Genomic DNA, 144,179 nt, shown 5'->3' with positions numbered 1-144,179 from the left:
CTCCCCACCTCTAAAAACAAAAACAAAAAAAATGATCCCTGGTGCCTAGAGGTTTCTGCCCCCGGGAAGGGGGGCAGAAAAGGCCTTTAAAAAAAAAAATGCCCCGTCCCTCATGCCAATTTCCTAAAAAAAAAAAATCCCTGGTGTCTAGTGGGTTTTAGCAGCCGGATTGCTTGCTATCCGGCTGCTAAAACGCTCAGAGACTTCAAAGGGAAGGAAATTCCTTTCCTTCCCTTTGAAGCCTCTCCGGCTCTACCACGTGATCGGAAGAGAAATGTTTTGCATTTCTCTTCTGATCGCGCTGGATGGGAGGAGGCCTCTGTGATAGTCCGCTGACGTCACGGGGGTGGGGGGGGGCCGGGGGTGTAAGGGGAAGGGCTTCCCCTTCCATCCCTGCCTTTGGGGGGTGGGGAGGGAACCCCACAGAGGGAGCGCTAGCGCTCCCTCTGGGCTCTGTGCCCAGGACGTAATGGTTACGTCCTGGGCACAGGAGCACTGTGCCTTAGGACGTAACCATTACGTCCTGGGCACAGAAGGGATTAAAACAACACAACCCTTCAAAATCACTGCAGCCATGGTTGTGCTTGAGCCGTAAATACTAGCTGCATGATTCTGCAAAGCAGCTTTTCTAGTTCCCTGTACATCTAATACCAGCTCAGCCAAAGCAGCTGATGTATAATTAACCCCTTTAATGCGGGCGTCGCCCACTGGCCGACGCCCGCACTACCTCCCTGGTGCGGGTCACGACCAGTGGCCAACACCAGAGAGGGGTTTTGAAAATCCTGCACCCGAGGATTTTCCTTTTTTTTTTTTATCCCTGGGAGATACTGAAGAGCTTCCGTGTCTCCCCCCCGCCCGCTCCTTTGTGACGTCAGCGGGCCGACGTCACTGTGTTTTCGCCGCTTCCTGCTCCGATGGGGAAAACGGCCCCAAACGGCCTTCGCCACGTTCGGGAAGGCCTCGTATGAAAGGGGACGCCACTAGACACCAGGGATTTCACTTGGAACCCCGGCCATATTTTTTCCATTTCAGTTTTGGAGCCCCCTGGGGGGGCGCGATCGCGCCACCCCCAGGGGCTAATTTTGAAAAAAATAAATATGAAATTGACAGGGGGTCGCCCATAGGCAGGGCGACCCCCTGTGGGGGCAATTTTCTTTTTAGTAGTTGTAGGGTTTCCCTGGGGGGAATTTTGGCCCCAAGGAAAACCTACAACTACCAAAAAAATCTCTCTCTATATATATATATTTAGATATCCATGTAGATAGATATGCCTATCTACATGGATATATATATATCACTTTTGTCAGTGCATGTGTGGTTTCCCTGGGGGCTGCAATCGGCCCCCAGGAAAACCAGACCCACATATAAAAGTGATATATATATATGGAAAATGTCACTTACCCAGTGTACATCTGTTCGTGGCATGAGTCGCTGCAGATTCACATGCTGTGCACAGTCCGCCGTCTGGTGTTGGGCTCGGAGTGTTACAAGTTGTTTTTCTTTGAAGAAGTCTTTTCGAGTCACGAGACCGAGGGACTCCTCCCCTTTCGGTTCCATTGCGCATGGGCGTCGACTCCATCTTAGATTGTTTTCCCCGCAGAGGGTGAGGTAGGAGTTGTGTATGTTAGTCATAGTGCCCATGCAATGGAATGAATACGTATGTACATAATAAAGGTTAAAGTAATATATTTACAAATGTACAATTGTTCAAGATCTACTTCTAAACGGCTACAGGCTCCCGGGGAGGCGGGTGGGCGCATGTGAATCTGCAGCGACTCATGCCACGAACAGATGTACACTGGGTAAGTGACATTTTCCGTTTGATGGCATGTGTAGCTGCAGATACACATGCTGTGCATAGACTAGTAAGCAGTTATCTCCCCAAAAGCGGTGGTTCAGCCTGTAGGAGTTGAAGTAGTTTGAAATAATGTTCTTAGTACAGCCTGACCTACTGTGGCTTGTTGTGCAGTTAACACATCTACACAGTAGTGCTTGGTAAATGTATGAGGCGTAGACCATGTTGCTGCCTTACATATTTTGTTCATTGGAATATTTCCTAGAAAGGCCATGGTAGCCCCTTTCTTTCTGGTTGAGTGTGCCTTTGGTGTAATAGGCAGCTCTCTCTTTGCTTGAAGATAGCAGGTTTGAATACACTTAACTATCCACCTGGCAATGCCTTGTTTTGAAATTGGATTTCCTGTATGAGGTTTTTGAAAGGCAATAAATAGTTGTTTTGTTTTTCTAATTAGTTTTGTTCTGTCAATGTAGTACATTAGTGCTCTCTTGATGTCTAATGTATGTAGTGCTCTTTCAGCTACAGAATCTGGTTGTGGGAAGAACACTGGTAATTCTACCGTTTGATTTAAGTGGAACAGTGAGACAACTTTTGGTAAAAATCTAGGATTTGTTCTTAGAACCACTTTATTTTTATGTATCTGAATAAATGGTTCTTGTATGGTAAATGCCTGAATCTCGCTCACTCTTCTTAGAGATGTGATGGCAATCAAAAATGCAACTTTCCACATTAAGTATTGCATTTCACAAGAATGCATGGGCTCGAAAGGTGGACCCATGAGTCTTGTTAAGACAATGTTGAGGTTCCATGAAGGAACAGGTGGTGTTCTTGGTGGTATGATCCTTTTTAAGCCTTCCATAAACGCTTTAATGACTGGTATTTTAAATAGTGAAGTTGAATGAGTAATTTGCAGGTAAGCTGATATTGCTGTGAGATGTATCTTTATGGAAGAGAAGGCTAGATTTGATTTTTGCAAATGTAGTAAACATCCTACTATATCTTTTGAAGATGCGTGTAATGGCCGAATTTGATTATTCTGGCAGTAATACACAAATCTTTTCCACTTGTTTGCATAGCAGTGTCTAGTGGTAGGTTTTCTAGCTTGTTTTATGACCTCTATACATTCTTGTGTGAGGTGCAAGTGTCCGAATTCTAGGATTTCAGGAGCCAAATTGCTAGATTCAAGGATGCTGGATTTGGATGTCTGATCTGTTGTTTGTGTTGCGTCAACAGATCTGGTTTGTTGGGTAGTTTGACATGAGGTACTACTGACAGGTCTAGTAGTGTCGTGTACCAAGGTTGCCTTGCCCATGTTGGTGCTATTAGTATGAGTTTGAGTTTGTTTTGACTCAACCTGTTTACTACATATGGAAGGAGAGGGAGAGGGGGAAAAGCGTATGCAAAGATCCCTGACCAGTTCATCCATAGAGCATTCCCTTGGGATTGATCTTGTGGGTACCTGGATGCGAAGTTTTGGCATTTTGAGTTTTCCTTTGTTGCAAATAGATCTATTTGAGATGTCCCCCAAATCTGAAAGTAATTGTTTATTATTTGGGGGTGAATTTCCCATTCGTGGGTTTGTTGGTGATCTCGAGAGAGATTGTCTGCCAACTGGTTCTGAATCCCTGGAATAAATTGTGCTATTAGGCGAATGTGGTTGTGAATCGCCCAATGCCATATTTTCTGTGTTAGGAGGCACAACTGTGTCGAGTGTGTCCCTCCTTGTTTGTTTAGATAATACATTGTTGTCATGTTGTCTGTTTTGACAAGAATGTATTTCTGGGTTATTATAGGTTGAAATGCTTTCAGCGCTAGAAATACTGCTAACATTTCCAAGTGATTTATGTGAAACTGTCTCTGATGTATGTCCCATTGTCCTTGGATGCTGTGTTGATTGAGGTGTGCTCCCCACCCTGTCATGGAAGCATCTGTTGTTATGACGTATTGTGGCACTGGGTCTTGGAAAGGCCGCCCTTGGCTTAAATTTGTACTGTTCCACCATAGAAGCGAGATGTATGTTTGGCGGTCTATCAACACCAGATCTAGAAGTTGACCCTGTGCTTGTGACCATTGTGATGCTAGGCACTGTTGTAAGGGCCGCATGTGTAACCTTGCTTTTGGGACAATGGCTATGCATGAAGACATCATGCCTAGTAGTTTCATTACCATTCTGACTTGTATCTTCTGTGTTGGATACATGGCCTGTATTACTTTGTGAAATGTTTGAACCCGTTGTGGACTTGGAGTGGCAATCCCTTTTGCTGTGTTGATTGTCGCTCCTAAGTATTGCTGCGTTTGACACGGCAGAAGGTGTGACTTCGCGTAGTTGATGGAGAAACCTAGCCTCTGAAGGGTTTGTATGACATATTTTGTGTGCTGTGAACACTGTTTTAGCGTGTTGGTTTTGATTAGCCAGTCGTCTAAGTACGGGAACACATGTATTTGCTGCCTTCTGATATGCGCAGCTACTACTGCCAGGCATTTTGTAAAAACTCTTGGCGCAGTTGTTATTCCGAATGGTAACACTTTGAATTGGTAATGTATTCCTTGAAATACAAACCTTAGGTATTTCCTGTGTGAAGGATGTATTGGTATATGGAAATACGCATCCTTTAGATCTAATGTTGTCATGTAGTCTTGGTGTTTGAGCAGTGGGATTACGTCTTGTAGCGTGACCAAGTGAAAGTGGTCTGATTTTATGTAGGTATTTAGTGTTCTGAGATTTAGTATTGGTCTCAGAGTTTTGTCCTTTTTGGGTATTAGAAAGTACAGTGAATAAACTCCTGTGTTCTTTTGTTGAAGTGGTACTAGTTCTATTGCATCCTTTTGTAGCAGTGCTTGAACTTCTAGTCCTAGAAGATCTATATGTTGTTTTGACATCTTGTGTGTTTTCGGTGAGACGTTTGGAGGGAATTGGTGAAATTCTATGCAATAACCATGCTGGATAATTGGTAGTACTCAAGTATCTGTTGTTATTTCCTCCCAAAGTTTGTAAAACTGGCTTAGTCTTCCCCCCACAGGTGTTATGTGATAGGGGTGTGTGACTTGTGAGTCACTGTTTAGTTTGAGGGGTTTTGGCGCCTTGAAATTTTCCTCTATTTTTTGGGAATTGGCCCCCTCTAAATTGTCCGCGAAAACCTCCCCTTTGATATTGCCCCTGGTAGGTAGGTCTTGTTTGAGAGGTTGTGGCTTCTGTGGGTTGACCTCGAAACCCTCCCCTAAAAGGTGTTTTCCTAAATGTGCCTCTGCTCTGCGGGGAGTAGAGTGCGCCCATGGCTTTGGCTGTATCGGTGTCCTTTTTGAGTTTCTCAATGGCAGTGTCTACCTCCGGTCCAAACAATTGCTGTTCATTAAACGGCATATTGAGCACAGCTTGTTGGATTTCCGGTTTGAACCCAGAAGTGCGTAGCCATGCGTGCCTTCTTATTGTAACTGCAGTGTTTATTGTCCTTGCAGCTGTGTCTGCTGCATCCATGGAAGACCGTATCTGATTGTTGGAGATACTTTGCCCCTCTTCCACCACTTGTTGCGCCCTTTTTTGGAATTCCTTGGGTAAGTGTTCGATGAAATGTTGCATTTCATCCCAATGAGCCCTGTCGTATCTTGCCAAAAGTGCCTGAGAGTTGGCAATACGCCACTGATTTGCTGCTTGTGCTGCAACCCTTTTACCCGCAGCATCAAACTTGAGGCTCTCTTTGTCCGGAGGTGGTGCGTCGCCTGAGGTATGAGAGTTGGCTCTCTTAAGAGCTGCCCCCACAACTACTGAGTCCGGTGTCAGTTGTGTTGTAATATATATAGGATCCGTAGGTGGTGGCTTGTATTTTTTCTCCACCCTTGGAGTTATGGCCCTGCCTTTAACAGGATCCTGAAATATTTGTTTCGAATGTCTTAGCATTCCTGGGAGCATGGGAAGACTTTGGTACTGGCTATGGGTTGCGGATAGGGTATTAAAGAGAAAGTCATCCTCAATTGGTTCCGAATGTAATGATACATTGTGAAACTCGGCTGCTCTTGCGACCACCTGTGTATAAGATGTACTGTCCTCAGGTGGCGAAGGCTTTGTGGGATAAGAGTCTGGGCTGTTGTCAGACACTGGAGCGTCGTAGAGATCCCATGCATCTGGGTCATCCTGACTCATTGTATGAGCTGGTGAGTGCATTAGTGGTGGAGTGGTTGCTGGTGATGCATGTGTTGATGGTGGTGGAGAAGGTGGTGGGGTTGTTCTCTTTGCCACCTTTGCCTGTGGTTGCTTGTCCCCTTGTTGAAAGGTAAGTTTCCTTTTGATCTTGATTGGGGGAAGAGTGGTTATCTTCCCTGTATCTTCATGGATATGAAGCCTTCTCTGTGTGTGGTCATGTTCCACAGTTTGAAGGTCCTCTCCAAAGCTATGTAATTGGGTGGTTAGCCCTTCTTCCTCTGTATAGGAACCACTTTTCGGCTCCGAGGCTGGGTGTTTTGGGACCGAAATCTTTTTGGAAGTTCTTTTCGGCTCCGAAGAAATTTTCTTTTGCTTCGGCTCGGTGTCTCTGTGCCAAACCTTTTCGGCGCCGTCTTTGTGCCGAGGTTTTTCGGAGCCGCTGTCCCGGCTCCAAAGTTGCTGTGTGGCGGTATCACGACCGGAGTCGGATGACTTCGACACCAGCATGCCCGTTTTCGGTGCCTTGGCTCGGTCACCTTGTTTTTGGGTTAAGCCATGGCCTGTCGGCAGTGGCGTCCCCTGGGCTTTTGTGGACTTTTCGTGAGTCCTAATTTTCGACGTCTTACTCACGGTTGACGTTTCTTCGGCGTCGAGTTCTTCGGAATCCGACTCGTGGATGGAGAAAGTTTCTTCTTCTTCCTCTTCGAACCGATGTGGACCTGTGGGCGTGGACGCCATTTGTAGTCTTCTGGCTCTTCGGTCTCTCAGCGTCTTCCGGGACCGAAACGCTCGACAGGCCTCACACGTATCCTCCTTGTGCTCGGGGGACAAGCACAAGTTACAGACCAAATGCTGATCCGTATACGGATATTTGTTATGGCATTTTGGACAGAATCGGAACGGGGTCCGTTCCATCAGTGTTGAAGTCGCACGCGGTCGGGCCGACCAGGCCCCGACGGGGGATCGAAATTACCCCAAAGGGCCACCGGAGCTCTTCAAAATTCGGTGTCGATTTGTTCTAACTAACCCGATACCGAACGCAACAATACCGACGTTTTTTTCCGAGATTCTAACTAACTTTCCGACCCGAAACACGGAGCGAAAAGGAACACGTCCGAACCCGATGGCGGAAAAAAAACAATCTAAGATGGAGTCGACGCCCATGCGCAATGGAACCGAAAGGGGAGGAGTCCCTCGGTCTTGTGACTCGAAAAGACTTCTTCGAAGAAAAACAACTTGTAACACTCCGAGCCCAACACCAGACGGCGGACTGTGCACAGCATGTGTATCTGCAGCTACACATGCCATCGAACATATATATATATATGGAAAATGTCACTTACCCAGTGTACATCTGTTCGTGGCATGAGACGCTGCAGATTCACATGCTGTGCATTATCCCGCACATACATTTCATTTGTATTATAGCGCAGGTAGTGGCTGACTTTACTAACGTACTCAGCTATTTACTTAAAATACAGATTCGCTCTTTGCAGTAGTCATATAAACCTTCTGCGCTTCTTTATGGCACTAAAACTGCCACTAGACAAAAGTCTGATCCTTTTGTAGCAGAAACATAATCACAAGACTTACTTGACTTCTTTATTGCTGCCTAAAAGCTACAGTTGAAATGCGTCAGTTGAAGTATGTGCACTGCTTTGAAGACGCAAGCTGCAACTACAAGACAATTGGTGGCAAATATATATATATATGTTCGTTTGCATGTGTAGCTGCAGATACACATGCTGTGCATTATCCTGCCATCTAGTGTTGGGCTCGGAGTGTTAGAAGTTGTTTTTCTTCGAAGAAGTCTTTTCGAATCACGAGAACGAGGGACTCCTCCCTTTCGGCTCCATTGCGCATGGGCGTCGACTCCATCTTAGATTGTTTTGCCCGCAGAGGGTGAGGTAGGAGTTGTGAATATAGTAAATGTGCCCATGCAATGGAGTAAGTATGTATGTACATAATGTTAATTAAAATAGTATTTATTTACAAATTTAAAATTTTCATTCAACTTATAACGGCTACAGGCTCCCGGGGAGGTGGGAGGGCACATGTGAATCTGCAGCATCTCATGCCACGAACAGATGTACACTGGGTAAGTGACATTTTCCGTTCGATGGCATGTGTAGCTACAGATACACATGCTGTGCATAGACTAGTAAGCAGTAATCTCCCCAAAAGCTGTGGCTTAGCCTGTAGGAGTTGAAGTTGTCTGAAATAATGTTCGTAATACAGCCTGCCCTACTGTGGCTTGTTGTGTTGTTAACACATCTACACAGTAATGTTTTGTGAATGTATGAGGCGTAGACCATGTGGCTGCCTTACAAATTTCTGTCATAGGTATATTCCCTAGAAAAGCCATTGTAGTGCCTTTTTTCCTAGTGGAATGCGCCTTTGGTGTAATAGGTAGATCTCTTTTTGCTTTAATATAGCAGGTTTGAATACATTTCACTATCCATCTGGCAATGCCTGGTTTGGATATAGGATTCCCTGAATGAGGCTTTTGGAAGGCTACAAATAATTGTTTTGTTTTGCAAAACTGTTTTGTTCTGTCAATGTAATACATTAGTGCTCTTTTGATGTCTAACGTATGTAAGGCTCTTTCGGCTACTGAGTCTGGTTGTGGAAAAAAGACTGGGAGTTCCACTGTTTAGTTTAGGTGGAATGGTGATATAACTTTTGGTAAGAATTTGGGATTTGTGCGGAGAACCACTTTGTGTTTATGTATTTGTATAAAGGGTTCTTGTATAGTAAATGCTTCTATTTCACCTACTCTTCTAAGAGATGTGATAGCTATCAGGAAGGCTACCTTCCAAGTTAAGTATTGCATTTCACAAGAGTGCATGGGTTCGAATGATGGTCCCATGAATCGTGTTAATACAATATTGAGGTTCCACGAAGGGAATGGTGATGTTCTCGGGGGTATGATTCTTTTTAATCCTTCCATAAATGCTTTGATGACCGGGATTCTAAAAAGCGATGTTGAATGTCTAATCTGCAGATAGGCAGATATTGCTGTGAGATGTATTTTAAAAGAAGAGAATGCTAGTTTAGATTTTTGTACGTGTAATAAGTAACTTACAATGTTTTTTGCGGAAGCATGTAGCGGTTGAATTTGATTATTGTGGCAGTAGTAAACAAATCTTTTCCATTTGTTTGCATAACAATATCTTGTAGTACATTTCCTAGCTTGTTTAATGACCTCCATACACTCTTGTGTAAGGTCTAAGTGTCCAAATTCTAAGACTTCAGGAGCCAGATTGCTAGATTGAGCGATGCTGGATTCGGGTGTCTGATCTGTTGTTTGTGTTGAGTTAACAGATCTGGTCTGTTTGGTAATTTGACATGAGGTACCACTGATAGGTCCAGCAGTGTTGTGTACCACGGTTGGCGAGCCCAGGTTGGTGCTATGAGTATTAGTTGGAGTTTGTTTTGACTCAGTTTGTTTACCAGATAAGGAATGAGTGGGAGAGGGGGAAAAGCATAAGCAAATATCCCTGACCAACTCATCCATAACGCATTGCCCTTGGACAGAGGGTGTGGGTACCTGGACGTGAAGTTTTGGCATTTTGCGTTTTCTTTTGTTGTGAATAGGTCTATTTTTGGTGTTCCCAGCGTAGAAAGTAATCTTGTAGGATCTGGGGATGAATTTCCCATTCGTGTGTTTGTTGGTGATCTCGACTGAGATTGTCGGCTAACTGGTTTTGAATCCCTGGGATGTATTGTGCTATTAGGCGAATGTGATTGTGAATTGCCCAATGCCAAATTTTCTGTGCTAAGAGACACAGTTGTGACGAGTGTGTCCCTCCTTGCTTGTTGAGGTAATACATTGTCGTCATCTGTCTGTTTTGACAAGAATGTGTTTGTGGGCTATCAGTGGTTGAAATGCTTTCAATGCTAGGAACACTGTTAACAGTTCTAAATGATTTATGTGCAGTTGTTTTTGTTGATTGTCCCATTGTCCCTGAATGCTGTGCTGGTTGAGGTGTGCTCCCCACCCCATCATGGAAGCATCTGTTGTGATCACATATTGAGGCACTGGGTCTTGGAATGGCCGCCCTTGGTTTAAATTTATAGGGTTCCACCATTGAAGCGAGAAGTGTGTCTGGCGGTCTAACAACACTAGATGTTGGAGTTGACCCTGTGCTTGTGTCCATTGTGTTGCTAGGCACTGTTGTAAGGGCCGCATGTGTAGTCTTGCATTTGGGACAATGGCTATGCATGAAGACATCATGCCTAGAAGTTTCATTACAAACCTCACTTGGTAGTGTTGGTTTGGCTGTATGTTTAGTATTATATTCTGGAACGCTTGTACCCTTTGTGGACTTGGAGTGGCAATCACTTTTTGTGTGTCGAGTGTTGCTCCCAAGTATTGTTGTATTTGGGATGGTTGTAGATGTGATTCTTGGTAATTTATAGAGAACCCTAGTTTGTGTAGAGTTTCTATAACGTATTGTGTGTGTTGAAGACACTGTTGCTGAGAGCTGGTTTTTATTAACCAATCGTCTAAATATGGGAATACATGCATGTGCTGTCTCCTTATATGAGCGGCTACTACTGCAAGGCATTTTGTGGGTACCCTTGGGGCTGTTGTTATCCCGAATGGTAACACCTTGAATTGGTAATGCACGCCCTGAATTACAAACCTTAAGTATTTCCTGTGAGAAGGATGTATGGGTATGTGGAAATATGCATCCTTTACTTCTAACGTTGAAATGTAGTCCTGTCTTTTGAGCAAGGGAATCACGTCTTAAAGTGTTACCATGTGGAAGTGATCTGATTTGATGTAGAGATTCAGTGTTCTGAGGTCTAATATGGGTCTCAGCGTTTTGTCTTTCTTTGGAATTAGGAAATACAGGGAGTAGACAACTGTTCCTTTTTGATGGTTGGGTACTAGTTCTATTGCTTGTTTTTGTAACAATGCTTGGACTTCTAGCTGTAACAGGTCTAAGGCCCTCATTCCAACAGCACTGCCAACAGGCTGGCGGTGCTTCATGTGGTATTCCGACCGCGGCTGTAAAGCCAAGGTCGCCCAGCCGGGTCTGGCGGTTTCCCGCCGGATTAGCCCCGGCTGGGAGAATCCTCCATGGCGGCGCTGCAATCAGCGCCGCCATGGGGATTCCGACCCCCTTCCCGCCAGCCTGTTTCTGGCGGTTTTCACCGTCAGAAACAGGATGGCGGGAACGGGTGTCCTGGGGCATGGGCAGTGCAGGGGCCCCCTAACAGGGCCCCAGCATGATTTTCACTGTCTGCATAGACCATTTGGCGGCCGCCGCCCGCCCGGGTCAGAATGACCCCCTAAGTGTTGTTTGGACATATTGGCCCTCATTCTGACCTTGGCGGGCGGCGGAGGCCGCCCGCCTAAGTCCCGCCGTCAGGTTACCGTTCCGCGGTCGAAAGACCGCGGCGGTAATTCTGACTTTCCCGCTGGGCTGGCGGGCGGTCGCCTTCAGACCGCCAGCCAGCCCAGCGGGAAAGAGGCTTCCACGATGAAGCCGGCTCGGAATCGAGCCGGCGGAGTGGAAGCTGTGCGACGGGTGCAGTTGCACCCGTCGCGTATTTCACTGTCTGCGCAGCAGACAGTGAAATACATGTAGGGGCCCTCTTACGGGGGCCCCTGCAATGCCCATGCCAGTGGCATGGGCACTGCAGGGGCCCCCAGGGGCCCCGCGACCCCCCCTACCGCCATCCGGATCTCGGCGGTCCGACCGCCGGGATCTGGATGGCGGTAGGGGGGGTCGGAATCCCCGCGGCGGTGCAGCAAGCTGCGCCGCCGCGGAGGATTCAATGGGGCCGCGGTACACTGGCGGGACCCCGCCAGTGGTGCCGGTCCGACCGCGGCTTTACCGCCGCGGTCGGAATCCCCATTGGAGCACCGCCGGCCTGTCGGCGGTGCTCCCGCGGTCCTCCGCCCTGGCGGTCAAAGACCGCCAGGGTCAGAATGACCACCATTGTGTGCTCTTGGGGGCACATCTGGTGGGAAGTTTATGAATTCTATTCAATAACCATGTTGGATAATGGCTAGGACCCATGCGTCCGTAGTTATGTTTGTCCAGTTTTGGTAGTATGCGGTAAGTCTCCCCCCCACTGGTGTTGAGTGTTGGGGGTTTGTGACATTGAAGTCACTGTTTGGATTGAGGTGCCTTTGGGCTTTGGAATTTTCCCCTTGGTTTTGGGAATTGTCCACCCCTGTATGATCCTCGAAAACCTCCTCTCTGGTACTGCCCCTGATTGGTGGGTTTGGCCTGTGAGGTGGAAGGCTCTGCGGTTTGGGAACGAAACCCCGCTCTAAACTGTGGTCTTCTAAAAGTGCCTCTGCTTTGTAGGGAGTAGAGCGCGCCCATGGCTTTGGCCGTGTCTGTATTTTTTTTTGTTTTTCGATTGCCGTGTCCACCTCCGGCCCAAACAATTGTTCTTGGTTAAACGGCATATTGAGCACAGCTTGCTGGATTTCCGGTTTAAAACCTGAGCTCCGTAACCATGCATGCCTGCGAATGGTTACCGCAGTGTTCACTGTCCGTGCTGCTGTGTCTGCCGAGTCCAGTGCAGACCTTATTTGGTTGTTGGAAATCGCTTGCCGTTCCTCAACAACCTGTTGGGCACGTTTTTTGGTGTTCCTTGGGCAAGTGCTGTATTATATGTTGCATCTCTTCCCAGTGTGCCCTGTTGTAGCGAGCCAGTAGAGCCTGTGAATTGGCAATCCGCCATTGATTGGCTGCTTGTGCTGCCACACGTTTGCCCGCAGCATCGAACTTCCGACTTTCCTTGTCGGGCAGTGGTGCATCTCCTGATGATTGGGAGTTTGCCCGTTTTCTGGCCGCTCCCATGACTACCGAATCTGGTGTCAGTTGCTGTGTTATAAACACAGGGTCCGTTGGGGGATGTTTATATTTCTTCTCCACCCTAGGTGTGATAGCTCTGCCTTTCACTGGGTCCTGGAACACCTGCTTGGCGTGCCTTAGCATGCCTGGGAGCATTGGCAAATTTTGAAAAGAGCTGTGAGTGGATGCCAGGGTGTTAAATAAGAAGTCATCTTCTATTGGCTCCGGATGCATTGCGGAAAGTAGCTGCCCTTGATAACACCTGCATATATGCAGTGCTGTCCTCTGGTGGTGACGGCCTTGCCGGGTAACAATCGGGACTGTTGTCGGAGACCGGTATATCATATAAGTCCCATGCATCCGGGTCATCCTGTGTCATCCCCGTGTGTGTTGGTGACTGCATTGGTGGTGTTGCTACTGGGGACAGCTGTGGTGAGTGCAGTGGAGAAGGCTGTGGCGAAAACCTTGCTGGTGGTGTTCTGTCTCTTGCCACCTTTGCCTTTGGCTGCATTTCCGACTCCTGAAATGCTAGCTTTCTTTTTATTTTTATTGGAGGAAGAGTTTGCATTTTACCAGTCTCTTTCTGGATGTGCAGCCTCGTTTGAGTATGGTCTGGCTCTCCCGTACTTAATTCCTGCTTAAATCTGTGCTCTTGCATTTGAGTGGAAAGTCCGTGCTCTTCTGTGTAGGAGACTATTTTCGGCTCCGAGGCTGCCTTTTTCGACACCAAAGGTTTCGGAACAGTCTTTTTCGGCTCAGAGGAAACCTTTTTTACTTTGGGTATATCGAACTCTCGGTGCCAAGATGGTTCGGAGCCGGTATCTCTCCCGGAGTCGGATGTCTTCGGCTGTTGGGAGGCCTTTTTCGGTGCCGATGGTTGGTCACCGTGTTTTCGGAGTGAGTCTTGGCCGGGGCAGTTTTACTCACAGTTTTTTCCTGTGCCGTCGGTAGCTCACTTTCGGAGTCGTCCGAGTCCGATTTTTGTATGGAGATTCTCTCCTCCTCCTCGACGTCGATCTGTTCGGCCGGTGTCGACGCCATCTGAAGTCTTCTAGCTCTTCGATCGCGTAGGGTCTTTTTGATCGAAATGCCCGGCAGGCCTCGCAGGTATCCTCCCTGTGTTCCGGTGATAGAGACAGGTTACAGACCAAGTGTTGGTCCGTATAAGGATAATTGGTGTGGCAATTCGGGCAGAAGTGGAAGGGGGTCCGGTCCATGAGTTTCGACGATGGACGCGGTCGGGCCGACCAGGCCCCGCTGAAGAGTGGAAACCCCCGAAGGGCCGCCGGAGCGCTTCTTCTATCGGTGTCAATGTCCTAACACTAAACCGGTACCGAGAGCGAACAATACAGTTGATTTTTCGATGATTAGCTAACTTTCCCGATTCGAAATACGGAGCGAAGTGGAACACGTCCGAACCCGATGGCGGAAAGAAAACAATCTAAGATGGAGTCGACGCCCATGCGCAATGGAGCCGAAAGGGAGGAGTCCCTCGGTCTCGTGACTCGAAAAGACTTCTTCGTAGAAAAACAACTTGTGACACTCCGAGCCCAACACTAGATGGCAGGATAATGCACAGCATGTGTATATATATATTTGCCACCAATTGTCTTGCAGTTGCAGCTTGCGTCTTCAAAGCAGTGCACATACTTCAACTGACGCATTTCAACTGTAGCTTTTAGGCAGCAATAAAGAAGTCAAGTAAGTCTTGTGATTATGTTTCTGCTACAAAAGGATCAGACTTTTGTCTAGTGGCAGTTTTAGTGCCATAAAGAAGCGCAGAAGGTTTATATGACTACTGCAAAGAGCGAATCTGTATTTTAAGTAAATAGCTGAGTAAGTTAGTAAAGTCAGCCACTACATGCGCTATAATACAAATGAAATGTATGTGCGGGTTGGCTATGGAGAGATGAAGAGCACGTTTGGTGGGTGGTAATGAGGGAATCCGAGGAGGAGGACATGGGAGTGGGAGCACCAATAATGATTGTTGGACTAAGCGCAGGAGGTGCTAAAGACTGTGACGAATGGTATGTGACAAGGTGTTTGAGTGTCTTGAAAGAACGTGCTGATTGGGTGAAGAAACGCAGGTAAGGTGGCCTCTACTGTTGCACGTATCACACACACCAGCAATTTTGTGACTGTCTATGTAGGCTAGTGTTTTAGAGCAACAGTTTAGCCAATAGCAGAGATGGCATCTTGATGGATGACTGCTGCTGACATCACTCTGGTTAAAGAGGACAGCTCTGACATAGGATCAGAGACTGAGACAGCAGATACTGAGACAGCATCTGAGGGATAGGACAATGGCGCAGACTCTGGGAGTGATTTTTCAGTTGGAGGAGTCCCATCGGATAACTCCTTCCAGTAAATTGTGAGGGAGGTGATGAGGGCAGTCCTGTTGTCCCTTCGCAAGTACAGTCTGTGCAACTGAGCAATAGTGGGTTAGCCCAACCCAGAGAGCAGGTGAATGCAGGGGCAAGCACAGAGAGGGTGCTCTCCTGGGAGCTCCCCAATTTAGTTCAGCCCCGAATTCCACTGCCCAAATTGTATTGTGGGGACATCAAAATTACCTATCACAAAACAAACTGGTTTTGTAAGGCAGGCACCTGTGTTTTTGGTCCTGGGTTCGGCGGCTATAGAGGGAAACATACTAAACCCAAACATTTCTGGAAACTAGACATCCGGGGGAGTCCACAGAGGTGTGACTTGTGTGGATTCCCTAAAGTTTTCTTACCCAGAATACCCTGCAAAGCTGAAATGTTGAATAAAAACTATATTTTTCTTGCATTTCTGTCACACAAACTACAGGAATATGCTGCGATCCACAAAATTCCTACCACCCAGTGATTCCTCACCTGTCCTGATAAAAACACTACCCCACTTGAGTGCCTATACCTAGTGCCTGCGTAAGGAATGGATCACCCCAGGGCCAACAGTTGCCTCATGTAAGTACCAACATTGACCGTTGTGTGATCTATTCCTGTCGCGGGCACTAGGCCTACCCACACAAGTGAGGTACCATTTTTAATCGGGAGACTTGGGGGAATGCTGGGTGGAAGGACATTTGTGGCTCCTCTCAGATTCCAGAACTTTCTGGCCCCAAAATGTGAGGAAAAAGTGTTTTTTTGGCCACATTTTGAGGTTTGCAAAGGATTCTGGGTAACAGAACCTGATCAGAGCCCCACAAGTCACCCAATCTTGGATTCCCCTAGGAGTCTAGTTTTCAAAACTGTGCAGGTTTGCTAGGTTTCCCTAGGTGCCTGCTGAGCTAGAGGCCAAAATCCACAGCTAGGCACTAGGCCTACCCCCCACCAGTGAGGTATCATTTTTATCGGGAGACTTGGGGGAATGCTGGATGGAAGGAAATTTGTGGCTCCTCTCAGATTCCAGAACTTTCTGTCACCGAAATGTGAGGAAAAAGTGTTTTTTTGGCCTCATTTTGAGGTTTCCAAAGGATTCTCAATCAATCAATCAGTCAAATTTATAGAGCGCGCTAATCACCCGTGAGGGTCTCAAGGCGCTAGTAGGGGGGGAGGGGATCAAAAGGGTGGGGCAGGGAGGGTCACTGTTCGAACAGCCATGTCTTGAGGTTCTTTCTGAAGAGCAGGCGGTCTTTGGTTTTGCGAAGGTTGGTGGGGAGGGAGTTCCAGCTTTTGGGGGCGAGGTAGGAGAAGGACTTGCCTCCTGTGGTGGTGCGTTGGATGCGGGGGACTGTAGCTAGGGTGAGGTCGGCTGATCAGAGGTTGCGTGTGGGAGTGTGGAATTTCACTCTTTCGTTGAGGTAGGTTGGGCCAGTGTTGTGGAGGGATTTGTGAGCATGGATGAGGATCTTGAATGTGATTCTCTTGTCAATGGGGAGCCAGTGAAGGGATTTGAGGTATGGTGAGTTTCGTTCGTGGCGGGGGAGGCCAAGGACGAGGCGTGCGGCTGTGTTCTGGATTCTCTGGAGTTTGCGTTTGAGTTTGAGTGTGGTGCCGGCGTAGAGGGCGTTACCGTAGTCTAGTCTGCTGCTGATGAGTGCGTGGGTGACTGTCTTCCTGGTCTCTGGGGGAATACATTTTAAGGCTTTTTTCAGAGTGCAGAGTGTGTGGAAGCAGGAGGAGGTTAGGCCATTGATTTGCTGTGTCATGGAGAGGGAGGGGTCTAGGATGATGTCGAGGTTGCGTGCATGGTTTGCAGGGGTGGGTGCGGGCCCTAGGGCGGTGGGCCACCAGGAGTCGTCCCATGTGGTTTTGTTGGGGCCGAAGGTGATGATCTCGGTTTTGTTGGAGTTAAGCTTGAGGTGGTTAGTAGTCATCCAGTTGGCTGTGTCGAGGAGAGCAGCGTGTAGGTTGGTTTTGGTGGCGGTGGGGTTGCGGGTGAGGGAGAGGATGAGTTGGGTGCCATGGGTAACAGAACCTGATCAGAGCCCCACAAGTCACCCCATCCTGGATTCCCCTAGGTGTCTAGTTTTCATAAATGTGCAGGTTTTGTAGGTTTCCCTAGGTGCCGGCTGAGCTAGAGGCCAAAATCAACAGCTAGGCACTTTGCAAAAAAACACATCAGATTTCAATGTAAAAATGTGATGTGTCCATGTTGCCTTTCCTGTCGCGTGCATTAGGGCTACCCACGCAAGTGACGTACCATTTGTATCGGGAGACTTGGGGGAACACAGAATAGCACAAGTGTTATTGCCCCTTGTCTTTCTCTACATTTTTTCCTTCCAAATGTAAGACAGTGTGTAAAAAAAGACATCTATTTGAGAAATGGCCTGTAATTCTCATGCTAGTATGGGCACCCCGGAATTCAGAGATGGGCAAATAACCACTGCTGCTCAATACCTTATCTTATGCCCATTTTGGAAATACAAAGGTTTTCTTGATACCTATTTTTCACTCTTTATATTTCAGCAAATGAATTACTGTATACCCGGTATAGAATGAAAACCCATTGCAAAGTGCAGCTCATTTATTGGCTCTGGGTACCTAAGGATCTTGATGAACCTACAAGCCATAAATATCCCTGCAACCAGAAGAGTCCAGCACACGTAACGGTATATTGCTTTAAAAAATCTGACATTGCAGGAAAAAGTTAGAGTAAAACGCTGAGAAAAATTGCTGTTTTTTTCAGCTCAATTTCAAATGTTTATTTTTCAGCTGTTATTTTCGGTAGGAAAACCTTGTAGGATCTACACAAATGACCCCTTGCTGAATTCAGAATTGTGTCTACTTTTTAGAAATGCTTAGCTTTCTGGGATCCAGTATTGGTTTCACACCCATTCCTGTCACTAACTGGAAGGAGGCTGAAAGCACCAGAAATAGTAAAAATGGGGTATGCCCAGTAAAATGCCAAAATTGTGTTGAAAAATTTGGTTTTCTGATTCAAGTCTGCCTGTTCCTGAAAGCTGGGAAGATGGTGATTTTAGCACCACAAACCTTTTGTTGATGCCATTTTTCAGGGAAAGAAAAAAAACACAAGCCTTCTTCGGCAGCCCTTTTTTCCCATTTTTTTGAAAAAACAACAACATTTTAGGTATATTTTGGCTAATTTCTTGGCCTCCTCCAGGGGAACCCAGAAACTCTGGGTACCTTTAGAATCCCTAGGATGTTGGGAAAAAAAGGACGCAAATTTGGTGTGGATAGCTTATGTGGACAAAAAGTTATGAAGGCCTAAGCGTGAACTATCCCAAATAGCCAAAAAAGGGCTCAGAACTGGGGGGGGATGAGCTAAGAGATTATTATTCTTAATTACCAAACATGCAAGTTTATTAATAACGCTAGTATTATACACTGCGAGCCCTGGCACCCCTACGATAGAACCAGCTAAACTGACATATTCTGTTTTGGAAAGCAATGAAATTTCAGAATCACAGTCTGCAGGCAATTGAATAGTGTCTCTGACATAGCGAGGGTGTAGAGCGGTATCCATAGGAAACATGAGAAAGCCTAAGTGTGTCCAGGCACAAGGCCCTCCAGTTAGACTGGCTGGGATATAGGTAAAAGAGATGTTACCACATGAAAAGAGCCAACCTTTAGGCAACTTAACATTTCAAATGTGGCTGGCAGCAGGCACCACATTCTGGCAGAACACTGAATTATTTACATTCAAACAGGTCAGGTCATTTCGTTTGTGTCACAATGTCTGTTGTGCAGCAGTTAAGTTTTTGTCTCTTTTCTCCAGTTTAAGCTGAGCACATTTACCTATTTTTATAGGATCGCAGGTTAATGAATAGCACACATTTCCATTTGAGATGTTAAACGTGAGTATGGATGTCATGTTCCTCCACAACCGCCTGCCCACCTCTGGGCAATGACGGCAGTACTCAGAATGACAGATGGGTGCGAACGTCACTCACATCCACCATTCCATCGTGGTTTGCACTGACGACATTAGGACCAAAGTCGACAAAGGCGAGACTGTCGCACTCGTCCTCCTAGACCTCTCCGCTGCCTTTGACACTGTCTGCCACCACACACTCCACACACGCCTCCACAACATAGGAATTCGCCACAAAACCTTAGACTGGCTCACCTCCTTCCTCACTGACCGGACCCAGAGAGTCCGCCTCCAACCTTTCCACTCCACTACCACCAAGATCATCTGCGGAGTCCCCCAAGGGTCCTCTCTCAGCCCCACACTCTCCAACATTTACATGATCCCCCTAGCCAACATCCTCCGATCACACGGAATCACTATCCTCTCCTACGCAGATGACACCCAACTCATCCTCTCCCTCACCCGCAACCCCACCACTGCCAAAACCAACCTACACGCAGCTCTCCTCGACACCGCCAACTGGATGACAACTAACTACCTCAAGCTTCACTCCAACAAAACCAAAATCATCATCTTCGGCCCCAACAAAACCGTATGGGACGACTCCTGGTGGCCCTCCGCCCTAGAACCCACACCCACCCCTGCAAACCACGCACGGAACCTCAGCATCATCCTGGACCCGTCCCTCTCCATGACACAGCAAATCAATGCTCTTACCTCCTCCTGCTTCCTCACACTCTGCACTCTAAACAAAATCCTTCAAATGGATTCCCCTAGAGACCAGGAAGACAGTCACCCATGCACTCATCAGCAGCAGACTAGACTACGGTAACGCCCTCTACGCCGGCATCATACTCAAACTCATACGCAAACTCCAAAGAAGCCAGAACACAGCTGCGCGCCTCGTCCTTGGCCTCTCCCGCCACGAACGAATCTCACCACACCTCAAAACCCTTCACTGGCTCCCCATAAACAAGAGAATCACATTCAAGATCCTCATCCACGCACACAAATCCCTCCACAACACGGGCCCGACATACCTCAACGAAAGAGTGAACTTCCACACTCCCACCCGCAACCTCCAATCAGCCAATCTCGCCCTAGCCACAGTCCCCTGCATCCAACGCACCACCACAGGAGGCAGATCCTTCTCCTACCTCGCCCACAAAACCTGGAACTCCCACCCCACCAACCTCCGCAAAACCAAAGACCTCCTGCTCTTCAGAAAGAACCTCAAAACATGGTTGTTCGAACAGTGACCCTCCTGCCCCCTCCCCAAAGCGCCTTGAGACCCTCACTGGTGAGTGGCGCGCTTTATAAAAATTTTTGATTGATTGATTTGTATTGTTAAAGATGTGCAATAATACCGCAGCAGGAGTGGGCACCGCCACTAGACAAGTGGTAATCAGATCTTGAACGCTTCGCATGTTACTCATACAGAAGTGAGATACATTCAGCACTTCCTGCGCCAGATGAATCCAAACATTGTTCGGTTGATGTAATAGCATCGGCATCTGCGGCTGACGATTGAATCTTTGGGCTATGAGCCCCTCCTGCTCCCCGGTGGAGCCTCCCGAAAGTGCTCCATACACCACACTTATCGCTCAGGATGATCTGAAAAGAACAAAAGACAAAACACGTATTATCATTCTCGCAAATAGCATTTGTCAGCGGGAAGATGTTCCCATTTGTCTTGACCAGGTCACATAACTACCAGGACATTGTCTGGTCCAGTGGCAATGACATCAGAGGGTTGAGGAGGGTTATTTGGGGATTCAATCCACACTTTGGCCCCTGGGTTCTTGTCAGTAGATCTGAACCCTCCTTTTCCTCTTACAGTGAGAAGGGCTGGGGCACTGCCCTTCTTGATAACACCTCCATAAACCGGCATGATGATAATCTGGGCAAAGCCATCACCGGGTTGCACCACTAGGTCTGTGTCACCACTGTTCAAGAGAATGACTTTCGACTCGCCCTGGTAGTCTGCTTCTATCACGCGTCCTAAAATTTGGATGCCTCTGGGGGCGAGCCCAGATCGAGGGGCAAGTAGACCATAATGCTCAGGGGGAATCTGAATTCCAACCCCTGTTTCAATCAGAGTGATGTCTCTAGGCTTCAGTCGATGCATTTGTAAAGCATGCAGGTCAAGTCCTGCAGATTATGGTGTAGCCCGATATGGGGCTAAAGCTCCTGGAGCGGTCTCCCAATACACAATGGTATTGCTTGCTGTAAATGGATTGATATGTAAAGCGTGAGCATTCTCATGAGAGGTGTCTCTGCATTTGTAAGGGGTCGGTTGTTCAAAATTTGCAAAGCATCGTACAAATTATCCCTGCACTAGTCTGCCCTTGAAGTGGATGGCGTTATCACTCTGAATTTGGAGCGGCACTCCATAGTACAGAATCAACAGATCTAATGTTTTCAGGGTGCTCTGCTGAGTTGCGCACCTGCAGGGAAAGGCTATGAGATAACCAGAGTAAGTATCCACCACTGTGCAGGCATACTGACACCCTCTGCTCACTGACCTCGTTCCAATGTAATCAATCTGCCAAATCTGTCCTGGCAATTTACCTCTGCCTAGCTGGCCTCTCACCACCTGTGGGACCGGTCTGTGCTGTGTATGCTGACAAATGGGACATTCAATGAATGCTGTTTTAAATAAATCTAGGGGAAGATGCTTCCCTCTAATTTCTGCCCACCTGTGAGTAGCTTTTTCTCCAAGATGTCCGCATTTCTGGTGTGCCTATTTAGCCATTCCCACCAAATCAGAATTCTGCGCCTCTACTTCAGCCTCTTGAATCTTGGCTCGATTGTCTGCAAGACAATTGAACCATCGGCCTAATGAATCACTCGGACAGTGAGCATCCACATGATAGACAGTCACGGTGCTCTGAGGTAACATTTCCCAGATCTCCTGCCATAACTCCTTCCCCCATACCTCCTTGTTATGGATTTTGTACTGATGTGCATGCCACGTGGGAAGCCAAGTAGCTAACCCATTGGCGGTAGACCAGGAATCTGTATAAATGTGACATTTTCCGGGTAGCTCTTGTTTCAAACTTGATACACAGCGTAAAGCTCTGCAAACTGGCTACTTCTTCCCTGTCCTGTAGTTGTTAAAAGCTTCTTTGTAACAGGATTATAGGACACTGCTTTCCAGTGCCTTTTCACTCCTACATATTTTGCTGAGCCATTTGTGAACCACACATTTTTTTTTATCATCTGCAGATAAGTCTGCGAACGGCTGGCCCCATCCTACCGGAGATTCACACACCGGAGGTACATCGTGCAACATTTCTGAATTCTCCACGGGAGCCTGCGCTACCTGATCATGCAAAACAGCGGTTCCTTTTGGACCCACTCGTGCCCTGTCGTGGACATATCATTTCCATTTTATAATGCTGGCTTCTTGCGCATGCCCAATTCTGTGAGTCTTAGGAGAACTCATCACCCACTGCATGATGGGGATTTCAGGTCTTAAAATCACATTATGTCCCAATGTCATTTGCTCGGTATCAACCATAGCCCAATAGCAAGCCAGCAGCTGCTTCTCAAAGGGAGTGTACCGCTCTCCTGCCTCGGGTAACTTCTTTGGCCAAAATCCCAGGGGCACTCTTTCTTCCTTGTTTATGCCATAAATTCCAATTAGCATGCTGCCCCTGGACTGTCACATTCAGCTCGATGTCTCCCTCCCGAATCGGTCACAAATCCAAAGCATGCTGAATGGCATCTTTCGCCAATTCAAACGTGCGCTGCTCCTGCTCTCCCCATCCCGCATTCTTCTTTCGTGTAACTTTGTACAATGGGGCCAAAATCTGAGACAAATGGGGTATGTGTTGTCTCCAATACCCGAATATCCCAATAAAACGCTGGGCTGTCTTCCGATTTTGTGGCACTGCAATTCTTTAATCTTTTGTTTCACTTTTGGCAACACTTCTCTGTGTCCCTGATTCCATTGAATGCCCAAAAATTTCACGCTCTGAGACGTTCCTGCACTTTCTCGGGGTTAATCTCACACCCTTTATTCTGCAAATGTTCCACCACCTTGTCTAGCTGAATCTGCACCTGTTCTTGTGTCTCTCCCTGCATCATCACGTCATCTATGTAGTGGGAAATTTGCACTCCAGGAACCACGGGTACTTCATCCAAATGCTCTGCCACTAGCCGGTGACAGATGGTGGGGCTATGCAAATAACCTGTGGGCAACCTACAGAAGGTGTACTGGCGCCCCGCCCACTGGAATGCCAGCTGGGGCGGGCTCTCAGGGGCTATTGGTATCGTGGAGAAAGCATTGTCAATGTCAATTGTGGCATACCAGGTCCCACTGTGTTTCTGTATGTTTTCAATCAAGGTAATGGGGTCTGGGACTGCCGCAGTCAGAGAGGGGGTATATTTATTCAACTGGCGATAATCAATGCAAATCCTCCAACTGTTATCACTCTTACGAACAGGCCAGAGGGCAATATTCCACGCAGTGGTGATGGGAATTACCACCCCAGCCTCCAGTAAGTCATGTATAGTTTGGCTAATCTCTTCATGCCCTCCCGGTATTCTGTACTGTTTCATTTGAATCACCTTAGTGGCCTGGGGAAGTGTTACCGGAGGAATATTCAACAGCCCCACCCTCGCGGCGGTTATTGATATAAATCTCTTGGAACCAAATTGATAACACCCATCTTCCAAATGTAGGGTCATCCCTTTCAAAATGTCAATCCCACTAATGTACTCAGGAATGGGCACAATCAAGACCGTGTATTGTCTCTTTGGGAGTGCCCCTATTTTCATGGGAACCACTACCTGCACTGCTGGGGTTTCTTTTCCGCCCAATCCCGTAATAGTGAAGTACTGTCCCTTGAATTTTCTTGGGTTTCCATGAATTAAAGAGGCCTCCGCTCCGGTGTCAACAAGGGCGCGAACTTTCTGAACATTTCCACGTTTCCAAACAATTTCTACCTTAACATGTGGTCTGTTATCTATGCGAGCCCATCCTTGCACCGGAGTTTGACCTAATTCCTAGTCTATTTTCACTCTGCACACATCAGAGTCTGCCCAAATCAGATCTGGATACAGTCTGCGGTAATTCTCAGGGAGCTCCTCCTCCCTGTCTCTGCCTCGCAATCTCTCGGAGCTTACTAGCTCCCTCTCCCACTCTCTGCCTCGAGTTCTCTCAGGACCTGTCAGTTCCCAGTCTCTTTCTCTGCTCCGGGTTCCCTCTCAGCCTCGGTGCTCTGGCTCCCACTCTCCATCATCTCTCTGCTGTGGGGCGCTCTCCCTCTCTCTCCATCTTCATCCTCGCGCTCCTCCCATCCTGCCTTTCTCTGGTTCACCAGTTTGTTATCTTTCTTGTTCCCTTTCCTGCTTCCCTCCTTCTTATCCAAACCGCGTTTGCGGTACATCTCCCACATGTCCTTGGTGGTTATCCCATCAATGTCATCCCTGGCTACCCCATCTTTCAGCAAGGCCAGAAACATGTCCCGCCTTGACACCCTGTTGTTATCAGTACGATTCTCAGACCGTGAATTCCTCTCTGGCTTAGTCCACTCGCCTAAATCACTTAACTCACGCACAGCTTCTACCACCTGAGACAGTGGGTTACCAGTCTGATTAATCAACAGAGTCATAATGACATGCTTGTAGGCAGGAGGAGTGGACGTAATCAGCCGGTTTCGCACAGACACATTTAAAATCCCGTTCATCAAATTATGAGCATTACCCAGAAAGATAGCTGTTTTCATCCCTTCCTCTTTCAATCTCTGTACCGCATCTCTCAAAGTATACCAAGGTTTATCATTAGGCGGCCAGTCTGACTCTGTCGGATACTTCTGAACACACCCTTGTGCCGCTAATTCCAACAGATTGGTCATGGGACCATTTCCTGGATAAGTTCTAAACTCATTTTGGATAACAGGGTCCGTACTTAAGATACAAAGCCTCGGGGCGTCACCGTGATCTAATTGGACCCCCGACCCCCCATATCATGCACTCGCACCATCCACGGAATTAATGTTTCCCCTGACCTCTGGTGAAATCTGTCTATCACATCACTTAGTTCTTGCTGTGTGTAGTCCTCCAGAGCATCCAGCATCACCCCTCCAGGGTTAGCTGGGCTATGCTGTAACTTTCGCCAATATATTGGCTGCGCTTGGACAACATTCCTGCGCTCTGTCTTTTCCTGACTAACATCTTGACAATTATCACCCCCGGACTCATCTGAAAAATCAGACGTGTCCCAGATGTTTCGATCCCAAAATTCAGGGTCAAAGACTAACCCTGAGAGATACCTAAATGTACCTTCTTTTTATTAACTTTCCCTCTTCGTTTTTTGTGTTTATATTGAGCGACGCTGACTGCTGTCCTCTCTGCAACCAGCTGGTACATTTCAAGCTTATCACTTAACAATTTATTTTGACAAGCTAACATGGTGGAGGAATTTCAGGCTTCTACTAACTCTTTCTCCGGCTGCTCGTGGTCTTTCTGTAACTGTAAACATTTTTCATGCAACTTTCTGTACGCAGAGAGCAAAATCCAGCCTCGCCTCCCTAACGTACAAATCTCTTTTCCCTTGTCCATTGACACTTTTTGTAAACATGTTAAAACATTTTCAGGTTCTGCATTTAAAATACATGCATTCCAATTTTCACACAAACCAGCACAACGTGACCATTCCTGAGGTAAAAGTGTATACGGGGCAGTTTTCCACCCCGGGATTTCTGTGTCCGGATTTAATACATGAGAACTTGCTTTTGAGCTCGCTTTGATTTTGTTAAACATTTTTTTTTTCGAATCATGCCGACTACGCCACACACACACACACACACACACACACACACAATGCTTCAATGCTTATAAATTGAAAGGCTTTACCGAAAAGAGATTCTGCATCCCTCCGCCGCACACAAAGCCGGGGAACCCAAATCGACTGGCACAGGGAGTCTCCTTCGGGACAATCAGTCCTCCTGGTGTTGCGTCCAACCCAGAAGAGAGTTCCTAAACCAGTCCATCAGGGCTCCTGACCTTTATAGTATTTACTAATGCCCAGGAGTCTTTTCTAGAAAAAGACCCCCTCCTTTACAAATTGTGCAATCGGCGGTACCTTGTTCACCCTTCGAGACGTCTCCTCGGAACGGGCCAATGTTCCCAGAAGAGGGCTCCAAGGTGAAGCTTGCATTCCTCCTTGAGTACAGGGGCATCCCCCTGTTGTCCTAACTGATAGCTCATGGAATGTAAATAGCGCCCTTCGTAAACACCTCACCCTCCAGCTTGCAGAAGCTTGTGGAAAAACACAGAACAGTGCTTTACACACAGAACCAGACTCGACAAAATGGAATCGTGAACCAATGTAAAATGGAAGCAGAGGCCAATGGTCCATAGTATATTTCATTGCCCTTACCCTGCACCACTGTTCACCTTGCACGTAGTGCATGTAGCAATACACCAAGCAACCAACACACCCATTCACAAACTGCACTTAGGTGAGGGCTAAATGATGAACAGAACTACAAATAGGACCCACCTATGAAATCAAACAGGCGTGCCACCAAGTCGGTTTTGAGGACAACCAACTATAACGACTTCCATCACTGTACATAGCACATTTCACTGTATTCCACCAATAAACAACATATCTCACCTGTAATACTGTCCCCTGTTTTCAATGTTGAACAAAGTGGAGTAATGATGCAACAGGGAGGGATAAACTTTATTGTCAAATTGTGCATGCTGCTGGTACAGTGTGTTTCTAAAAAGTCAAGAAGGGAATGCTTATGTTGTCTGTCTGTACCATGCTGAAGAGGTCCATGACTCGCATATCATGACCAATTCCCCCTAGTTGACACTTACAGTATCAGTCACTAACCACATAAACAGGCTGAAGTCCCAGACAGTTATTGGAAGTAGAGTTATATCAGTTGGATTCTGGAATTTACATCTTCCCCATCCTCATCCTCACCATTACTCGCCTCACTTCTCTGAGGTAACAGATCAGGACCTATAGCACCCTCAACCTCCAAAAGGGGGATTAAATGTCTCACTGCCATGTTGTGCAGCATGCAGCAGGCCACCACTATCCTACACACCTTATCAGGCCCATAGGCCAGGGAACCCCCAGAGATATGTAGGCGCCAAAATCTAGCCTTCAGGAGACCTATAGTACGCTTTATCACCCTCCTAGTATGTCCATGGGCCTCACTGTATTTCTTCTCTGCATCCGTCCTGGGATTCCTCACTGGTGTCAGGAGCCAACACAAGTTTGGATAGCCAGAATCACCTAGAGAAATGGTCAATACAGAGTCGTCATTGGAATGTCCTTAGTCTGACAGGCTGTTTTTCAGCAATGTGTCAGTTAGTGACAGGCACACTTACCTATGATCCACCCTCTGTCCTCTTGGAGTTGTTCCATCTTTTGTGGCACACTACTGTTCCTCAAAACAAATGAATCATGGACTGAACCAGGAAACATGGCATTCACATGGGATATGTACTGGTCTGCTTTACATACCAATTGGATGTTCATGGAGTGAAAGTTCTTCCTGTTTCTGTACACCTGTTCACTCACTCTTAGGGGGGATGATGGGTATGTGGGTTCCATTGATGGCACCAATAACATGGGGAATGTTTGCAAAGGCATAGAAGTCTGACTTGATGGCAGGGAGCTCAGCACTTTGGGGGAATCGCACATAGGATTGCAGATGTTGTACAAATGCATTTAGAAATCTTGTAAGTACCTGGCTGAACATTGGCTGTGAGAAACCAGCACCCATGCCCACTGTCACTTGAAAGGAGCCTGTGGCCAGGTAATGGAGACCTGCACCTCAGTTGGAATGGCATGGTGATTACGATTTCCGGGAGTCAGTGCAGGATCCAGTAATGCACATAGGTCATGAATAGTTACACGTGCGAGTCTGTAAGTGATAATGATCTGACGCTCCACCATGGTCCCCATATCCACAAGTGGTCTGCACACAGAAGGTGCCCTTCCTCGCCACAAGGGTCTGTACTTGTGAGGGGTAAGAACAAAGAGTCATGTGCACACATACACAGACATATTTGCTAAACACATTCACTGCATTCTACATAGTAGTGTCTGTACAATAACTGCAACCTGACAGATGTACATTGTCATCACCGAGAGGGAACGGAGTAAATCATGTGTGATAATATACTCTATGGATAGAGACATATGTGAATCGTATGGCTAGTAGGCCCAGCATTGTGACTAAATTAAATTTCAAGATGCGTAGGTGATGGCAAAATGTCTGCCCACTGTAGTTCTGCCCCTTCGTTGTGGAAGTGACCTAAGACCTCTAGCTGTTGACGTCACATCGTTCGGCTGTGTTTATCGCTGTTCGCACCCTCATTGGATAACATGGATGCCAATGGGGAATCTTGGCGTATCATGATCGCCGCCGGCAGTGACGGTGCATTCCGCCGCGGAACGTACGCGCGTTCGTCATCGTGTGCTCGCTTGACTCCCTGATCTTATGCAGACAAGTACTCCACTCCATGTATTGCTGTGGCCTGCATCTGGCTATGGATGTTCCACGTGGTGCAGGGGAAAGGGCCCTGACCTTTACCCAGGAAGAACTGGAGAAACTGGTGGATGGGGTCCTGCCCCTGTATGGCAGACTCTACGGCCAGCCAGAGGTACAGGTGAGTCCGGGTTTGGGGGGCACTGTGTGTATAATGGATGGAGTGGATTGCTCTGATGTGCGTTCCAGTAAGCCAGGATGGGGCTTTGTGCATGGAATGCAGCTTGCCACTGTCCTGCATGACTGGGAATACTGTCTGTCCTATGTATAACAATCAGACAGCTATTCCCATCGTGCAGGTGCCTGACCTCTGTGTTTCTTCTCTGTGTCTCCCTACTAGATCAGCACCCACAAAAAGAGGGCACACCATCGCCACGGAGGTACAGACCCTGGGGATCTACAACCGGCGGAGCACCCACTGTCGGAAGAGGTGGGAGGAACCTGCGGCGCTGGGCATGGAAGATCAGTGAGGCCCAGCTGGGGAAGTTCTCCCAATGTGGTAGGGGTGCCTGTCGGGCACTGACCCCCTTAATGCGAAGGATCCTGGCGGTGGCGTACCCAGACCTGGATGGGCACCTGAAGGCTGCACAGCAGTCACAAGGGGGTGAGTACTCACAGACCATACTTCAGCCTGGACGGATGAATGTGTGTGTGATAGGGCTCATGGGGCTTAGAGCAGGGTTTTGACTGGTGTCCAGCTACTGTCTGCTCCCCAAAGGGTGTAGGGGTGTCCCTGTCAGGTTTCACCTACCTCAGCTTCAATGCAATGACAGGATATTGGTGTAGGTCAACATACTGCTCAGTAGTCAGGGCCATGGTCATGGGCCTAGTGTACGGTGCTGCCTGTGGTGTGTCTGCTGGGTAGGAGTATGTCTGGCCACTGTGTATCAGCATTCAGCTACTTACAAGTGTCTCTCCTGTTTTGTCTCCCCATCCCTGTTCTCTTTTGTGTGTCTGGTACAGCATCAACATCAGGTGAGGGAGCTGAGGCACCGGCTAGTGGGGAGACAGCGGCCCACGGATCCTCGGAGGCAGAGACAATTGACGCCCAGGGGACCAGTGGGTGGGAGGGCGAGGGGACTTCCACGGGGGAGGCTACTACCACCGGTGGTAGTGACTCTGAAACCTCCTCCGATGGGGGTCCTCCGGCAGTGGCGGACACTAGTGGACAAATCACAACATCTTCCGCCACCACCCATACCATCAGCGCCCACCCTTCTGCTCCCCACTGAGTTGCCCGTGCCCGCCCACCCAGAAAGGTGGGCATCTCCTTCGCCCCAGACACATCCTCCCCTGCCCCAGTCAGCCCTGCTGCCCTCACAGAGGAGGCTATTGACCTCCTGAGAACCATCTCTGTAGGGCAGACAACCATTGTCAATTCCATCCAGGGGCTAGCATCAGAGGTGCAGCAGACTAATGCCTATCTGGATGGCATTCACGGTGCCGTGTCTGCCCTACAGAGATCCTTTCAGGCTCTGGCCTCCTCTTGGATGGCAGCCAGTTTCCCTGGCCATTCCGTCCCCCCTCGAACCTCCTCTACCCCTTCCAGCACCCCACTCCCTTCACCCGTCCAAGGCACACATTCAGACACGCAGTCAAGCACTTCAACACACAAAAAACACACTTCCAAACACAAGCACCACACCTCCCACCATAAGCATTCACACAGCCAACATACACAACAACGTCCACTTCCCCCAGTCAGCCCGCCTCTTCCGCCTCCCTGTCTGTCCCCTCTACATGCACACCCTCATGCACTGCACTGTCACTCACTGTTACTGCTCCTCTTCCTGCACTCACCACAATAGCAGACAGCCGTACATGCACCACAACAGCACTTACCACCTCCACTGTAGTTGACACATGTATCACACTCACCCGACTTGCAGACACCAACCTAACATACATCCACACTAGCTGTCTGTCTTCTGCCACTGTGTCCACCCCCCACCTCCCAAAACACTCACACGCAGCAAGACACCAACCCATCAGACATCCACCACACCACAGCATACTGAGCAGTCACCGGAACCCACTACACGCACACCTACACCCCATACACCTACATCCCTCTGCCTCCACTCCCACGCCCACCCCAATTGCTCCCAAGAAACTTTTCCTTTCCCGTGTATACCTGTTCGAACCCACTGGCCCACCCCGTCTTGTCCCGAAACATGCCCACCTCCTTGCCCTTTCCGCTCCTTCCACATCGCAGCCCACCCTGGTCCAGCCTTCCCATTCCCATGCCCCTTCTCCACTTAAGAAGAAGGCCCACTCTGAGCCTAAGGCATCCAGCTCTGCCAGTGCCAAACAGCCCCCACCCCCACTCCAACCTACTCACGCAAGTCAAAGTCCCACCCGTCGTAAATCCCCACCCCGTCTGCCCCCATTCCGTGAGGTGCCTGGATCACCCTATGGTGCCCTGTTGAGTGGAGTACCCAGCACTTGTGGGAGTCAGGTGTGGCCAGTTGGGGCCAAGGATAATTGACTTTTTATGGACTGGTCATTGGCCCTGTTTTCATCATTTTGCTCTGTGAGCTTCATAATAAAGTTTCGGTGTGGCCTGCACGCAATTCCACCCTGGTTTGTTTATATAATTTATGGCTGTGGTGCTATTGTATGTCCTATGGCCAAGTTGCAGTGGCCTTTGGTCGGGTATCTCCCTCTTGGTGTGGGGTATCTGACTATTGCTGCTGGGTAGGGTTGGAGGGGCTTTGCGGGGTGGGTGGAGTGGGTGGGTATGTAACTTTGCCCTTTCCTCCCTTGTTTTGTAGGTGGCGGTAGTTACCGTCGTCGTCTTCGTCAGCGGTCTTGGTCGTGTAGATATGTGGCATGGAGCAAGGCTGGCATGATCTGCAGCTCTCTGTCCATGGCTGCCGCTGCACGTTTTGTTGAGCTCTGGTGAGTGTTTCCTTCTATTTGTTTCATTTCCACCTGGCTTTGTGTGGCGGTGGTTCCCGCCCCGGAACTGGCGGCGAATGGTGGTTCATAATTTGATGGGTGGGTTGGGCTTTTCCGACAGCCTGTGGGCGGCCTCTGCCGTCATCAGCGGGAATCCTTTCCTGGCGGTGGGTGGTGCGCAGGATGCGTGAGTTTCGTTTGGTTCATTATTTGGCAGCCCGGACCGCTTCTCTGTTGGCGGTTTCTGCCTCCAGCGGTGTGGAACAGACCACCATGTTCATAATGAGGGCCCATATACTTAATATGGCCACACTGTACTTACAATGTCTAAGAATGGACTTAGACACTGTAGGGGCATATTGCTCATGCAGCTATGCCCTCACCTGTGGTGTAGTGGACCCTGCCTTAGGGCTTTAAGGCCTGCTAGAGGGGTGACTTACCTATGCCACAGGCAGTATTTTGTGTGCATGACATCCTGATGGGGATGCCACGTCGACTTTCCCTTTTTCTCCCCACCAACACACACAATCTGCAATGGCAGTGTGCATGTGTTAGGTGAGGGGTCTCTTAGGGTGCACAACACATGCTGCAGCCCTTAGGGACCTTCTCTAGTCACAGGGCACTTGGTACCACTGGTACTTTTACAAGGAACTTATCTGTGTGCCAGGGGTGTGCTAATTGAGGAAACAATGGTACATTTTTAGTGAAAGAACCCTGGTGCTGGGGCCTGGTTAGCAGGGTCCCAGCACACTTCTCAGTCAAGTCAGCATCAATATCAGGCAAAAGGTGGTGATGGTGGTGGGGGGGGGGGGGAGGTAACTGCAACAAGGAGCCATTTTCCTACAAATCGCCAACCCAAAACAACCTTATATTACATTGTGACTTTGCTATATATGACATCACAAAACTATCAAAATCAGCAATGGGCTCTACATAGGTGTCCGTAAAGTTGTTATAATAAGAACTGACCACCAGGGTTTCAAACTTACCCCAACCAGACACTGAAATTACTAGAAAAGGACCAGACCTAGAAGCTTTTTTTGTAGGGATGAAAACCGATACCAAAGTTACCAAGGCCCCCTTTGCTCTGCCTGCCTGGGAAGACCAAGCTGGCTCCCAAAATACATAAAACCTGTCTATATGGGCAACTTCTTGCATCCATGTTTCCTGCAGACACATTATATCACCCTCCTTTATAAAACTGATCCAATTTGGATTATTTAATTTAGTTCTCAGTCCAGCTATATTCCAAGAAATCAGTTTACAACCAGCCTTTATATAACTGATCCAATTTGGATTATTTAATTTAGCTCTCGGTCTAGCTATATTCCAAGAAATCAGTTATGAACCAACACAAACTACAAACTGTGATAAAAAGGAATAATTTGCCCCTACAGTATAAGGGGGCAAAGCAAGGCTGGACACATTACTTGGAGATGAATCAAGTCAATCTAGGTGGTCCAGGTTGGCAATAGCTTCAACTTTGTACAAAGCAAAAGTAGTAACATGCCCTTGAGGTGCCAAATTTTGAGTCACATTATTTGGCCTATGGAAAAGGCATAAGGAGAGGGCCTTAATTTCAGTTCCTAATGGCTTGGATGTATTAGATTAGTTAAAACCAGCCTTGCCAACTCTAATTCTAAAGTTAATCACAACACAATCAACCCTCCTCACATGATTTATAAAATTGTGGGATATTTCATTATTAAACACATTTTTATTTAGCCAAGAAATCACTTTTTTTATCTGATCATGATCTTCAGTTACTCCAACCTGAAGAGGCAGTACTCCTTTTAAAACAACAACATAGGGGGAAGCCTGGGGGGGGTAAATGCAAAGTGTTTAACCTTGCCCAAGATCCACGTAGGGGCTCAGAGATCTCTAGTGGCCCCTCCCTTTTCAGGTCTTAAAGATTTATTTTTAGTCGGGTAGTGAACTATATTCCGTAATTCAGCCTGAAGAAGCATTCGGATTTCTACCCCTGCTGGCCTTACAACTTTATCCTTACTATTTGTATAATTACTATCATGAGTAGAGGCAGGAACTGCCATTTGCTCCACACTCTCCACCGGTGTGCTTTCTGTAGTTGGTAGTAGCTAGCTACCGGTACTCTTGAAGACAAAGGCGGTCATTCCGACCCTGGCGGTAAAATCCGCCAGGGCCGGGGACCGCGGATGCACCGCCAACAGGCTGGCGGTGCATCCCTGGGCATTCTGACCGCGGTGGTACAGCCGCGGTCAGAAACGGGAAACCGGTGGTGTACCGCCGGTTTCCCGCTGCCCTGGGGAATCCTCCACGGCGGCGCAGCTTGCTGCGCCGCCATGGGGATTCCGACCCCCTTACTGCCATCCTGTTCCTGGCGGTTTTGGCCGCCAGGGACAGGATGGCGGTAAGGGGTGTCGTGGGGCCCCCGTAACAGGGTCCCACCAAGATTTTCAGTGTCTGCCATGCAGACACTGAAAATCGCGACGGGTGCAACTGCACCCGTCGCACCCTTTCCACTCCGCCGGATCCATTCGGAGGCGGCATCCTCGTGGAAGGGGGTTTCCCGCTGGGCGGGCGGGCGGCCTTCTAGCGGTCGCCCGCCCAGCGGGAAACTCAGAATAACCACGGCGGTCTTCTGACCGCGCAGCGGTATTCTGGCGGCTCCCGCCGGCCCTGCGGTTACCGCGGCCGGCGGGAGTCAGAATGACCCCCAAAATGTTTCGTTTATGTCCATGTGCAGAAGGTGAAGATGCTCTTCAATCTTGCTCAGACTTAACACTACTGGGGCTAGGACATCATTTAAAACATTAGTGAGTGCCAAACATATAGATTCTGTGGTATCCTATGATAGTCTCAATATCCCTGTCAACTCCACCTTCTGGTGGTGTCTCTTTGCTTTCAAATCACCCCTTCCTTTTGCCACCTTTCATTTTGGGAGACTCTCTTAAACCAACCTCTTGTCCAGCTCCAGAGGTGAGGCCGGAGGGGGAGGTAGCCTGGCCGATAAGCAACAACTGGTCAGATGAAACGTCCAACACCTACGGTTGTGCTTGTGTTCCTTTACGCCCCTCACTGGGAGACTGTGTTTCAGCCATCGGCAACTCTCAGGGGGGCTTAATGGGAGGACAGAGAAAGCCTTTGTTCTGCCAATTCTATTTCTTTGTTTAAAACCCCTACCTCCTGCCGGAGGAACCCATGCAGTGTAGAAAGAGAGTTGGAAATATTGGAGCACACAGAGGGGACAAGGGATGATGTTCTAACCTTCTTTTTACCCATATTTAACACCCTGTACTTTCAAGGACCACTAGAGCCTTCCAACCAGAAGTAAAAACACAGTACCTTCAGATCGAGGAAAAGGGGGTTGCCCAGCCCGGCCTCCTCCGGCTGTTAACGGGCGTAGACAGGCCCGGTCTTGGCACAGGCACATGCCTGGGTGCGTCCCACGTCGCAGTGTAATTAAGCACTTTAATAGCGCACAGCGGCCCAACAACAGATGTCTCCACAAAGCCTGCTGGGGGACGTAGTCCCACCCCAGCAGGTTGGAGCTGATGCTTGTGGGTCCCAAAAAGAAGGCGTGTCCCGCGCCACGGTGTAATCAAGCGCTTTAATAGCGCTCAGCGGGCCAACAACAGGTGTTTCCACAAAGCCTGGTGGGTGACGTAGTACCACCCCATGAGGTTCGAGCTGATGCTGGTGGGTTCCATACGGAAGGTGCATCCAATGCAGTGGTGTAATCAAGCGCCCTAAGAGCGCACAGTGGGAAAATAACAGGTGTCTCCACAAAGCCTGCTTTGGGACATAGTCCCACACCAGCAGGTTCGGCTGATGCTGGTCGGGCCCAAACGGAAGGCTGTTCCCGCTCAGTAGTGTAATCAAGCGCTTTAATGGTGCACAGCAGGTCAACAACAGGTGTCTCCACAAAGACTGCTTTGGGACATAGTCCCACACCAGCAGGTTCGGCTGATGCTGGTGGGGCCCAAACGGAAAGCTGTTCCCGCTCAGTAGTGTAATCAAGCGCTTTAATGGTGCACAGCAGGTCAACAACAGGTGTCTCCACAAAGACTGCTTTGGGACATAGTCCCACACCAGCAGGTTCTGCTGATGCTGGCGGGGCCCAAACGGAAAGCTGTTCCCGCTCAGCAGTGTAATCAAGCGCTTTAATGGTGCACAGCAGGTCAACAACAGGTGTCTCCACAAAGCCTGCTGGGGGGTGTAGTCCCACCCCAGCCGGTCTGAGCTAATGCTGGTGGGGCCCAAACAAAAGGCGCTGTTGGTTGAATTACAATTAATTTTGTTGAATTTGAAAGGTCTTTACAAGAAGATCTTCCAGTTCTTTCGAATCCATCTACTCTAGAGCCAGCTTGAGTTTGTCTTGGAAGACTAAACCATTTTAATCCCTTGTTGAAAGGAAACTATGGCTGATCATGAGTGAATGACAATTCTGGATATTGATGGCGTAATGCCTTACTACCACTGTGGAAGCCTTGGCGGTACAAAAGACTCTGACTCGTCTTATAGGTTTAATCCCAGAAGGGTATTTTATTTGAGGTGTGCAATATTAAATTAGGGTATCAGTATAGGATTCTTCTATACGTGTCCTTTTTATTGGAATTGAAGACAGGACCAGGTAAGTGGTGTGATATGTGGTTGTCCCCTTGGGTTAGTAAGTGAGTGGGAGGGTGAAGAAAAAAAAACACTGGGGTTGGAGTGTCAGGTTGTGCAGGTAAAAAAAGGGGGGGGGGGGAAGAACGGTATTCCTGTGAGGCCGGTGGCAGGGAGGATCAGTGATTCACCCGGCTTCCTGGTGATTAGCCCAAACTGTCCTCTTCCCCTGTTCCCTCCCCGGTGTTTCTCTTCTGTCTCTCCCTCTACCTCCTTGCGTTTTTTAGTTCCCTTATCTCGTTGTTCCTTCAACAGGGACCGTACCTTGAAGAGCCACGACCCTCCTGGGTCATGGCGGGGCTTGTCGCCTTTTCCGGTTTCTTTCCTGGCTCTGTTGTCGAGGCGGGTTGCCTCCTCCTCGTCTCTCTCCGTCCTGGCGTCCCTCTCTCGGCGCGTCCGCTCCTTGTTCTGCTCACTTCCGGGTTCGCCGCTCTCCTCCGCGAAGTCCGACCTTTTGCTGCCGTCGGCGACCCGGAAATCCGGTGCCGATGGATCGTCCCGCCTCCACGCGTCTCCCTGGAGACGCGGGACGGGAATGGACGAGGCGCGCGATCGGCGCCATTCTGAAGAATCTGTAGTCGAGGTGGACGACACCCGCCTACTCTCCCCATCCCAAGAACGGGACTGGTAGAGGACCATGGAATCCGGACAGCAGGAGAGAAAATCAGCGGGGCATTGCCGGGTCCCAGGAATGTGGCGGACCTGAAAAGTAAAGGGCTGGAGCTCAAGAAACCAGCGTAAAACTCTGGAATTAGTGTCCTTATGGGAGGCCACATAGGTCAAAGGGGCGTGATCAGTGTAGAGAACAAAAGGTCTGCCCAGGAGATAATACTGCAAACATTCAATGGCCTGGTATTCCTTTTCAATAGTAGGGTAGTGAACTTCTCTCGGGAGGAGTTTGCGACTAATATACACAATAGGATGGTCATGACCCAGTTCGTCGGGTTGGGCCAGGACGGCCCCAAGACCGACGTTGGAAGCGTTGGTGTATAGGTGGAAGGGTTTGGAAAAATCGGGGCACCATAGAACCGGTTCCGTTGTAAGGGAATCTTTGAGTAATTGGAACCCCTGAAGCTGAGAGGTTGAAAAAGGGGGAAGGGTGGCAGGGTCCTGTTTCTTCAACAAATCAGTGAGGGGGGCCGTAATGGTGGAATACTGCGGAATGAATCTACGATAATATCCTATCAACCCTAAAAAAGAACGAAGTTCTTTCTTGGTTTTGGGTATAGGTATTTGTTTGATAGCCTCAACCTTATCTTTCTGGGGACGTAGGACCCCCTTACCAATGACGTATCCGAGATAGGCAATCTGAGTTTGTCCTAATACACACTTCTTGGGATTGGCTGTGAGGCCGGCCCTCCCTAACGTATAAAACACTTTTTCCAGGTGTTGTAAGTGTTCTAGCCATGAATTGCTAAAGATGACAATGTCGTCGAGATATGCTGCGGTGAACGATTGGAACGGTCGTAAAAGCCGGTCCATTAAGCGTTGAAATGTAGCAGGTGCTCCGTGAAGTCCAAAGGGAAGAACAGTAAAGTGGTATAGACCGGAAGGGGTTGCAAAGGCTGTCTTCTCTTTGTCATTCGGGGCCAAAGGGATCTGCCAATAGCCTTTCGTTAGATCAATGGTAGACATAAAACGGGCTTCCCATATCTTTTCTAGCACCTCATCTACCCGGGGAATAGGATATATGTCGAATAGGGATAGGTCATTGAGTTTCCTGAAGTCAATGCAAAACCGGACGGACCCATCCGGTTTTGGAACTAGAACAACTGGGGAGCACCAAGGGCTAGTGGAGGGTTCAATAACTTTTAAAGACAACATTTTTGTTATTTCTTCTTCAATAAGGTTTTTCCTTGCTTCGGGAATCCGGTAGGGCTGTAGGCGTATGGTCTGGCCCTCCGGTGTTCTTATATGGTGTTGAACCAGAGATGTCCGACCGGGAATCTCTGAAAAAAACTCAGAGTATTGTTGTATCAACTTATCTAATTGGCTTTTCTCTGTCCTGGAAAGAGACTCATTGACACAGGGACTTGAATTCTGTTCTGGTTTTGGCGTGGGATATAGGTCAAGACCTAACCCATTTGTTGGTGTTATTAGGCAGCCAATAGCAAGGGGATTATTGTTATTCTCAGGGTTTTCCCATTTTTTTAACAGATTAATATGATAGATTTGGGTCCGTTTGGGATGGTCGTTTATTTCGCTAAGATAAGTAACGGGCGAGACTGATTTTATTACCCTGTAAGGACCTTGCCATTTGGCCAGTAGTTTATGTTCAGATGTGGGTCGCATTATTAGCACTTGGTCATTGGGTTGGAGAACCCGTAATTTGGCTCCCTGGTCGTAATAGGTCTTTTGTGTCTCCTGAGCTTTTTCTAAATGATATCGCACATCTTCCCAAACTGTTTGTAATTGTGTTTTTAACTTGTGGATATATTCTAGTAGAGGTTTTTCTTCATTATTTTCCTCCTCCCACATTTCTGCTGCCATGTCAAGTAAGTTACGAGGTTGCCTCCCGAATACCAGCTCGAACGGACTATGCCCAGTGGAGGACTGTTCATGTGTCCGTATTGCGTAAAGGACCAGGGGTAGTTTCTGGTCCCAATCTTTTCCCGAGTCGTCTACTATTTTCGTAGTAGGGTTTTAATGGTGCGATTATATCGTTCCACTAAACCATCTGTCTGTGGGTGGTATACTGCGGTTTGTATTTGGGAAATTCTCAGTGTTTTACATATCTGTTTCATGAGACTTGATACAAAGGGAGTGCCTTGATCCGTGAGGATTTCTTGAGGGAAACCTATACGGGAAAAAAACGTTATCATGGCTTGTGCGACCGCTTTTGTGGTGGTGCTGGTAAGAGGGATCGCCTCAGGATATCTGCTAGCATAATCTACAAGTACGAGGATATGTGTATGACCCTTAGAAGACGGTAAAAGAGGACCGATTAGGTCCATTCCCACGCGTCTAAAGGGAGTGTCTATAATAGGTAGGGGTTGTAGAGGGGCTCTCCTCACTGCTCCTGGTTCAACTAACTGACATCTAGGACATTGTGCACAATACTTTCGGATGTGTGCATAGACTCCGGGCCAATAAAAACGTCTCAGTAAGTATTCTTCGTTTTTTTCTCGGCCATAATGGCCACCACCTGGTTGATTATGGGCTAGGAACAACACCTGAGTCCGGTAAGCCTCTGGCACCACTAGTTGCTTCTTTTCCCCATTTACCGTCATAGTAACTCTATATAATAGGTTCTTCTGGACTATGAAGTGCGGGCCTACCTCCCTGGTAGAGTCACTTTTGGCATTCCTCCAGGCATGCACAAGGGCGGGGTCCTCTCGTTGGCTAACTCTAAAAGAAACGGGGGCGCCATCGATGTTGGCTACAGTCTTTTCTGGGAAGTTTTTTTTCTGGTCTATGGCATATTTTCATTTTCCTTCTCTCTTTTCTTTTCTGGTTAGTTTCCTCCGTTCTGGGGAACCCTCAATGGGTGTGGTAGCAAATGGCGCGTCTAACCACCAATCTCTGGCTCTGACTTGCGTGTTTGATCTAAGAGTTCAGTAAATCTCGTATAATCGGTACCAATAACACATTCTTCTATTAAATTGTCCATTAAGCCTATGGGAAGGAAATCACAATATGTTCCCCATTCAATTTCTACCAGCTCCAGGGGATAATTGGCCCTGTCCCCATGGATACAGCATATCGTAACCCACTGGCTTGGAGTCGAACTTAGAAATTTTACTATGTCTCTGCGAATTAGTGACTGGCTACACCCGGAGTCAATCAAGGCCTCTACTGGCTGCCCGTTTATCTTTAGGGTGTGTTTGAATGTGTTATCCCCTTTTCCAATACACAAGACCCTGCCTCGAGTGACTCCTATTTCCATAGGTTCAATCCCGTCGTGTTTTTTTGGACATCCTTTTGCTATGTGGCCCCATTCACCACAATTGAAGCATTGTGGTTGTTGCATGGGACTCCGTTCTCCACTCCGGGAGGGACCAGGTTCCTCAAGGGCTCGTCGGGGTGCATACTGGAGGGGACCTATGAGTGTTTTATTTATGGGTCTGGGAGCTGGGCTCTTAATATCTACAAACCAGTGATAGGCACATGCCAGGTCGACTGCTAGTTCGGTGTGGTGCTGTCTTATCCAGTTGCGGGTACTCCCGGGAAGGGAGTCTAAGTATTGCTCCAATATGATGGCTTTGATGACGTCTTCGCGATTGGTCCCTAAGGGTCCCAGCCACTTTAGACCTAAGTCCTTAACCCGAAAATAAAATGCACGCGGATCTTCGTTATGCCCCCATTTTACCTTTCGGAACTTTATCTGATAGTATTCAGTATCGTGACCCACTCTCTCTAGAATACTTTTCTTAATGTCCATATAGGGGGTAGTGCCACTGGGATTTGCAGCCTGATAGGCGGTTTGGAGGGTACCCGTCAAGAGGGGGGCAATATATTGACCCCACCGATCCTCGGGCCATTGAGCTGAAGAGGCTACTCTTTCAAAGTTAGTAAAAAAGGAGTCAGGAACTTCACCCTCCTGATATTTTTGTAGCACCGAACTGGGAACGTTGGGGTGTACTTTGCTGGCCGCAATAGTGTCTGTAAATTTTTGAAGGGCAGTTTTGTGCACCAGTTGGTTATTAGCCATTATGGTGGCTTGGCTTTTCAGAGCTGCTTGGAGGGCCTCTCGATCCTCTTTGGCCTCCCTCTGGTGTGCTTCCCATACCAATTGTAGGTGGCGTTGGCCCTCCGCCAATTGCTTTATCATATCTTCTAATGTGGGTTTTTCCCCCATGACTTCGCCTCTTCTGTACCGCCTGGGGATTTAAATCCCACTTCTGACACCACTGTGGAAGCCTTGGCGGTACAAAAGACTCTGACTCGTCTTATAGGTTTAATCCCGAAGGGTATTTTATTTGAGGTGTGCAATATTAAATTAGGGTATCAGTATAGGGTTCTTCTATACGTGTCCTTTTTATTGGAATTGTATCAGTACAGGTCTTGCTGTTTCTAGTGGTCCGTTATGTTCTGTTTTCCCTGGATTGTGGTGGTCTTCTGTTTACATCTTTCTTCTCTTCTTCTTGCAGGGTCTCGGAAAAACAAGAAGACAGGACCAGGTAAGTGGTGTGATATGTGGTTGTCCCCTTGGGTTAGTAAGTGAGTGGGAGGGTGAAGAAAAAAAAACACTGGGGTTGGAGTGTCAGGTTGTGCAGGTAAAAAAGCGGGGTAGGGGGAAAAGAACGGTATTCCTGTGAGGCCGGTGGCAGGGAGGATCAGTGATTCACCCGGCTTCCTGGTGATTAGCTCAAACTGTCCTCTTCCCCTGTTCCCTCCCCGGTGTTTCTCTTCTCTTCTGTCCCTCCCTCTACCCCCTCACGTTTTTTAGTTCCCTTATCTTGTTGTCCCTTCAACAGGGACCGTACCTTGAAGAGCCACGACCCTCCTGGGTCGTGGCGGGGCTTGTCTCCTTTTCCGGTTTCTTTCCTGGCTCCGTTGTCGAGGCGGGTTGCCTCCTCCTCGTCTCTCTCTGTCCTGGCGTCCCTCTCTCGGCGCGTCCGCTCCTTGTTCTGCTCACTTCCGGGTTCGCCGCTCTCCTCCGCGAAGTCCGACCTTTTGCTGCCATCGGCGACCCGGAAATCCGGTGCCGATGGATTGGCCCGCCTCCACGCGTCTCCCTGGAGACGCGGGACGGGAATGGACGAGGCGCGCGATCGGCGCCATTCTGAAGAATCTGTAGACGAGGTGGACGACACCCGTCTACAACCACTTTCTTTTAAAACATGAATATAGGTGATGTTAAAATACTACTAGGCAAAGAAATATGCCTATTTGGCTTGACAACTATCTCTGCACTGAAGGTCTCACAAACACTATACAGGGAGTGCAGAATTATTAGGCAAGTAGTATTTTTGAGGATTAATTTTATTATTGAACAACAACCATGTTCTCAATGAACCCAAAAAACTCATTAATATCAAAGCTGAATATTTTTGGAAGTAGTTTGTAGTTTGTTTTTAGTTTTAGCTATGTTAGGGGGATATCTGTTTGTGCAGGTGACTATTACTGTGCATAATTATTAGGCAACTTAACAAAAAAAAATATATACCCATTTCAATTATTTATTATTACCAGTGAAACCAATATAACATCTCAACATTCACAAATATACATTTCTGACATTCAAAAACAAAACAAAAACAAATCAGTGACCAATATAGCCACCTTTCTTTGCAAGGACACTCAAAAGCCTGCCATCCATGGATTCTGTCAGTGTTTTGATCTGTTCACCATCAACATTGCGTGCAGCAGCAACCACAGCCTCCCAGACACTGTTCAGAGAGGTGTACTGTTTTCCCTCCTTGTAAATCTCACATTTGATGATGGACCACAGGTTCTCAATGGGGTTCAGATCAGGTGAACAAGGAGGCCATGTCATTAGATTTCCTTCTTTTATACCCTTTCTTGCCAGCCACGCTGTGGAGTACTTGGACGCGTGTGATGGAGCATTGTCCTGCATGAAAATCATGTTTTTCTTGAAGGATGCAGACTTCTTCCTGTACCACTGCTTGAAGAAGGTGTCTTCCAGGAACTGGCAGTAGGATTGGGAGTTGAGCTTGACTCCATCCTCAACCCGAAAAGGCCCCACAAGCTCATCTTTGATGATACCAGCCCAAACCAGTACTCCACCTCCACCTTGCTGGCGTCTGAGTCGGACTGGAGCTATCTGCCCTTTACCAATCCAGCCACGGGCCCATCCATCTGGCCCATCAAGACTCACTCTCATTTCATCAGTCCATAAAACCTTAGAAAAATCAGTCTTGAGATATTTCTTGGCCCAGTCTTGACGTTTCAGCTTGTGTGTCTTGTTCAGTGGTGGTCGTCTTTCAGCCTTTCTTACCTTGGCCATGTCTCTGAGTATTGCACACCTTGTGCTTTTGGGCACTCCAGTGATGTTGCAGCTCTGAAATATGGCCAAACTGGTGGCAAGTGGCATCGTGGCAGCTGCACGCTTGACTTTTCTCAGTTCATGGGCAGTTATTTTGCGCCTTGGTTTTTCCACACGCTTCTTGCGACCCTGTTGACTATTTTGAATGAAACGCTTGATTGTTCGATGATCACGCTTCAGAAGCTTTGCAATTTTAAGAGTGCTGCATCCCTCTGCAAGATATCTCACTATTTTTGACTTTTCTGAGCCTGTCAAGTCCTTCTTTTGACCCATTTTGCCAAAGGAAAGGAAGTTGCCTAATAATTATGCACACCTGATATAGGGTGTTGATGTCATTAGACCACACCCCTTCTCATTACAGAGATGCACATCACCTAATATGCTTAATTGGTAGTAGGCTTTCGAGCCTATACAGCTTGGAGTAAGACAACATGCATAAAGAGGATGATGTGGTCAAAATACTCATTTGCCTAATAATTCTGCACTCCCTGTAGAGTCTGATGGTCAGTTTGAATTGCTAATGGTTCTCTAGTAACCATCAACACATGTCTCCTCCATTATAAGCCCTCTTCATGGCGAAGTGTTTTCTTTCAAGTATGCAATAGTTCTGTTAAGATTTGACAAAATGTGAGAAAAATAAGTGACTAGATGTTTTTGTCCCTCATCTTCATGTTCTTGCAACAGAACTGCCCCAACTGCATCTGTTTCTACAATAAACAGTTTTGAAGTATCAGGATGACATAATATGGGCAAGTGGATAAACGTCTTTTTAAGCTTACAAAATTCCTTCTCAACTTGAATACTCAGCAAAAGCCCTCCTTTATATTCACTTTTTTCAAAACACAAATGATGTCACCAGTTAACTTAGCAAAGTTCCTGGTAAACTGATATTAGAAATGTGTGAATCCAAGCAAATACTCTGTCTTCCTAATATTAGTAGGAGAAAGCCAACCCAAATTAACTGAAAGTTTTATAATATTCATAGAAAGGCCAGATGCATTCAATCTGAACCCACGATTCTCAACATTTTCTTACTCAGACTCACATTTCTTAGGTTTGCAAGACCGTTCAATTAAAATATTCTGTAAATTCTCCTGATTATAAGCCTTCAAGAGCTCCTTCTCTCTCTTTGCCTGACAAGGAATAAATACATCCACTTCATAGCACATATTCAGAATTCCTTCAGGCTGTACAAAAAAAGGTGAGAAAAAATGGCATTTTAGTGATACTGCTGAGGAACATATTAGCCAAAATTAAAATGAAGGTGGAGTCTCTTATCTCATCGTTAATGTGAACAGCTTCCTGAAGCTTAACAATGATCATAACAAAAGTGTGATGACAAAGATACTGTTCGGTTAGATCAGTTTACACACGTATTATGCCTCTTCAACCAGGGGATTAAAAAAATTACAGCATAGTTAAGAGAACGTGCTTGGGTTCTTGCAGGATTCTTCTGAGGCTGTTTAACACGGGGCTGAATCACGTGTCCAGCTTCGTCACAACAGAAGCACAGACCCAGCTTCATGCTAATGCTCCCATTCACTCTCAGACAATTGACAACTCCACCTTGCAAAAGCTCTTCTTGAGCCGACGGCTCTACTGAAATTTCTCATTTCCAGATGAAGAAACTCTAGAAAAATATACATAAACTTCTCAAGACTTGCTTCTGTGCTTTCTTCTCTCCAGTGTTCAGCAGCGCCAAATTAAAATGTTCAGAAAATGAAGGTGACCCTTGTAATAGAATCAATTTGTCCTAAATTTCTTCTTTCAGAGTTCTTTCGATCTAAGTAGTTTCAGCTGTCAACTGATAGAAATGTGTCACCTATGTCACCATACCATTTATACAGTGCTTGGCCCAAACAATCCTCCAATTCAGGAGCCCAAACCAATGCTGCCCCAGTTAGGCGATCATTCAGGTAACCCACCTTGACAAAACTGTGCTGGGTGAAAATCAAACTGCACCATAAGGGAATCCAAACATTCTCAACTTCATAGATTTCCCAGAAAAATGCAGGATACTAAAAGGGACTAATGAGATGTTGGTCGACCATGATACTATGGCTTGCTTTAGCGCTGAATTCTCAAGGCACAGCTGCTGTAATTCTTAGAATCAATTGCATTACCACACCTCAGGAATCTTTGGTGTCCTAGTCTGTCAAGGATTAGACAGCAAGGTCTGTTTAGTCACATCTTGATTGAGGAAAGGGTGTCTCCTCCCTGTAGCCACAGTTCTACCCTTCACAGAGTAGTACACATGAAGGGTGTCATGTATCTCCTTAAAAGAGCCCTTGTAAGGAGAAAATGCTACAAAAGGAAAAACTGTTTGGCAAACTTGTAGCTCCTTATTGGTGATGAAAACTTATACTGGAGAAATCAGTGAGTCACCAAACTCCTCCTGACATCAGTAAGGAGAAAATAGCTGAGCCGATTTCAGGCACAATTATCCAGAATCAGAAGAAAACATCAGGGACAAAGTAGTAGGTAGGAATGATGAACACAATAAAATTAAGGGGACACTTGGCAATGCCTTTTGATACATGGCATTTCAGGAACTTACATAAACGAAATAAGCACTGTTCTGTCTTGGATTTAGAGCCTCCCTTTACATTCTGTGGGCTACCCACCATCTTGAAGTGGGCTGGTTTCATGGTGTGACCACACCCCGTTATAAAAATCATGGGGTTTATCAGGAATATTAAGCTGAGTTTGACATATTTTGACCAGTCATACTTTTTGTGGTTCCATCACTGCCATCCACAGCTGGTGCTCTGACTAGCTCACTGAATACCCCTCAGGGAGACTGCAAGAGTGGCGACACCAGGGAGCTTCAAGCAGGACAGATGCTCAGCAGTCTGCAAAGCATAGAATCTCTGAACACGCCGTCTGTCAATGTGGACAATACTTTATCTTCTTGGCGCATACAGGACATCTGGCAAGACCTTGGCTCCGTTCTCAACACAATTACAATAATCCTTGTGTGATGATCAATAAGGAGAAATAACCAGGATATTAGTATGCTGGTTTCATATTTACGATTAGGGTGTGGACCTCATGCTTGTAGAGAGACACTGGTGCACGAAGCGCTCAAACATGAATCATAATGGTGGTGTTTTTAATTTAGGGCCGAAACTATTTTAGAATCTGCCTGAGCTCAGCTCCAACAAATGTATATGATACATGTGGTCAATTGTGCAAACTGTAGATACCCTTTTTCTATGGATACATATGTCCAAGATTGATTGTAGGGGGAAAAAGTCTCTGGTAGGAAACTCCACTCAACATATTATTCTTTTGGCCCCACCATGGGAATCATTTAAAAACTGTGGCAGGCTCAATCTGTCCTTTCAAACTACTGTTCTCTAACACATCTGTTCTTTAGGCACTTTTGAGAGGTCTCTGTGGAGTCTCTTATTCAGGACACTCATGCATACACAGCAAATGGAGCCAAGGAGAGATGAAAGATGCTTGACTATTGGATAAAGGACTGTCCAAAGTTTATGTCATGTATAATCTTTGTTCCAGTATTGCACATAACTATTAGATTGCTGGAATTGGTGTGGTCATTACTTAACTGCAGCCCCAAATTGTATAGAACGTAGAATGTCTTCAACTCATGTATTACTTTTCAATGGGAATTGGTATCCATCAACTAATCAATTAATCAGATATTTGTTGAGTGCGACTTGTCACCTGTGTGGGTATCCAGGCACCAGGAGCAGGTCTTCACTCAGAAAGCCAGGTCTTGAGCCCTTTCCTGAAATCGGTCAGCGTAAGGAAGGAATGAAGGTGGAGGGCGTTCCAGGCCTTGGAGGTGCGGTGGGAGGAGTGCCCTCCGGCACGATAGTGGTGAGTGCAGGTAATCTGTGCGAGGGCCAGGTGAGCGGAGTTGAGGTTCCAGCTGGGATGGTGGAAATTCAGACGTTGGTACAGGTAGGTGGGTCCCTGGTCGTGGAGGGCTTTGTAGGCTCAGCTGAGGAGCTGGAAGTGGCATCTCTTCTGGGCAGGGAGCCAGTGGAGGTCTTTCACGTGCTGGGCAATGTGGGCTCTCTTGGGCAGGTCAAGAATCAGTCTGTCGGCAGCGCTCTGTATTGATTGGAACCTCTGCATGAGTTTGGTGGTGGTGCCTGTATAGTGCATTGCCATAGTCAATGCGACTGGTAATGAGGCATGAGTTATGGTCTTTCTTGTGTTGATGGGGAGCCACTTGAAAAGTTTCCAGAGTATGCATAGCGTGTGAAAGCAGGCTGAGGCGACGGTGTTGAACTGACGTCCCCTGGAGAGCTTGTTGTCTAGGACGATGCCAAGGTTGCGGGCATGAATGTTTAGCATGGGGGTAGGGCCAGGCTCCTACAGCTACCAGGAATCATTCCAGATGGCAGTGTATTTGCCGAAGATGAGAACTTCCATCTTGTCTGTGTTCAGCTTTAAACAGCTGTCCTTCATCCATGCTGTGACATTCTTCATGCAGCTGTGGAAATTTGTGTTGGTAGTGTTGGGGTCAGCGGAGAGTGATAGGACGAGCTGAGTGTCGTTGGCGTAGGATATGATGGGGATATTGTGTGATCTGAGTATGTCTGCAAATGGTGTCATGTAGATATTGAAGAGCGTGGAGCTGAGGGACGAGTCCAGGGGAACGCCGCATGTTATGCTTCGCCTGTGATGTGAAAGGGGAGGCAGACATTTTGGGTGCATCCAATGAGGAAGGATGCCATTCAACTGAGCACGTCTTCTGTGATTCCTGTGTTGCATAGGATGAGTGTGTGGTGGGAGACTGTGTCGAAGGCGGCTGATAGGTCGAGCAGGATGAGGGTGGCAGATTCTCCTTTGTCGAGTATGGCTCGGATGTTGTCTGAGGCAGCAATAAGAGCTGTCTCAGTGCTGTAGTTGCTTTTGAAACTTGATTGAGATGGGTCTAGTAGATTGTTTCTCTCCAGGTGTTCCATGATTTGGAGGTTGACAGCTTTTTCCATGACTTTGGCTGGAAAAGGGAGCAACAAGATGGGTCTGTAGATTTGTAGTTTGTTGGGGTCAATGGAGGGTTTCTTGAGGAGGTGTTTGACCTTGACGTGTTTCCAGGTGTTGGGAAAGGTTGCCATGGCAAGTGAGGCGTTGATGATAGTGGTGAGGTGGCGTCTGATCTTGTTTCTTCCAAGGTTGAAGTCTCGGTGGGGGCAGGGGTCAGTGGGTGCTCCAGAGTGGATCGATCTCATAAGGGCAGTTGTATCTGCGTCGCTTAGTTGTTTCCAGGTGTTAAGCGGGTGGTTGGTTGGAGGTTGGGGGTGTTGGAAGGCTGGGGTTGAAGTTCTTGTAGGTGCTTTCTATTTTGTTGTGGAAGTGGTCAGCGAGAGCGTCGCAGAGCTTCTGTGATGCCGGGATTGCGTTTGCAGTCGCTGCGGGGCAGGCAAAGTCTCTGACGATGGTGAAGAGTTTCTTGGTTCAGTTGCTAGTGTCGATCCAAAAGGTCAGGGCCTCCCTCTTTGCTGCTCTTATGTGTCAGTGGTAGTTGCTGAGAACTCCATTAAATAGTTTATGGGAAAGGGAGAGAGGTGCTGGGAGGGGTGCTGGGAGGGCTGAAAAAGAGTGGGAACCAGGAGAGGGGGAAGAGCTGGACCCCAAGGGCAAAGCAGCTGAGGGACAGGAGACCTTGGTGCTGCTGGAGGGGGCAGCAGGTGACCTGGTAGACTGGCAGGTCAAGACAGTTAGAGGTGCCTGGCACAGGGCAGAGAACCTAGTGCTGGGATAGCAAGGTTAGGACCATGTTCAAGAACATTAATATTTTCTGATGTCTCTGCCACACACTAAGAAATGTTACAAGGCAACTTTGAAACCAAAAGGCAGAAGTTTGAACTGATATCACCAATTCCGAAACAGAAAAATGTCCTTGGAGGATAGGTAAAGACATGTGTCCTTCTTGTTGATAGTGCTAATCCATACCCCCAGTTATAGCTGAAGGTTTTATTGATGAAGCACAACCTCCCTGACCTTCTCTCTCTAGATCCATTGAGTTTCAATCGAGATGCTGTATAGTATGAACCTTTATTCTACACCAGAAAGTAGGTGTTATTCATCCCTTTGTTACAATAGTTCTTCCAACTGTTAAATTTAGCGCCTCAGTCCACCCCTGGCCAAAAGCAAATCCAGCAGCTACACTGACAACATGTTTGTGTGAATTGATGATGTCACACAGGGAGTGTTGTAAAACTGAGCATATCATCCCAAATATCAAAGCTTCCAAACTGCAAAAATTCCTGACAAAAGAGCTCCGGGACAAATCTGTCCCACAGAAAATGTTAAAACAACACGCGCATGTTCGCCACAAGACTACCTTGCAGCTGACAAATGGTGGGTATTTTCATCCAGCTCCACAGTTCGCATGTTAATGGCCTCGGGAGGGGGACAACTTGAGTAGACACCACAGGCCTCGAACCCGTGACCATGGGGATTCAACAGATACTCCAGACAGTGTATTAGTCCACTGAGCCCCCTGAATCCGACTTCTTACACAATCTCCTCTAGGTCAAACCTGCACTTCGCAGAAACACTTTTTACAGCTATCATGTAGTGAGAGCTAGCACTGCTCGTAGTCACAACTGAATGCACCAAATTAACCGTGCACAAATCGCCTATGACACGGGGGTGGGGGGTTTGAGGAGGTTTAAAGACAAGGATTGGCTCCCCTATTCTATAAATCTACCACAATAAAGAAACCTTTGGGTCTAAAGAGATTACTGTTACAAATGGAGACCTAGATAAGGTGAAATATCCCTTTAAAAGGACGATTTCCCTCACCCACCTTAGGTGGCATGTTTCATCACTGGGAATCTCCTAGTACCATGATGCCTAGGTGAAAGTTAAAACAGATATAAACCCGCTGATAGTATCTGTACAAGGACTGTGTACAGATACGAACAGCAGGCTGTAGGAAGTTGGCTCTGTATATACTATCTAAAAGTAAGAGATAGTGTGCAGAGTCCAAAGGTTCCCCTTAGAGGTAAGATAGTGGCAAAATTATATAATTCTAATGTTCTATTTTGTGGTAGAGTGGTAGAGTGGTCGAGCAGTAGGCTTATCAGAGGATAGTGTTAAGCATTTGTTGTACACACACAGGCAATAAATGAGGAACACACACTCAAAGACTTTACTCCAGGCCAATAGGTTTTATATAGAAAAATATATTTTCTTAATTTATTTTTAGAACCACAAGTTCAAGATTTGGAGTAAATACATAAAATGCAAGGCACTCCACACAGGTAAGTTAGGAGCTTTGAATTAGAGCAATAACATATACAGTTTTTGTTAAAATTGCAAAAAGCTTTTTTTAAAGTAGACAGTACAAAATTCAACAGTTCCTGGGGGATGTAAGTATTGGTTAGATTGTGAGGTAAGTAAGACACTTACAAGTCTCAGTTCCTTGGCATAGGCAACCCACTGTTGGGGGTTCAAGGCAACCCCAAAGTTACCACACCAGCAGTTCAGGGCCGGTCAGGTGCAGAGGCCAAAGAGGTGCCCAAAACACATAGGCGCCTATGGAGAACAGCGGCACAGGGGCAGCCGGGTGCAGTGTGCAAAGCAGGCGTCTGGTTTTGTATTGTTTCAATGGAGGGACCCGGGGGTCACTCTAGCGGTGCACGCAGGGCACAGGGGGGCTTCTCGGGCCAGCCACCATCTGGGCTAGGCAGAGGGTTGCCTGGGGGTCACTGCTGCACTGAAGTTCGGTTCCTTCTGGTCCTGGGGGCTGCGGGTGCAGTGCTTGGTCCAGGCGTCGGGTCCCTTACTATAGGCAGTCGCAGTCAGGGGGAGCCTCTGGATTCTCTCTGCAGGCATCGCTGTGGAGGTCGTCTCAGGCTACTCACGGGGTCGCAGTCGCCGGGAGTCCTCCCTGTGGTGTTGGTTCTCTGAATCTCAAGCCAGGGGTGTCGGGTGCAGAGTGTGAAGTCTCACGCTTCCGGCGGGAAGAGTGAGGTCTTTAAAGTTGTAGAAAAGTTGCAAGTTTGTTGCAGGTTGTTGAGCAGAGCCGCTGCTCACAGGAGTTTCTTGGTGCTGGGATTCAGGGCAGTCCTCTGAGGTTTCAGAGGTCACTGCTCCCTGTTGGATGCGTCGCCGGTTGCAGGTTTTCGAGTCAGGAGACAGGCCGGTAGGGCTGGGGCCAAAGCAGTTGTCATCTTCCGTCGTCTCTGCAGGCTTGTAGGTCAGCAGTCCTTCTTCTTTAGTTAAGGTTGCAGGAATCTGATTTCCTGGGTTCTGGGGTGGCCCTAAATTCTACATTTAGGGGCGTGCTTAGGCCTGGGAGGGCAGAAGCCAATGGCTACTGTCCTGGAGGGTGGCTACACCCTCTTTGTGCCTCCTACCTGAGAGGAGGGGGGCACATCCCTAATCCTAATGGGGAAATCCCCAAAACTAAGATGGAGGATTTCTAAAGGCAGGGGACACCTCAGCTCAGGGCACCTTAGGGGCTGTCCTGACTGGTGGGTGACTCCTCCTTGTTTTCCTAATTATCTCCTCTAGTCTTGCCGCCAAAAGTGGGGGCAGTGGCCGGAGGGGCAGGCATCTCCACTAGCTGGGATGCCCTGTGGTGCTGTAACAAAGGGGGTGAGCGTTTGAGGCTCACCGCCAGGTGTTACAGTTCCTGCAGGGGGAGGTGAGAAGCACCTCCACCCAGTACTGGCTTTGTTCCTGGCCACAGAGTGACAAATACACTCTCCCCATGTGGCCAGCAACTCGTCTGGTTGTGTCAGGCTGGCAGAAACTGGTCAGCCTAACACTAGAAGTCGGATTGGTATTTAGGGGGCATCTCTAAGATGCCCTCTGGGTGTATTTTACAATAAATTCAACACTGGCATCAGTGTGCATTTATTGTGCTGAGAAGTTTGATACCAAACTTCCCAGATTTCAGTGTAGCCATTATGGAACTGTGGAGTTTGTGTTTGACAAACTCCCAGACCATATACCCTTACGGCTTCCCTGCACTCACAATGTCTAAGGTTTTGGTTAGACACTGTAGGGGCATAGTGCTCATGCACATGTGCCCTCACCTGTGGTATAGTGCACCCTGCCTTAGGGCTGTAAGGCCTGCTGGAGGGGTGACTTACCTATGCCACAGGCAGTGTGAGGTTGGCATGGCACTTTGAGGGAAGTGCCATGATGACTTAGTCATTTTCTCCCCACCAGCACACACAAGCTGTGAGGCAGTGTACATGTTCTGAGTGAGGGGTCCCCAGGGTGGCATAAGACATGCTGCAGCCCTTAGGAACCTTCCCTGGCATCAGGGCCCTTGGTACCAGTTACAAGGGACTTATCTGAGTGCCAGGGCTGAGCCAATTGTGGAAGTAAAGGTACAGTTTAGGGAAAGAACACTGGTGCTGGGGCCTAGTTAGCACTTTCAATCATAACTTAACAAAGGCAAAAAGTCAGGGGGTAACCATGCAAGGGAGGCATTTTCTTACACAGGTTTATTTCTGTCTCCCGCAGTGCCTTGGCTTTAATCCTGGCCCAGGAACATATGAATAAAGGAAATCAAGTATCTTGTAAGTAGATGCTTCTCTAGTCACCTTCGAAGTTCCTCATTTAAAGTCCTCTAGACAATGCTAGAAGCTGCCTTTCTGGTCCCGTCAGTAATTCCTCATTCTAAGTCCTCTAGACAGTGCTGCAAGTTGCTTCTCTGGTCCCAGTGGTAATTCCTCATTCTAGGTCCCCTAGACAGCACTGCTAGCTGCTTCTCTGGTTCCAGTGGTAATTCCTCATTCTTAGTCCTCTAGGAAATGCTGCTAGCTGCTTCTGTAGTCCCGTCGGAAATTCCTCATTCCAAGTCAACTACACAATGCTATAAGCTGCTTCTCTGATCCCAGTGGTAATTTCTCATTGTAAGTCCTCTAGACAGGGCAGCAGCTGCTTCTCTGGTCCAAGTGGTAATTCCTCATTCTCAGTCCTGTTGACAATGCTGCAGCTGCTTCTCTGGTCCCAGTGGTAATTCCACATGCTTAGTCCTGTAGGAAATGCTGATAGCTGCTTCTCTGGTTCCGTCGGTAATTCCTCATTCTCAGTGTTGTAGACAATGCTGCAAGCTGCTTCTTAGGTACTGTTGGTATCTCCTCATTCTATGTCTTCTAGACAATGCTGCTAGCAGCTTCTCTAGTGCCAGGTAATTCCTCATTTTAAATCCTCTAGACAGAGCTGCTAGCTGCTTTTCTAGTCCCAGTGGTAATTCCCCCTTAGTCCTGTAGACAAAGCTGCTTCTCTGGCCAAGTGGTAATTCCTTTTTCTAAGCCCTCTACACAATGCTGCAGCTGCTTCTGTGGTGTCAGTGGTAATTCCTTATTCAATGTCTTCTAGACAGTGCTGCAGCTGCTTCTCTGATCCCAGTGGTATTACTCATTCTCAGTCCTGTAGACAATGCTGCAGCTGCTTCTCTGGTCTCAGAGGTCATTCCTCATTCTTAGTCCTGTTGGAAATGCTGAAAGCTGCTTCTCTGGTCCTGTCATTAATTCCTCATTCTAATTGCTGTGGACAATGCTGCAAGCTGCTTCGCTGGTCCAGTCGGTAACTCCTAATTCTATGTCTTCTAGACAATCCTGCAAGAAGCTTCTCTAGTCCAAGGTAATTCATCATTCTACATCCTCTAGACAGAGCTGCTAGCTGCTTCTCTGATCCCAGTGGTAATTCCTCATTCTAAGTCCTCTAGACAGTGCAGCAGCTGCTTCTCTGGTCCCGTCCGTAACTCCTCATTCTATGTCATCTAGACAATGCTGCAAGCGGCTTCGCTGGTCCCAGTGGCAATTCCTCATTATAAATCCTGTAGACATTGCTGCAGCTGCTTCTCTGGTCCCTGTGGTAATTCCTCATTCTTAGTCCTATAGGAAATGCTGCAGCAGCCTCTCTAATCTCAGTTATAATTACTTATTCTGAGTCCTATAGACAGTGCTGCAGCTGCTCCGCTGGTCCCAGTGGTAATTCCTCATTCTTGGTCCTGTAGGAAAGGCGGCAGCTGCTTCTCTGGTCCCAGTGGTAATTCCTCATTCTTAGTCCTGTAGGAAATGCTGATAGCTGCTTCTCTGGTCCCAGTGGTAATTCCCCATTCTAAGCGCTGTAGACAATGCTGCAAGCTGCTTCTCTGGTCCCGTCCGTAACTCCTCATTCTATGTCTTCTAGACAATGCTGCAAGCGGCTTCGCTGGTCCCGTCTGTAACTCCTCATTCTATGTCTTCTAGACAATGCTGCAAGCGGCTTCTCTAGTCCCAGGTAGTTCCTCATTCTAAATCCTCTAGACAGAGCTGCTAGCTGCCTCTCTAGTCCCAGTGGTAATTCCTCCTTCTTAGTCATGTGGACAATGCTGCTTCTCTGGCCCTAGTGGTAATTCCTTATTATAAGTCCTCTACACAATGCTGCATCTGCTTCTGTGGTCCCAGTGGTAATTCCTCATTCCAAGTCCTCTGGACGGTGCTGAAGCTGCTTCTCTGGTCCCACTGGTAGTTCCTTATTCTTAGTCCTGTAGGAAATGCTGCAGCAGCTTCTCTAATCCCAGTAATAATTACTTATTCTGAGTCCTATCGACAGTGCTGCAGCTGCTTCTCTGGCCCCAGTGGTAGTTCCTCATTATTAGTCCTCTAGGAAATGCTGCTAGCTGCTTCTCTGGTCCAGTTGGTAATTTCTCATTTTAAGTCCTCAAGACAGTGCTGCAGCTACTTCTCTGGTCCCAGTGGTAATTCCTCATTCTTAGTCCCCTAGACAGTGCTGCAGCTGCGTCTTTGGTCCCATCAGTAACTCCTCCATTCTAAGTCCTCTAGGTAGTGCTGCAGCTGTGTCTCTGTTCCCAGTGGCAATTCCCCATTCTTAGTCTTCTAGACAGTGCAGCAGTTGCGTCTCTGTTCATACATCCACTACACTCCAAACCAAAACACATAGGTAAAAACATTGCCATTTTCAACGCCAATAGTTCTAACTTTCACAAACATGGAACCTATTGCATTGCAAATGTCTGTTTTAATTGCTGGCTGGGTGAGAAGGATGGAAGGTACCTCGGAAGGAGGGGGTACAACATGAACGGTGTAGATGCCCCCACCCCACCTTCTTGCTAACAATATAGCACGTTAATATGGCTAAAACATTAACAAAATCAATAGGTAATGTATGCAAGACCTATTGGGTTTGCCAATGCTTGTGGTTTTCTGGAGAGTTTGTAAGGGGCATGCATCATGTCGGAGAAGTCAAGCAACAGTGGGTGGTGGGGTAGGATGGGGCAAGCACAATGCAGGAGGGTTGGGAGGATGAGAGGCGGCAAGCAGTAGCGCAGGTGGGTGCAAGCAACAGTGCTGGATTTAAGGTCAAGCAACTGTGCAGGAGGGGTGGGATAGTGCAAGCAATGGGGCGGAGAAAGGCGGATGTTTGGGAGTGAGTGAGGGGACAAGCAAGAACAAGGAGAGGGACAAGAGGTTGGGAGGTTCACAAGTAACAATACAGAGAGGGTTGGAGGGGGCAATAAACAACATGGAGCAGGACAGGAGGGTAGGAGGGGGAAAGCACCAACAGGGAGTAGGATGGGAGAGTGGGAGGTAGCAATCCACAACACAGAGAGGGAAATCAACAACACAGAGAGGGATAGGAGTGTTGTGTAGCCATTTTAGTTATAGCTCCATGCACGCTAATATAACACACTAGGCCGTTGTGCACTTTAACCTAGATATATTTTATTCTGCTTTGCATTATTATTTTTACAATAACCAGTTTTACGGTCTTGTTTTATTTCTGTCTATCTAACTGTTTTTGCTTAGCCCAGCACTGTGTTCTCAAACAAGACATTCTTGATCACTCTGTGCTTCACTCAAGGCTACAGTTGTGTACATTGGTGGTGAACGTGATAGAAGTTTAGTCTCCAACATTCTTAGAAAATACACATCCTTACGTAGGGACATTTTCTCATAACATCAGCTGTGTTATTATAAAAACACCTCCTAGTCCCATTACACGTTAAGAGGGAGATTCCAGCCAGGGAACCACGACGGTATGCTGATTGCTGAATGCTTCGCTGCAGATGCTAACGCAGACTACAGGCCTTTGCTCAGGTATGAGGGTTGATATCCTCCCGGGGGAACCTGAAAGGCAGAATTAGAGCTTAACATGCTGTGCTCACCTTATGGCCTAGGTAGGAAATAGTCCATCAATCCTAGTGACAATATGATAGCGTTATTCTTATGCTTCACTCTCCTCGTCATCATTTTAAAACTGTCATGTTGTGTCGTCCTGGTTATTGCAGCTCAAGCTTTGCTATCTAAAATGCAGTTGTTTTATTAAACCAGTCATTAAAACTTATACTGCTTCTTTTTGTCATTTATATATGAAACTGAATTGTGAATGAGAGAACCGGATGCAACCTGAGTGACCACGACTTCCCTGAGAAGCCTAATATGTCATGCACCCGGCTGCCCAATCATCACTATCCCCTGGTAGAGATGAGGCACTGCTAGTTAGCCGGAGCAAAACCCGGATTTAGAGTGACAGGTGTCACCCACAGTGGATCAGACTCAGTCTCCCACACCGTGGACGATCTTGCTGCTCAAAATCCAGTAGTCTCATTAGAATAATGAGAGCCTACGTGACATGGCGCGGCCAACGTTTGGTCAGGCTCTAATTTTCGGGTCCTCCGGAGTATCTCTGTCTCATTATATATAATGACACCTCAATGCCATATGCGGAGACGTCCCTGGTGCCAAGGATTTCCACCACAGCTGTGTAGGTAATCCTACTACAACTGGCGGTTGTGCAAGCTTGAACTTTAAAAGGAAAAAAACCCATTTTGGTGTGCCTTCTCTGAACTCATAGTGTTACTACTATCATGGCGAATCCCCAACAGGTACAAATAGCGGTTAACATGAGACAACCTCTAACAGCACATTTATTAGCGAATGGCCTAACGGCCCAGGGAGGTCCAGTCACATTTGTGTTAGACACCCATGCAGCTTACAGTACAGAACTTTTTTACTCTTGGGTCACATTTCCAGCAGTTGATGGGAACACAAATACATTTCACCAATATGCACCTTCGAATGCGCCTGGACAATACAGAGCATACGCATATTTAGAGATACCTCTATCTTATCAAGAACATAATAATTGGCTTGATAGCGCCCTACCCCACACAATATTACCAGTAAGGTTAGGTCCACTAAGTAATGACGGTCCTACCTGGCCTTTATTGGCCACCTAAACACCAACAGCCTGCGGTTGCAAATTTAGCAGTAGCTGAGGTTCGTTGCTTATATATTGAATTAATAGCGATATATAGATGATTAGTAAAATTTGTGATGCAAACACTAAATACAAACCCAGCACGTTCTGCTCCAGCACATCCACATGCAGTAACGCCAGGTATAAATCCTACGACTGTACATTTGCTTAAGGGTAAAGTACCAGCCAAACAAGAGGAAACTCCGTTTTGGTTAGCACAGAAAATTAATACACTGGAGGCAGTATTTCCCCATACAGGACCTCAGGATAAACATAGAATATTAACAATGTGTTTGCCTTTGGGGATGGTCCCTACAGTAGAAAACTGTAATACTTGGGGGACTGTATTTACCGCACTCTATACAACTGCACACAGTACACCGACACTTGCCAACTTACCGGAAGTGTTGAAACAAATTCAAGACGAATATGGGGCTGCCCCGGCACTAGATTTAGGGATGCAATTGATGGGCAATTTTGCCACAGTATCCTCAATCATTTTAAATAACCTTAAAGGAGATGCAGTCGCACTTGCAGTGCGCATGTGGCTCCGTCATGTACCACAGCAGGATCAGGAACGAGAGCTGCCTAAAATAATAGCAGAGACCTATTCAAGTATTGGTCGAGATAGCTTAGGGGCCAGACCACAAAAAACACAATTTCAGGGTAAATTGAACAAAGATACCCCTAAGCAAGCACCTGAGGGTAACAAGAAACGCTGGGATAAAAAGCAACAAACTCCTAAGAAAGAGAAGGGAGAATCTCCTCGAATGGAGACCCCACAGAATACGTATAATCTCAGAAATAGAGATAATATCAAAACGCCTGATAGATAGCAATATACTGATACACGCCAATCTCGTTCCTTTCAGGACTCATCGGAAAAAAGAAATGAGAGAGGTGGGTGATCAGAGAGAAGAACAGAGTATGTGAAACCGAGATAGAAATCATAATGCTCTTCTGAGGTTTCTGTTAAAAAAGAAGAGAAACCCACCCAACAAAAACAACAATTTAAAAAGAAAAAGGTGGCAGCAGTCGCAGTCCGACATGCCACACAGGAAGAGGGTCCTCTTAGAGAACAAGAATTGGGCTCCAGCCTTGCTAGGACAGCACGGCAGAGGTCACAATAGTTCGCTGGAATCCTCTAGAGCATCTGGAGGGTAAAGCAACTGATGACTTTATACAAGTAGAAATTGCGCCTGATAGGGTGTACAAAGTAACGCTACAGTTAGAAGAAGACACTGAACGCACAATAGATGCAATCTTTTGGGATCGCATAGTAAAAGTATATGATGTCTTGTTGGCCGAAAAAGATTGGCCACCTGACTTTGTCCGTACCTGCCCATATGGAGAAGATATCCTTAAGCCTTCTTTCTCGCCCCTTGTTCCAGAGGAACTCGCTGAATCCTATTCCATTGAATGGGCTTTGGCACAAGCACCTGCATTATACAGAAATCATGTGGGATGGGATAAAGAATCCCCCTACCATGTAATTCCAATTAAAAGCGAACCTCAGCCACAACCGCAGTATCCTACAAAACATGAAGCAAAAGCACCAGTGAGAGAAATACTCACGCAATTAGAGTACCAGGGTGTGATTGAACCCTGTGTCTCGCCAATGAATAACCCATTATTCCCCGTAGCGAAACCAGACCATTCATACAGAATAGTCTTAGACTACAGACATTTAAACAGTCATACACGTACCTATGCTATCCAAACTTCACACAGCACAGCACTAATGAGCAACATAGTGCGTAAAAAATACAAAACAACACTAGACATTTCCAATGGGTTTTTCTGCCAGAATATAGCGCCTGAGAGTAGAGACTTAACAAGTTTCAGCGCACTAGGCTCCCAGAAAAAATTCTGTCATTTACCTCAGAGGTATAAGACCAGCCCAGGACTGTTCGCAGCTCGTGTCACTGCTATTTTGCACAAAATTGACCCTGAAGCATTGTCCTATGTAGATGATATTTATCTCACGGATGATGAATTACTACAACATTTAAGACGGGTAGCCCATATTGTTGTAGGGTTTGCTGAATTTGGCTACAAATTTAACTTAAAAAAAACGAAAACAGCCTTCCTCATTGTCCTGTTCCTAGGATATGAGCTGTCAAGTGAAGGGAAGCCACAATTCTTAGAGAAATGCGCACAGTTACAACCACCGAATACGATTAAAAAACTCCAATCATTATTGGGTTTCCTAAATATTGGCAGAACCTACATTCCAGATTATGCTACACACATAAAACCTTTATATGACTTAATACGTCCCGATTTTTCAAGTAAATTCTGGACAATTGAAAATACAAGCATTCTTCGAGAGTTGCAGACAGATATGCTTGCAGCACAACATTTACATATGAGGGACAACAAAACACATTTGGTCATCAGAGTAATAGCTGGGGCCATCGGTTTCACCTATGTGACATTTAATGAAGGTGAGACAGTCCCGATTGCATACAAATCGCACTTGTACACAGCGGCAGAACAACGCTTTCCTCCACTGAGAAAATTCTCACTGCTGTACAGATGGCTGTCATTAAAAAAAGACCCTGTAGCCGGGCGTCGGGACACCCGGCTACCACCAATTGCGGCCTCCAGGCAGGCCGATACCCTGAGGGCACCGCCGAGGAGGAGCCGGAAGGCAAATGCATCGGGAATCTGGATATCCGGATTCCCGTAGTTCAGAAAGCCGAGCGTCCGCGGCAGCCGGAAGAAGAAGAAAAGGAAAACATGGAAGCAGGAGGGAGACGGGCAGAATGACCGCATGACGGACATTGACGACCAGAACAGCGGATTCCAGGAGGAAACCCCGATGACAGGCAAGGAGGCCCAGGAACGCGAGGACTCCGCCACGTCCCTGGAGGAGCATGGCTTAAGCAGGTACGGTCCTGCTTACAAAGCGGGATAAAAGCCTTGGTGGGGCGGGAGGAAGGAGTGAGAGGTGAAAAGGGGTGAAAGGAGGAAGAGGGAGGAAGGGACTCAAAGGAAGTACGGGCAAAGAATTATCAGATAAAACATTTCCTTGATTGTTTTTTATTTTTTTATTTCTGGTTTTCCGTTGGTGGCTTGGATAAAATAAGATGAGAACTATTCTCTAAGTGGCCCCCTTTCACTAATACCCACACTTACCTTTCTTACACGGGCGGTGTGAGTTTGAACTGCCTTCTAGAGGGATCTAACTCACAAAGGTGACTGTACTATTTGGTTACCCCTCCTTTCAATACACCCTCTTTCCTATTACCTCACCGCACTCTCTCAAGACCCTCCCACCAAACTAAAACAACCGAAGAGCAAACCCAGAGTTAAGACTTACCTTACCTTCTTTCCTTTCCCGGTTTTCTCGACAACGCCACTCCACCACGAGACCTTCGGCTGGACCAGAGAAGGCCTGAAAGAGAGAAGAGGAAAGAAAGAGTTATATTCACTGGGAAAGAGAGACTTATGGACTGATAGAAAGGACTTGTGTATTACCAATAAACACCCATCTTTCACACGAGTTGTCTTATATGTCCTTGCCGCTCCGCCTGCCGCTACAGACCTCTTGCCCAAGGAAAACGCATTATTGTCGTTTCTCCAATCCCAGCCCTAGAGGCTGTTACAAAAGCTAGCGTTCCAAACGCAAAAGCATTACATCCACGTTGGATACAATGGGCTACGTCTCTGACAGCCACTGATGTAGACTACATTTTTGACCCACAGCTACAAACTCAGGAATTTTTACAATATGAAATAGAATACCCAGTTCCAGCAAATACATTGCCTATCGAACAATATCATAGAGTCATGTACACCGATGGCTCTGCACAACCTGCAATTGGAACTAAACATCAATATTCTGCTGCTTGCGCAGTTGTAAGTGGCTATATGGAGGGCGATACATTTTGTCCTCTACATACCTTTACACAGACCCTAGGGGATTGTACAGCACAATTAGCAGAGCTAAAAGCTCTGCTGATGGTACTGGAACACATGGATCCTGCACAGTTTACGCTGATTGTTTGTGATTTATATTACTGTGTCCAGTCCTTTAATGAATACCTGCATTATTGGCGCCAGAATGGGTTCAGAGATTCCAAAGGCAACACCATTAAACACAGACTACTGTGGGGAAAAGTAGCTGACCTGAATGAGACGCTACCGAATGTCCATGTTGTACACACACTTGGACGCCAGCGTGTTGGAATACACATTGCTGGAAATACACTGGCTGACGAAGCCGCAAAGTCAGCAGTGGCTGTGGCCGCTGTAGGTGCAGTGACTCGTTTGAGTTCAAAACCGGACGCAGACATTCGGGCTGCCGTGTCAGCTACAGCTGATGGTACGCCCTATCCTAAAGGATTTCCTAACAAATATCACTATCGTATGGGAAGTATGCTGAACGCTGAGGTTAAGATACCAGGCGTAGGTGTACGAGACATCCCCAACAAAGACATAAGATCACAATTGATTAAAGCAGCACATGAGGGGGTGGCATCTGCCCATGTTGGCGTGGCGGGTACAATTTTGATCTTGCAGGCCCGTTATTGGTGGCCAGGTCTCTACAAAGAGACTAAGCAGTATGTCCTTTGTTGTGACATCTGTCAACAAATCAAAGTTTCCACTGCCAAGCGCCCGCCACAGACACCCCTCTTAATTTCAACCAAACAATTACAATGTGTGTACTTAGACCACAGTGGTCCCTTAACACCTGATAGTGCATACAAATATATTTTAGTCGCTGTTGATTCATGCTCCAGATTTGTAAGGGTGTGGCCACAACGCTCGGCTGCCGCTCAGACTGTTATTAAAGATTTGCGAATCTTTATCGGTTCATATGCAGTTGTGGCTTTCCATTCGGACCAGGGCCCTACTTTCGCCTCAAGGGCATTGAGGGACGCCATGGCTTCGTTGGGGGTCCAGCTCCAGTACTCGTCTCCATTTCATCCCGAGGGAAATAGTGTCGTGGAGCGATTAAACCGTGATTTAAAGCAATCCTTAACAGCCAGAGTCTTAGGTACGGGTCGTAGTTGGCTTAATCACCTGTATGGAGTCCACAGAGCACTAAATAACCTGCCTAGAAGGTCCCCGGGGGTCGTACTTCATACGAGTGCCTGTTCGGAACTCAAATGTATGTTCCGGATCTTGATGGTCCTGGCGCGGAGGCAGCAGAAACTACTTTTGACATAAATGAACGTGTCACTGTCACAGGAATTGCAACAGTTCTGTGATGATAATTCTTCCGAAAGTGCCACCTCCACAGGAATTAAGGATGTGCCTGTAACATCTACCGGCTGGATTCCCAGAGTTGGGGATCTTGTACATAAAAAAGTCGCAGTGAAAAAGGAATTTGGCCCTTCTTATCGAGCACCAGTCCCTGTACTAGGGATACACGGTACCAGAACTGTTATTCTACCACCGTTGGCAGGTGCCAAAGAAAATCATTTTGTCTCTATTGACAATGTCAAACTACACCATGTGGCCCATCCTGCACAGCCGACCAAGAGGAACATCCAGTAGTTCCTGAATCCCTCTCACTACTGGCGAAGGAGTTCCTCTACAAGTTGTTTACACCAACACCGACACCTCTCCGAGCATGGGGAGGGTGGAAGATGATCTTGCATTAGTTCCACTAACGTCAACTGATTTAGAAACATTTGACCAAGTCAACTCGACTTCAAGCCAAACGGATGGTGCTGACTGTAGTGTGCCACCGCAGGAAACACCAACTCCACCACTGACAACGGCTCTGCCATTTTCACGAACTGCCTCTGGTTATTTTGCGGACTTCAACGATGATTTCTCAGACTCATTCGCCTCTTCGACAGCTGATTTGTCAAGTACACGTAAGATAACAAATTGGCTTAAAGAAACGTATTTTATTTTTCCATGGAATTATCTATGGCTCTCTTTGACTGTCCTAGCCTCTCTACTTTGGATTGGTTTTGTCATTACCTTTTTCTTGTTAATACATGGTCATTTTTTACCTGAAAGATCGACAGTAGAACTGGTGAAAGAGGTTTTGAAACCACATTTTTTTTCACATTAAGTCTGAAGAGACTTATCCTTTGCGAACATTTCCGCAGTGCCAATTCCTGATGGGATTATTTGGGACAAAGTAATGTTTGATATATATGGTCCCACGGAAGTTATTCAAATATCGTATGTGTTCAAATTATCAATGTATGATATAGTGATACCAATCATTGTTTCTGATGATTGGGATGTGAAAAAAGTTGATTCTATGATTGCAATATTATATTGTCTTTGAAAATGAAGATGTTTACCAATTTAAAGAAATTATGGTGATATGTTTTGCTATAATTACTATGGGCACTATTTCATACATAGAGCGAGCAGTCCCAAAACTGTATTTAATTACACACAATAGGAACATTGCCCGGCTCCACCGCAAGGGAGTTCCAAAACATATTCTGAAAAGTTTGCATATTTTTCTGGGCACAATCGAAAGAATGCTGAGTCATATTATTTTAAAGTACCTCCTACTAAGGATATACATATGTTATTGACCAATAGGAAATGTATATATTCAGAATCCTTTGTTTCCCGATTATCGATAGAAGGCTATGAATATTGTTTAAATCAATTGATCTGAAAAGTGTGTGGGGAACAAAAAATTGGCAAATTAAGGGAAAGGAAACATTGTTTAGAGCATGCCTTATTCCTGTACAAATGATCTTTTAAAACGAAATGGTACAACAGACGAGTTGTTTAGGCTTAGCTCAAATTAGGGAATTAAACATGCCCAGTATACCTGTCCCCGCAAACTTTTATAAATGGCAAAAATATACAAATGCAACTGAACCAACGTTTTCTTAACTCCTCTGGGGGTTTCAAGACGAGTAGGCCAGACCCCGCTATATATCACCAGAGCATGCGGGTATAATTACAACATATAGTGTGGGGAAAATTATGTCAGCAGTGGCTAAAATCATCCTCACTAGACGCAGTTAGAGAACACCTCAGTCTCCTGTTTAACTCCACCGATTTACAAGATTTCTTGTCAGGCCCTAGAACACCACGTAAGGAGCGTTTCTTATATGCAGTATACAATGAGATTTGGAAACTTTCCCAACAAGATGCTGCTGCCTGGTTAAGGCAAATAGACCAGGAAAATCTAAAAAAGGCATTAGCTGTTGTGGATAATGGGATTAACACTTTGTCCGACCGGATATATACCATTAATAATATTGGCTCTTCTGCTATAGACATTATACAATCAGATATGTCTTCTTTACACTTTGGACAGATTCAGATCAGGTCCATTATGCAGTTGGGTTGGACGCTTCAAACATTGAAGGAGGGTCGCGTCCCATGGCAGCACATCAGTGCAAGGGAGATATTTTCTTCTTTTAATCTAACGCGATAACAACAACTAATGGCTAAGAAGGAAGCGACTTATGTCATGCTTAACATCGAGAAATTAGAAAAGTTGCCTTTTATCGTGGCCGAAATACCATCGACTGAATGGTTAATACATGGGGTTATTACATCTGCCTACTTCTACACTACAATTCACCTCCTGTTTAAAACACATTCTGGTAGGCAGATATGAAAAACTTAGAGACAGTTACATCCATGAGGTGTGGGAGCTTCCCTTCTCGTACAAATGCTTCAATGGCATGAAAGAGGTCTTTCTTAGTGGTAGTAAATGCGAGACTTCGGTCAGCCATTCGATGATTTGTAAACAGCTGTCTTTACATGGGGCGTGTAACGCCTCAGCTGCAAACTTGGCTTGTTATCTGAAGGGAGTCACAGTCCCTTTGATTAGACCTACGATCCAGGTGCTTTCAAACAGCAGCTACGTCCTTTCTCAATAGTGAAGGCTGGAGTGGCATGCGGGCCGGAATAGTTTACGTTGTTTCGGTCTCTAAGGTCATTACATGCTGCAGGAATGTACTGTTTCCCTCCACTAAATTTAGGTAGGTAGCTGATATTTGGCCTTACATTGCTACTTCAAACATGAATTTCAACAAGTAGAATCAAGGCTTTATTGTTTCAAAAGCATGTGGCCCTTACATCTGCGCGCGAGACCTACGCACTTCAAGTGGCAAGGTCATCAGCAGAAATACAGTCCCTGTTAAATACGAACTTTCCGAGACACTTTGGTGAACTCGTGGGACGAATATTTAATGCGTCCAGTACAACTGGAATCGCACATTTTTTCAAAGTTGTTGGTTCTGGTTCAAAACCTACTTCTCCATATTCGGTTTGATACCTTCAGCTATCCACTCAATTTTCAGTAGTATTTTTGGGGGATTGCCGATAACTTTGGCTATTAGCTGTCATCCTGCTGTTGCTTTTGTTTATAGGCAGTGGCTGTCCCACCACAAACAGGAGAAATGACGGCGCTCCCATCAGTGCAGCTGTGTCGTGAACGAATGATGCAGTACTTTGGAGCAACACTCCTGGAGCAATTGGAGTGTGACTGGTGTTTGTCTTTCAGACCGGTTTTGTATTGTGTGCAGCACGTGTTCCAGTGCCTCTGGTGCTCTTTTGAACATGCACTGGAAGTTTGTCTTTCACAGCAGCGCTTGCCTGCAGTAGATGCTGATCTGTTGATGTTCTCGCTGAGGGTTCATTACCAGAGATGCGCATTGAGGTTGCATTTGCTGCATGAAGCTAATTATGAGTTACCCTTCCTGGAGGAAGTTGTCGACAACTCATCAATGGGCACTCCACCGGATGCTGCCTTGGTTGACACTGGGGCTATGAAACACACTTGCTCCTTTTTGGCGAGGACTTTCCGGTATTGACATCTGCCGAAGTGGACGATCTCCTGTTCTCCATGACTCGTACTGAGTTTGGAACTTTTCTAAATTAACATGTCTTTTGAATTCAGTTAGAAGTCACATGCTCATTCAATTGCCACGTAGTATGCTTGTGTGTCCTTTTAACTTGTCCAAATTGACCTGGCTTTTATATATATCTTAGGTTGAGTTTTTTAGAAATGGAATTTTAGTTTGGCTTTGAACCACTTTCAACCAACAAGGGGAGGGTGTCTTGTAGCCATTTTAGTTATAGCTCCAGGCACCCTAATTTAACACACTAGGCCGTTGTGCACTTTAACCTAGATATATTTTATTTGGCTTCGCATGATTATTTTTACAATAACCAGTTTTACGGTCTTGTTTTATTTCTGTCTATCTAACTGTTTTTGCTTAGCCCAGCACCGTGTTCTCAAACAAGACATTCTTGATCACTCTGTGCTTCACTCAAGGCTACAGTTGGGTACATTTCCGGTGAACGTGATAGAAGTTTAGTCTCCAACATTCTTCGAAAATACACATCCTTACGTAGGGACATTTTCTCAGAAAATCAGCTGTGTTATTATAAAAAACCTCCTAGTCCCATTACACGTTAAGAGGGAGATTCCAGCCAGGGAACCACAACTTTTGCTGATTGCTGAATGCTTCGCTGCAGATGCTAACGCAGACTATAGGCCTTTGCTCAAGTATGAGGGTTGATGTCCTCCCGGGGGAACCTGAAAGACAGAATTAGAGCTTAACATGCTGTGCTCAGATTATGGCCTAGGTAGGAAATAGTCCATCAATCCTAGTGACAATATGATAGAGTTATTCTTATGCTTCACTCTCCTCATCATCATTTTAATACTGTCATGTTGTGTCGTCCTGGTTATTGCAGCTCACGCTTCGCTATCTAAAATGCAGTTGTTTTATTAAACCAGTCATTAAAACTTATACTGCTTCTTTTTATCATTTATATATGAGACTGAATTGTGAATGAGAGAACCGGATGAGACCTGAGTGACCACGACTTCCCTGAGAAGCCTAATATGTCATGCGCCCGGCTGCCCAATCATCACTATCCCCTGGTAGAGGTGAGGCACTGTTAGTTAGCCGGAGCAAAACCCGGATTTAGAGCGACAGGTATCATCCACAGTGGGTCAGACTCAGTCTCCCCCACCGTGGACGATCTTGCTGCTCAAAATCCAGTAGTCTCATTAGAATAATGAGAGCCTACACGACAGGAGGTGACAAGCAACAACATGGAGAGCAGTCGGTAGGGGCAAGCAACAATACGGGAAGGGAAGGGAGGAGGCAATAGCAGGGCGGGCTGAAAGCACACAAGGGACAAAGCCTGCAAACACATGCATTCTTATGGGGTGCTTCGACCAAAAGGAAAAAGTAGTTCTGAAAGCACGAGGCATGGAAGGACACAAGGAATTTGGCTTTGCTCTAGGGGAGGGACAAACACACAAAGAGGAAGTGAGGCCAACAATCACTGATCACAGAGATGTGAGGAAAAGAGAGCACTGATTAAGCCAACTACTGGTAAGCAATGATGGGCTCTAAGCCCACTGTAAACTAACAAGATGTCTAGCAAAAAACACTGCATGTGCTGTCTAAGGTGAGACAAAAAAGACAAACAATAAAAATGATCATTACTACTGCAAACTAAAGAACTTTAGAAAAAAATATTAGACTTTTGATGGGTCATATTTCCTATTCCCACTCCAACTAAAGCAAAAGGATAAAACGTGTTTGACTTTGGAGAGGGTCATATTGATTATTCCTAATACAACCTAAGTTACAGTAGGGAAAGTGTTAGCTTTCCAAGTGGAAATTCCAAAGAGGACCCTTTAAAACTAAGTAACAGTAGGGAGTGTTGAATATTGAAGGGGGTCATATTTACTATTCCGTCTCCAATTTGAATAACAACAGGGAAAGTGTTGCACTTTGGAGGGGTCAGATCTACCATTCCTACTACAACCTGACCAACAGTATAGAAAATGTTGAACTTTAGAGGGGTCAGCTTTACTATTCCAACTACACCAGAGCAACAAAAAGGAAAGTGTTGGACTTTGAAGAGCTCAGATTTATTATTCTGACTCCAACTTAAGTAACAGTAGAGAAAGAGTCTAACTTTGGAGGGATCAGATTTGTTATTCCAGCGCAATCCTCACCAACAGTAGGGGAAATTCTGGACTTTGGATGGTTCAGATTTACTACTCACATTTCAAACTAGTTATCAGTATTAAAATAAAAACATTAAAATTGAAGTTTATAAATTCAATAGTATAAAAAATACCAAAAAGAAACATTAACAAATAATTTGTATAAAACTTCCAAACTTACTACCCTAAAACCCAACAAACCAAATAAAAATTTATAATAGTGGAACAAAATTACTGGTACATAATATTAAAAAGTAGCATAAAAGTATTAGTTAAAATACTAAAACATAATACATTTAATGAATATAAAAATAATTAAAACAATTACATACTTCAAATACTGTTATTGACCAATAGAGACACAAAAATGATGCATTACATAATTCATATAATCTAATTAACCAAATAACAGGCACAAAAAATATGAATTTTTAAAACCATTATCCAATAATTTGCAAGTAAAATAATTCCCGTAATTGCTAAACAAATTAACAAATCAAAATGTATAAAATAAAAATCTATTTACAAATAATTACAAAATATATAATAAAACACTTCCCACCTTACCACACAACTCCAGCAAGCCACAAAATGTTAAACACAATAAATATTTCACAATAATTAAAATATATAAAAATAAAAATACTAACATAGAAAACTAAGGTCCTGATTATGAGTTTGGTGGTCAGCTCTGTCGCCCACCAGACCCGTGGTGATGAGACCGCTGTCAAAGTGACGGACTCCCCCACCGGCCCTATTACAACTTTCCCACTGGGCTGATGGGCGGGAACCGTCAGCCCATTGGGAAAGGTGCAGCAGCATTGCCGCTGGCTCATAATAGAGCCGGAGGCAATGCTGCTGCACGGGGGTGCACCAGCATCCTTGAAATGCACACTGTCTACACACAGCAGACAGTGTGCATTTCAAGGGTGCTGGGCAGGGGGACCCAGCACTGCCCATGCCATGGGCATGGACAGTGCATGGGCCCCCAAGGACCCCTTCGCTTGTTCTCCACTAGCCTTTTTTTATGGCGGTCAGACCGCCATGAAAAGGCTGGCGGAGAACAAGGTTGTAATCAGCAGGCCGGCACTGAGTTCAGCAACGCCCTGGTTGATTACAAGCAGGACTGCCGTCAGTCCGTCGGGATCAGTGATCCTGGCCGGGACAGCGGTATGTCGACTGGTCTGCCCACCAACCTCAAAATGTGCCGGTCCAATCACCACAGCCGCGGCGTTCTGGCCGTCACCACATAACAAAGCCCTAAATTAAAATAATGTAATCAGTTAATTAAAAAAAAAATTATTGTAATCTGATTACCCAAATAAACTATATAAAACAAACTATTTATAAACAATCATAAAACATAAAGTTAAAATAAAACTTCCTCCTCTACTCTCCTACAGAACCAACATTCCGCCAATAAGGAAAACTAAAATAAAATAAAAATGTTTAGAAATATTACCAAAGCAAAAATTTAACAAACTCTATGAAAAAATATCATGTTTACCACATGAAAATAAACCAGAAAAATTCATAAAACATAACAAAATAATGAAAAAAAATATCCCTGTATCCCTTATCATCATTACTTTTGAGGAATACCAAAGCGAAGCTGGCCTTCGAGAGGAAACAAATAATCTGCAGCCAAAAATACTAAGCTTGCTGCTCATACTTTATTAGTGAACATAAAAAGATTTATTCAAACAAAACAGGACTCATAACATTGACCAAAAACATGCCCTTCTAATCCCACATCTTTATTCCAGTATTGCTTAAGAAAGGTGTGAGAGAAAGCCCACTTGGCAGCTCAGTTTTCTGTCACTGTGAGCCCTTGCACCTCAGTCCATGATGCTGTCACACGCCTCTTAGATCTCTTTTAGATGCAACTTTAGGAATGAAAGCAAGGTTAAGTTTTAACACAATCCTGTCATCCAAAACTCTGAGAAGGAGGCTTATGCCGCAGTATTCCAAGTGCACCAATCCTCCTAGCCGTAGCAACTGCCACTAGAAAAGGCACTTTCATAGGTAAATATTTATTGTACAAATGTTCATAGGGGACTGCCTGAAGCACTCTCAAGACAGATGCAGACCCCCAAAGGGTAAAGACATCCAGACCAGAGGTCAAAAGATAGAAACCTCTTCAGAAGTCAAAAGATATTAGCTAAAGGTCTGACCCATACCAGCTGATAGTTCTTTAAAAGCTCTCTTAGCTAGCCACTGAGTGTTAAGTGAGCCACTGTCCGATTATTTGCAAAGCCTTTGTAATGAAACTGAAGAATGTAAGAGTCATGCCAGTCAATAGTAGACAAACACTTTAAAAAATACCTGAGCTCCAGGTTCCTTCACTGTTTAGAATATGACTTGAGTAGAAGGATGTCTTATATGAACAGCTTCTTCTACATAGACCTCTGCTTTGAAACCTGACCCTTTCAACCCTCCAAACCAACAATAACAGACTCCCAGCTGCTCCTAGAGGAAAAGGTGACTGAAAGAAATCTTACAAGGTGGAGACAGAGCCATGGATTGCAGGAGTAGAAGCCACGTTCTGTGAGACCACAAGGGAAGAAGCACTATTACCTCTGCTTGTTCCTCCTGACACCTTAAAAGTAGTGGAGTGATAATAGCAATAGAACAAAAGGCATAAAGGAGCTGAGCAGGTCAGGAAGCATGTAGGGCATCCAATCGCCACACCCCTGGTCAAGAAACCAAGAAAAAACCTAGGAAGCTGAATGTTCTCAGAAGATGCCAAAAGGTCTAGAAAGGGTGCTTTGGTTGTCTGATGTCTGGCATGACTGAGAAAACTCTTAGAGATAAAGATTTTGAGAGGAAATCAAAATGCAGCTTGAGACTGCCCGCTGGAACATTGTCCTTTCTGCTAACATGAACCACCCCTGGAAAGATGTTCTGTGCATGCTCCAATCACCTGTTTAAATCAAAACATGTTGTCTCTGTAGAGGTTACTGAAAAGTATTCAATGATCGACGTACTGTAGGATATTCTCTCAAAATTGAAATCACTCCTTTAATTGACAGATTCATCAAGGCTGCTGCCCATCCCCTTGCGCTGGTATCCATTGTTACTGCTGTTGGTGCTGCAAGCTGTGTGTGGGCAAAGAACACATAATACATATGGGATAAATATTTGTTTACTCCAACAAACATACACGATTTATTAGAAGCAACACTTTACTCAACCTTCCTGTACAGCACCATCAATGCCCAGTTTGCATCCACACAAATTTCGAAACAACAACATTCCAGCTACATGCACACACTCCATTTTAATCTTGTGCCTTCAAAGCCACAAGCATACATCAACACCACAGTTGGCTGAGCAGGATGGAGAGGAAATATTATGTCCAGTGACTCAAGTATCAGCCACCACTGAAGTAGCATGGAGATTAGCGGGGTCACTGGAAATTACTTCTTGTGACTAAGGGAGGCAAAATGTGAATATTTCATTAGATGTATCAGAACACAAAATGACATATTGAACTTTTTTTTTTGAGGAACTGAGAAAATGCCTTTTTTCACCAGAATATAGTTTTGCTAAGAGCATTGCTTCCTTCTTGGCAAGATTATATTGGTTGTATCCTTGTTTTTGCAGCAAAATGAGTGCCTGCATTGCTCTTCCTTATGGTGGAGTCAGTCTGATCCATTTGATTTTTGAGAATACTTTCTTGTGTCATGGATGTTTGCGCTCCAAGCTGGCTACTAAAGAATCAAAAGCCACTGTCTGGGATGGTCTTAATCAAGTTTTCTATCAGACAAATTTGAAGCATGAATCTAGGAACGTTAATCTTATCAGGGTCCTTCCATTAATGTACGACTACATCCAACATATGCTACTGAAGAGGTAAATCCATGGCGAGATCACAATGGTGCCACTTAAAAACTATCTCATAAGAAGTATTAGGGTCTTCTTCCACCAGAGATCCTATATTTGGCTGCACTCTGCACAGAAATGCAAGAAAAGTATCCTTGCTGATGTATTTCCCTCCCTGCTTTGAAGGAGAATATCCACTTCCTCTTCACCAATATCTGGCCCTGACTTGGCACTAGCTTATCAGTTCTGTCCTCAAAGCTCTCATCTAGAGTCTACCTTACGTCTGTGCAGCTTTTTGGGAGGCAATGAAGAGCCAGACGATGAAGATTCTTTCACATCTTTCCCTTGTTTACTTCTCAGTCCTTCAGGAATTCAGTCTATGCTCCTCCTGATGGCCAGAGATACAGGAGCACCTTAAAAAATGTTTCTTCCTTGAGCACACATTTGTCTTACAAGCACATCTCTATAAATATTCAAAATACATATCTGGCTAAATCAATAGAAATCATAAGGTTGAGCACCGATAGGAGCTGCCAGACCTTCCTCGTATTCATAGAATTCCTCTTTATGGAGCTATACACATCACCAACCAAGCATGTGTCCAACATGGGTACTCAAGAGTGGATTCAATTACCTTCCCCTCTGGTAGACAAGCTATACTTACCAGTGCCTCCTCACCCAACAGCCAGAACCTTTCGGTGAGGTAAATGATCAAAGATGTAACATGACATTCTTCTAATACCGCTCTGTTCTGCGCAGTCCTTCTCCTTTGCCCAACAGGAAGCTCATTGCTGAATTACTGGGGACCCAAGCCTAGAGGAGTTGTCATATTTCTATCCTTGTCTCAGTCTTGGTGAGGAGAAAAACACAGACAGGATTACAGGTAGGCTTGGGTGTGGATAGGTAATATGGGTAGCTCAATAGGCTGGGAGAAGTTTCCTCTTATTTTCTGTTCATTCTCTTGTCCTGAGGTGGAGATTACCTCTACTAACATGACTGAGACGAGGATCAGGGAGGGAGGGTAGACATAATGGACAATATAATTGTTCCAAACTCACGATAGTGGGCACAGTGGATTGCTAAGCCTGCTTCTCAATACAAAAAAGCTCCTGTACTTCATGTGATTTCAGTTCCTATTTCCTTGAAATAAAAGGCTGCTGAATTCAGGGGAAGGTGTGCTGCAATGCACTGGTAGGATTGTTCATTGTAGTCTTTGTCCTTGCTACAAATTGTATCCACCTGTTTTTCCTTGGATTCGAGAATCCTGGCAAGTCTTTCTTGCAAGTATCCCAATTCCTGATCCTGCAACTGAGTCATTGGGTAGTGGTGATCGATAATCATCTTTGAACTTCATCATCTGCCTCTGGAGGTTTATTTCCCCTTCAGATTTTTACCTTCCTTGCATTCTTTCTTCAGAGAAGAGCTTACCACACATTATTTGCTTTGCCCACACATCTTTAGCCTCAAACAAGTGGAAAACATGCTGGCTGGATCAATTCTGGCCAGCACATTTTCACTTGTTTGAGGCTAAGGCATGCTTAGATGTGTGCGCAGCTAGCTTCAAGTCAGGAGAGGAAATTATTTTTGTTAAGCTTTACCGATTGGCTGATAGCAAAGCATTCGGGAATGACTGTGCTACTAGTCTGAAGACCTCATTGCAAGCGCTCCGAAGGTGTGTGAATGGGGTCTACATACCCTAATGGAATTAGTTCTGGCAACACCATACCAAATTATTATTAGAGATATACTGTGCCACATGGATCTTCGGGTGGTGGTGGTCACTTACTTCAATTGGTGTCTCCTTTGTATACTTCCGTCGTCATGTTCACCCTTATCTAATTACTTGTGTATTATGAGTCGAAACATTGACAACTTCTACGGTGGGCTATTTTTAATTTGATTGAGGATTTCAACACTCCTATATTGAGTGTTGATTGTTACATCCAAATGTCTCTATCAGTCACATGTATATATTTGCATTATGCAGATCACTTGTGCATTATTTATTCATGTTATCATTTACTGTGCCATCACACTATTAGGAACAACTGGTCTATGATTGACATTCAGAGCTAAAATTGAGTTCTTGATGTAAATAAGAATTTCTTTGCCAAATAAATGTGTTTAATTGCGACCTATCGATTGAAGGTTTGCTTGTAACTATTGCCTTGGAAATCAAGGGTTATACTTCCCCCATAGGGACCATTTGGGTCTCTATTAATTGATGAAGCTGTGGGAGTAGATTTGTTGCTGTCGCAGGATAATGATAGTTTTCAACATCTCATCTTCTGTCTTTCTTATGTGCGGAACAACTATAGATTAAACTAACTGGTTTTAGAAAGAAACCTTACAGCAATGAAAGTAGGTTGAATGGAGGCAAAACTTAATTAGAACCTGTTGAGATCTGGATTGATAATACAGATCTACAATGTGTTTGTATTTTGCAATTCAGGAACAGTAACCAAGCTTGAGGGGCAGTTTTTTTTCTCAACAGGACTTCATTATTACTTACATTCCTGGATCCAAGAACACTTTTAGTGATGCCCTTTCTCGAAGGTATCCTGAAATTCAAATGACCTTCATTCAGAACATTAGTCAATCTCAATGAATTATTCAAAATTCAAACAGTCTTCCAGAGATTATGTCTCACTTATTCCCAATAAGATCCAATGGTGCTTGAAGATTTGACCATTGACCTAAACATAAGAATCTTATTTTCATATGCAGTTCCTTACATTAATGCCGAGATATTCCAAGAGAAGTATTACAGATATTCTATGACACATCCATCACTGCTCATAGAGCAGTTAAGACCACTCTTGAGATACATTCCTTCTGGTGTTTTCAATAGCAATCTGTTTTTCTAAGCCATTTGAGTAGCTTTAGCCTCCATAAGTTCTTCATAAACCATTAAATGTCATTTATTACATAATTATCAACTTTTGAAGAACTTTGCCTCAATGATGTGAACTAATTTTGGCATTCACATATGACACACATTATTGCCTTATTGACGCTTGCTATGATATTTAACCTGAGTGCTTCTAATTAGCTGCCATATATTTTTGTGTCAAGTTCTCTCTGACCATTCCCATGAGAACTGCCACTCCTGTTGTCTAGAGTTACAATTTTCATCACATGCACCTTCTGCAATGTGGTTCTATGTGAAGAATATTTATAAAAGTAGAGAAATTTGGTGTGGGGGATGGGTGAACTAGCATTATATATGCAATGCTCTCAGACTGAGAAGCTATACTGGTTTGACTAGCGTATTCACTAATTTAGCTCATTTTTACTAATAAACTTGTTTAAGACTTCTGGTAGGCTCTGAGATGAATTTTCACTGACAGAACTTGGTACCTCAAGGCTACGAAGAGTCTTCGATGTATTATCAACCAAAGATTTATTCTCCAAGAAGGCAAATTTTTCTTCATTTAAGACAAACCCATCTACCTCCACTGTGGCCATAAAACTCATCACAGACATTTTCCAAATACGTGGACTTCCACATACCATAATTTCTGATCAACATGTGAATGGAATTATTAAAGTAGAATTCTGCAATCAGAAGAAAATAATTCACATAGCTTAGGGTAGCATTGCAAAAGCACTGTAGATACCGTTCTAGACGTTTCAATGGATATGGCTGAGCAGATACGTCCCTAGTGATCGAAACTGTGTTTAACAAAACAAATACCCCAACAAACCAACTCCTTCTCCCCAGGACCGGCTTTACAACCACCCCCATCCAAACTTTCAATAACTTTTCCAACTTTACAACTAGGGGTTCAATGCAAGAAACCAGGATCAGACTCTGCCGAGCATGCCCCTGCCATCCGATGTTCCAGGATAGGTCTCTGTACCACGGCCATTGGGTAGGGCGATCCTGCGCAGCCCCAGCGCACAGCATCGTATTGTGCAATGTAGGTAATTTGGCAGCTCATGCTGTCCTCAGCAAAAGACTGTTTATATTCCTTCATCCCAGGGTTTCTGGGCAAGAATTCTTTCAATCCAAGGTGTTACCTGTAGTGGTTGGCAGTTCTCCTACCCTCTTGATGTGGGTAGATGCATCAGTATGGTTTGGTTCAGGCCTCTATTACATTATATCGCCTGAAGACCCAGAGGTCACTTTTGGAGAAGGGTCTGAATTGTCCTGGGATGAAAAAGATGCACTACCAGATGTTGAGTCATAGTCTTAGAAAACATCTGAGGGGTGGGACGATACCAGTCCTTGTTTATGAAGGGATGCTGCAATGTCTACTGCTTCCTGCATTTCAAGCAGCACCTGTGTGCGTGTCGGTGCCACATTTGTTGTCAGTCGTCTGGGTTTCCTTTGCGGTCTGTCGCGTGGGCTCTGTGGGTTACTTGTGGTCTTTGCCGGAGCTGGGAAAGTTGAATCTAACCATTCCCATACCTGCTGTCCTGCTGTTGGGGAGGTGAAAAAAAAGGACTCCGTTATTAGTGGCAATCCTTAACTTGGCTGGGAATAGCATAGCATACTGGATTCCCCACTCCTGGAGCTGTTTCTTGGCATTGGTAAATGAAGCTCGTTGTCTCGGAGTGTCTCTTGTGAAGTTTGGGAAGATCATTATGCGGTGGTCCCAGTCTGGCCTGAGTGAGGATGTGATTGCTGTCTTTCAAGTGGAACAGTTTGGTGACTAACTGCCAGGGTCCTGCATCCGGCGGCGGGGGCAGGCCCGACACTCCGTGGGTGCGCCTAATCCCAAAATATGGAGATAGTCCTTCAGGGGCCACTTCCTTGCATATTCATTGTTCTAAAAATGCTGTCATATTTGTCACATTCTGCTCCACTTTTTCTGGAAGACCTACCAGTCGCAGATTGCTTCTTCGTGCCCTGTTCTCTGTGTCTTCCGCTCATGCCTTTGATACAAAACATCATTTCAGACATATTCTTGTTCAGCTGCTGGCAATCTGGGGTGAGCTGCTCCAGGAACCTTTCGTTCGTAGTGACTCTGTCCGTTAAGCGGCGATGATCATCCCTGAGAAGGTTCAGGTCGATGGCTATCGTATCTGAGGCCTCCCCGGACGCCGCTATGGCTTGGAGAATAGAATTGAAGATTGTTTCCAGGGCAACTCCTGATTTGAAGCTGCTCGGCCAGCGCCATCATCCTCGACAAGCGGGCCCGTCATGGCCCCTCTGTCCGTGCCATCAGTTTTTTTCATTTTGCCTATTATGCGAACCGACCCACCTCTGCCGTGTCCAAATGGTCATGCAGGTTGTTTTTATGTCTTTAGTGTTTCTTCTCATAGGAGGGGTGGGGAAGGGTCTCTCCAGATGCGGTTGTATCACTTATATGTTATGGCATCTGTCCTGGAGCGCCGCAGCACAAAGACGCATTGTCCGAGCCAGGGGAGGCTATTCTGCCTCTTGTCCCCAGCTTCGCTACTTGTAGCTCCCGTGCGCCCAAGGGGCTGGGGCCCGTGGCCGGCGACAATGGTGTACCACGGCAGTCCCGCGCCACCAGGGTGGGCCCCTCCTCATCACCCCCTGGACGCAGGCAACACCCAGGTTTCTCCCTCGTTCCCTTCTCTCTGAATTCACCTCTTCCTCAGCTCCCTTCTTCGTGCTGGAGCCACTTCCGCACCGTCCGTCGTCACCCAATCAGCGGCGAGCGCCTGCTGCCCCGACGACCACAAGCCATGCCTCCCCCAAGCCCTCTCCAGATGACAAGTTAAATTAGGCACCAGAGAAAACTACCTTAACCTCAGACTGTAGACCCATTAGAAGGGATTACTTTGGGAGTGGGTGAGCACTTGACCCCACCCAATGGACAATCAACTGTGCTCCTAGCCTGGAGCCATGCAAAGAAGGCAGGGTGGATGGTAGAAAAAAGGAACAACAGACTGCAGCCTAAAAAGAAATGCAGAGTGCAAACGTTCCCTAAATTGTCATAAAGACAACACAACAGACTCCTAGTCAGTTCTGTTTTTCTTGACCTATTTCATGGCTGGTTATTGTTGAGGAGGAATGGAATTCAAAATGTAAAATCCAGAAAGTATTTTATAGTGTTAAATTCTAATTTGCTCCTTTCAAAAGGTCAAAAGACATAAATAAAATGTTGATAACCTGTTGGGAGCTTGTTTACGTACATAAGACAACAAAAAATAGCGCCTGAAGGAAATATTTATGGCAGGATTCAGACTGTTGACCAGTGCATGGTTGTGTTTTTTACAGATACACAAATAATGTTCTTTAAACAATATACCAATGTTGATTTTTCGCTACATGTTTATTGCTAATGATAATTTATTGAGCATTCCATAGGAGTTGCTTCTCACACTTACCAAATTGATTCATTAAAGCAACCTTTCAGAATCATGCCACAAGTGTTTAATCTTTTCTTGTTGAGATCATTTAAAAATGGAAATGTCATCTACAAGCATGTGTCTTGGGATCCCAGACACAGACAGACATATTTTATTGTTTATGAATACCCATCAAAACACCATGTTGGAGAAGCTGTGCTGTCTGGAAGTGGTGACTTCACTTTAGTGCCTTAGAGTAAAACCAGTCAACAGCACAAACCAGATACACTTGTCAGCTATAGAAAAACCCTTGAGGAAGAATCAGATTTCTGTAGAAGCCAGCTCACAGTTGTGGAGAGCCAGAAATAAAAAACATAAAGATTGTTATTAACTCACAGACTTTCTTGTCTGAAAACTGATTATGGTGCACTTTTTTAATGGCACAAATTCAAAAACTATCTTGAAACCTTCAGCACTTATAATTGCAAAATACCTGGGTAGCAACAGGCAGACAACGAAACCGGGCACTGCATGAGGACACTGTAGATCATACAAATACGAGGGGCAGTCCTCAAACATGTAGGCCCTCATTATGACCCTGGCGGTCTTCTGACCGCCAGGGCCACAGTGGCGGTTTCACCGCCGATGGGGCTGGCGGTGATGACCGCCACATAATGAATCTGGCAGGTTCGCCTCCGCCAACCCGCCACATCCCCGCCTGTACAGCAAGGGCGGTCGGACCCGCCGGGCCAGAGATCAGAATCTCTGACCCGGTGGTCCAATGAAGACCGCCGGCGGTATTTGGACCCGGCTTTCCACCAGGGTTTCAGCTGCAGTAGCACCGTCCTGAAAACTCTGGCGGAAAGGCTACCAGTGACAGGAAATTTCTTTCCTGTCACCAGCAGACGACCCCCCGCAAGCCTAATATCCCCCCACCATACTAGAACCCCCCACTACCAGAACAGTGCCCCCTACCCCACCTTGTAGTGCAACACCCCCACTCCCTGCATGTATGCACAGACACCCACACGCACTCCTCATACACACACCTTGCATACACTCATACACCAACACTTACATACACGCATTCACTCACAAGCATCCATACACGCATACACTCACAAGCATCCATACATGCATACACTCACAAGCATCCATACACTCACTCACCTCAATGCTCATACGTGCACTCACCTCAGCATTCATACACGCACTCACCTGTACATTCATACACGTATTCAACTACGCATACACAAATACATTCACACACGCAGACAACACCCACTCACACACAACAACCCCTCACACCCCCGGACACCAGACTTACCTTGTCCAGCGAGGAGGTTGTCCAGCAGGGAAGGAGCACTTCCACAGTCTTGGAAAAAGACCACCAAAGTCAAAATGAGGGCCATAGTTGCCAACGTTGATGCTTACATGAAGACCGATCTATTTCTCACACCCAAATGCACTCATATCACCTTAATGGAACAACTGTTTACCTGCACTGTCCAAAACGACCTAGTCCGGTAGAAAAAAGAACAATAATGCAATAAGCTACCACCATTCAGACAATTCAGTTGGAATTCCCATATTCTCTGGAATGTAGTTTCAAATGGCACCTGTGACACAGTCTACTGAGTGAAGGACAGATAAAACTGTAACTACAAACTGTGGCTTCACCCAGCACACTAGCAAGATTTCCTCATCCAAGACAGTTCAAGGGGGCTCCTCACAAGACCTGTATGATGAAGGAACAGAGTAAAATGAGGTTGCAGAAAAATTTACAGGGACAGGTACTATATGGGGGTCAACATAGACAGGCCCTGCTTCTCCTGCAAGATCAGCTGACTCTCACAGTATGGTGATAACAGCTTTCAGGTGAACCATGACCACTATACCGTTTAATGACTGACTGTATAACATTAACTTGATCACAAAACTGTGCCATAATCTCATCCTAACATGCTCAACCTTTATGGACTTGTGTCTCAGTTTTGTTTTGGGTTTCGTAAGGATGTTTTGACATTGGCATTTACTGACCCTTTAAGAGAGGACTATCCACGCATGATCCTGTACGGCAAAGATGTTCATGCACTGAAGTTGTCAGTTTAAAGCAGGACGTCTCTACGTAAACACATACCTAGTCTTCTGAAGTGGTGTAGCCCAGCACTACCACTACTGCAAACTTTGGCTTAGGTCTCTTGCAGTGGAAATTTGCCCCCGGGCTGGAAGCAGGCACTAAACTAGCCCAGATGACATGTATCATATTTATAGCTTTTAATAATTACTGTTGTACTAGTTGAGGAAAAAAATAAAATACTGAAAGGTTTTTTTCTTTTGTAATGTGACTGATTACTTGAAATTGTATTTCACTGTGGTATTTGTATAACAATTTCATAGAACTGACAAGGCCCACAGCTCTTTCTGGGACAATAATCTATTGCTTATATTGTGCCTCAAACCTCTGGCAAGGTCATGAAGGGTTCAGATTTTCACTGGGTTCCTAGGAGTCCTTTGGAGTGTATTTTTAAAGGGTGTCATTTTCAGTTTGGCCTATATGGTACATGCTGGTTTATGTGTAATGTTTACCGATCAAGTGGAAGCACAGTGTACCAAATGCTATTGTGCATAAGCAGAGGGAGTTGCGCCAAATCAAGGTACTTTATACGGTGGCCAGAATTATATGTATAGACCGTAACTCATGTGCATTAGTATTAGCAGGGGGCTGTAAGGGTAAGTAGAAACCACCCAGTAGTATCAACAACCCAACCGGATGGATGCAGTGTTAAAACGCCTAAGAAGTACAGTATTGAGGCTCCCAGGAGCAATGGTGGATTAACCATAATGCAGGCCTTGTTAATTCTCCAGACGTATTATTTGCTGTCCACCCAGGAGGCACTGTTAATCTACCAGAAAGTTTTATAAAGTGTCAATCCAAAAGCGAAATGACCATCCATTAAAGGCACTTTTAATCCACCAATTAAACAGAAATAGGGAAAGATACAGCCCTCACCTGCCTCAGACCACACTGATACTATGCAACCAAGAAATAAAATAGAAATAGCATTTTCTTTTTAATTTAAAAGTTCAAAAATACCAAGTAAAGTTGTTTTAAACACAGTGACACAATGGCGGATATAATCTAATTTACAGTATATACAACTTTTCATCTTTCCTTTTTTTAAATTGCAGATTAGAAATTACATTGTCTTTGAAATGGAATGGGCTTACGGAGCCAAACAGTGGCAACTCCACCCATCATCGCTTCATCTAAGGGAAAAATAACAAAATATAAACAATTAAATAAAAATAATATAGTATTTAAGTTCATTATTCAGCATAAAGCGTGTAAGGCAACTCTAATAAAGGTTGAGGGCAAGGGCAGCTGCTTCTCCCTTCCCACTATTTAAATATAAAAGAAGGAATGTGCTGGGAAATATTCCTGCTTGGAATAATAGTTGATCAAATGCTTCAGTGGTAGCAGGGGTTAGTGTGTGATGTATCCACATCCCTGTGATAGTGCAGAGTCCAGCTTCATTTTCCTTAGAACATCAATTGAATTTGCGCCTGTGCCACTGCCATGTGTGGAGACCACCGCACGAGACAGCTTCCTTGGGACTTATGACTGTGAGGCATTATCACTTCCAAATAGTGGTTACAGCGCAAAAATTTAGCCAAGGTGCTTTGTGTGAGGAAAAAACAGAGGAATGGCATTCTCTGGCAAACTAGCCACTACAGTGTATTGCAGGAGGGGTTTGAAAGATGTGGGAGAGAATCGCAGCCTGCCAAGCTCAGAAAATTAGAGCAATTGCGGAAAGTTGACAACATACTCAGCCTGTATATACAGCCCCCAAAGTGTGGAAAAGGTAACTGCAACATTCTGACTGGGAAGAACAATACCCAACACTGCAACTCTGAACTTGTGAGACAACTGAGCACAGAAATGAATCTCATGTGCAGTGGAGAACTGGAACGCTGGACCCAAACAGACATGTTGGTAGTAGAGGTAGAATTCTGAATGAATCCTCATGGGACATCTCGCTCATTCATAAGATGTAGTTTCATTCTGCCCTCTGCTGCAGTCCTGCACAGTCCTCTGGTCCACTCATACTTCTGCTAGAAAACACGGTCCTCCGCTGGAGTCTTGCTCACCTCTCAGACGCAAGCTTGCTCCTTCATAAACTCTTGCTGATCAGATGTGTTTTATAATGCTTTGTTAGATGATCACTCCTCATAAAGCGCTTCTGGCATTGGGAACATTCAAATCGCTTATCACCTGTTAAGGAAAATAACTGTTAAATGTTTCTGCCACTTGTTCTCAACAGACCAGCTCTACCTCTCCCAAACAATGAGAAAAATAAGACAATAAAACTATCAAAGCTTCACTAAAGTAATTTCTGACGTCAAACTTGCTATGGCCTCCAAAATATAGTCAAGTGAGCCTTACTCATGAAAGGTAAAGCATATAGGACCTGATTTGGACCCTGGCGGAGGGGTTGCTCCGTCACAAACGTGACAGATATCCCATCTGCTGTATTACGATCCCCATAAGCTATAATGGGAGCGTTATACAGTGGACGGGATATCCCCCCTCCGCCAGGATCTAGATCAGGCTTGTACTCAAACACCATAACACATACTGTGTGGTCATACAGACAGTCATTCACCTCAAATGCAGGACCGCCCCCACCCTTCAGCCCCCAGATGCTCTACCATATATCATTTTATTCAATTCTGTTACCTACCTCTTTCGTTCTAGGGGAACAGTGTCTAAAATATATTAGTTATAGTGTTTCACTCTTTCTGCAAACTCAGTGACAAATCTTGTGGGTTAAACTCTCATGTAACAGACCCAGTGATAGGAGGGCAGCAGAAACCAAGCATGGACTGGACCTCTACTACAAGGATTTATACGACAAAGTGAAACTGAGTGGATATCTGTAAAACAAACCTGTGTGTGTACGGGCGTGCCGCTGCAGCTCGTCACTGCGTGTGAACCTCTTCCCACACACCACCCAGTTACAGACAAAGGGACGCTCGCCAGTATGTAAGCGTACATGTGCCCGCAGCAACGAAGTCTTTCGGAACGTCTTGCCGCAATCTGAGATATGACAAACGTGTCTCTTCTTTCCTTGGTCATGCGATCTGAGACAACAAAGCATACAGGTTATGTTATCATGTTAACTGTGACTGGAAACTTGAAATTATTTGCTGGCCCAGTGACATATTGTAGACAAAAACAACTAATGCTACAGGTAACCAACATTTAATTAACTCTCCAGATCCACTCCAGGTCTGTGTCACCTAGATTTAAAGACTCCTACTACTTTCTGACAAATAGATAACTAGAACTCTCCACAACCTGGAAAAGTAAATGGCAAACAGACTCCTAACCAGAATCACTGTCCGAGAAAGCATGAAATAAAAAAACATAATAGCAGAGGTATTCTTCCTGCCACTACAGTTAAAAAGACGACTGTGAAAATGCAAACATACGTAAGAATAAATACAGGCTTTCCTTCCACAATTTTTAATTTTGAAAATCTGATTAGGTGGTTCTCTATAATGGATATTTTCATTACGTTCACAGACACTGAACACTTTCCCGTGTGCTTGATCCTGAAGCACTTTTACAACCAGGAGAAAACAAATCTACAAATAAAGGCCACATTTTTTAATTCCTTTTCCTTATTTTATATATAATGCATTGGAAATACATTAAATACTTCTAAAGAGTAGGAAATTACAATTCTTTTAAAAATACATAAAGCAGGGTTTCTTCTTAAATTACTTCTAATTTTCACTTTAAAAAAAAAAATGAACCAAGGTAATCCACAAACCTAATTTTCAGCACAGTGAAAGTAAGTCCCTCAGTAAACAATTCTACCTTCCTTCTTGTGATTCCAATGAAAAGTAGTAGGATTACTGATGGTTTGATAAAAATTAACCTGATTTTCTATCAATGGATCTTCAGTATTACATTCCTATATGCTGCATAGAAAAACAACAAAACCTTATCCATTTCCAAAGGAAGCGAGGAAGTCATAAGTAATGGAAACCAAATACACTTATGACCAGGGCAACTTGAATAAATGTTAAAAGACTACGAGTCACTTTGGTTTCAACATTTTAAGCAAGAGTGTGGAAACGAATACACTAGGTGCTCAAAGAATTGAGCTTTCAATCAACTCTTTCCCAGGCACTGCAACAAAAGAACCTTTTTAAAGGCGGTTTAGAAAAACTGTGGCTTTGAATGTTTGAGAAAGACAATGGGGGTCATTCTGACCCTGGCGGTAAATACCGCCAGGGCGGAGGTTGGCGGTAGCACCGCCAACAGGCTGGCGGTGCTCCGCCGGGCATTCTGACCGCGGCGGTACAGCCGCGGCCAGAAGCGGAAAGCCGGCGGTGTACCGCCGACTTTCCGCTGCCCATGGGAATCCGCCATGGTGGCGCAGCATGGGGATTCTGACACCCCATACCGCCATCCCGTTCCTGGCGGTTCGCCCGCCAGGAACAGGATGGCGGTATGGGGTGTCGAGGGGCCCCTGGGGGCCCCACAAAGATTTTCACTGTCTGCTGTGCAGACAGTGAAAATCGCGACAGGTGCCACTGCACCCGTCGCACCCCTTCAACTCCGCCGGCTCTATTCTGAGCCGGCTTCCTTGTTGACGGGGCTTTCCCGCTGGGCCGGCCGGCGGTCTTCTGCCGGTCGCCCGCCCGCCCCGCGGGAAAGCCAGAATGACCGCCGCGGTCTTTCGGCGGGAACCGCTTGGCGGGCGGCGACCGCCGACCGCCGCGGTCAGAATCACCCCCAATGTTCTGTCTCGATCAATAGCTACACTAATCCTTCATTGGCAAGTGTCAAACTTGTTAGGTGCTGTCAAACATGTTCAAAGGGATCTGTAGCTTATTAACGCTTCCTCGCACACATTTATTCTTTTGTCAAACAGCTAACAGACGGTGGGTTAAGATAAGACAGAAAAGATACCGCCTGGCACACTTTGAGAAATAACTTAAAATGACACCAGAATATCAGCATTGTTTTAATCATTGAGGAAATCTGAGTAACAAGAATTAAGACTTGAAATGCTAACAACTCTGCTGCCCAAAGGGAAGTACACCAAGAAGATAACTCTCACATCTGATATACTTCAGCAGTTCTGAGAGTTATTGTTCTTGATGTACATGTCTCCTTCTGAACAGACAACCATCAGGGTGGAAACAACTACACTCAAGTGTGTGGTGTACATAAAATCCAACCCAAAAAAGTCAAAATGTACCTCATAATTCATGGATGTATACACATGTTCTGCCAACAGCCCACTCTAACTCTAATAGCAATAGACCTGAAAGTCAAATTTATCAAGACATAATGTAAAAGAGCATGCCCTCAGAACTTGAAAGGCACTATAAAATACCAGTTACCCCAAATCTCTTATTATGTACACAGGAATGACGCTGAAAGAAGTTACCATTCTCTCTCCAATGAATATCGGAAATTAAGAAAGAAACAGGAGTTAGGAAGCAGTGTAGACTACTTTGGAAACTAAAACCCTACTTGCGGGGACAGAAAAATCCCCTGCATGGTTGAAGACATGCACCCCTGCCCTGGGTGCCCCAGCTGCAAGGTATCTGGATCCTGGTTTTTGGTCATAGGCAAACACCTGTCTCACAGGTTGTGGGAATGCCTGTCTCACAGGTTACGGTCTTGCTCAGAGCATAAGTGGTGCCCAAAGCGCTACCCTTGTAAGTGGTAAAGGGCTACTACCCTTACTAGAAGTTAAATGGCATGACCGTAGTGGTGACAGCATACCATGTTTTAGTAATGATCTGTAGTGTGGACAGCTGTTTTACCTATGTCACTGGATTAGGGCCTACCACCCCACACATGTAATAAAGTTCTGCTGCTGTGTGCTTAACTCATCCCTGGCCTCCATGGTGGTAGCATGCAACGTTCATGTGTGCATGCTGTGATGTAGGAGTGTCTGTGAGTGGTACAACAAATGGAGGCCTATGGGTCCCATTATTGGATGTCACAGGTCTTAAGGAAGGCATGTTGAGGCAGAAGAGCCCCCCCAGATATATTTGTGGATCGCTACATTCCAGAGAGCTGGGTGGGACACCCAGTAAAGGAAGGGAAAGCCAGACCCTCCTGTGCACTTCAAAAGGAATCTTTAATTCTGAAAAGGCCACTGGTGAGTGGGTCTTGGGCACATCTCAGGAAATGGGTGTGACTGACAAGAGCATTACAAACACCTAGACCAGGGGCCTTTATAACCACTGGCTAGGCTATGAGGCTAGAGATTCAGGTGCGATCTACAACCACTCCAATGGCCTGTGTTATGGGGCCATCTGGGTTGCAGTCGCTCCTGCTGTGACTGACTGCATCCTGGGCAAAGGATAGAACAGAGGAGTGGGCACTTCAAAGGAGGCACCCCCTGCTACATGAACTTCAAATCAAGAGACACTAAATCACATCTGTGTATGGAAATTGGTTATTAAAATCTCCCAAACTGTCAAATGTCTAGCAGCCAGCATGGGCTGTACTTCCACGTGGAGGAGCTCAGCAAGAGTTCTGGATGTGGATCTAGATTTGCCAGCCTTCTATTTGGGTGAGAGGACATCGCCTAAGGAAATCAAGATGAACTTCCTCGAGCAGCAGCGCCTGTCTGCCGCGAACAGAGGGCCCTGAGAAGGAGAGGAGAGTGCCTGCAGGGAATGAGGTTCAAGTGAGGACCCTGGAGAGTGCATCCCAGCAGTGAGGTGTGAGAAAGCAGCTGTTGCATCAATTTGGCTGTTGCCCGTGTTCAGGCTGAAGTTGGCTAACCTCAATGCCAGGCGAGGCTGCCATGAAATGCTACTTTTACACCTTTTGGGCCGTTGCTTGTGCGCAGACCAAAGTCAGCAACTCCATATGCCAGAGGGGCCTGCCCTGAAGTGATTTGCATCCACACCGATCAGGCGTTGCCCATGTGCAGACTAAAGACGGTGACCCTCTATGCCAGAAGGACCACAGTGAAGAACACAGGCCATTGCACCTCGTACACCTCATGGCAAGAGGGAGGGCTGTCACAGCACACAGTGTGTGACCACGAAGATGCAACGGGGTCTGACCCGTGTGCATGGAAACCAGACTTAAGAATCAGAAGCAGAGTGACTGTCCTCGACCTGCCAGTGGGATTAGAAGGCCTTACAGCATCCATCATCTGAGGGATCATCGCGGAAAACCAAGCCACCGTGCTTGCAGCCATGAGCCTGCCAGTCATCACTGGCATCTGCTTCCGCCCACTGTGACGCTGGTGTGCTAAACACTCCCGGGGTCATCCATATCGCAAAACCTGCAGGAGTGAAAAAGACTGACTGTCAGGCCAGAGAACCCAGGGGGGACTTGCTCTGTCTCCTTGCACTACAACGCTGGAACATTTTTGAATTCTAAAAAGTTGTAATGGGGCTTCTAAGACTCTGACTTGTAGCAGGGCCTACACTGGATGTTACCTATTGTAAATGTCAAATAACTACTACTAGCAGAGGGGAAAGTAGGGCGCCAGTCTGCTTTAGGAGGGCTGTATATATTGCCTGTGTATGTTGTATTTCACTTTGTTTTTGTATATAAAACAATTTTTTTCATAAAAAGTAAGTAACTAATGGGACATTCATTTACTGGATTTAATGCATGTATTCTGAGTCTTCCGCTTGTGTTCACCTTGCACCTACTTCCCCTGAGAAGCCTTGGGCTGCCTGATATCTGGTCATGGATAAACAAAAATGATGTGTATGAACCAGGACATAGGCCTGTCTCACAGACTGATATTGCTGAGACCGGGAGGGGTGCCTGAAGCTCTACCCTCATAAGTGTGAACCAGAAGTTAAAAAGCACGAGTGCGTTGGTGACAGCATGTCTTGTTTTTGTAATGAAGCTAAGTAGCATGAACAGGCCTTTTTTCCTGTGTCCATGTAAAGTACCAGAACTCTGTGCTTAACTCAACCTTGGGCTCCACGGTGTTAGTATGCAGCACTGTGCCGTGTGTGTGTGTGGTGTGGTGAATGTGTCCCTATGAGTGGTACAATGTATAGAGGCATATGGGTCCCATATTGGAAGCCCAGGTACTTGATGAAGGCATGTGGAGGTGGAAGAGTCCCCCAGACAGATTTGTGGATTGCTACATTCCTGAGAGCTGGGTGGGACACCCACTAGAGGAAGGGGCAGTCAGGCGTCAAAAGTGCTCTTTGATTCTGGAAAGGTCACTGTGGCCTGGACACATCTCAGGAGGGAGATTGGACTGATAAGGGAATCATACAACGTAGGACTGGGGAGTTTTGTAACCTTTTGTTAGGCATATATAAGTGAGGCTGACATTCAAGTGTGGTCCATGATTACACAAAGCCTATATTGTGGGGATATCGGGGTTGGAATTGCTCCTGCTGTTACTGACTGCTTCCTGGGCAAAGGACAGGAAAAAGATGTGGCCATTTTAAAGTTGGCACTCCATCGTAACAAACTTCAAAGCATGAGGCGTTAAATCACATCCATGTCTGGAAATAGATTATAGAAAGGAGAGTTTGAATCTTCAAAATCGTCAACCATCAAGCAGCCAGCCTGGGCTGTACCTTGACGAGGAGCAGCTCAGCAAGAGCTCTGTCTTGTGTAATCAGGACTGGGGATCAAGGTTTTATAGCTTGATAAGGGAGACATCACCTAGGGAAAGAACTACCACCTGGACCCTGAGAACCAGCACCTTCCTGCCTGTCGAGACCGGGGGACCCTCTAAAGAAGAGAGCGCCAGGTGGGAGAGAGGTCCTGACGAGTGGATTTTCACAACAAGGTGTGAGAAGGAGGCAGCAGCACTGATCAGGCTGTATGCCAGAGAGGGCCGTCATGAAGAAAGCTACTGTTGCACCAATTGGGCACCACGAAGAAAGTGTCCGCAAGATTCATTGCTGCACCAATCCAGCTGTTCCCTGTGAGTAGGCTAAAGTCGGCTACCCCATAGGATAGAAAAGGCTGGTGTTAAGAGCAAGGACAGTCGCCCTGGCGCTCCGTATGCCAAGATGGAGGCCCATCCCATGTACAGCTTGTAAACTCTGATCCATGCGCCCAAAGCCCCAAATAAAGCGTCAAAAGCTGGGTGACTGACCTCAACTTGCCAGTGGGATCATTGGATTTTACTGCATCATCCAAGGAAATGCTAAGGATGACAAGCCACTTTTCCTGAAGCGAAAAGAATACCAATCATCATGGGCCTGTGCTCCAGTCCATCCCAGCGTCTCTGGGGACTTCCGTATCGCAATAAAAGCAGGAGCGAGTGAGACTGTTTGCAGTGCCAGACAGCCCAGGGGTTCAACCACAAAGCGCTACTGCATTGCAACACTGACTTCTAAAATGTTGCAGTGGGGCTTCAAAGACTCTGATATGAAGAAGGGCAAAACTACTTATAGTGCAGAGGGAAGTTGGACTTAGGGCTCTGCCTGGAAACCGCTGGTATAACTGTCTTAGAAGCGCTATGTATTTTGCATGAGTATGTCGTATTTCACTTTTTGTTCTTATATACTTTTTTCATAAAAGCAATTATCTGGACCGATGTACTGCCATTTGATAAAGTTTGTTTTGACCAATGACTTTGTGTTTCACCACTGCGCATATTAGTTGCTCAATGTTCACCAGTAGCACATGGTATGTTTTGTTCAGTTGAGCCGCCTATGGGCTTTGACATGGCATTAGCCATTACTTTCTGTATTCAGTTTAGCCGCCTATGGGCTTTGACATTGCATTAGTCATTACATTCTGTATTCTGCCTATTGGCTTTGACATGGCATTAGCCATTACTTTCAGTTTAGCCGCCTATGGGCTTTGACATTGCATTAGCCATTACATTCTGTATTCTGCCTATTGGCTTTGACATGCTGTATCCAGTCTAGCCGCCTATTGGCTTTGACATTGCATTCCTATTGGCTTTGACATGATGTATTCAGATATTCTGCCTATGGGCTTTGACATGATATTATATATTGCATTTTGTATTCAGCTTAACTGCCTATTGGCTTTGACATGATATTCAGCTCCGCTGCCTATTGGCTTTTACATGATATTATACATTGCATTTTATATTCAGCTCAGCTGCCTATTGGCTTTGACATGATATTATACATTGCATTTTGTATTCAGCTCAGCTGCCTATGGGCTTTGACATGATATAAGACATTGCATTTTGTATTCAGCTTAGATGCTTATTGGCTTTGACATGACACTAGACATTGCATTTGATATCTAGGTTAGCTGCCCATTGCCTTTAACGTGGAGTTAGACATTGCAGTTGAGAATCCAAGCTGTATTTTTCCAAGCTGTGTTTTTGCACAAGATGAACCAAGATGTTTTTCTCACAGTAGACTAGACATGATAAGAGAGAGTACATGGGTGTTGTTTTTTCTTAGCTTGAGCTTGGGAACAGGAGTAGTCTTGGAGACCTGGCCAGTCTCCAAAAGGCTTGCTCAGTTTCCCAGGTCTGAGAGGAGGGGGCACACCTTTGTAACGAAGGTAACAGGCTGCAGAGGGTCAGATTCGAATCTGCCGGACCTCGTGCTGGAGCTTGGCGCCAGCTGCCAGCAATCCCGTGTGGGTAGATGAATCTCTCTTTCTCGCGGCTGACAGGGGTCCTCAGCTTGCAGACCTTAGAAAGATGAAGCTGTGAATAGTTCCCACACGGTGAAGTATTTGTTTTGCTTTGCATTCAATATCTTATAAATATAACCTGCTGTGTATATTGCAAACTGATATATTTTGTTTGATTAACGCGGACTTGAAAGCTACTAATTCGTCATTCAGAAAAATTGTGGTTGGGGAAGAATTAACAACAATAAAAGTCTTCTTTGACCTCAGAAGTGCATTTCTAGTGGTTTATGTATGTGCTTAGAAACTAGATAAGAGGAAAGCACTACAACCGATATGGAGTTGCTGAATGTATTTTGAGTCTTGAACCTTGTTCATCTAGCACCTACCTTCCCCACAGAAGCCTTGGACCGCTTGACCCATGCTATCACCAAGTGTTGATGGGGTTCCTTGACCTAGTTGCTCAAAACCCATGGTAGGTTAGGCTCAGTGACATCAGGAGTAAAAGGCCTCAACCACCACTGTTGGAACCAGTTGCCTTGCTTGTCCAGTGGCCCTCTGAAAGATTTTCTGACACTACGTTTGATGTTTTAACATGAAAACTGACAGTCCTAGGACCACTGAGCCCAAAGATTAGCAATAAAGTCTCTTCACTTACGGTACTTGGATTCCATAACGTAGAGGCTGAAATCTTAACAGAAATTGTATGCGCCAAGGACACCAGAACAGTTCGTGAATCACTATATTTCACATTCTTCAATTACTTTTCATGAGGAGCAGTAGAAAGTATCAGTCTGTTTAGAGACTGGAAGGCATCAGCAGAGACACTTGAAAAAAGTACTGTCAAAGTCAATAGCTATTGTAATTAAATGACGTTACCCAGTGCTTAGTTTGTCAAAGAAAGTGTGTCGAAAGCTCTGCTCAGAAGTCTGGTATCTGGCCGATTAAATGTCAGTGCACGGAAAACCAAGGCTGGTAGTCTTAAACCTAGACATTCATTGCCCCTTTATTTCACTCTTGCAGGTTCCTGCTTTCCCACTTTGTGACGGTTTTTCAGTCTTTCTCTTCCTGCGTCTTTCCAATGTGTCTGTTTCCCAGTCTTGCCCTGGGTAAATATCTTGATGCAGAAAAATATGTACCTGTTCCCAAAGATAAGCTCTGGTGGCCCCACCAGCTCAAATTAAGCACTGGCGTTACCTATCTGGCTTTGCCAATGTTTTTGCTGATGCTGCTCCTCATCAGCAAAAAGATAATAATGCAACTATTGAAAACAGGAGTGAGACACCCGAGAGGGAAGCAGCAGCACAGAGTGCTTGCAGTTCAATGCAAGCACTGAAGTGGAGGTGGAGGGAAACCAGTCCTGGGTTGCTTGTGTTTCGATCCAGAGACTACTTGGCTTGGCACTTCAGACTGGACAGTTCCCACCGGAGCAGGGTCAAGACTGATTTGCATATAGCTGTGTCCAAACTGAGGTTGCATGGTGGGCAAAATAACGATGGCTTGGGATGAGGTCTGAGTAATTATCAGTAGCGGAGATTAATTCAAAGGTTCCATCCATCACTTTTTGTATATTTAAGCATGTCGCCCTAAGTGGGAAAGGTATGACCAGACGCGGGGCCCGTGTACACTGTGTCACTGGAACCAGGTTATACCCCAGCTGATGAGCCCAAACGGGAAAAGAAAAAAAAAAAAAAGCAGTCCTTGGTTGCTTGTGTTCCAATTCAGGGAGGAACTAGCTTGGCAGTTTGGGTTGGACAGTTACCACTGGAGCAGTGTCAAGAATGATTGCATATGGCTTGTCCAAACTGATGTGTTATGGTGTGCAAAATATCAATGGTTTGGAATAAGGCCATGAGTGATTATCAGTGGCTGAGATTATTCAAGCAGTCCATCCATCAATTTTAGCATACTTTAGAAGTATACACTAATAGGTGAGAAACGAATAATCTACTAGGCTGACCCAAGACTTCATTGACAGTATCCTGCCAATGTCTGCGAGAAGCTGTTGAAGACACCCAATGACTGAAAGGGGTGTCCCCAAAGTCTGTATGACGGCTTAATTGTCAAATCCCAGACATAATGAAGCGCAATGATGAATATGCCTACAAGTGCCATCTTGCATGCATCATGACACTCCGGCGCCTCGAGTATAAAGATGTATACAGTGTCTTGATGCAACAGCAATTTTTTTTTCTTTTAATGTACTGTCACAAAAAAAGAGCAGCGCAGCTACTAATTGTACCTGCTTTCTCTCAAATCCGTTTCAACTTTGCTGCTTGCAGGAGGCATTGTGACAACACAACTCAACTGTACAAGTTATTACAATTCCGCAGCAATGTCGTTATACTGCAGGTGAATAGAGAGACATCACAGCTCGACTAAACTAAGGAAATTAGAGAAGTATTGTTACTATTACCCAATAAATGGTGCTCATGTTACAAATTTCAGAAGGATGCAAGGCTGAGTCTGCGTGGATGGAACTAAATTCAGGACCTTCATAACAACCCAGTTTGTCAGAAGGGAGCGTCAAGCTCACTGGGCCATTACCGTGGCTTAGCTGGCAACCTCTTTTGTTTTAAATGGCTAGCATGTCATTTCTTTGGGAGTTCATGCAGTTTATATTTTAATTGACGGAAAACAGTTCATGTACATTCTGCATAGTTGAACAATAAAAATGTAAATGACATGCTAATTTAAACAAATAAGAAAGTCATGTATGGCTGGAATCTTTCAGTGCTGCATATGACCATGAAGTTCCAACCGGCATCATCTAACACACATCAGTGGTGGGAACTTCAATTACAAAAACAAACATGCTGCCAAACTGAACATTTAGGGTACATCCTTAACATATAATTGGGACACTGGCGTGGGCTGCAATATACTAACTGTGACCGGGTGGCCACACAGTGAAGCATGAATTTGAAAATATATTGAAAGACAAATTCAAAATACACAAATGCCCAATTTATTTTGCTTTTATAATCAATGACGTATTCATTGGTGTTTGTAATTTTATTAACTGTAAGAAGCAAGAGGACTTGCACGTTTATTGCATGAAAGTTGAGGGTTTATTGTACTGACAGGAAAAATGCACTTCGTACTTCAATTGGCAGCACTCTGAGGCCCGTTATACACATCATCGACGACGTAGGCCCTCAAAGAAGCAGACTGGCTTCACCATGATGTTTTATGGACACCAATCCCAACGTGTGGTCCATAAAACTTCACGGTAAAGAGTCGCATGGAAACATTCAGGATGTGTGAATGTGCATGCCTGAAAAATTCCACTCCAGTCAACATTGCTACTGAGCTGCAGCAGTATTCAGAAATGATAAAAACAAGACGTGTTGTGCTTAGGGTCGGTGGTCATTTTGGCCCCTGTATAGTCTATCGCCCCTAGATAAGAGCCTCTCACAGCTGGTCAACTCTGCCGACTGGCCACAAATTATCTGCATTACAGGTGTGCGGAGATCACACCGCAGAGACTGTTCTCCCAGCAGTGTTCAGGGTGCAGTGAACGCATAGTTTGCAGGTTGAGTACCAGCTTGTGACTATTAATGAAGACGTGCAAGCCTCATCTGTTCTGCAGAAGGGGCTGCGCAGCCCACCTACGTGGTCTCATGGTCTGCAAGGCTTGTCGCTGCTCAGCGAGCAAACATGTCTAGTGGAGCCTTGAGCATGGACTGGGCCTTGGTGGGCCTGAAGATTCCCCCCTGCAGAGGTCGCAGGTTTGAGCACACACAAGAAGTTGGGTACAAGTAAATGGTGAAATGGCAACAATGAGGGCACACTGCCTACACCTTCTCCAGGGCTGAAAACGGCTGACGAAGGCGCGAATCTTAAAGTGTCAAAAGAAGCGGTGGTACGAAGTTCAAATGAGGCGCACAAAGCACCAACCAACAGGAGTCAATGGTGCCAAGCGAAGGGGCCAATCAGCCTCTGACAAAGGTGAATTTAAGGGGCATGGGCACATTACCGGGCATTCTTAAACAGGTGGCATGGCGTTATCATCAGTGGCAGAGGAAAGATCCGTGGAGGAGAGGAATGGCGGAGGAGTGGTTAAGAAGAGAGGAAGCAGCAGAGTAGTGTTGCCAGGCCACTGAGGACTAAGGAACAGCCGGCGGGTACCAGGGCCGGCGATGTCACCTTAATCCCATCACCCGGGCCATGAAAAAACGAGGCCACCAGAGCAGCATCAGGGAACACCCAGCAGTTGGAGGCTAGCGCCTTAGCCCTGGATCCTCATGGGCACAGAAAGAGACTGGGGGCAGCGTAGTGGGCTGGTGAACGAAGACCAAAAGAAAGGACAGGGGAGACACAGTTCCTTCTAAATAAAAGCATTAACCTGCAGTAAAAAAAAACACCTCTATGCAACCAGGGGAGTAGTCGTTTTTCATCCAAATAAAAGAAAAAATTTCAGCAGATGATACAAAATTTGCCAAATGGGTAAGTATGATCATGAATTCGTGAAGTGAAAACAGCACCGCTGAAATGGCTCTAATGGGCAGCGGCGAAGGAATTTGCACGAGTTTTAAGTTAAATATTCTTTTAAAAATGGGGATTGTGAGCTTTAATAAATGCCTTTCTTTGCTGCCCCGGAGTGCATGTTTTACTGAGGGGTTCCACACCTAATTACTTAGTTCAATACAGATAGTTCTTCATGCAAATTAAAACCCACATGACTTTGCTTACTCAGAAATCAGTGTGAAGTACGGAGCAAAGTTATACTTGCAACCCTTTTGAAGATCTGCTCGAATGGTACGTGGGGACTGCCATTGAAGGTCCTTACATTTTTACCAGCAGGCAAAGAGCCTCTATATATATATATATATATATATATGATATAAATGACACCAGGGAAGTCTAGTGGAAAGAGTTGGAGACAACAGAAAAGAATATGTGAGAGCAAAATGGAGAGCACAGGTGACAGAAGTGTGAAGGAGAATAGAACATGGGGGAAAGCTGGAAAACACTTGCACTCTCATTGGGTGCTAAAGCCAAAAGAAAAAAAGTAGTTCCCGAAAAGTGAGCAGTGTGAGGATACCAATCAAAAGTGTGGTAAAGAGGCTATGCACCGGGGAAGGGACAAATACAAGTACAAACAAGCATTTGCAATGCAACGGGTCTCGCGTTTCCTCGTGTTAGAGCTAATTGCGTTGTAAACTCCTAAACGGACTTTTCACTCGTAATGAAACCTATCGGCAAAAGTGCAATTATGTACGTAACCGGAAAAAGTGCAATTAACTCTGTAACAGGGTCGATATTATGCAAAGCGCTTGACTTCTGCCAAGAGAGATCGCGCTGCAAAAATAGAGAAAAAGTAGTCCACGAACCGGACGGAAAACAGCAAGCATCGTATGTTTTCTGTACTGGGTCGATGCACTCGAGGAGGGCTAACCACCAGAAAAGGCATGACGTATGCGTGCCTTCAACTAATGAAATCAAGCAGATTCTAACAGGCAAGCCCACGAACCAATGAAAGACACTGACGGGGCTCCGAGCCCTTTTCAATTCCTAAAGCGTCTCGCTAGCGAAACGCATGTGCATGCGATGCCGGCTCGACCCTAAAAAGCCAATGATTGGTAAGCCTGGTCTGGTCTGTAAGGCCACTGCAGAGTTTTGGTGAGTCAACAAAAGGGTTTTCACAACCAGGCAGGTAGGCAAAAGAAATAAAAGAATGATTTAGTGTGTTTGCCGCATAATTTATTTTCTACCTAAATCTGATAAAAATGTATACAAAGTTGTGCACACGGTGTGAAATACATTGCCATGATTACGTCGATGAGGTGACAATGCACCGTGCGGTAAACACCCCCGGTTTACTGCTGAAAGAACATTTGTGTGCTGCAGGAAACAGGGCCTTAAATAGTTACATGTATTTTACTTCACTGTTCCCGTTAATTAATGTTCACATCACATAAAGTGTTCTAAAAAAAGCAGTTGTTTTAAGAGTGCACTCTAATTTTAAAAGAATCAAAAATGTACTGCATCACATCCTAAGGTCCCGTGTCTTGAATCCAACACTACCCTCTAGTGGTACACCGACATAGTAAATGTAAAATATAATATACCGTCTGCAGAGCTGTTTTACAATGGCAATAGGTTTCACATACATTTGTCTTTCCTTTCAGCATAATTTAGTAAATACTGACACTTGATTTAAGTGGCCCTGGAGAAGAACCTCTAGCTCAGTGGTGCTCTTACTACAGCCGCCGGCCGTAAGTGGTCCAACGCACTTCTTCTTGCGGCCTGCGCGTAGACTCTGATTGCAGCAGAGAAAGCTGCTCGAGTTCTGATTTTTTGGCATATTCTGTTAACCAATCAACATCGTTCTGGGATTCTGGACTTTATTTAGTCAGTTCACCTTGTTTTGTGAATAGGGATGCCCTGCTCATAGAATGAACTGAAATGATTGAAGAAACAAATTCTATAATAAGCATAACAATAAAACGATGTTGCAAGGGCACGTTGATTGTGCTTTGTTTTTCCAACCAGTTCAGCTGGTACTTTCAGTAAGGCAGCCCTGCTTATATGTGAAAGCTTAGCTGAGAGGACTGTGCAAGTGCACAAAAGAACATGTGGGAACTATGGTCGTTAGTACAATGGGGCACTGTCAGTGAGTGTGGGGTGGGGGGGTCAGTTAGGTAGTTAAAAAGAACGAAATATTCTATAACTATTTTGTTGGTCTTATAGCCTACAGGTAAATGAATATATAATGTAAAGCACACACCTTAAACAAAAACTGAGTGCAAGTTAAACTAATCTGTGGAAATGTATTGTTTTAGTAGGAAAGCTTAGCAATCACTATAGAATTCAGATGTCTGTGTGTGTAACTAGAGGGTCACCGAGTTAAATCATGGTTGGTGCACTGGGGCAAAGTGATGTGTATTTATATTGCTACCAGATCCCACCCTGTGACAGTAACGCAATTAATTGGTTTAAATATGTATCATACGGTAAAACGTTGGCTACACAATTTTTTAAAATGCGTAGGCTACACTTAGTATAAGATAAGCTTCTACAAAATGTGCAAAAAAGTTTTAAAATGTTTTTTTCTAGTAATCTGTGGAAAAGTGTAAATTTCTTTTCCATCCCCATAATCCCCTACCAACCCTGTCTCCTACGGAATGCCACGGCATAGATGCGGTCCTCCTGCACACCCCAGGCTGTACTTTTTGGGCCCAGAGTATACATACTCTAGCTGTTAACCAGGGCAAGAGAATATCTTTTATTGTAAAATGAGTTTCCTTTCTGTTTCTAACTACTCAATACAGCTGCTACCATCCAGACTAGAAATGAGCTGCTGTGCACTTTGATACACCTTTTTAGGTTGAGCGTAAGTGTTCGACCTCGTCTAAACTTTTAGTATACTTCTTATGGCTTAATACGATTTCATTTGTTGGACCAATTTATGTGGCAAGAAAAGTCCAGTTCTGAATTTACAATGCCAATGGCTCTAACTCAAGAAAATGTGAGACCTTTTGCATTGCAAATGCTTGATGATCCTTGCTGCTATAAATCCAAACAGTGTGGAGTTTAGAAATGAGATTTCTACCAACAGTTACCATTTTTAGAAGTGTATCATTTTGCTGGGTAGGTTTAAGTTTTGCAGAGTCGAAGTAAGTGTGAACCGTTGCACATGGCCAACAATCAGGTGGGGGTCAGGTTAGAAGGCCAAATCTAGAGTTAGATTTCACCTCGTTGAGCCTTAAGACGAAAGCAAAAACATGTAAGTATATATGTGGTATTTCTATAGCGTGTACTTAGCCAAAAGCCAGTGGTGTGCCGTGCAGGGTCAAAAGCATGTGTATTCAGATGTAACAAAAATATTCTGTTATAATCTGAACAAAAATGAGAAACGAGGGTATTTTCAACGCTGCCACTGTTTAAACACCTCTATTCTGTATAGAGACAAAACAAAGTATCAAACTCCTTACACTGAAACATTAGTGGGTAATGAAAACAAAAATGAGAACATTGTGTGTTAAAGTTCTGAAATAAGTTAAATGTGTTAAGGTTTATTACTTGTAAAACCCAGACTGAAATATAAACATAAAGTTTGCATACTCAGAAAATATTATTCCCGTGCTGGTTACTTTACTCAGATTGAGAAACCTAGAAGGCTTTCCATGCTTTGAAGGGATCTTCCCTGATCACACAAAGCAATATCAGAGGCCATTCTAAAATAAAGAACCAGAACTGAACAAACATAATAAACACTGTGGGAGACAATGGCGGAAGATATTAACTTCAAGAGTTCCCCTCAAGGTATAGAGTAAACAACCTCATGTGTAAGAGATGTTGCCATGTCCCACTACCCTGTGTGACAGAAGCAAATGCTCACCTCCTCTCTCCATTTTTGCAGTTAGGGCAGGTACATGCCATGCGTCTCCTTTTCTCACCAGGCTGCAGATCTCCTGACAACGCCTGCTCCATTTGCAGCTGGATCTGTGTGGGGCTTAGGCCGCTGATGGTCACACTATTTCCAGACACATTTTGAACCGTCAACTGCTGCTGACCTAAGCAAAGCACGCAAAACTCAAATTAGACCGCTGACCTGAGAAAGACTGCAAGTGATCCACCAATGGCTGACAGGAAAGCTGTACACAATGTATAAAATGGATGTACCGATGGGCTACTAGTGAGTAGATCGGACCGAACAATTATCCACCAGATGGGTACTGCGAAAGTGTCAAACTCCAAAAGTAAAAGAGAACTCTACACCAGTTCTCTCTTAAGTCTAAGGATTCAATGGTCCACATGATTTATTTTGGTCTTCAGTTTTTATGGAAGAGCCAAGCCATGTATTTGGAATTAACAGCTGAAATGTCAGCACAGTGATGATTATGTTTAAAATTCTTCGGCATTCAAGATCCCCTGATAATATCCCTCCATTCATTTTTGAATGAGACTGAACACAACATTCCCACATGTGAGGACGACATTGTTATCTTCACTTCAGATCCGCACCAAGCAGTCAGTCATTGAGCAGGATGAACAAAGGGTTGGCACTCTGTGAGGTGTTTACTTTAGTGAAGGGAAAACAAATTCTATTCAAATCCTATTAATTGAATCCAACAATGAATACGTTTTGACAGCCACAAAACTTGTGGTTGAAATATTCACATAAACGGAAGAGATGTTTACACTTAGTTAGGGCTCCCTTCTACTAGCACTCAATTACAAAAATAGAATTGCCTTCCACTTGGCCTAATGGCCGAATATAACGAAATCAAAATGTTCAAAATCATCTTGCCCAGTTTTTGATTTTCTGCACTCCCCTAATTATTTCATTCAACTTCGTCCATAAGTCTGGAGCTCTCTTTAACAGATTTACCTGGCAATCTATAAAAAAAGACAACAGGAGAGCTATTAGTATACTATAACGCCCACTTCAAAGGGATTTGGGCTTTACCTACTCTTAATTACTGGGCCCCCTTTTCTATCAGATTGGCCCTAATCACTGGGGTGGCAGGGGAGATATATGCACTTCAGCATCTCTATGGAGATCTTTTTTGACAGCGTCCTTTGATCATGCACATTTTAAACGTGCCAGATTTAAGACCTCAGTAGTTTGTCAATGTCTCTAGCAAGAATTAGCACATACTTTTTGGAGTCCCCCTGTTTACCAGATTTGCATCTTTGGGCTTAATCCACACCTTCCCAGTTTGACACAACACATTTGCTCCTTCATGGAATGAGACCTCTCTACATGGTATGGGCCAACTGTTCTTTAACACAAGTTTTCACTCTTTAACAAATCTGCCAACATTCCTCAATATCTCAGTATCTGGTTTAATATCTGAAAATGAGGGAATACTTAATAAACATTCTTGAATATACTAGTAACTTCATCCTTTTCTCTATTATTGATATATTATCTACACTTTGCTATTGATCGAATTTATCTTTTGCTAATGGACGCAGAGCAATATAATCCGGATAATGGCTACCAAGTGGAATCATCTTCAAAATATGGAAGTTACAAAAGATGAGATCTTTAGAAGCATTTGATTCGGTTCAGCCATAAGATCCTGAATGTACCCCAGTTTAAAACTCACAAACATAAATTTACTCAGGGCCTGTATTATACTCTGTTAAAACATATGCAGATAAGAATTTTCAGTTATCCAAAATGCAATGGAATTTAAATATCTGAAGCGGACTCGAAACCCAGTCATGAACTGACTCTAGACTCTTCTTGAGGACTAGTTATCAATTTGTCTAGGGGACTTGTGCATGAATCCTAGCCTGCGGTCATTGTCTTGACACAAAACACACCATCAAAGATTAAGGCCTCTCAAGATACAACATGGGATCCCTCAAATCAAAAGGAACTTTATGAAATAAAAAGCACTATACAAATAAGACACAAACCCCCTAAGCCTCACAACACAATGTTTACACTAACTATACAACATTATGCTGTAATGTTGACTCTCGTCATTGTGAATGCCCAGAACTACATGGGAGCCCAAATACCAGTTCTAGGAAGCCAATTGAATGGCTGAAATGAACTAGACAAACTTGGATGATATCAGTTACAGCTAGTTAATGTTCGCTTCATTAATTCTTTTTAAGATGATCTGATAGCCTTTTTACTCGTCAGTTTCCAGGAACCCAGAGGTCAAGATGCACAAAGATGCCCTAGAGAGCTTGTACACAAGCACCTCGTAGGTTCCTTTTAGATGTCCAGCTTTTGGAAAAAAAGATTACAACCCTCTTTTTTTATCTATCCACTAGGTGGTTAATAGAAAAGGCTTAGTTCTTGTGATGCGCAATAAAATTACATTCATTTGCTAATTCACAATTACTGGCAGTAGTGTGATGTTGAATTTCACTTCCAAAGGAAAGTATTGGCATGTGTTTCCCACCAAACTGTAATATCACATTTGTACACCTAGACCACACTGAGCTATGCTGTCACAATGTTTGACTTCTATTAAGGACATCTGTAAAGAGCAAACAACTACGACATTTCTCCCCCATATGGAATTGTACTATCACATTTAGCCCATTTAGCATTAAACTCACCACCACCACTGCTCTATTATATTCAACCAATAATCATGTGTGCCATTAAAGTTGGCACCAATTGAATTTACAATTCAAAAACACTCATATTAAAGCTACATGCTAGACTGTACATTTGGCCGAGACTACCCCAATCACCTTCCATGGCATAGTATATACTATATTTCATGACACTGGACATTACCATTATCTGTTCACTAGACTGTGCTGTCTATTTTCCAACCCTAATAGACTGTGCCAAAGCAAGTTGACTCCTGATCTAATCCTACCATTGCCAGTGTTGGTGATCGTGACAGGCACGCCTTGCACCTGCACTCCATTGATGTTTATGGTCTGCATGGCCTGGGCAGCAGCTGCCAGCTGAGCAGCATTTAAGCTGATGACCCCTCCTGCAGGGGCAAGCTTGGGAAGGCTGCGCTCCTTGCGTACTGGACTTTTTTTGCAGCTCTTGGGTGCGATGGTACAAGTTGTGGGAGGAGAGGTGGTGATCGTGGTCCCTTCATGTAGAAGAAGGGTTTGCAGCTCTCCAGACGCAGTCCGGAAGTAGACCTGGAAGGGAACAGGAAACATTGTGAGTACTGAACCTGGCACTATGGATTCAAACAATGGTTATTTTCCAACCTCTGTCAGTTACAGCTTCCATACCATGAACCAGAGAGAGAACAAGCCCAAGTTACAGCACATTCAACAACTTGGCCTTTCTTGAGCGTGTACTGACCACAGGCAAGGCCCTCTTCTCCATTACAGAATTACAGCCTGATACACCAGTTCAGTTCTTACTGTTGCTCCAGAACTGCCTGTCCCAACTTAATCCACTAAAACAGCGCTTCAAGATCCTGAGCAAGGATCGATGAATCAATCAGTCGATTTGTACAATGCTGCTAATCAGCCGCAAAGATATCCAGGCGCTACACTGGCTGAATGCTGGGAAATGTTTTTAAAACAACCACAGTGCGTTTCTAGATTTAAAGGCTAGCCTTGAATAACATCTGAAGCAGCTCCAACAACTAGTCGCTGAATTAACCCCTCATATGAACCTCTTTCAGTACAATGTTATATATGAGCCCAGGTTAAATATAAGAGGTCCGGAGGATGGGAAACTGCTGGGCCACTTTATTTACATGCTTTTTATTGTCAGATTATGGATACACAGGAGCAGGAAGCCAATACTAAGGACCTTATTACGAGTTTGGCAGAGGGGTTACTCCATCACAAACCTGATGGATATCCCGTCCGCCGTATTACAAGTTCCATAGGATATAATAAAACTTGTAACATAGCGGACGGGATGGAGTTATCCCTCCGCCAAACTCGTAATGAGGCCCTAAGTCACTAGAAATTCTAAGTATGAAGACAGCAAAAGCCTATTAACAGTTGTCATTTGTGGTCACTGGCCGTAACTTTGAAACATTACTGGTGCAAGTAATACATCTCCTCTGGTGGGAAAATGTTTAAAGATGTAACAAACCAAAAGGCTACAAGTTCTTTCATGTCCCAGGAAGCTGCTGCCAGGTCCAGATTGTAGCTTTATAAGTAATTATATGCAGTGACATCATTTGAGTAACAAAAGGACTTGAAAACGGAACTCAGATATAGGCCTTCAGAAACAGCATAGCAGAAGAGAAAGAGAAACAGTTAAAACTAAGGATGCAAATATTTTTAAAAATACTATTCTAAGCCCAGTAAGTTGTGTTGTTAGCACCTTTACTGTTCTCGCTTGTTAGTGGAGTGTGCATAGTCACATGAATGAACTCTAAAAAGCTATTTTTGTATACCGCTAGACACATCTGAAACTGCTACACCTGAAAATGATTAACCCATGTACTACAGAGACATCCACCCTCTGTTTTTTGAGGTTTCTACTCATTACTATAATCTATGCCCCTGCACTCTGCACCACTCTGTATCACTGCATTTACTCTGCATCACTCTAAGCCACTGCACTCTCCTCTGTGCAACTGCACTCTATGTCACTGCACTCTACTCAATGCCAATGCACTCCACCACTCTACATCAATATACTCCACTGCACTCCACTCTGCACTACTTTACTCCACTTCAATCTATGTCATTCCACTCAACACCACTGCTATTCCACTGTGATCTTCTCTGCACCACTGCACTCTACTTTGTACCACTCTACACCCCTGTTCTTTAAGCCACTGCACTCTACGCCACTCTGCTCTTTTCTGCACCACTCTAGGCCATTGCACTCTATGCTGCTGCACCACTGCACTCTACTCTATTCCACTGCTTTCTATGACACTGTTCTTCTCTGCACCACTCTACGCCACTGTACTCTATTTTATGCCACTGCATTAAACACCACTGCACTCTACTGTGCACCCTGTATGCGACTTCACTTTATGGCACTTCATCTATGCCACTCTCATCTTTTCTGAACCATGCCACTCTGCTCTTCTCTGCCCCACTCTAAGGCACTGGACTCTGCACTGCTGCACCACTCAACACCTCTCTACTCTTTGCGACTAAACTAGATGCCATTCTACTCTGCACCACTCTACATCACTACACTCTATGCCAGCCTTCTCTGCGCAACTGCACTTTACACCAATCTACGCCACTGAACTCTATGCCACTCTGTTCTTCTCTGCACCACTTTATGCCATTGCACTTCACACCTTTTGCTCTTCACTGCACCACTCAACGCCACTGCACTCTACTCTTCACCACTCTACCTTGCACCACTGCTCTCTAAGCCAAGGCCCTTCACTCTGCACTGCTCTATGCCACTGTACGCTAAGCCACTGCACCATTCTCTGTACGCCACTGCACTCTATGCTACGCCACTGTACTCTACGTTGCACAGCTGTTCTTTAAATCGATCCAATGGACTCTGCATTACTATAATCTATGCCCCTGCACTCTGCACCACTCTACTCTGCAACACTGCACTCTACGCTGCACCACTCTATTCTGTGCCAGTGAACTATTCTCTCTACGCCACTCTACTTTGCATCAATGTACTCTCCCCTCTGCACTGTACACCACGCAACCCCACTGCACTCTACACCACTCTATTTCACTCTACCCTAGTGCATTATAAGACATTTTACTCTGCACCACTTCACTCTGCCATTCCACTCTATGCAACTCCACGCCACTTCAGACAGTGACACTATACACCACTCTACACACTGTCACTCCATGCCCCTCTATACCACTCTATTCCACTCTATGCCAATTCACACCACCATACGCCATTCCTCTCTATGCCACTGCACTCTACATCATTCTACGCCAGTCCACTTCACTATACGCCACTGTACACCACACCACACTACGCCACTCTAATCCACACCACCCCGTTCCACCTCATCCGACTCCTCTACTCTACTTCACTCCACAATGCTGTACAACATGGCTAAAAGATATTGGCAAAGACAACAGCTGTCATTGTAATTGGGGCATTTTGTGATTAAGCATTCTTGACTTTTTGTTAAACAACAAGTATCAGGTCAAAATTTTCCTTCTCAAGTTGGTGAATAGGATTTGTGGATTGCCCTGGAGGGTACCAAGAAAATGGTCAACATACAACAATATATATTTTTTTAAATGGGAAAAACATGCTGTGCAAAAGTTTAAAAAAAAATATGCATCAACAAATAGTTTGCTAAGCTAAGAGCATCCTTCTCCTGGCTTTCAGGAACAGACAGGGTTGTAAAAAAAATAATTATTTTTAACCTCAGTTTTTGTATTTTTCGAAATAGTAGTATTTGTGCTTTCTTCCTATAGGAAGTTTGTGGCAGAAACAGGCCCAGTTTGACAATTTACAAAAGGTACCATACCATTGTATCAGTCAGACCTTTCTGGTACCAGGGATATATGGTGTTTGTTGTTTGTACAGAGACACGCAACGCCAAGAGTATTCTGAGAAGCAACTTATATAATTTTTCACTGTGTATCTAGCATGTATCAATTAACATGGTAAAATCTAGTGAATGTAAAAGTGGTATGAGTACACCTATGCACTTTTTAAATCTGCCCAAGTTTAGAACTAGTCGTTATTTGTTTAATTATGAATTTGAGGCCGTCCATACTTTCATGTGATTCAGGGGGCATTTTGCAAAATGTATTCTATCTTGCAAACTAGTGTATATTTGAAGCCTAGAACTGGGAGATTATCAGTTGATAACAAATATTGTACGATTCTGTGTTCCTCCCATTAAAGAGGATACCCCAGTTGAGTGGCTGCAATGGAAAGGCCCCAAAGTACAACGTGGAAACATCAATATGTTGCTTTGCGAAAAAAACTGTTGTGGTCATGTGGGTAACTGTGGTATTTGTGCTGGGTTAGGACGACAGGGAAACCTGATAAACCCAGACATTTCTGTAAACTAGATACCCAGTGCAGTCCAGGGCGGTGTGACTTATGGCTCCACCTACTATTTCTTCTCAGAATGCTGTGCAAACGTCAAACTTTGAATAAAATCTTGTATAGTATTCATATTTCTCTGAGGGTGAATTCTGTGATATCTACCACTCAGCACTACCACACTTCTCCCAAGAAAAATGGTACCCCACTTGTGCTGCTGAGCCTATTACTCACGACAAACAAATCAAGACTTGGACTATATGAAGTCAATGTGGTGTCACTGAGGTCTCCACCTAATTATAGCTTTGGCTAGAAGTCCCAAACTTTTCTGTCACATAAATAGGAGACAAACATCCTTTTTTAATTATACTTTGACGTTTGTGGAGCATTCTGGGCTACAAAACCTGCTGAGTTCCACGCATGTCACACTACCCTGGATTCCCATAGGTTTGTAGGTTTCAGAAATGCCCAAGATTGGCGGTGTTGCCCAGATGCCCCAGAGCCTAAAAAATGCAGCCGTTCACATGGCAAGTGAGAAGATATCAGGATTTGCCATTTCTTTGGCAGTCCATATGTCAAAACTACGGCCAAAGAATCCAAATGTCCTCTTCTTTGCCATGAGGATGGGTATGCTCTAGGCCCTAGGGGAGAAGAGAGACTGTGTAGGCTTTTGGGGTGGGCCTGATGCCAGGACAAGTAAGCGCATGTCTCGTTTTCCAATAAAAATATATATATATATATATATATATATATCTCATCTAGTTGTCTTTTTGCCCTACTTCTATACCCATGGAGGTCTGTTTGGGAGTAAATCGTCCAATCCCCCTGACTGTTAGCACTTTAGGGGTGGCAGGTATATTCCATTGCTCTACTTGGGCTTTCTGACTCAATCGCCCTCCCCAGGGGACAGAAAGGCAGACTTTTTTTAAGAAAGGGGGCACTTTCCATTACCGTTACTCAAGCAAACACATCACCTTTAGCCACACCACCGAACTCACATGGTCGGACCACAGCTGCGTCCACTTCAACTTCAAGAAAACCACTGTGCATCACCACACCCGACAACCACCAAAAAGACACTGGAACCGAATCACAACAGAACAACTCACAGCAACGCTCTCCCTGAACCAACCCACCAGCACCAGCAACCCCAACGAGGCCGCCAACAACCTCACCAACTGGATCTCCGACTGCGCCAACCTCCTGGCCCCTCTGAAGACCCAAACCAACACCAACAACCACAAGAAAAACTCCTGGGTCACCACCGAACTCAAAAACTCCAAGAAAGAATGCCGCCTCCGCGAGAAGACATGGCGCCTCAACCCGACAGAGGAAAACCTGACAGCTCTCAAGGACACCACCCGCCAACACCACCAACGCCTCCGCACCGCACGAAAAACAGCCTACCAGAACAGACTTGACAACAACGCCCACAACAGCAAGGAACTATTTGGCATCGTCAAAGAGCTCTCCAACCCGGACGCAGAAACCAACCCCATCCCTCCCTCACAGGACCTCTGCGACTCCCTCGCGACCTTCTTCCACCGTAAGATCGCCGACATCTACAACAGCTTCACGACCACCAACATGAACCCGCCCCCGGAAGCCGCAAACGACATCTCCACCATCCTCGCCTGGAACCCTACCACCACCGAGGAAACCACCCGCGTCATGAACTCGATCCACTCGGGATCACCCTCCGACCCCTGTCCTCACCACATTTACAACAAGGCCGACAACATCATCGCACCCCACCTCCGAGACGTCATCAACGCCTCCCTCACCACTGCTACCTTCCCTGAAAGCTGGAAACACGCAGAACTCAACGCCCTCTTAAAGAAACCTACAGCAGACCCCACCGAACTCAAAAACTTCCGGCCTATCTCCCTCCTACCGTTCCCCGCCAAAGTGATTGAGAAAATCGTCAACGCTCAACTCACCGCCGCCCTGGAATCCTCCGACTCCACTCAGTTCGGATTCAGGGCCAACCACAGCACCGAAACCGCCCTCATCGCAGCCACGGACGACATCCGAGCCCTGACCGACAAGGGTGAAACTGTGGCCCTCATTCTCCTGGATCTCTCTGCAGCCTTCGACACGGTCTGCCACCGCACCCTGATAGACCGCCTCGGCAGCGCCGGCATCAGAGGCAAGGCCCTGGAATGGGTCATCTCCTTCCTCTCCGGAAGGACCCAGAGAGTCCGCCTCCCCCCCTTCAGATCCGCAGCCACGGAGATCATCTGCGGCGTACTCCAAGGATCCTCCCTCAGCCCCACCCTATTCAACGTCTACATGACCCCCCTGGCAAACATCACACGCAAACACGGACTCGACATCATATCCTACGCCGACGACACCCAGCTCATCTTATCCCTCACCAACAACCCCACATCAGCAAGGACCAGACTACACGACGGCATGAAGGAAGTAGCGACCTGGATGACAGACAGCCGACTGAAACTGAACACAGATAAAACGGAGGTCCTCATCCTCGGCCCTACCCCCTCCGCATGGGACGACTCCTGGTGGCCCCCCGCCCTAGGCAGCACTCCCCAACCGTCCAACCACACACGCAACCTCGGCTTCATCCTGGACTCCTCCCTCTCGATGACCAGACAGGTCAACTCGGTGACCTCAGCGTGCTTCAACACCCTCCGCATGCTCCGCAAGATCTTCCACTGGATCCCCATCGACACCAGGAAGACCGTCACCCACGCCCTCGTCACCAGCCGCCTGGACTACGGGAACACTCTGTAGGCCGGCATCACCACCAAGCTGCAGAGGAAACTTCAACGGATCCAGAACGCCGCAGCACGACTCATCCTGGACATACCTCGCCACCACCACATCTCCGGACACCTGAGAAAACTCCATTGGCTCCCGGTCAACAAGAGGATCACCTTCAGACTCCTCACCCACGCACACAAAGCCCTCTACAACCTCGGACCCAAACTCATCAACTCCCGCGTCTCCTTCTACACTCCTCCGCGCACTCTGCGCTCCACCGGTCAGGCCTTGGCAGCCGTTCCCCGCATCCGCAAAACCACAGCCGGAGGAAAATCCTTCTCTTTTCTGGCAGCGAAGACCTGGAACTCCCTGCCCAGTCACCTTCGCGCCATACCCGAACACCTCCCCTTCAGAAGGCAGCTCAAGACCTGGCTCTTCGACCACTGACCCCCTCCCCCCCAGCGCCTTGAGACCCTTATGGGTGAGTAGCGCGCTTTATAAATGTGATTGATTGATTGATTGATTGAGGTGGGGGGGGCACCTCCCTGGTGTCTAGTGGATAAATCCATGCTTTGGGACTGGTCTCCTGCGCAATGCCCAAGCAGCGATTGGCTAGGGATAAATACTAATGAGAAGGCAACATTGTCCCCTTTTCAACAGTACCTCCGCGGCTTAGATCGGGGGCTGAGATATGCCCCTTGAGAATGGAGCAACAGAAAAAAAAAAAGCAGTTGGTGTCTTTTTCCCTTGTGCCCCGATAGTAATTTAAAAAAAAAAAAAAAGAAGAAGAAGATTTTCTCCGACTGTGGAGGGTAAGATGTTCACGCCGTACACACTGGACAGGTAATGCAGGGGACACGAATGTCACCTCCGCCTGTATGTCTCTTCTTCAGCATTCAAACGGTTACTGCCACTTGCATAACAAACGGTCTGTGAGATGAACCAGTATTATCCTGAGTTTTTTGGGGGATAATCTTATTGACTACTTAAGTAAAATTAATCAATTGAATAGCTTTAATTGGAACTACAAATGTCTTTATGTTTCCACACTAACACCCACATGATCACTTCATGTTGGTATTTAGGTTACTAGAGTACCAGCCTTCCTTACGGATTCACCATTTGAGTTGGTATGCTCTATGTGTTGGATCATGGGTGGGGTCTTCTGCTAACTCCTTAGCCTAATTAAGGATGAGACGATCATGGACGTGCAAATGATAGCAAGCAAGGTGGTCTGTTTTGTTCTACAGACGTAGATTCTGACAAACGTATCTTGTTAATGCTTCTAAATATGGGGCTTTTTTCAAAAGGGCCCTAAATGCACTGTTTTGAATTTGATTTTTGTATTGTGTTTTGTGGTCAAATAGAGGTGGGGGAGTAAGTTGAGTACATAGTGGGTTCTTCGAGATTTTTAGTTTACAAGCACTCTATACAGAGACGCCATCTTGAGTTTGTATACTCCAGTTCAAGGATGTGGAATTCCTATCTCCCCACACCCGGGACATAATGTTTGGGGTCAAGGGCAACAAGTTTTCATGTTCATTCTGTCCTTGGGACAAGCAGGCCCAAGCCCCTGCAGCACAAACCCCTGGGCTGCCAGTTTACAGAGAAGGGAACTATCTGCAGTAGAGGTAATATGTGTGTACATATGTTAATGCTGTTGGAACTTGAATTTATGGTTCATTAATGAAAAGCCTTCATTAATAGATTAATAGGGTGAGCACTTTTAAATAAACGCTTTAAGGTCACACTGCACTATTGACAGAGGTTCCAGTTATAAAAAATAAAATAAAAAAAGGAGTACACACGGTTGAAAAGGTTAACAATATGAGGCTAAGTATAATGCTCCCAGCAGAATGCTCTCTGATTAGATGTGAATGTTTGCAGAAGCTTGTAATTAAAAGTGATGATTCTTTGCTTTAAAAAAAAAATGTTCAGGAAAAAAAATGCAAGTAGGGAAAAAAACGTTTCGCTACTATACAATTTTAGGTCCTATTTCTTTGAAGCGTCATTTAGAAAATGTGTTGATGCATGCTAGTATTTACCAAAAATATTCCTAATGGAAAATCAGTGTAGCCATTTTCAACAAGATTATGGGAAGTATAAAAATAAACAAGCACTGGTAAAGCCAACTGATCTGAATTTTCCCTTTTTTTTTTGTCTTTTGGTTTTGTCAATGCATGTCTTGTTTTGACATGGCTTTTGTAACACTTTATTGTTGTAGGAGCTGCCAGGCCCCCATCATTGTAACAAACACTGGCAAAAAGAAGAAAAAAAGATTTTGGTCTCAAAAAGCACCAGTGGCGTAACAAAGGCCTCTCAGCCCCGCTGCAAGGGGCCCAGTCAGCACAGCACCATGAGTGAGTCTGGAGGGAGGCCAACCATGTTTTTTTTTTTCCAGGGGAGCCCCTTCCATTTTCGTTACGCCACTGATTGCCACAGTAGTTTCTGGCACTGAACAAAACTACTTTGTGTGCCAATATGCTCTTTGTTGAAGAGCAGAATGTGATTACTGACCGTAAAGTCAGCCAATAGAAAGAGAAATAGAAGTTTAATAAAAAACAAAATGTCTTTGTTAAGGCCAAACCTAATTAGGGAGCCAATTCTTAAAGGAAGTCACAAAAGTGCACCCATGGTATATGTCTTTGAATTAGTGGCTTTAATGAATTCACAAGAACGTACAGAAGTAGACCAGGAAATCATTACTCCTAGAAAATATTGCTCATGTGAAGATATATTGAATGTTTAAAAGTTTACTTTCCCTCCAACCACTTTTTTCCCAACCCTGGAAGAACTTTTACTTCTCCCACTGTCAGTAGTACATTTCCAACCTTTCTCATTATGGAAAAAGGTTAGAGAAGAGCTTGTGAACATCCTTAAAACGTGCAAGTTAATAGGTTTGCAGACTCAAAGGCTTTCTAGCCCTGGAACTATTGCTTACTGCTTCCTCTATCCCCAGTATGTAGATCTGCAGAAAAGTGGCAAAATAAGGAAACTGCTATGGTAGGGATTGAAATTGCACGTATTAAAGCCCCACTATAGCAATAGCCCTGGCATAATCAGAGAGGCTATCAGAGCTTTTACAGAATGACATTTCTGCTATAATGTATCACCACACTACACGACACCAAAGGGACAAGTAGATTGTTTTTTTACAGGACAAGTAGATTTAAGAAGCAGCCTGTTCCATGGACCAGTAGATATTTTAATATTTTAATACATTCCACACCCCTGCCAGTTGCTGGAACCTGGGCAGGGTCTCGCTGATTCCCTTGCCTATTTAAAGATGAGAAGAGCGTGAAGGCGCACCAAAGGCAAGCCCGTCTGTGCCCGGACGCAACCAGAGCCAGCCACGCTGTCCCCTTTTTCCTACAGCCATAGGTGGAAGAATAACTTTCAGCAAAGAGACCCTAATAGGGATGTACCTGCCCAAATGTGGTTACCTCCTCACTATTGCTTCAAGTGAAGGGGTACCCAAATCTGCCCCAACTGTTGTTTTCAACTATATTTGAGTTCTAGAATCCTTAGACTTGGTGACAGAGTATGGACATTACCAGCTCCATATTATGTTGTCTGGGCACACATAATGGCTGCACTAGGGTGAAAGGCCTGGTTAGGGCACTGCAAATATTTATCGCTCAACATTTCTGTGCTCCATTCAGCAACTAGAAGGGTTAAGGCATATGGAGTGCCTTGTATTTTCACTCATGAGTTTTGATAACTTCTCCCTGTCTGGGGCTCTTATCTGTCACCCACCCCCCAAAATAATTACCCTTTGTATAGCAAGGTCTTATTAAATGACATTGCCCATTTTTTTCTACAATGCTATAACTTTATGAGGCTGGGAAAACATGTAGATGATCCATACTGCAGTGCCACTGGGGAGTTAATTGAGGCTACGTCTGACTATAAACTACTACAAAAAGGTTTATGGCCCTACACATAAAGATAAACATAATTTAGGAGTCATTTTTTCTAACCTAAGATTTTTAGAGGTGGGCCAATCTGTACTGTTAGTTTGGTCATATCACCTCCTAGTCACTTTCTACGGTCCAGATGTCTAAGAGTAAACAATTAGATATGTTTTGTTCATGGCAGTCCATTTTAGATTTAGATCTGAATAAAATATGTTTGCAAGTCACTGAGTTCAATAGGGGGTACTGATGAAGTGGTCAAATCTTTTGATCTAGAATGAAGGGTGGGCTTTGGTGAACTAGTATCCCTAAAGAGGGCTTTTCGGAAAAGAACTTCTGCTGCAAGGTATTCTCCCACTTTGCAGAAAAACTCAGCTGTAAAAAGCTTGAAAGAAAATGGAGACTAATTTGACAAGGACAAGTTGACGTATAAAGCTAGTCTTAAACAGTTTAGAAAGAGTATCAAGAAACCGAAAGCCAATATGTTTTCCAAACAAATAGAAGAAGCAGACAATGCACCAAGAACTATTTTTAAAATAGTAAATTCCTTTCTGAATTCTGATGCTGGCAAACAAACTATCCCAAAATCTCACTGGTTTGTGTATAATGTGTCAACTTTTTTCCATGATAAAGTCGATCACATTTATTCTGTGTTTAGCATGGTGAGCACCGTACAATCTCAAAGGACACCTCAAGCATGAAGTCCTGATTATATTTTAGCAGCTTTCGAGAAGATATCCTTAGCCGACTCAGAATTAATTATTCCAAAAGTTAGATCTGGCTCTCTGATGGTCATCTGCCCACCACACATTCTGTCGTGGGCAATGGCCTCTCTAAATATTTAGATCAACTCCATGTTTAACCTGTCTCTGGAATCCCGTTCTGTTCCATCAGTTTGGAAAAAGGTGCTGGTGTTGCCACTTTAAAAAAAAAAAAAAAAAAAAAGAAGCTAAATCAGATCCGCTAAACCCAGGCAAGTTACATACCTATTTCGTTACTCCCCGTATTGTGGGAAATGTTAGAGAACTTGGTTAACCTCCATATTACCAGACACATAGAAAACAACAATTTTCTTCACCCATCACAATCTGGCTTTCGCACCGGCTAAAGTACTGAAACAACCCTTTTAACGGTAACCGATTTTATTAAAACCAAGTCTGAATTAGGAAAAAAAATCTTCAGTAATCTTTTTTTACTTCTCCCCAGCATTCGATACAGTATCACATGGTATCTTACTGCACTGTCTGGAAAAGCCTGGTATAGTGGATATTGGCTAAAATCCTGTTTTTTCCAACAGAAACATGTGGTTCATATACCACTCCTATAAATCTGGCTATAAGGAGTTGACTTAGAGTGTTCCCCAGGGGTCAGCACTGAGCCCTACATTGTTTAATATTTACATGTTCCGCTAGCCCCCATCATACAATCTTAGGGCTTCAACATTAGGTCAGATGAACCCAGTCAATGTTCGCTTTTAACCAATTGGAGGATTTGATTCTAGGCAATTTTCAGGGCTGCCTTGTGGAAGTTGCAGATTTGATGCATAATAGCTAACTAAGCCTCAACTCCGACAATTCTGAAATATTTTATTTCAAACCTTTTACTGTTTTGATATGATGAAACTATGGCTTACAGAGCTGGGTGAACCCATCCAACATCTACTGCAAAAAATCTAGGGGCGAAAATAGATACGTCCCTATCACTCAAATTTCATGTTCAGCCTATTGCAGGACTTTGTTTTTCTCTTCTGAAATTTTTGAGAAAGACCTTAGTATTTCTAGCAGCGGTCATGGGGGACCATATTGTTCACACACTGAATACATCAAGATTAGACTATGGTATTGTTTTCCTCCTGGGAGCACCTCTGGAGTTGACTAATAGGCTACAATGAATTCAAAATGGAGCATCTTGTCTTGTTTGGAACGTCCCTAAATATCAGTCGATTTGTCAAGGCATGAAAGCTTTACATCGGTTACTGATCAAGCAAAGAATAAAGTTTAAAATGGCCGTGATCACTCATAGGGTGTATATAAGACAGGCCCAATATATATCCAGGACAACTTTTTTTTAAATGCAGACCCCCTCCACCTCCCGGGTCCTCTGATCCACGAGTCAAAATCTTTTATGCATGATTCTCATTGTTTTTCTCCAGCTTGTGACTCTCCCCCCCCAACTCCCACCCCCGAGCATCTTCGGGGTGTATCTTTGGAGTCTGTCTTTAAGACTCATTTAAAGACATTCCTGTTTAGAGAAGTGTAATAGGGACCTGTTTGCCCTATCACAGCCTAGCGCCAGAACGCTCCAGTTGGAGCAGCTGTTTGTGCTTTAGAAGTTAGTTTTCGTTCATTTATTCATTGGGAGGTGTAGCCACAAATTGCCAAGCATTTATTCTACTACTTATAACCACTCCACCCTCCATTACAATTCCACTATAGCTGGACTGTTCTTCTCACTTTCCTATCCAAATATTGTTGATAATGTCTTGGGTTTTCACAACCTCAGTTTGCCATTTTACTATGTGAGTTTACAATACCCTCTCAATTAGAAGAGGTCATAAAGTGCAATGAGGGCGTTTTTCATTATTTTTTCGATATTTTTTGCTTTATTACACATCAACTTCCAAAGACAAAAGTGTAAAACGAGTTAGAACTCTGATGTAACACTTATTTTCAAAAATGATTAAAAAAAAAAAAAAAAAAAAAAAAAACTTTTAGCAGTAATTTACATACTGAGAAAAAAGTTACATTTAAAAATATGATATCAAATATTTAATGTGTCTGCCATATACAATTCATTGATTCCTTTTCTCAGGGTAGTAATATTTTTTCCTCTGAAATATTAGACGCAATGAGTACCATTCTCTGGGAATAACTAGGTATGGACACACAAATAATACATGCATCATGTTTTGCAAATGGTAGCCATACCGTATGCAGGCCTTATTATAGTTAGGCCCCCCCTGCATATTCACCTAATATGAAGCGCCTTTCCTAAAGTTTACACAGAATTTTCTAACATTTTGCTAACTTTTTTTTTAACATCTTGCTAAAAGCAAGGCCTTTTAAAACTGATAGTACTCCAGGCTGAATAAAATCTTAATCACATCTGTAAAAACTAAGCACACACCTTGATATCCCCCATTCATAGAACTTCTACAACCTTCCTAAAACAAACTCAACAAAAAGACAGGCAACCCAATCATGTTTGAATGCTATAGAGTTTGAGAGATTCACAATATGTAATTACAACCCTATTTCAAGCTTGATGAATGCAGAAACACATATAATCTGGAAGATAACGAGCTCTATGCCACTACTTCAGTAAAATTGATTTGTGTACAGGTATTCTCGTATGTTTACTTTGGGGAGAGGACAATCCTTGTCAAGTGTTGGACAGCTGCTATTTGCTCAGACGGGTGTTTACTGCACTACAGAGTTGAGCAGATGAGCTAAAATAAGGGAAGGGTAGGAGTAGTGGTAGAAAAAGTTTTTTATTTTTAGGTTCCAGGGATGGTTAGAGTTTAGGGGCAGTAAAGGTTTTGAAGGCTCAAGAAGGATAACATATATTGGTAGGCAGAGTTGTATACGGTTTAAGGATGGGTAGTGTTTCAGGGTAAAGTACAGGTTTTTTTAGGGGCCAGGAATAAGTACTTCTGGGGGCTAGTAAGGGGTGTTTAGGGTTCAGATGTGGGTAGAGTATTGGGTGGTAGAGGGCTTTAAGGTTCAAGAACGGGTAGGATATTTAAATTATGTGAGTATAGTAATGACACATTTATGCATTTAAAAATTAGCTTATTTTAAATAAAATTAGATTCATGAATTTAAACATATTTTTCAAACTACATATTTTAAAATATGTAACTTGATTACCTATACACACACACACACACATTTCTCGCAGGTTAGGTGTATATATATATACGTACAAAACCACAGTTAAAAAGTGAGTTATGTTTGAGGCTCAAAAGTACAATAGCAATTAAATTTGCCAGCTTTTGAATCATGAGCAGGAAATGGAGATGGACAATAAAGTATGAGGACTAGGAAGGTGAAGCGAACACTTATACTCTGCCCTAAGTTACATTTTAAGTACTAGAAGACTGGTGCAGTCTCCAACCACTGCAAGTGTTGCTGCATTCCCCACGACAAACTAAGAGACACCAATGAGAGCATCACAAGTTTACCGTTGCAATGTGGTGCAGAAAAGTTGCACCTACATTCATATTGAGAAGATCACCTTCTACATGTGTCTCTTTGTACAGTTTGTTTGATTTAGAGTGCAGGGGGCATTGTTTATGGACTTAGAATCTCACAAGAGTACCAGGTCTAGTGAGAAGAAAGCTGAGGCAGTCATCTACTCAGGAATAAGCTACTAAGTCCTTGCCTGACAGTCACTCTGTTGGACTCCAACACCAGAAGTCCTGCAGGAGGAAGCTCAAGAAGTGTCTTCTCACTTCTGCAACCTCTGCAATTCATTTTGAGCTTTTTTCCCCAGTGACAACATTCCAAAAGTGGACCACAGATGGAATAGGGGTTTCCTGAATCTTGAACGCAGGACAGTATGGTCTTCATCCAATGTCAGGCTGAAGCTGCAATCATATCCTTTGTAAGTGACCGTAACCATTAAGACATGTGCAATAGAGGCTAAAGACAGACGAAGGTGATCCATTTGAGAAGGCCCTTATTTTCCCTTGCACAGACATTAAAGTTACGGTGTCCTACGCAGGCAGCACAACTTAAACGCTTACAGAATCCTGTGTGTATCTGAACTACATCTGAAATTTTGCTCTTTGTACATATTCGTGACCTTTTACATGGTTGAGCTAAAGTACTGCCATATTAAGCCTCTTGGTTTGGTTATAAATAAAGCAGATCCGATTAATCAGAGCATGATGCAACAACTCGAGTATACTAATAATCAGCCAAAGCTAAGGATAAGGCTAAACTAATACTGTACACTATCCTTAGCTGAAAAAAAGCATAAACAGGAGGCATATAGGGTAACACAGGTTGATGTATTTACCACTCTGCAAACCACAGGATATAATAAAGGCATTAGATGCAAGGGTTAAGTGTCAAGAAAACTAGGTAAAAATGCTGAGAAGGAGTAATTACACGAAGCGCAGGCCGTGAGACTGCAATGTGCCTATTCTTTTTTTTGGTATAGAGTAGTTAGCTGATGGGTGGAACTGCAGTCTACACTAAGCAGAGGATGTCAGTAAAGCAATTCGTAAGCCAAAGACATGTATCCGTGCCAGCACCTTTCTGTCTCCCAAACCCCCTTGTCTCCTGGGCTTTCCCACTGTAAAGCTTGGCCTAGCCTGGTGGCTGGTGAGAAGGGTCCGAGGGCATGGCAGTTCAGTCAACAACATTCATGACGCTCCGGATATTAGAAACAACCCCTTGACTGAAAGTTTATGAATCATGTAAAAAGGTAAGACCCAAAGCTCACTCTCATTATATTGGCTACAATCGGTCTGTTGCTAATACACAGCTAAAACTATCTGTACACCATACCATTAAAGAAACCTGCCAGAGTAAAACATATAGGTAACCCTATTTAAAGAATACTACACTACATACTCTGTACAATCAGTCATCTTTACTTCAACCCATGCAATACATCATCATCCCTGCTTCTCCACTACTCTAAGTATAGCATACATTGCCTAACGTGAGCAGATTGTATGAACCTTCACATTTGATCACTAAAAACAAACTCCAAAGGGGCACTTAGAAGTACCTACCTGGGAGGGCACTGGTTCAGCCGACTGAACTTGAAAGGTGTGCTGAGCCTTTTGTGGAATTGCAGGGAGGGTGGCAGATGCTGCCTGGACAACGCGCAGTGCCTGCTGAGGGATATGCACCACCTGTGGCTCCTGCTTAGGCTGCACAAGCTGCATCTGCTGCATCATGGTTGGTTGGCCTTGGGTCTGGCCCTGAACGATCACCACATTGTTGCCTGCTTGGATAATGTTTTCTGCCGTTGTTTCGATCAGCACTGTCTCCACCTGCTCTCCAATGTTTGCTGTGGGTGACATAGAAGGTAGTGCCATGACTTTTTTCCTTGTTTTTTTATTGGGCTTCGTTGTCTGCAGTGGAGGACTTTCAGTGACATAATGTGTCTGAGTGCTGTGGTCCCCGGCTCCGATGAGATTACTGAGAGGTAGGGTGATGGTGGAGCCGTCAGATGTCTTCATGTTGATGACACCCTGCATGGAGGCTGTGCCCACTTCGATTTTTGGGGATTGTGACGGTTTGATAGGCACATGTTTAGTGGTGGTGCTTATGGTCTGGTTGGTGCCAGAGATTAGCTGAATCTGGTTTGCAAGGTTCTGCTGCACTTGGAAGGTTTGTCCAGCCTGTGGCACCCCTTGGTACTGCAGGCAATTAGATGTGAATGCTCCCTTATTGAGCACAGGTGGGTTCTGAATAGTAAAGACCAGCTGTCCTGTGGGATAAGAGGTCCCCAACTGAGTGTTCTGGAGTTGGATAACATTTCCTTTGGAGGCAAGAAGTCCAAAGCCGCCTTTGCCTTGGACTGGTGCTGGTTTTATTGGTACCAATTTTCTAGGTGTTGGGTGGGAAGGAACTGGGGGGGCAACGGCTTCTTCCACTACAGGGGGACCAATTCGGCTACATGTTGCTGCAAGAAGGGCTAATGGAGATGGCTGGGAATCCTATGAAAAAAAGAGAAACATATCAAATTAGTATGACCAACATAAACAGACCTACAGATACAGATCTCAGCACATAGCAGGTTTTTAAAGACGTGTGCTTCCCCTAAGAATGAACAGATGTGAAAACAGTAGGCACTAAATTTAAATTCAGCCTGTCTTTCAAGAAGACATGTAGTATTAAAGGCATGTAAGCCAGTGTCTAGAGCCTGTTGAAATCAACATAACCACTTTATGCTCCAAAGCCTCAAACAATTTCTTCCCTACTTGTCTAACTAAAATAAAGTCTGCAATATTCTCTATAATTAAACGGTGCCTCCATGCCCACAACATGAAGCTCAAAATCCAAACAACACAAATTAAAATAGAGGTTAATTTGGGAACTCAAATAAACAATTTGATCAAATGCTGACCTTAAAATGTGGCATATGGTGACACCATAAAGGTTAAAAAGATACTAAAAGCAAGAAGGAATGTGGAATTGTGTACAGCAGGAATAACTTGCAAAAGGAACAACGATCAGACAGGCCAAGAATACATATGTAATATCTACAGGGGACCCAAAAATGGCATCTATGCAACAGGAACTGACAGCACCGAATTCTGCCATTAAAAAAAACGGATGTGGTTTGTAAACGGAACAGAGGTGTAAATGTAAAACATGTTATAGGGTATCAAATCATATAAAAATAAATATTAGGGCACTAATTACAGTAGTAAATAAGTAATATTATTTCATCCTGATTAGTCAAATTTAATTCTTAGGGTACTGTTTCCGTCCCTGATTCCTCCTCATGAAATTAACAGTACAACTCTAAAAAAGTAGTGGAGTAATTCCTGTGCTCAATCTTAGCACCATCTGACATGAAGTATAGTTGATTCAATCATGCAAGATACAGATGATTCAGCCGACACACGTTTTGTCCCACCTCAGACGTTTTCCAATATTTGATGTTATTTAATTAGAGCAGTGGTCACCATTTTATGAGATCACGCCTATGTGCATCTTGGCAACAGGTGTGAATATTGTGTGAGCTCCAATTTCGGGATAAAACGGTGCTACTAAATAGGGGAGGCACAAAATCTATACCACAGTTGTCGTTTTCTCACTTAATTAGGATATGAAATCGTATACAGCGACCCCATCATCTAAACAGGCCACATTTTACACACCTTTGGTACAACCGAAGATCACTCACTGTGACAACGTTAGTGGCAACACTTCAAACAAGCATTGGCATAGCCAATAGGGCTTGCCTTTGGGACCTTATAATTATTTAGCCATGCAGCCTATTATTCTGGCTGCTACAAAATGTACTACTGCTTCACATGCAACTGGTGAACGTCCAAACACAACCAAAGACGGGCTTCCGTGCAATTTAATGAAAATATGACAAAATCTCTTCAAAATTCAAACGAACAAATGCAGCACATAATTGTGAAAGCAGGTAAAGACTTACTCCCATGGAGTAGTTGTGTCAGAATATGGAACAGAGTAATGATATCTCACGATATATGTGACAGTGAGAAAGGGGGGAAATGTACACCTTACTAATAAACATTTGGAAGCACAGGATATCCTAAACAAGACTTCTGAAAGGATAGGTTAAACAGTATGCTGCACCTAGATACTTAAAAGGGGGCATATTATGAACATAAGAATGCTACTGTAAGGTTTCATTTTTTAATGGCGCTCCATGTTACCTATATTTTATAGCGCTTCCTGATGAGGTGCCTAAGACTTCCAGGAGGTCTAGTAAGGGGCTAATTCTGTCTGTTGCCTAAGGGTAATAAAGGGCCATTTGTTTACGTTTTGCTGTTTTGTAACACCGGAGTGGTGGTAGGTGAAAAACAAGCCTGCAGAGTGGGCCTGGCTCTACCCCACCCCCTCCTCCAATGAGCACATCCGCACAGCCCGAAAGGCAGCAATGGAGCAGGAGGTGCAGAGCGGCCTCTGGGAACTGCAGACTATGTTTGACACTTAATTTCCCTGCGTCCAATGAGACTGGTGCCTGTGTTTTTTTTCAACTAAAAAAAATATATAATTGTGCAGTCGAAGGTATGTGTATAGGACCTCAGAGAGCAACGGAAATAAACACTGATCTGAACAAGCCCGCAGAGCGGCCCCAGCTCTACCCTGCCCTCTCCTCCAATCAGCAGCCTGCAGAGCACAAGGGAGGAAACAAAGACAACAAGGAGAGGGAAGGAGCGTTTGCAGCTGTTCAGAACAGCAGCCACATGCCTTTCTTTGCTAAACATGCCCAAAGTAACTAAAACACAAACATGGCTCCCAAAGTAAACATGTTGTACACAAGTGTGGCTGCTGTTCAGCATGGCTAAAAGTTAGTGGCATGGAGTGTCAGAGTGGAGTGGATGAGTAGAGTGTTACAGGTGGATTTGTTGAAGTGTCAGAGTTGAGTAGGGGGAGTAGAGTGTCATGGAGTTGAGTAGAGGGGAGTAGAATTCATTGTTTGAATTATTCACTATGTACTGTTTAAAACGTAAAATGAGTAACCACACTGTTAAGGTGGTTTTGAAATGCACCATTTTAAAATATGACAAATTGCACAATTCACCTCACAGAAATTGTTGCAGCTAAAAAGATACAACTCAGTGAGGCACAGTGGCGATGGGACTGTAGGGAGGTGGGAGCACGTCTCATCCTGCGGGAGACACCTGGCTAGCAAGATGTTGATAAGGAACGAGAGCTCAGGTTGCAGCAGCAGGGAGTCCGAGCTGAATTGGTGCTGGACTCCAGTACTGCCGCCCACGACAGACACCACTGCCCTTCACATCAAAGCTACCTCTGCGGGGTCCATGCCTGCCGATGAGGGGGCACCGAAAAATAAACGATGGCACACATGCTACCTCCTTATAAGTAACAAAATTAAAACATGAACCACAGCGGCTGTGAAGAGGGGGCTGTGCTAATAGAACAAAAGTGTTGGAAAATGCAAATGCCATCCGAAACATGAAGCATAGCATCCATAAAGCAGGTGCTGTGCTGATACACGAGCCGAGGCAAACAAAACAAATAGTGCACACAAAGGAACGTAAATTTAAAAAAAGATTAAGACCCAAGTAACCGGGGCAGTCTCCTGGGAGGGTGTGAAACACCAAAAGCCGGGACTAAGTATATTCACGAAACAAAAGTAGGCTTTTACGAAGGGCACTAACAGGAACAAATTGAAAAGATGGGAGGTGCTTGAAGCCCACACTGCAGGTACAGCATTTCTCAAAAGAGACATTGCATGGGCTGCCTAGGCGAGACCTAAAAAGGAGGATAATAAGGAGATGTAGAAAATCCTGTGACTGGAATCGGGGTTGGAAATGACCTCTAAATTACTAGTGGTTGCAAGGAAAAGTGTTGACATTTTACAAAACTGGTAAGATTTGATTCAGCCTTATTTGCTAACTACTAAATGCCCCAGAAAGCTGAACACATGCCTCAATAGCAGTAATATCACAACTATTGCAAAACAATCTCAAACTGAAGAATCCACAAAGACAGACAGAAATATCACAATAGAGTTTGAAACCATCATCATATATGAAGTGTAGTTGATGCAAAAACGCAAGCCCAATTAGCTCAACCTCACTAGCTAAGGGACATGTGATCTCATTTAGATATCCTCCTTTGTTTATTATGAGGACAGAGGGGCATTGGTGGTTTGCACAGGAGCTCGCAAATGCTAGGAAGCAGCTGTCACAGGGTTCACGGACAGTGGACTAGATGTGTGAAAATACACTGACAACAGTCACGGAGCTTGAATTTTGAACGGAGATAAGCAGCAGTCACAGGTCGAGGGTTTTGAACAGAAACACAGCAGAGTGCAGGGGAATGTATTTGCATAATCTTAACTTCCTTTATTGATTTGGGTGGCAGTAGGTCCTACATTCTATCACATAGATGGAAGGGTGAACTGATGCTAAAGGACACTGCTAACAGCCACTAACATAGGAGGAACAACAGTCAGCTGTAGCAGTAACAATGCTGGAACTATGAATGGCGGCACGCAACAGTGACAAGTCTGTGGTTGTGGAACGTGAAATCCTCCCGCAGAAGAGCTGGAAGATATCGCCCCAATGGCCTATTTATTGGCATTAGTGAACGTGAAGATATTAGTGTATTTGTTGGGACCCCAAAAAGGGTGCTGGGGAGGGTGGGTCAGGAAGATAAATGTAAGAAAGTGTAAGCAGCATCGGTTTTAAATTTTTAAGGTTTGTTATGTAATATACCATATGATTGTAGTGGGAAATAACTACGATGGTTCCCGTTATACTGTTTCAATTTGATGTGCGCGACTAGAAACGTACTGGGTATTGCTTAGAGATGCAGCATGTAATATAAAATAAATGTAAAGAAGGCTGGTTCTGAGCAGAAAGATGCGGTACTCACAGGGATGGAAATGTGACTGGAGGCAGAAAGCAGTTGTGGGGGTGTAAATGTGAAGCAAGATGTGAAGCAGTTGCATGGTTGGGGCTGGAAATGTAGCTATGCAGCAGATAAAAAGCAGCGGCTATAAACTGACGGGAGCAGCAACAAGGCTGGTGTGAACAGAGATGTGCACCAGTCACAGGGCCTGGGGTACGAACTGCGAGTCACTCGTGGTGATGTTGGTGTTGCAGAAGTAGTAGTATCGTGGCTGTGAATGGCAATGTGCAGCAGTAACAAGGCTGGCGTTGTAAACACAGACATGCAACAGTCACCAGACTGAGGTAGATACGCAGCAGTAGCCAGACTGTGAGTACAAATAGCCAATGGCGGCAGGGGCGGGGTGTACACTCACAGTAGTCCGAGTGCTGCAACTGTGTAACATCACGTGGATGGGCGTAGAAAAAGCCACTGAGAGCATTCAGTCATGTAATGTGCGCAGACACCGTTCAGTCACAGAGCTGTTTTGTAACAGCAACAGTAAGACCTGGCTATCTGATTTAAATATTTCACCAGTGCTAACAAGCCCAAATCTCACCCACTCGCTCATAACAAATTAATTTGATCACATTTTTTGTGTTCTTGCGATTGTTGCCAAATAATCTTTCGCAATTCCATGCAGGCCAATGAATGCACACAGAAGGCAGGGGGACAAATAGGTTAATTTGGACAAGAGAAAAATGAAAAATAAACATCAGCAAAGCCAATAGGTCTGGGTTGCCTTTTTAAATCCTTGGCAAAATATTTTTTTAAAGCCTGCTACCGTGAAAAAAAAAAACATGTAGCTTTCTGATTACAATGCATCTATAACAAATGAATGTATCACAGTTACTGTTCTTTTGAGATTAAAATAGTCCACATTGCACTGAAATGCAAGCATTCTAAAGGAAAATGAATGATACACAAGTGAGACAGTAGAGAACTGGTAACAATAGGAAGCATATACATTTGGGCTGTCAAACCAGACTTAAAAAAAAAAAGCAAATGGGAAAGTCTAAGAAGCCGCTAACAAGGAAAGAGAAGCATTGCAGAGGTAAAGTATCTGAGGGCAACAGACTCACACAATTAAAATAAATAAATAAAACAAGGTGAGGTAGTGAAAAGCCCTCCTCTGATCCACAATAAAGACAAAAAATGTAAACGTACCTGCTCCGCAGTGTACTAATTTTAATCTACACTAGTCGCAAGGCTGGTGGATATGGTTGCAGAAGTCATTTGAATGGGCGAGAAGGACAAGTGACAGCAGTAACAGGTCTGAGTGAAGAGACTCCAGCAGTAGTCATGAAGTCAGCAGGGGTAGTGGACAATGGCTACAGTAGAATGGCTGGGGTGTGTATAACCCACCCGCAGCATTTATAGTATGGCCACTGTGACCCGACTCTTTCTATAGCTGTAAGAAGGACAAAGCTGTCAAACAACGGAGGAAGTGCCTCACTGAGATTTCACAAGAGCTGTAGCCAGACATCTGGCACTCTTGGAGGGCTGAGTGTCAGTATGTCAGAACCAGTCCTGTAACTCTGCACGAGCTAGTCTGGGATCACGTGCGGTGGAACAGATTGGGATACACTGAATATAGTACTTCAACAAACAGGAACACATTTAGATAATTCCAGAGTAGCACCTGATAAACCTCCACAGACCAGTTCTAGATTCATTATGAGTGAAAATTAGAACCATGTTTATCTACACCCCAATCTCAACTAGGCCCTTGTATCATATATTCCTGTTCCATAGAAATGAACACTTTAATCAAGCACAATGTGCCTGAGCGTTAAAGTACTCAAATATCATGCTTAAGAGGATACTTCCACAGTGCAGGAATCAGCATGGCTACACCTTGATTCCCTCCTCAAAAAGTAACTTGTGTGCAAGATAAGCACAGAAAGATCATGAAGGAGAAAAGGTGTGTTGACTTATGTGTAGCCTCCAACATAAACTAACATAAAAGTCAGCTGTTTTAGAGACTTTGAGGGCTAGATAGTTTGATTAGTAGTTCTTTTTTAGGAGTCGCAAGTCTCTGCAAGAGCTGCTGTTTCATATGCTAAAGGCACCTTCACATTATTATGGGCTCTCCAAACACACTTACCCCTCTCCCCAAAACGTCTGTTCATTTGCATTTGAATATGCCCACCAGGATCTCCCTACAATTTCATGACCTCATTACTCCAAAGAGCTCACCTGGGTGGAACTGGCAGACGGCTGCAGGTATTCACTGGGACTCACTGCTGCGGTGGCCGCCATGCCGTCATGCGAGTCTGTAGCAAAGAAAGCTAGTTAGGAATTAGCAACTCATTTTGTAACCATAATGATTTACTGACGCAACATGCTAAAACAAGGGTCGACAAGAGAGGTATTGAAACATTTCCAGAGGAAAGCCTGCAACCCTACTAAGGCTCGAAGTACTCTGCAAAAGTCTCTACATGAAGGACAGGCAGCTCTGTAACGGTCCATGCCCCTTCTCTATCAGTATTGGCTCTACAGAGCGGATAATATGTTTACACCCCACTGATCTTTTCACTGAATCAGATTCATGCTTTTAAATTAAATTTTCCATTTCTCTACGAACCATATTCTACACTTTTAATAAAAAAAAAAAAAATTTCATTGTGAAACTTTACATAAAAATGACAAAACTGAAGTATGATGATTGGGTAGATGTTATTGCTGAGTAAAAATCTTTTGTATAAAATACAGCCACGAGTCTGTTGGGATAGGTTTGTACCAACTTTGCAGAATCAGAGTTAGCATCATTTGACCATTTTTCTATGCAAAAGTGTTCAAGCTCGGCCAGCTTCCTTAGATGAATGTTAATGAACATCAAGCTCATGTCAATGTACATATTTATATTGTCCTTCTGTAGGGGTTCTATCTGGACCATTCAATGATATTGACATCCGTTCTGTAGCAGGGTGCTTTGGGTCTTTTTTTAAAAGGGCAGGAGATGTACCTTTACACTGCTCCAAAAATATTTCCTTCTGTCTATATAAGTGCCCCAGCTGCTGCCGGCATCCCCACAAAATGCTGATGACACTACCATGCTTCACACTATGGTCTTCCGCACTGCTGGATTTGTACCAACTAGAAGGATCCGTTTTTAGGCGCAAATTATTATTTTTAGTTTAGCAAGGCCACAAAACATTTTGCCACATAGCACAAGAATCCCCTCGACCTTTAACTTCAAATAGGATTGAAGTTTGTTATTTCTAAAGAAATTGCTTCTTTCTTGACACCCTACCAGAGGCTACATTTTTTTAGTGCTCAGTATATTCTTCTTGCATTGTACAGACTAGCATTAGCCTTAAATTCCCGTGGCTCCTCCAAAGTTTCCATTACCCTCTTGCTATTCTTTCAGATAAGTCTCCTTACATTATCATTCAGTTAGGAAGGATGCCTAATGCCACACATAGCCTAATTCTTACTCATCCTGTGGGTGCTCCAAGGGAAAATCAAGATCTTTGAAAATGGTTTTATACCATGATCTGTACCTTTAAATTACTTTGTGGTGGAGTTTTTTGGAAAGCTCTTTGATGCTCACGATTGAGTTACTACTTGGGACTGGAAAAAAGTAACTTAACTCCAGAATACAAGGGAGCGATAGATGACCATTTTGAATTGTGGGGTACACTTTCTAAACGCATTGTATTTTATATCAGTCACAACTCTTAGGGAAAAGCAGTATATCACCATTAGGCAATCATAGAAGCCAATGCTAACTCTAAAATGTCCCCTATTTTAAGATCTATGCAACAACAAATAAATGCTACAGCGTGTTACCCTACTGAACTTTTTTCTATGGAAATACCAAGACTGATTAATCTCCTGTGTTTTATATAAAACAATAGCCTGGACTATACTGGCATGATGACAGATTTAATTATGTTTCCTACAGAAATGGTCAAAAACACTATGGAATGATTTCTGTTCCCTAAAGGACAAAAGTCCGTTGATATAGTATCTCCTATTTAGGAAAGGCCTTGGCTGCACGGAATTGCTTGTGTACCCTTCAGAAAAATCCACGGTCTCTGTGGAATAAATTAATCTCCCTATAAAAGAGACCTAAACAGCAATGTAAATGACTATGCTCTGTATAAACAAACCTAGACTGTTATACAAAGGATCATCTTCCTCATAGAGGAGTTTGGCCCGCTATGGAATGGTACATGCTCTATAAATAGGGTTGGCCAGCACTAATTAACCAACTGTCCCTGCAAAAAAAAAAAAAAAAAAAAGTGGCTATTATGAAAAGGGTTCACACTTCCTTTACAAAAGATGATATCACTATGGAGCAGATTATGTGCCCTATACAGAAATGTGGGCTTTAGTGTAATGCCTGAAGTCTGCTATGGAAAGGCATGTGCTGTGAAAGAACGGCTCGAGTGCACTATGGTAATGTCGCTGCCTACTAGAGAAGGGTACGTGCATGTCTGGCATCAAATACTTTTTCACATGAAAATAGATTTGAGTGAAAGTAACATGGATTGCTTTTCCTCAAACTACCTTCCACTATTAGTTAAGAATGTCAGAAAGTGTGTCTTCTGTACCTGTCTTTTCTTCATTGTGCAACACAAGCTGAAATAAAATCCAATTGTTAACAAGTACAAAAAACAGGCGCCAAACCAACTTTTATGACAAATCAACTTCACCATAACGGAAAATAAAAAAATAACTGCACAAATTAAATAAAACAATGTGCAGCATGTTTTGCTTTCATTAGAAGTCTGCTGAGCTCGTATTTAAGTACTGTGAGCCTCCAACCACCCACCATTGCCCTTAGCAACTCCTCTTGCCTATCCTACCTGTCTTGCTACCATCTACTCACGTCTGTCCTTAGTCAATCTTCATTCTCTAATAGTCTCATTCCTATCCACTGTCTCATTTTTCAGCCTTTGCCCTCTATATACCCTTTCCTGCCTCACACACGCAGGCAACTGACTGTAGTTGTCAAATCAAAACCAAAGCAGGACTTCATTTTTCTGCAAGTTATTCAAAATCCAACAAAACATTCTAGAAAATGTGTGATTATATCATTTGTCTCCCTATTCAGTTCAAGGCACTCCATTTCAAGTTATGACATTTTTGAGTTATTAAAAACAATGTACAAAACAAACATGCGTTAATGCAAAGGTAAAAAAGAGTAATGAAGCAGGAGCCCGCATCTTCCACGTGCATATAATAAAATAAAGTCATCACAAAACATAAGCTTTTTTTGTTCTCCTAGCACCCATTTGGGAGCGTTTATACAGCTGTTGATAAAGGTAATAGCCTCTGGAGAAAATAAAATATTCTGGAGAATTATATTCTCACCACAGGAAACTTCAGAATATCACCTGCTAGTTGACGAGAAGCGAACGAATGCCTGCAACCAAAATGACTGGTTAATAGAACCAAGTTATGCTTCTAAAATAAATGGAACTTTTTCTTTAAGGGGATTACGGTTTCAAGACAGCGCAGGTATGATTTACTGTGAAGGGTACATTTAGCGAAAGAAGCACTTGAAACTGAGGAACGTGCATAAGTGTCTTTCCAAAAACACAAGCGGTAAAAGAAGCATTTCATGTCAGACTGGAAGAGGCAAGCGCAAGAAGCTGAAACAAAGATTTATGTGTATTTTAGTGTACAAATACAGGCTGCAGCTAATTTCTAGTTCAAGGATATATAGGAGGCTTCCGGCGCTTACAATGTCTACCTACATTAACCAAAACCAGAGCTGATGGCAGGAAATTTGTTTTCCAGACCAGCTGCTTATATAAAAGGCTGCCAAAGCCACTAAGAAAACAAGCATTGGCAAACCCATTGTGTCTCGCCTGTAAAAGGGCTATAAGCTTTGGTAATGTGTTTTTACCATGTTATGCAGGAGTGTGGCTGCTGTTCAGGATGGCAAAACGTTAGTGCAGTGGAGTGTCGTAGAGCGCATAAGAGTGTCTTTCCAAAAAAAACAAGCGGTAAAAAAAGCATTTCTTGCCAGACTGGAAGAGTTCAGTGCAAGTAGATTAAACTGAGATTTATCTGTATTTTAGTGTCAAGAGCAGAATACAGGCTGCAGCTAATTTCTTGTTCCACAATACTTAGGAGACTTCCAGCGCTTACAATGCCTACCTAGAGGCCAGCTGCTAATAGAAAAGGCTGCGAAAGCCAGTAACAAAACAAGCATTGGCAAAGCCAATAGGTCTCGTCTATACAAGAGCTATTGGCTTTAGTAATGTTTTTTCCATGTTGTACATCAGTGTGGCTGCTGTTTAGGATGGCTAAAAAGTTAGTGGTGTGGACTGTCAGAGTGGAGTGGGGGAGTGAAGTTTTGTAGAGTGGAGTACAGGGAATAGAGTGTCTTAGAGTTAGGGGAGGAGAATAGAGTTCAATGACAGAGTGTTGGGGCGCAGGATGGAATAGGTTGGAGTGCACTGAGGTAGTGGGATGGACTGGAGTAGAGTGGGGTGGACTGCACTGAGGTGGGGTGGAGTTGAGTGAGGTGAACTGGAGTGGGGTGGTCTGAACTTGAGTGGGGAGGATTGGCCTGGAATGGGGTAGATTGGACTGGTGTGGGGTGGAATGATGACAACGATGAAAGCAATTTATAGTGCACACAGCTACTCCAAGGAGTGTCCCTGCCCGAAGTATGGGTTGGCAAAGGTAAACACAGTATGCAACTAATCCTGCACAAAAAGTCCGGTTTTCAGCTTTTTCTCAACCGCTTCTGTGCCCCGGACGAGACCACATCGTCCAGCTATGGGCCCCCAATGGCCGAGCACCCCCCTCCCCTGGGCAGAGATGGAAGGGGAATCGCTTCCCCTTCCACCCCCGAGACCCCCTGCGCACTGACCTCATCAGAGGCCTTCCCACCAGCGCCCGATCAAAGGAGAAATGCAAAAGCATTTCTTCTCGATCACGTGGAGGGGGCAGAGAGGCATGAAAGGAGAGGAAATGCTTTTCCTCTCCTTTCATGTCTCTCTGAGCATTTCTGCTGCCTGATTGCGATGTGATCTGGCAGCAGAAATGCCACTAGACACCAGGGAATTTTTTTATATTTGAAATAAGGGGAGCGGTCTCTTGGGCAAGGGCCGCTCCTTGGGGGGCAAATTATTTCTAGGCCATTTCGGCCCCCTCCCCCCGGGGGCAAATCAGCCTAAAATTATTAGGCCGATCTGACCCCAGGGGGGCAGAAATCCACTAGACACCAGGGACCATTTTATTTATTGTTTATTTTTTTATGTTTGGGGAGCAACCCCTTGGGCAAGGGTCGCTCCGGGAGGGGGGAGGGGAGGAGCAAATTATTATTAGGTCATTTCTGCCCTCTCTGGTGGCAGATCGGCCTATTTTTGTTAGGCCAATCTGCCCCCAAATGGGGCAGAAACCTCTAGACACCATGGGTTGGTGTGTGTATGTTTTGTTTTGGGGGTTAGCCCCTTGGGCAAGGGTCGCTCCCCATGGGGGCACATTACTGTTGGCCATAACTGCCCCCCTTGGGGGCAGATTGTCCTATTTGTGAAAGGCCCAACTGCCCCCAAGGGGGACAGAAAGCCCACCAGAGACCAGGAAAGATTTTATTTTCAAAATAAGAGGTTGGGGGTATGGCCATACCCCCACCCCAAATAAATGGGGCCAAAGTTGTTCTGCCCACCAGTGGGCAGATTGGGCAATTACCCCCGATCCACACCCCGGGGGGGATAGAAAGTCTACTAGATGCCAGGGAATAAAAACAATAAAAGAAAATAGTGGGGTGGTGGCTACCAACCAGTATGGGCCTGGTTATGCCCCCACCCGAACTGAAGGGGCTAACAGTCATTCAGCTCTCCCCCCCCCACACTAAAACATCTTATCCCATGGCAAGCACGAGGACCTTTGAGTATTTTTGGTTTTTGTTTTACCTTTGGGCCATGAGAGCTTGGTAACTCTCAAAATCATCCTACTCGGAATGGTCAGGGCTGCACTTTTTTGTTTTTTTTACTTTGGGAAGCTGCCATGTAGAAAAATCTACAAGACCTAGACACATCTGAAAACTAAACATCTAGTTGATTCCAGGGTGGTGTGCTTCCCATGCACCCGCACTATTTTCCTTACCCAGAATGCACTGCAAACCTTCAACTTTGCTGGAAATCACACATTTTTCCCACATTTTTGTGATGGAACATTCCGGAATCTGCAGGAATCCATAAAATTCCTACCACTCAGCATTGTCTCATCTATACCGATAAAACTTCTGCTGCACTTGTCAGCCTAAAAATGTTTTTTTTCAAACTGCCCTTTTGGACCCACTTTGGTTCCCCCTCAATTTTGACGTGTTTTTGGCTCTTCCCTGTCACAAACACTTGGCCTACCCACACAAGTGAGGTACCATTTTTATCGGGAGACTTGGGGGAACGCTGGGTGGAAGGAAATTTGTGGCTCCTCTCAGATTCCAGAACTTTCTGTCACCGAAATGTGAGAAATAGGTGTTTTTTTAGCCACATTTTGAGGTTTGCATAGGATTCTGGGTACCAGAACCTGGTGAGAGCCCGACAAGTCACCCCGTCTTGGATTCCCCTAGGTCTCTAGTTTTTTTTTTTAAATGCACAGGTTTGGTAGGTTTCCCTAGGTGGTGGCTGAGCTAGAGGCCAAAATCCACAGGTAGGCACTTTGCAAAAAAAAAACTGTTTTCTTTGAGAAAATGCGATGTGCCCACTTTGTGTTTTGGGGCATTTCCTGTCGCGGGCACTAAGCCTACCCACACAAGTGAGGTACCATTTTTATCGGGAGACTTGGGGGAACGCTGGGTGGAAGGGAATTTGTGGCTCCTCTCAGATTCCAGAACTTTCTGTCACCAAAATGTGAGGAAAAAGTGTTTTTTAGCCTCATTGTGAGGTTTGCAAAGGATTCTGGGTAACAGAACCTGGTGAGAGCTTCACAGGTCACCCGTCTTTGATTCCCCTAGGTCTCTAGTTTTCAAAAATGCACAGGTTTGGTAGGTTTCCCTAGGTGGCGGCTGAGCTAGAGGCCAAAATCCAAAGGTAGGCACTTTGCAAAAAACACCTGTTTTCTTTGAGAAAATGTTATGTGTCCACTTTGTGATTTGGGGCATTTCCTGTCACGGGCACTAGGCCTGCCCACACAAGTGAGGTACCATTTTTATCGGGAGACTTGGGTGAACATAGAATACCAAAACAAGTCTTATTGTCCCTTGTCTTTCTCTACATTTTTTCCTTCCAAATATAAGACAGTGTGTAAAAAAGACGTCTATTTGAGAAATGCCCTGTAATTCACATGCTAGTATGGGCACCCCAGAATTCAGAGATGTGCAAATAACCACTGCTCCTCAACACCTTGTCTTGTGCCCATTTTGGAAATACAAAGCTTTTCTTGATACCTATTTTTGACTCTTTATATTTCAGCAAATGAATTGCTGTATATCCGGTATAGAATGAAAACCCACTGCAAAGTGCAGCTCGTTTATTGGCTCTGGGTACCAAGGGTTCTTGATGAACCTACAAGCCCTATATATCCCCACAACCAGAAGAGTCCAGCAGACGTAACGGTATATTGCTTTCAAAAATCTGACATTGCAGGAAAAAGTTACAGAGTAAAACGTAGAGAAAATATGCAGTTTTTTTCACCTCAAATTTCAATATTTTTTTTATTTCAGTTGTTATTTTCTGTAGGAAACCCTTGTAGGATCTACACAAATTACCCATTGCTGAATTCTGAATTTTGTCTACTTTTCAGAAATGTTTAGGTTTCTGGGATCCAGCACTGGTTTCACACCCATTTCTGTCACTGACTGGAAGGAGGCTGAAAGCACAAAGAATCGTAAAAATGGGGTATGTCCCAGTAAAATGCCACAATTGTGTTGAAAAGTTGGGTTTTCTGATTCAAGTCTGCCTGTTCCTGAAAGCTGGGAAGCTGGTGATTTTAGCACTGCAAACCCTTTGTTGATGCCAATTTCAGGGGAAAAACCACAAGCCTTCTTCTGCAGCCCTTTTTTCCATTAAAAAAAAAAAAACACTGTATTTTGGCTAATTTCTTGGTCTCCCTCAGGGGAATCCACAAAGTCTGGGTACCTCTAGAATCCCTAGGATGTTGGAAAAAAGGACGCAAATCTGGCGTGGGTAGCTTATGTGGACAAAAAGTTATGAGGGCCTAAGGGCACCCTGCCCCAAATAGCCAAAAAAAGGCCTGGCACCTGAGGGGGAAAAGGCCTGGCAGCGAAGGGGTTAAACACTGCAGCCTCACCACTCACTTCCGCGCAACTCCAGAGGTAGCTGGTTCCATGCTTCTGAGCCAGGTAGGTAAGAGACCTTCCACCCACTCTTGCGAGTTGAATTCTGAGGATCACAGCTACTAGTTGGTTAGCAGACCTCAACTTTCAGAGAGGAGCGTAGAATCTAAATCTGGACCAGAGTTAAGAAGCCCCAGTTTGGTAAAGGGCTCCATGCACCAGAACAAGAGCCTTAAACCTAACTCTTTTCCTGATGGGTAGTCAATGTAAGACAAGCAAATAAGGTGAGATCTGCATTCTGACTGGCACATTTAACAGAAGATGAGCTGCATTCTGGAATATTTGAAGTCTGTTCCTGTAGTCCAAAATACAAGGCATTTCCATAGTCTATCCTGGAGGTTAAGAAAGCCTGACTAACCAATTATTTTGCCCAAAAGGACAAGGGTAGAAATTTTTTTAGGGACTGCATGATGCCAAAGCAGGTGCCTATCAAAGCTTTAACTTGAGAATTAAAGGGCAAGTTGCTGTCAAATTTAATCCCAAGATTTCTAATTATGCCATGGGATGGGGAAGGGGGCACTGTCAGGCCAGAATTTCTGCCAACAATTAGGTGGAATGTTGCCAAAAAAAAAAAAAAAATAGTTTTCTGATCCTCATTACATTTGAGTTGATAGGTAGCCAACCAATGAAAAAACTGCTGCTAAACAAGTTTTAATCAATGTTCTAATCATCTCTTCTCCCTTTACATCCCAAAAATAGTGATTGTATATTGCATGCATAAGAAATAAGTTTGGCTCCAAAGGTGTCCCCTGTTTGGGCCAGGGGAGTAAGATAAATGTTACAAAGGGCTGGACATAGGGATGATCCCTGAGGGACTCCCACAGACAATTCACACAGATTTGCAGAAAAAGGGTTGATACAAATTTATTGGTTCCTGTCTACCAGAAAAGAAGCAAGACAGTCCAGTGCTACCCCAATAGCCTGGAGACAATCCAACACTTTGGTATGAGGGATGGTATCAAATGCTGCTGATAGATCTAACATAATCAGCACTGCATTTCCCCCCGGGTTTGAAGGATACTTTTAACATGACTGGGGACCTTAAACAATGCTGTCTCAGTACTATGAAGGGTCTGAAGCTCGATCGGTAGGGTGAAGCAAATTGTCGAATTCCAGATAATGGGAGATCTATTTATTAACATGTTTTTCAAGTATTTTATATAGGGCTGACAGCAAAGAGATGGGCCTATAATTAGATGGAATACTAGGATCTGCTTAAGGTTTCTTCACTAAAGGTAGAATCTTTGCTTGCTTCCAAAAGCAAGGAACAGTGGCTGTTGCTATTGATGAATTAAGAATGTTTGCCAGAGGATTAATGATAGAAGACCCAGAGGTGAGCAGATTAGGTGTACAAGGATGTATTGGATAGCCTGATTTAAGGGTTTGCAGAACTTTCCATAGAGATAGGCTCAAACCTAGCCAGCATTGCCTTACAGAAGGTGACCATGCTGGCTTGAAGATTGTTCAATATCTTTTCAGTAAGCCTGTGCAGGAGGACAGGCTGGCTTGGATGCTCATACTCAAGTTCCCAAACTTATTAGTCAGTTCCTTTCTATGATTTTGTTATCAAATATAATGTCAAAATACCTGCAGAACAGGAAGTGTGAACGTTGATTGATACCTATGTAGCAATTACACTTACATTTCACTTTGTAATCAGCTGTCATAGATATAAAGACATTTACTTCACAGAGCAAAAGAAATTGTTGATCCATCCGAGAAAACATTATGGTAAACCTGCAATGACTGTTGACTCCTAACTTCTTCCCCTTTCACATTGTGGTACCACATATATGATGTTCAGCACCATAAGAAACATGATTTAAGGGCCTGGCACCCCAGTGGATGCCTATCACATCTGAAATTGTGCACCATAGCTTATTTATAAGCTACAAACCCCATAAATTAGGTATCACCAGTGGCTATATATGGAGTGTCAAAAACGTTCACAAAGCTTATAGCATAATGCAGTGTATATAACATGTCTAGAACTGTAACTGCCCCTACCAATGTCCTTCTCTCTAGCCATGCCTTGTTGTTGACTGTTGGACCCATGTTAGTTACTGTGTTTGACAATGCCTTCTTACTATCCCTCTTGTGGGTATATTTTGTGAGACTTCTGGCAGATTCTAGTCTTACTCCCTTTTCACCTGGATAGTTAAGAAATTAGGAGAAGCTAAACAGATCATAAAACACCTGGTTTGTGCTAGCACAATCACTGAGTAGACTGTCAATAGCTGGTGGCGCATGTTGTCTCTGCCCAGTGGACTTATGTGGACTGTAGACTCCTATGTATGTGTGTATTCAGTATTTATATAGCGCAAACCAAGCTGAAAGGTAGCAGAGGACTGTACATGATTACTGCATTACAGCTCTAGAGATTAAGCACTTTTAAGGTCATCTGTCTGGGCGGCTGCTGGGAATATTGGGTTACATGTTGGGTTTTCTTGCAGTTTTTGCATAGCGCAAACTTGACCCGAAGGTATTGGAGCATTTTACATGAGCACCACTTACATTACACAAGAACACATTCATTTTTTTTCTGTAAGCATGGGCAAGCCTCGAAAAATGTGCTTACCCACTCAGTATGGCGAGTCATATTTTATCAGGTAAAGCTATTTTTAGGACCCATTCTGGCGAACTGACAAAGAACAGGTGTTTGGTTCAGTCAGAAGAGGTCTTTAAATCTTGTTCTTGTCACATTTGCTCTGTGCTCTAGAGATAGAGGTCAAAAGTCAGTTTGTTATATAATTAATTTTCCCTTTGACTACAGAGTTCCAGTATTTTGTCAGGTTTTTCCTAACACACTTCATTTAAATAGCTAAGTCAACTGTACAAACATTTCAAAATATATTTCAGTAGTTTTGAAAACCCATTGTTTTTACTTCTGTGTGATGAAAAAATAGTTTAATAGGAGGAAAACAAATCAGAACACTTTACTTGGTGATGTGCAAAGAATAAATACATTTTCTGAAACCTGATTTTCACAGATTGTTAATACATTATATTGTTTTTATCAGTAAAGCTGCAAGTCAGTGGGAAGATTTTTGGACATTTCTTGGAATTTTTCCATCTGTAAATTTGATTTTTAATACATGGAGCAAACATTTAGTCTATTTAAGCAAACAAAGAAGGTTTTTTGTACAAAAGAAATGCAGAGCTCACGTATTTGAAGGTTTAGTTTAGTGTAAAAGTTTAAAAGATTTATAAAGCGCATAGCTATCCAAAGGCTTCCCAGCGCTAGAGAGGCAGTAACAGCTCTGATGCAAAATAAATTGACTAAACAAAAGATGAGAAAGTTAGATCGAAAAAAGGTCAGTTTTTAGTTTTTTCCGGAATGAGAGTTCCAAAGGTTCTTGCTGGAGTTATAGAGGTAGGGAATTCCAAAGGCGTGCTGCCTTGATTGAAAAGGAGTTACCTCCTCATGAAGATCTCTTGAACCGTGATATGTGAACTAGCTGGGTGATGGAGGATCTCAGCGTTCTTGTAGGGGCATAAAGAGAGATGCTTTGTCTGAGAAAGTGGGGTCCTTTGTTGTGCACAGCTTTATGTATCATGCATAGGGCTTTAAGGTGAATACGCTGTCTTATTGGTAGCCAGTGAAGTGAAGCTAAGGCTGATTTGGCTGAATGATCAGTAGGTAAATTCATCAGTAGTCTTGCAGCCGCATTCTGTACGACCTGGAGTTTCTTCACTACATAGTCAGGAGAACTGAGGAAAAGAGAGTTGCCGTAGTCCAGTCAAGAAAGTATCATGGCCTGAATAAGAATGAAAGTACACTCACATGTAACAATGACTAAAACGGTGACTATGTAAAATAAAATATTTGCCTAGGATCACACAATTTGAGACCCATTTTCAGGTCAAGTACATTACAGGTATGTTCGAGTAGATTATTCAAGTTACTCGATCTAAAGGTCTAGTACATTTTTTTTATGATTTTTCAAGGCCTGATGGGGCGATTAAGTGATTTGCCCATTATCACAGGACGCTGAGCTGAAGCCAAGCCCCAAACCCAGTCGCCCAGTTCTAAAGTCGGCAGCTATGGCCGTCACACTACATCCATTTCCCATGTGTGGTTCATAATTTTAGCAGTCCTATATTTCCTATTAGAACTATTGGAAAGCGCAGTAAAATGGTATAGTCAAACATTGTTAAGGTGTATATATATTCCTTTTCAGTATCCTGAAATCTTTTAAAAAATGTCTTAAACTTCCAATTTGCAAATCCTTTATTTTATTATTCCATCTAATACAAACACCAGCCAATACATGTCACTGCATGACATTTCTTTTGCATATGATCTTTTTCAAGGCTAAACAATAGATTACACACTACTTCTCGAATGACAACTTTGTTGCCATGTAAAAGACTTATCCATGCCATATCACTGTCTTGTATGTTTGTTCATTTTATTGATATACACTAACAAGTGTATACAGATCAGGTTTCTTTTGAGCCTGCAAATGTTAATATACGTGTTAACTACAAGAATAATTATTTGACTGCACAATTTTAATATATGGTAATATATACGTGTAAACTAAAAGAATAATTATTTGACTGCACAAGTTTAGAGTGCATTCCAATACATAAAGTTCAAATGGCTACTACTAGCGGGAACTGTTGCAGGTGGATGTTGAGGAAAGTGCACCTTAAAGGCTCAACTTAAAGAGAAAACGAGTAGAGCAGGCAGTATCTAAAAGCATACCTGCATATTGTAAATTCTTATTTCCTTTATGCATAGTGTATAAACTGATTTACTTTATTGTAAAGTGATGGTGACAAAAGTAAACAACAGTACCCATGCAGTGGCACTCGATAAAGCCACTGTGTCTTTTCGCTGAGTTGCTGATTATGATTTTCCATAGTCTTGCACTGGACCTAGTTTCCTAGCCTTAACCCTAAGTGGGTGGACAAGTAGTAAGTATGCCTTTATCTTGAATGGTGTAGGCTCTGCACTCCATGGATTTAACAGCGGAAGTGTTCACCCAGTGGCGTAGTTCTAGTGGACGCGAAAATGTTGGCTGACGTTTAGATGAAAAATTCCTTAGTGCTGGTCAAAATTCTTAGAACTGTATTATTTCCAGTTTTACTTCTTGTTTGGTTCGTAAACTGTATTGGTGGTGAACTCCCTGTATGTACGTAAATGTGGTGGGTGTGACTGGGGGGTGGGGGGCTGCACTCTTTACCTAGCTAGCCCTGTCATTGAGTAGCAGAAGTGTTGGGATTGCCAGGGTATATGATAATGTTATAAGGTTTCCCGATACCCCACCCCCGACCAAGGGGCAGATATATCAAGACCGTGGTATATGGCAAGAGGGTTTCACTATTTTTTTTATTTGGGGCCTCGCATCAATCTTCCCATGGGAAGGGCCGTCGGGACCACACCCTTTCAGTCCCGCCTACTCGTGGCCTACATCCCCTCCGGGCCCCGCCCCATCGGTACCTCCTTACACTCCCTTGCACCGGAAGCGTGCCCCCAGCCCCGCCTCCCCCCTCGCGCCCGCCGCGGATACTTACCGCTCATGACGACACTTTTGCCTCATACCGGAGCGGGCGCCGAACCGCCCCGCCCACTGCACGCCCCAGGCCAATCCCCAGACTCTCCGATACCGAGCAACCGAGAGACGAGTCAGCAGCGAAAAAATGACTGACAACGCAGGTCACCAATCATAGGAACGCGCCTAGCTAGCACAGAAGAACTGATTGACGCTGACGCTAGCCGATCCACAAAAAGCGTCTAGAAACGCGAGAGTGATCGACAATTATCATACCCAATCCAAAACCAGCATCTTGCTATCACATGGTTGACAGACTTCTTTGCAGGCCAATCAACGGACGGCATTGAGTCCTGTAAAGCCCGCCTTCTAAGTTGCGACGCAGGTCGGAAGACACGACTCGTGTTGTCCTCGGTGCCGATTTACTGACGTCGCAGATAGCCAATGATAGTTGCTCTTTAATGGGCGGGCTTTCCGTTCACCCGCGTCAAAGGTCTCATCAAGTAAACAAACCGTGTTCATGAGAAACCTGAACTGAAGAAGAGTGAGTGGTATCCCGAGCCAAAATGGCCACTACCACGCATTGAGTTGGTGATGTGTAAGCGGCCTCCTAGTTCCCCTATTGCACGTGACTTGATTGTGACGGCTGAAGAACATAAAAGTTACATTTCTATAGGTAAACAAGCATTTGCAATACAGTAGGTCCCGCATTTGCTTGAGTTAGAGCTACTGGCGTTGTAAGCGCATAACTGGACTTTTCTTATCACATAAATTGGTCAACCCTGCTGTAGGGTGACCACCTGGCATTGATGCAAATTCTGGACAGGACTGTAAAAAATTCAGGACAAAGGGTCAAAATTCAGGACAAAAATTCAGGACAAAGGGTCAAAATTCAGGACAAAAGTTCAAGAACAAATGTCAGTTTTACACACGCAAGAGGCCATGCCTCACTATGTTGTCAGTGCATGTATTTACTCTTTTTTAACATAGCACTGTTTATTCACTGTGGTCATTTTGTGATTCCTCCTGGTATGCTACATTTAGGTGCCACATTACGTCCTTGTTCAGTAGTAAATTAATCCCCTTCAGCACTGTGTCAAGGCCATCACCCCACCAAAATCTACCCAATCTTTCTTGGAGAGAAAGTAACAGCAACATTTTTATTGTGTTTCTGAACATTATAAAACCCCTGGTTAACAGTTTGGGAAACATTATGGTAATTAACCTTATGCTAGTTTGCACAAATTGAACAAAAACATCTGGCTTACCTTAACCGCCCATTGACTTTCAACCTGAAAAAAAATTAATGCGGTAGGGAGGATGGTGTGGGCGACAGTTGATGTAGGAAGAATAGGAATACATTACATACAAACAAACATAAGTTCCCAAATCCCAATACAAACATTTTAGGCTAGATAGTTGTAAACCAATGTAAGTAGTGAAAGGTTTAATACATGACATGTTAAAAAAGACAGACTGTGGGATCAATAGAAAAGGCAGGTCATATTTAGGACAAACAAACACTTGTTACTTAGGAAACATATACACATGCTGCATTGTTAAGTTAGCTGTGCTGAAACACATAAGAGGCCCAAGCCACATTAGAATGAGAGTTTTTCTTTAAAGCTGCACCAACGGTTGCTTTCAAAATGTTCACTTAGCATGAACAGGGTGAAACAGAAGGGCGTATCCTTCCTTAGCACAGGGGTCCTAAAAACCACAAGTCATTCATATTGTGTTAAGGGGAACTGTGTAAAGGGTCAGATAAGTATTTGCAAGGGAGGACTACCATGAGCAGCACGCAACATATAGGGGGTCATTCTGACCCTGGCGGTCATGGACCACCAGGGCCAACGAACGCGGGAGCACCGCCAACAGGCTGGCGATGCTCCCATGGCATTCTGACCGCGGCGGTACAGCCGCGGTCAGATACGGGAAACCAGCGGTGTACCGCCGGTTTCCCGCTGCCCAAGGCAATCCTCCATGGCGGCGCTGCAAGCAGCGCCGCCATGGGGATTCCGACCCCCTTACCGCCAGCCTTGTTCTGGCGGTTTTGACCGCCAGAACCTGGCTGGCGGTAACGGGTGTCGTGGGGCCCCTGGGGGCCCCTGCAGTGCCCATGCCGATAGCATGGGCACTGCAGGGGCCCCCTAACGGGGCCCCACCAAGATTTTCAGTGTCTGCCACGCAGACACTGAAAATCGCGACGGGTGCAACTGCACCCGTCGCACCCCTTCCACTCCGCCGGCTCCATTCGGAGCCGGCATCCTCATGGAAGGGGGTTTCCCGCTGGGCTGGCGGGCGGCCTTCTGGCGGTCGCCCGCCAGCCCAGCGGGAAACCAGAATTACCGCGGCGGTCTTTTGACCGCGCAGCGGTATTCTGCCGGCGGGACTTTGGCGGGCGGCCTCCGCTGCCCGCCAAAGTCAGAATGACCCCCATAATCTCTTGTTGTGCAGAAAGATAGATATGGTGAATGACGTCACTGTAACTTGCCCACCCATGAGGCCAACAAGTGCAAGTGCTTCTTTCCAGAGGCACCTCATTACCTTATCTGTACTGCTTGTAGTTGCTTACGTAAATGCTGAACTCCTGACCACAGTTTTTTGTGGTTTTTACAGTATAAATGCTACTGGTGTTTGAACCAGAACTTTGAACTTCAGTCATGGCCTCTATGTGAGACTGCCTGTTGTTCCCAGCTGAAAATTGATTAAACTTATATTATTGTGTCAAAATGATTTGTTTTATTTTATTAACAGATTTCCCTCTAACATATTGGCGAGCTAAGCCAGGAGCTCTACTTTGATCTCACCAACTGCTGGACTGGGGGCCCTGCCTGTCTCCACGAGGTGATTTGTGCACATTTTAAAGAGGTATGGGAGATGCCTACATTTATGTAAAAATCTCTGATTTCGTGGGGACAGATGGGTCTCAGTGGAAGGTAGTGAGGTGGACAAAGTACGAGGTCTGTTCCTTTTATTTTATAAAGACATTTACAATTTTGACACTGTAATATATGTAATTTTTGTGTTTGCATGCAAGATTGTGTATGAATTGAGATAATATTAAGGGATCCCGGTGGTAAGTCCGGAAGATACAGGGAGCTTGACTAAGTAAGTCAAAAGTGGTCAGGAGTAGTGTTGGACTTGAGGGCTGAGCAATCAGTTTATGTTTTAAAGAACACTCATGTCAACCTAACCCAGATATTAAATCTGGAAGTCACCATTTCTTTAGTTGAAAATAGTGAAAAGTTGTCCCCTCTATGAATCCAGAGGGAAGTGACCAGTAGTATTTTGTTTGCCCTAGTATGAAATTAAGAATTACTGTGTATGTATATTAAAATGTACTGTGTATGTATATGCATGTATAGACAGAAATGTGGCCACATATTGTCAATATATAAGTTTGTTATTTAGTGTATAATTTAGGAATAAGTATCAGACCTCCTATTCTTATGAAGGTTAAGTTATAATAGTATACTCAAAAGTAAAGTAATTGACTGGATTGGGCAGGTCCCAAAAAGTCAATTAATTAATTCCACAACCCTGAATTAATTATTCATTTTTATAATGGTCAGGCTGTCTCCCTCTGCAACAGAACTGACCTTAGTAGATTAGCAATATCAATACCATAGAATCATGTTTTAAGTCAGAAGTTTATGTATTTATAGTATATCACCTCTAGGCCTAAAACAACCTGCCTATTAGACAATTATAAAAAATTATTCAAAGAACTAATACAAGGACATTATTTTCCAAGTTAAAAGTAGTGTAGTAGCCTCATGAACCCCATACCAAATATTGACACTACTATTATCCCCATTATGAAACTATAGAGCCTTAAGATTGGAAGCTAGATGAATTATCAAATAGTATAGACTGGGACATACACATATATATTGAAGGTATACAAATAGTAGGAGAATTATCAGCTACTATACATACAAATATATTTAACTACCTTTCATATAAATGTGAACAGGATCTTCACATAATTAGAATAAAAGAGTTTATTTTGAAATGTACAAAACCTGTTGCAGTTGTCTTTCCAAGAGTAAGGCATTCATTTGAAGGCCTCTAAAAATAAATACATTTTGTTTTAATTTTTTCATGTGTGACACTGGAGCTACCGTGTGACCAGAAAGTGAATACATTGAAGTTACTGCAATTTTTCAGTGGAACCATGGGCAACAGTCACATGAATTCCCTACAATAATAAACAGACTCAGATTTAGTGTTAGACCTCCTACTGTATGCATTTATTGGGGACCTCCCAGTGTGGAATTTAGGATATGAGTAATAAATAAACATGTATATAGATCACAATAACATTATTGTTTGTTGTGCCAGGCAAACAAACCACTTAGGCCACACATAAATGCACCTACCATATATATCTATATATAAATGAACAAAGTCTTTCAGAGATTAGGG

General features: G+C 44.8%; 1 protein-coding gene across 1 annotated transcript; it reads right to left on the bottom strand.

Moving 5' to 3' along the window:
• Positions 1-81,333: 81,333 nt before the first annotated feature.
• On the bottom strand, positions 81,334-139,958 carry SP2 (Sp2 transcription factor). The gene is made up of 7 exons (XM_069237517.1): positions 139,771-139,958; positions 126,180-126,256; positions 118,637-119,569; positions 102,183-102,462; positions 99,224-99,398; positions 83,224-83,417; positions 81,334-82,548 (listed from the first exon to the last, which is right to left on the bottom strand). The coding sequence occupies exons 1-7, from the start codon at positions 139,775-139,777 to the stop codon at positions 82,448-82,450; spliced, it is 1,767 nt and encodes a 588-aa protein (XP_069093618.1). The 5' UTR covers positions 139,778-139,958; the 3' UTR covers positions 81,334-82,447.
• Between the last annotated feature and the right edge of the window lie 4,221 nt (positions 139,959-144,179).

Source organism: Pleurodeles waltl, chromosome 6 (assembly GCF_031143425.1).
Source record: "Pleurodeles waltl isolate 20211129_DDA chromosome 6, aPleWal1.hap1.20221129, whole genome shotgun sequence".
Classification (NCBI taxonomy): domain Eukaryota; kingdom Metazoa; phylum Chordata; class Amphibia; order Caudata; family Salamandridae; genus Pleurodeles; species Pleurodeles waltl.
This window is presented reverse-complemented; position numbering and strand designations above follow the sequence as displayed.

What these genes read in the sequence shown, in the direction of transcription:
- SP2 (XM_069237517.1), bottom strand. An exon ending in CGTCTGCCAGTTCCACCCAG is followed by an intron (nt 119,570 to 126,179) that starts GTGAGCTCTTTG and finishes TTTTTTTCATAG; the next exon opens with GATTCCCAGCCATCTCCATT. An exon ending in GATCACCAACACTGGCAATG is followed by an intron (nt 99,399 to 102,182) that starts GTAGGATTAGAT and finishes TGCTTTGCTTAG; the next exon opens with GTCAGCAGCAGTTGACGGTT.